The 144179-nt window shown below is 37.3% G+C and overlaps 3 long non-coding RNA genes across 5 annotated transcripts; all 3 read right to left on the bottom strand.

The window, feature by feature from the left end:
- Positions 1-39642: 39642 nt before the first annotated feature.
- On the bottom strand, positions 39643-46078 carry LOC129206126 (uncharacterized). The gene is made up of 4 exons (XR_008577008.1): positions 46036-46078; positions 43494-43568; positions 40095-40201; positions 39643-39722 (listed from the first exon to the last, which is right to left on the bottom strand). It is a non-coding gene; the product is annotated as an uncharacterized LOC129206126 (long non-coding RNA).
- Positions 46079-46222: 144 nt separating this feature from the next.
- LOC129206125 (uncharacterized) lies at positions 46223-80586 on the bottom strand. Of its 2 annotated transcripts, none has more exons than XR_008577006.1 (8): positions 80508-80586; positions 68976-69098; positions 60210-60406; positions 57343-57402; positions 55379-55642; positions 53496-53599; positions 47785-47916; positions 46223-46304 (listed from the first exon to the last, which is right to left on the bottom strand). It is a non-coding gene; the product is annotated as an uncharacterized LOC129206125 (long non-coding RNA). The 2 variants fall into 2 exon arrangements; XR_008577007.1 differs by lacking the exon at positions 80508-80586 and adding an exon at positions 71240-71363.
- Positions 80587-82082: 1496 nt separating this feature from the next.
- On the bottom strand, positions 82083-112198 carry LOC129206124 (uncharacterized). 2 transcript variants are annotated; one of them, XR_008577005.1, is made up of 6 exons: positions 112105-112198; positions 95423-95573; positions 93698-93862; positions 86254-86464; positions 84313-84413; positions 82083-82988 (listed from the first exon to the last, which is right to left on the bottom strand). It is a non-coding gene; the product is annotated as an uncharacterized LOC129206124 (long non-coding RNA). The 2 variants fall into 2 exon arrangements; XR_008577004.1 differs by lacking the exons at positions 95423-95573; positions 112105-112198 and having other exon boundaries at positions 93698-94037.
- Between the last annotated feature and the right edge of the window lie 31981 nt (positions 112199-144179).

The following is a 144179-nucleotide window of genomic DNA, read 5'->3' as shown; positions in this document are numbered from 1 at the left end:
GGGAGGAGAGGAAGAAAACCATCAGCAAGTCATGAGCTGGGACAGTGTCTCACTTGCCCCACCACTGCTCAGGTTAAATGAAGCTTGTGGCACAATGAATAGACTTCAAGCTGCAGAGGTGTGATAGGTCTGGCAATGCTACTCTGCAGCTGAATTTCTCTCTCAGGGTAAAACTTGCCAGGTTCTCTGATAACGTTGATTCATCCTTCGCATGATTTTTAACAAAAAAAATATCATTTATCTTACTGTAATAAATTTGGGGAAAAAAATCAGACTTGTATTCCTAGCATAAATGCATATACGTGCATTATGACATTATGCGATATCTGTAAGCTTTAAAGCTTTTCAACAACCAAAGTCCAGGCTTCATTTATTATCTGAAATAACACAATTCTTTTTTGTTAGGTTAGAAAGTTCATGCAAAATACAACTTACACAGTTTTTAAGTAACAGGTAATTTTTTCGCTTTTAATACATTTTCAAATTGATTGGCTCAACCTTATGTGCAAATGGAATCTAAAATCTGAAAATACAAAATATTACCTCAGAGGCTTTTTAAGAAAAGTTATTTTAAATGATCTCTTGGTAAATATGCATCATGATGCAGTCTTCAATCATACCAGTTTATTTTTACTTTTTTTTCCTGACAAACTCCTATCTCTCTCAGCGCACTGATTAAATATAGAAGGTACTAAGTAGTGTGAAAGTATTGTGCTTTTAACAAAAATATAGTCTTGATTTTGCCATTTAGAAAAAATAATGACAAACTAAATGTTGTTATTTAAAATGTCCCTTATGAGTTTTAACTCACTCCTCTTTAGTCACTAGAGTTCCCTGCTCTTGTTTCCAAGACCTACATTAAACTACGACTATCTGATTTTTATTATCTTTCGAAGGAAAATAAAACAATAGATGTAACATGTTTCCATCACAATCCCCAAATTAAATGTCTCTTTTGAGACAAATTAGCAAAATTATGTTTAGAAAGGTTATTTCTGGTTACAGCACATTTCTTTTAATAACCCAGATCAAAATATATTAGCTACAAAATGAATTCTGGTTTGGTGAATAAATCAACACAAGTTACACATGGCAGAATAATTTAGAATAAAGATGGGAAAGTGATTCATTTTTGTATTTTCACAGATAACTTGTTTCTGAACAAGCAAATCTAACTAATTAAAAAACCAGCAAAGTCTCTGAAAGGGGAAAAATATTGAGAAATTGTCTAGAGAAAGGTATATTAATTAAAATCACTTTAAATCCACTATTTCATTTAGTTCTTTGAGTTATATGTGCATCTCCTCTTCAGGAATAGTTAGTCTAAATGATTTTGATATTTGACAGGAGAAACTGTTACTATCTTATTTTTCAAAAGCATTTGAAATATATAACCCCTAAGCAACGTCTGTCAAATTTCCTTTTAACCCCAAGCCTGAAGACTCAATAATGTCATCACAAAATGTAGAAACAGTGATCTGCCCTATCGAAAGAAATGACAAAGGAATATCAAAAGGTTTTCTTTTCTTGATGCTAAATCATTGCTTCTGGTTACCTTACCGTTGTTTGCATCTGGAAAGGGATGAGAGAACAGTCCAAGTTAAAATGCAAGTGCACTTTTCATGAAGAAGATAGATTGAAGTAATGAGTTTATTTCTAGTTTCATAATTTTAAAATGACATCAACAATTCTTTATAATGCTTTTATATTTAAGTGGGTTTGTGTAAATAAGCAATATTTAAAACATACAAATTATTATTCCTCAAAGATCATATAGAATTATTTATAGCTATTCCTTTGAATATTAAATATGTTCTGTAGACTGTGAAACAACTAAGTGCTACATGGCATAAATAAAATAGTTGTATTGTTTTCATTGTTCCTGAAGTTAGCATGAAGTTTACTTTCGGGTCATACTTTTTTCCTCATTATGTGGTACTGTTTTTCATGTACTACCTACTGAACATACATACTTTCACAACAGAAATTTCCTTTAGGGATTTGTCTATAATATGATCTGAATCACAAGTCAGAAAAATATCAAATTTAGTTTTGTAAAATTCAGAGACAAAAAGACATTTTCATTTTTATTGTGGAAATAAATGGAATAAGAAAAAATTACCAGAATCTGGTCATTAGACTTGCTGATTAAGCTTACCTTCTCCCTTAAGGCTAGTCTCAATATCTCTCTCAAAATGAAACTTACTCACAATGGCAGATATACCTGTAGGTGCAGCCAGAAATTCACCCTTTATATGCAGGGAATTTCAAATTTCTTTGTGGTTTAGCATGCCCAACAAGGTGTATGCAGGAAGCCACCTGGAAGAAGAAGTAGGAAAATAACTGCTAACAGTTGCCCAGGAGGCTCTTTTCATTGACTGCAATTGCATTTATGAACACTCAGCACCTTTTCGCCAAGGTTTGAGTCAATGGTGGCAGAAGGCGCTTCAGGGTTCCCGAGTGAAATTTGTCGTCCTTGGGAGATACTGCCTGCATAGACGTTGAGGAGCTAGGTAACTAAGAATTAGACTCAATGAAACAGCACTGTTACTTATGCTGAATAGCAAGAAAAAAGCAGCTGGAAATGTGTGATTTTGATTTCTCCACCGCAACTGTTTGAATTGCGAGGCTGCTCACCAGGGGTACATGGAGGCTCATTAGGGGCGGGCGACGGGGGGGCAGAAATGGAGCATAAAAAGCCTGTAAAAAAACAAAGGAAATATCAATATAAAACAGACAAAAATGTGTGGGGCTTTTCCCTTCTATCTCTTTCCTAGATAAATGCTCTAATCAGAAGAAATCATGTTCTCTTTTGAGTTTCTTCTGAAAAAAGTGAAGGACTTTAAACCAACAAATCTTTTCAAGTTTCTTGGAGTTTTTTCATAGATTAACTATGAGGTCCCTAAACATTTTTATTTGTGGTTAATTGATTTATTTATTCTGTTTCAGTAGAAAAATACAATTTCATATTATTTTGAATGCTTCATAAGTCCAAACATCAGGAAAAGTTTTGGATGTTCCATGAAAAGAAATCTGTTGAGTATTTCACCCGCTAACATCCATTAGTGACTGGTCTGATCTATGCACGTATGAGAAAAGTGTAGATTTAAGAAATTCAAACGTTTCAACACGATATTTTATAAAAGTTTTAAATCTAGTTACTATAACCCAAAATGCTGACTTTTCAAACTTGATTTTTGTTCTTCTAATTCAATGACAAATTCCTATTTTACTTTAATGACACCCTAATTTCAGTCTTCATTACATGTTCAAAAATATTAATGCAAACAGCTTCACCTTACCAGTCAGCCTACCAGACATGTTTTGTTAATGATCGATTAAATTTTTTAGCATGGAATCAGCTATAGAATAAATCATTTATTTATCAGGCTGCTACAGATAGCAGTTTTCAAGTTTTTCCATGAATATTGAAAAATAAGACAAGTTTCTAAACAAACACAGGGAGAGGAAGCAAAAAACCCCCAACACTCTATGGGCTGGATTGATATACCAATAACAACAATAAGTGAACATGCTCTCTCTTATATGCAGAACTAATGATGTGCATTCAAGTTTACGAAAGTATCTTCAAGTGGTGCTTACAACTTTCTTCGATAAAAGATGTTGGTCAATACTTTATAGCTTCTCTGAGCTTATTTACTCTAATCAGAGTATGGAATATAAAAGATTAAACTCTTCTACTAATTACATGCCTGAAGGCACATTAACAATGCAAGTGTCAAAGCTCTGCTGAAAATTCATTTCGCATTTTTAATAAAAACTGATAGCAAGGTTTTGAATGCATCTAACTGGAAAAAAGTAATTTTTGTTTCAGTAGCTTCTTTATGAGAAGAGTGTAGAAGCCCTGAAACCTCACAAACTCAAGGGTATAGGTAATTTGTACTCTGAAAATGGACTACTAGAAATCTTCCTGTCAAACAATTCACAGTGAATTTCTCCTTAATAACTTGATGGGCCCAAAAAATAACTCAGCACTAGAAATCAACACTAAATTTTCGACCAAAACCATCAATTTCGAAACTTTCAAACAATCAAATATTCAAAATGTTACTCAGTTTTATGGAACACAATTCAACCATTATCTATTTCAAAACTTGTAGATTTTTTCATGCCTTAAATATCTCTCTCATGTTTCTACAACACTTTTTTTGACTCCTTTTTTTTCCCCTCCTCCAGCAGACAGTAATTTCCTTAACTGCATTGTGTGAAAACATGAAATATATTAGCATTTTATAGAGTTCCTGAAAACCTTTCTAGTATAATAGGCTCCCGTGGAACTTGGACTTCTGAAGGTTAGAATATTGCAAAGATATTGCCTTTTGCCACAGCTCTTATTTGCAGTGATTATCTATCAGCTTTCGCTGCATTTTCAGGGAATGGGAATCATCGGACCTTGCCATCAGTGAAACGAGAGCTTCATGTCTTGAACTCAGCTGTGCCAGGGATGCCAGCTCAATATTCTCTGTCAGTCAGCATGGAGTAGAGAAGCAGCCAAGGTGTAAGACGTGATACAGCCTGTGACATTGTTTGTCAGTCCAAGCGTAATACAGAAGGGATCTATTGTGTGTCCATTATTTACCAGGAAACATCCTGAGAAATTAAGTAACATTAGATAAGATGTCACATAAATTCTAGTAAAAAAATTCCAGTTAGTTCTATCTGAACTACATTTGTAAATAATTGAATGACTAGAGTAAATTTTATTTTTTAAGCTGGAAGTACTGTCCCTTTGGGTACATAGTATAGCAATCCTCAAGTTTCCTAGATTATGACTATTTCAGCAAGTTTTTCTGTTGGTATTTGTCATCTGGATGTGAATGCCTTACTCCCAGGTTCCTTGGGATTATTTGCTGCTTTGACTTTAACATGACTTTATTCTAAACATACTAATGTTGATACAAGGGGTAATTGTGTGACCTCTAAAGATGGCAATTTATGAGTGATCTATGAAAACCATCCAGAACAGTAATTTACAAAGAAATTTTGTTTTGTTTGCTTATAACGGATGTCCAGGCAAGACCTTAGAACTGCTTTTATATCACAAAGAAGAATAAACAGCTTAATTAATTTGATCTGTGAACACTCATGCCAAAAGCTGAGGAAAAAAAAAAGATAAAAAAGCAAAAAAGCTAACAATTATGGGCACTAATGTCAATTCTGCGATCATTTTCTGACCCATCTGCCTCTGTGATGAACCTCAACAAGAGTTTAACTTGTATATGGAAGCAGCAATTTTTAAAAAGGCTTATTATTTTGTTCTAGGGGGAAATAAAATTATTTTCAATTGCCTCCTGCATCTTTAATTTTGAGAGGTAGAATAAGAGAAGGGAGAAACATAGTAAGAAAAACAGCAGATGTTTTCTTATTTAAGAGTTACATACTAAAAACTTCCCTCAAGGGAATCACCAGCTCTACCAGTTTTGTCAAGCACTGTCACAGAGACAAAGCGCACCTCAACATGTCTAGTCAGCCTGCAGCCTAGGAAACTGAGAAAATCACTTTACACTTTCCTTCCACAAATCTCCTCATATCTCCTCAAAGCAAAGGAGGGAGGGTGGGGGGTAGAGAAGCCACAACAACAGAAAGTAGAAGCGTTTCAGAAACACCAAGATGATGACTAAGTCATCGCACACACGATTTTTCTTCAGTTGGCTTAAGAAAATTTCTAAATAAATCTCCCATATTGTAGCAAAAAATGACAATGTCAAGCCTGATCAAACTTCTAAAACATAAAATAATGTTACAGAAGAAACCATTTTATAGCTTGTATGAAGAAAAGCTTGCATGCAACTTCCCCTCCCATGCAACCCCCAGAGGATGAACAGTTCTACAAATGTTAAGGGTCCAATCGCACAGTTTGTAATTTCCCCCTTGACTACGAAAGGAAAAAAAATCTAGACGCTCCTATATAAAAGAGAATTATAAATACCTGTCATGATGACCCAAGATGTTTCTGTGGCTGGTATTTTGCCAGGAGTGTATATCTAAATCACAGTTTCTGCTAAAAATAATGACAAACAAAACTGTTACCCTGCAATAACAGTTCAGCTTTCTTGAGTCTTGCCAGGATGTTGCTTCTCATCAATCTTTTCCTTTCCCTGTTAGGTCACACTATGCTATTCATGTCTAACTTTCTATTCAGTTCAAATGCCTGATATCCAACCAACACTAAGGTAAATGGCAAACAGATAGAAGTTGAGGTATTCAGGATCTAGAATATGCTTGTTTTCATCTGATGATGGGACTTTTCCATGTTAAGGATGAGAATAAAGGAAAGAATCCCTCTCTATCCAACAAAATACAGTTGAGATACGTACCATGCTTCTCACAGCACTGACAGTGTGTTTACTCAAGTAACTCAAGCTGACAGTGAACAAGAGGTGATCGGATCGTCTGCATTACGGTGTGGCATATATACTACAGCTGTTGACATAGGTAGCATAGCATACAGTACCATTGGTTGGCTAAGACTCATCTCACGTGAAAAATTACTGGGAACATGCTAACACTTATTTTAGTGGCAAAATATTTGTAAAGAGAGTCTTAATGAAGAAAGACACCAAGACAAACCGCAGGTAGAAAGCCTCATGGCACCAAATGAAGTTGCTTTTGAAGACCTATAGCTGAGGATAACCGCTCAGGAAAAGTAATCACATTCTCCTACACAAATCTCCACCTCCACCTTTTCCAAGGAAGGACACAGTCACAATAGCACGTTCTGCTCAGGTTCCCATGCTGTCTCAGACTTAGATGATGTTCTGCAGGCTCCTTTCTCAATTTGTCTCAAAACATTCCTCTTCATACTCACCAAGTTTTAAATGCTTTACAATCCCTACATATTTCTGTAGGAGCTGCAGACTGCAATGATACGTGACTTCAGTAAGATGCACTCTCAGGTTTGTAACTCTCATATTTCTAAATGCTGTTATAAATTCTGAATATTTTTACAGTAGCCACAGTGCCATGAAAGTAAACACATCTGATAATACCATACAAATCAGTTGTTTGATCAACTGATTAAGCAGCAGTTGATATTAATACTGCAACTGCAGCCTAGAATATTATTATTGATTTATATAGCAAAACATATTCTGCAAAATATTCTAAACAGCATGCCATTTCATATATGATACAACAGATATGTGAAACAAACAGAAATAGAAAGTAGTAAGTGAAGTTACAGCATTGTTTAAGAAGATAATTAGATTTTAAATTTCACCCTGAGAAAACAGGTTTCTGATGTATTAATATGTATTTTGAACTATTCTCCTTATTAAATTATTATTATTTCACAGTGTACAGAAAAACAGACTATTTACATAAGACAACTAAAAGAGGGGAAAGTTAAGGTAAAATTCAGGAATTTGGAAAAATCTCCAGTTATACAATATTTATACCATTTTTTTTTGTCTCTGTGTGGACTAAGATTTTAAATACTTTTGATTCAGACACTAAAGTTCAGGTAGTATATAACTCACTAAATTCACTGAAAACAGTATTGTCAAATTTTACCCCTTTCTAGTTCGATATTCTTGGCTTCTGTAGAATATAGGAAATACAAAATAAAAAAATATATTGTCATATTAATAAGTTTTAAGGAGACAAAATTTAAATAATTTGGGGTAAGCCTTCATGTTCCCAATCTTCATTTCCTTTCTAATTCTCAGTATTGGGAAGTCATAATAAACCTCACAAAGTCTCTCTTTTTTACAGTTGCTGAAAATCCTTGTCCCAACCAGAAGTATCATGGTTGGGACATAAAATGTGCTAACAATAACAACTCCATCAGGGCTTGTTTGGGATAATAATTTTGCAAGTAAAATCATTAAATAAAGACAGCATCTTAGCTTTAATAACTCTCTGAGCGTAAGTTCAAGCTACAGGATTCTCTGGCTATCAAAGCAAGTTTGGGGCAGAACATTATGAAGCGAACTTTGAGTTATGCTCCACACCTGCGTGAACTGCTGCGTTGATATTTCTGCCAATTTGATTACTACTAATGGTTTAGTTTCAGAACAAAAAGAGGGTTTTATTATCAGTTATAACAATTACACGCAGACTGCAAAAATAAAAATGGCTATGATTGAATACATCAATTTACATTTCCTGATTTTCCTGGTCTTTTAATAAAAGTTGCTTATATAATGGATGCTGGTGTTTTTGGAATCACTGTACTGAAATTATCACAGCAGCAGTTTGCAAAGACCCTGAAACAAACAAAAATATTTTTTTCTGCACGTATTAAAACTCAATATAAGCAGTAGCGATAACAATCATACCTGCAAAAGATCTGTTCAATCTTCTTGTCTATCTATTCTGGGAATAGTATCCATCTCTATTTTATACAGAACCTTCCCTGGACATTATATCTGTCCTGTATAATTTTAGACAAAATTAAACTAAATGCTGAGTGTTATTTTGAACATGGGTCAATAGGTCAGTGACTCAGCCCATTCAGCAGGCACTAGTTCATTAAGATACATCAGCTGAGATGGTACACAAGAATTATCTGTATTTTAAACATCAATAGCAACACTACATTATTCAAATAATAGCTGACATGTTTTAAGCGCTCTTCTAAGTGGTTCACTGCAGCTATAATATGCTCTGCAAGGGCACCGGATACACTTTCAAATTGTTTATTTTAATTAAATTCCCCAGAAGATCCGAGGTGTCTGAATTTACAGATTGATCTTGTTTTGTTGCAAATTTTGCCCTTTGCAATAAAAAACAGTGGTGTAGAAACTGAAAACTCCTGGCTATCCAGGCTGTGACGGACTGCTGGCCACGCTGTCACCTTGTTAGAGATAGGATGATGCTACACAAGCCAGGTCAAGCTTCAAAGAGCTTAAATCTGAGTGTATTTAGAAAAACAAACAAAAAATTCTTGAGAAATTTGAGGTACTTCCCGGGGCTAGATAGAGCAGAAGGTTTATTTTCTGGAATGTATATTGTGTGAGGAGCCCAGGTGGTCAGTGCAGAGGGCTGTTTCCACCACTCTCCATGCTGGGCAGGAGAGGGAAGGCAGCGGAGGAGTCAGCCCCCCCTTCAACCATCTGTCATTGAAGGACGCGCAGAAACTGCTTCATTTCCCTGTAACTATCTCATCATTTCACAAGGTTAAGGACCGAGGATGCGATCTCAAGCAATAGTTTATGCAGCCCGAGAAAAAGGACACTTCCACGTGGATCGCAATGAAGGGCATACCTAGTTCCCTGCTGACTGCACGTCGTGTTCTCTTAAAAGGGTAGGATGAGGTGGTCTGTCTGTCTACCTTTTCCAGGCTGCTGTGCGCTGAGCCCAGTAGCAAAGGGAACTTGTCTCTTTCCTATGAGTAAACGCAGGCTGGGACTGAAAATTTCAGTGTTCATTATCAAGATTTGCCCATATCTAAAAAGAGATTATTTGGTAAAACATCTGCATCGTATATTTTCAATAGTGTATTACCTGCCAGCCAATTAAAAGTTTCTTAAAATATTTGGTTACTGCACGACAACCCATTCTTTGCTCTGCTTTTCAAGGTAGTTCTGGAACTAGTTTAGGACCAGCAAAAGATGTAAAAGGTGTTTTGGAAGCAAATTATTTTATCTTTGACAATTTACCATTGCTTGCTGCTGTTAGCATAATACTAGTGAAAACATTGGAGACGCTATTCTTTTTGGAAGTTATTGAAAAGTAAGACTGTATATCTTCTTCTAGTTAATCGCCTTCTCACATATCACATAACAGATCAAAATCCAATGTAGATATTTCAGAATTTGTTCTTTGTGATTTAAAAGAAAACAATTTAAAATCAATTTTCCTCCCCTATCAAAGGAACTGGAGAACTACCAGAACAGATAGCTATGTGGAGGTATGTCACCACAGCAGTACAATCATTCTGTTGAAAGATCTTAAAATCTTCTTCAGCTATTGGAACTTACTTTTGCATGATAGATGCGGATTGCTTAGGTGCAAGCTGATGTTCCTTAGTGATTACGAAGATAAGGATGGCAAAAACCAACCTCAGTTCCCAAATACAGCTTTACTTTTCTTTCCTTGACATACAATAGTCCACAGAAGTTATTTTAGAGACCACTGCAAAACAGAAATAAGGGGAAGGGTTATCATGGGGAGTTGTAAATTAATTCTCAAATGTCTCGCTTCATGTGTAAAAGAAAATAGCCTTACCTTGTTTAAGTATCTTCATGAAAAATGGTTTGGTTTCAATAAATCATCAGCATTCAAGACTGAACTTTAATCTAAAAAACCTCCTCTACATATAACATAAAAAGGTTATATGATAACATTATATAATCAAGGGGCACTTAAGGAATCTGCATAGCATTCCCCCATAACATTCCAGCACTCTGGATGTGACTGTTTTGAATTCATTATGACAGACATTATGTGAGATCTTATAGTTCAAATGGAAATGGCATTTTCATTCAGTAAATGGATTTGGAGCTGTTTATGGTTTTTTTCTTTTTCTGTTTGGTTTTTGTTTGGTTTTATACATAAGGCAGATATATAAATTGACTTAGAATATAGATAAAGCTTTATGAGTTATTTTTAAAAGTCATTAGGTTGGAAAATGTTTTTTTCTATCATAAACAAAAGCTTCGGATGCCTGACTTGTACAAGTGTACAGGGCAGTAGCAATACATACTTCAGAAAAAAACCACATAGAAATAGTGTTTTCCTTTAACATTCTTTAAATCGTTGCCATTCATGAAAAGAGGACAAGTTTTCTCTTCTCGCTCCCACAGTGATATGATCAGCCCACATTAAAAGGATTATTTGTGCTTTCCAAAATACTTAGAACTATTATATCACTTTAAAATCTCAAATATTTCAGTAGCAATTGTCTATTAGCATTCGTATCTCTGAGAGATACAAATCTAGCCTGGTACCTTATTCATATGTAATTCAGCTAGCTCTGATCCTTAGTGAGAGACTCTTAATAGAAAAAAAAAAAAACCCCAAACACATTCTAGCATAATCTTGCCATTAGTAGGTCTCACTGCATTGTTTCAACTTATTTCTCATTGATTTACAAACAAAAACATCCTTCGCATGTTCCTACTTTACAAACACTATACTTGCAGAAGACATTGACAGTGTTATATATTTTCTAGTATCACAACCACACAATTGCTACCTTCATAAACGTTTGTAGAAAGTAAATAAGTGGCATGGTCTTGAAAACTGGTTTCACATTTTTGATACAGTCATTTCTGGAGGATAAGGAATGTTTCTTCTCTTTTCTTTCCTTACTATGTTGTATGAAACCAACATACCAAACCGATAGGTTTGGGAACGGGCTTCTTCCCTGTCTTGAATGGTCCCATAGGTATTCCCTGCCTTGGAAATCTTGAGAAAGATCTTTGATAGCATCCTTTTGACAGACTGTTTTAAAGAATGCTGTACTGCTTTTAAAAAAAAAAAATAAATCCATAAAGTTCAATAAAATTCTTTAGCTTGTTTCATGAGAGGTTATGGCATTGCTCTGCGTCACTGCTACAAGAGTTTTTCATTCAGCTTGCAAATCCAGTGACATTTTTCCCCAAGAAAGGAGTCAGACCACAAGGGATTTCTGTAAGGAAAATCTCAAACTTCTAAGCGCAGCACTCACCTTTACAGTCTCCATAAAGAGTTGAAGGAAATCAGCCCTTTCAAAAGACAGCAGCAAGCTCTACTCGGTTTCTTGGAAGAACGGCTTGAGGAGGCAACTCTGGACGGGGGATTCTGCGCAGCCCAGGCGTTAGCCTGCCGCCCGAGCCCAGGTGAGACAGACCTGCAGAGGCGGCTGCTGCTTGGTCCTTGCCGTCCCCCAGCGCTTCCTTTTGCTGTTTGCCACCACCAGGTAGTGAACCCCTTTCTAACATGAGGGTTTTCTGAATCATTTTTCTATGGAGCTTTTGGATAGTCATAGGAGGGCTAAAATACACACTTGGCTTGCTCCCCGCCCCCCCCCTTTTTTTTTTTTTGCACATTGGATCCAAATTAAAGACTCGAAAAACAGGAGATAAACTCTGTTCTATAGTAAAACTAGCGTCCACCCTAATATGGGTCAGACTGTTTAATGTTTTGAATTACAAGAATATTTGTGCATGCCAATAAGGCTCACACCCAGCAATAACCCTTGAATCCTGCAATCTTTGCTCATTCACACTTGTCTCATTACAGTTCTTTGGTTCGGTGTAGCAGGATCATGACATGACATTTTAACATGCATAGAGTCTGCTTCGAGCATTTTAATTGGTTTAAAACTGTTGGTGGCATCTTTTACTGTATTAATTTATTGCTTCAGCGTTAGTCAACTGAAACCTTTGCCAGATGGCAATACAGCCCCTGAATACTGACAAGGAGAAAGAAAATATTTATATGATGCAAATGTTTGCTCATTCATTAAGTATTCATGAATTGTTTTTTAGGGTTTGTTTTTGTTGTGGTTTTTGCGGTTTTTTTCTTTTTCTTTCAGCTGCAATGCAAAAGGAGCCTAAAGGTTCAGATTTACATCTGATGGTAACATAATTATTAATAACCTAGCTCCCTACTACCTGCCTCAAAAATCGGAAAAAAATACTTTGAAAATTTAGCACATTTTTCCCCACTTACATTGAATTCCAAGGAAAGAGAAGTATTCTGAAACTTCCAGCGGTTTTTATTGTGTGGCTTCTCCTCCCTTCCCTCCCCCAATGGCAAAGGAGCAACCCAGAAGAACAGAGATGACCTTCTCGCTTATGCTTCTAAGTACAGGCTCCTCTGCAGAACTCTTTAATACTACTCCCAAATGAACCACAGAGCATTAAAAAAATGATGCTAAAGTGCGTTCTCTCATGAAATTTGCTCCCTCCAGTACTGACAGGCCCGTGGGGAAGTCACCTAGAGCCAGACCTATTTCTAATCGCCACCCCATCTATAGAGTTCAGAAATCACTTGAGCCAATAGCCAAACCCCAGCATTTCTACAATACTATTTCTGATAAAGGTAGCAAGTGAATTAATTACACAAACAGAAAAGGAATTGGGGATATGCAATGCACTACATTGATTTAAGTTGAAAGTACCTTTGTTGGTCCAGTGATTCCAGGCACTTGGGGAAAGGAGGTTTTTCCCTTTTTTTTCTGCCTTGACCATTCATTTCCTGGCTGTCTTACTAAAAAAACCTGTTCCTTACTGCGTAGCACGTATCTTGAAAAAACAGTCTGAATTCAAATTTCCTTTTGGCTCTGAACATTTGAAATCTGTGGCTTTGTGCTGAGGCTATTTGCTAATCACAGCATGTCAAATCTACAATACTTGGCAAAATGTGTCTTTAGTTTTCTGGTCCTCAGTCTGGATGAAGTTTCCTCCAGAAAGTCCAGCTCTAGCAAGTAAACTAATAACCTCCTGACTATTAAATTCCCATCCTCTGTGGAGTATGGCCTTCGGGTTCCAGCCCTTCATTAGGTTAAGAGTGGGATTGCACAAACCTATCTATAAAGCTTGCTTGTCTTGCCTGTCACTAATCTCTTTGCACAATATGCGGTGCTTTATATAGCGCTCAGTTGACTGTTATTGCCTGGACATTTCGAGCACATGGTTATTTAATAATGTCAGTTCTTAAATCTCTTGATAATTCTACTCAAGGAATTTTTAAACAAACTATAAATTAACATAAATTAATTGAATGTTAATTAAATTTAAGCAATAAATTGAATACATGTATTTTACATAGTTCTCATGGTGTAATAAGTGTAGCCTCCTGCGTCACTGGTTCTGGCCATCCTCAGAGTAAGTACTGTTTTTCTGCCTGCAGCACCCGATCCTCTTCAGTGCCTTGCTGGATTGCCCGGAGCCTCCCAGATGCGAAGGTAATGTAGCATGTTGATAGACTGTCTCTCTTGTTCCACAGTGCCATCTGTGTTGTGCTCAGGAAGGTATACCCTGTTCAGCGTGTCTGACGCCAGTAGTGACTTTCCTGGGCAGAGCTTTATTTTCACATCACGTGCTGGAGTCTAAATAACGTGCACTGTGATCACGAGGGTGCGCTCAGCGGTGGCTTCTTCATCATACCTTGGATCCAGGCTCTAACATTCAACTTGTGCCCCAAGATGAACCAATACAACTGTTCTCTTCCAAAACCACACAGCTAGCAGGTCCTTTTCTCCAAGTACGTACTACTTCTGCATCTGCTGGTGCTCTACCAGAAAACGCTGTGAGGTGCTGGGTTTTGCTGCAGTGCTGCTGGTAGGGCTCCCACGCTCTTATGCTGTGGCCTTAGTTAGCTTTTATGCAGCACTAAAATTCTTTAAAACAGATAAGTCATGAGACTTACAGTTTTGTTTTAATTGCATATTTATGAGTCTCTGACCAAGCCAGTCCTGCAAACTCATGTGTTTTTCACAAGATCTAGAAAGATAGTTGACAGTCTACCTCGGTTTCTTTTGAATTACTTGATCTAGGAGTATTCCTGAAGGCTCTCAGAGTCCAAAATAAAATCAGGTATCAGAGTTAGGTGTCCGTTTGGTTTTAGCAGGTCCAATAAAACTCATACTTTGTGGAGAAGTTGTCATAATTTGCTGAATTATGTCTTGGTATCTAAAATAAAAGTGTCATCACCAACAACACTCAAAAATGCATGTTATCTGGTATCTCAGCAAGTATTTGGGGTGGATAAATTTCCGCTTCATCACGTTGCTGCTTCTCTGTCTAGCTCTTACGTGTCTCCCCCCCCCCCCCCGCCTTTTTAAGTTTGCATTGCTAATAGTTACATTAGTTTCCATTGAAGACAGCACAATTGGAAGAATTAAGAATGGTGAATTTCTCAGTTGAGACAGACCGATGCACCGATGCATTCTGCTTTCTGAAGATGATATTGTAGGCACATGAGACTCAAGACATTCAAAGCCTAACTTTAAGATTCATGAAGATCAAATGCCACAAAGTTGTATCAATAAAAGAAAACCCTGGATCTAAGGAGACTTGATTCTGAATATACTATGAACTATAAAGTTCATACTATAGATATGAACTATAAAAGGTTGACATCTTTTAAACTTTTTTTTTTTTCATTTATCCATTCTCTGGAAAACCAAAAAAAAAAAATCACAGCAATCATATTTTGCTGAATTTCTTCAGAGATATGAATGAATACATTCTTCTGCACACCTGAATTTAGTATGATTTTTTTAGAAAAAGACACTCATAATAGTTCCCTGAAACTAAGCAAACAAAATTGTTCAAATTGTGTCTTGCCAGAGTTGCATGAAGAATATTAGCAAGAAAGATCTGTATTAATTCTTGTGATTTTTTTTCTTTTTAACATGATGGTAGTCAAGTATTTTGTAGGGGAATCAGAAGTCCATATTTACTTTAGGAACTGAAGGATGAACTATTTGGAGATTATTTTGAAATGTTATGTTGTCCTATTCATTACAGATAGTTTGTGCTTTGGAATGAGACAATCTCTATATTCTTGAGGCTGGAATTCATATGAATTGGCTATCAGCTGAATTAATCTCGTTACGCTGTTATTGGCTATATTAATTTGATAACTGCTGGCTGCTGAGTGTTATAATTGTACTTAAACAACCGACCCAGTTTGATTTGGTAATTGCATTGTATAATTTAAGTTAGTTCAACAAAAACTGTAATAGGGCTGTTGCTTTTCATGTTTATTTGTTCTTCTTCATGTAGTTACCTATTCATTTGGGTGTGGGACGTCCTTTCACAACAGCAAAAGAAATCCAAAGAATTTGAATAGAACAGTTCCATTTCTTGAGAACTCTGTCCTCTGACAAAACTAAAATTTAAAAATCAGATTGTCTTAAATTTTGAATTTTGTAGTATATCCAAGTTTTTAATATTTCTGAGTTGCTTGCAAAAGCCCAGCAATTTAAAAAAAAAAAAAGCAAGAAAAAATGCCACTCTAGTTCTCTTATAATCTTATGCTGTCTGCAATGACAGTACTAATTAACAACTTTTATCAGCTTTTTCAGCATGTCAGGCTTTATTCCTGGCACTGTTAAGCTCCATTTCTTCTCATCCTCCACTTTCCCCCTCCTCCTGAAATTGTTTAGAAAAATAACACACACATTAAAAAAAAAAAAGTTACCTTCATTCTCTTATCTTCAATACCCAGAGTTAGTTCTTGCATCCATGGTTCGCAAGTCCTGTAAGTTTTAATTTTCTTTTTCCTTGGAAATTTTGTATTCCCAGTGGTCTAAGTCCTATCACAATAGTAAATTTCTATTGCTTCAGTTTGCTTGTTAAACGCAGCCTTCCTTAGTAGGGATCTGCTAAACTAACAGTCATCTTTTTATGTACCGCACGCTGGGTAACGAAACATGCTTGCTAAGCTAAACTTGTAAAACTAAACAACAAAAAAAAAAACCCGACCTAAGACACACACTTGTAAAACTAAACTGGCTCTTTATAAACTGAATTATTTCCTGAGATGCTCCAGTTCAGCTAGCATCGTACATACGCTCTCCAGGCAGGGTTTCTGCCCTCCCACCACCTCTGCACTTCTCTCCAAGTTCTGAGCAGATTGGTGAGATGTGTGTACTTACAGAAATAAGACGAGAGAGACTAAAAAGCTGATTCCTCCTCTCTAAAGTTAACTTTAAAATAATAATAAAAAAAAATCTAAAGAGCATCAATACCATGTGTTAAGCATATTTAAAATATTTCTGATTTTGTTGAATTTTTCTTAACTTCTGCTCTGTGAAAATATTCTAAACATACTGTTGCAGCAATACTGAATCCAGTTTGTTCATGTAGAAAATAATCTGAAATTATCATTATTTCAGAAAATTTAGATACTTGCCACTTGGCAAAGTCTGTTTTGTCAATCACAAAATCAGATTTTTCAGTTCTATTTTAATAACCCTGCTGACATGTTTCTGTGTGCATAGCTAACAGGGACATAAACACTGATAAAGAAAAGCAGGAAATCACCTTAACCTTGCCTTGAGCTTGCACATTTTGGAAAGGGAAAGTACGAGTTCCCACCTCGTACTTCACAAATTGGAGGAATGAGTAAGAAGAGTAACAGCTACAAAAAGGTCAGATGCCATAACAGAAGCACCTAAATTCATACTTGCACGCTGCAATCTATATGAAAGTATTCAGTAACGCAGCCTAATTCTCAAAGCTGTTCAGTACATGCACTTCCCACATAAATCAGAAGAGGACCACGGGAACCTGTGAAAGTCAGGGTAGCTGGTCTGGATGCTTAACACTTGGCAAAATAATTTTTATTTCCCCCTGATTCAAGTATTTTGACCAGACATTGTTTTTTCTGAGCATGGAAGAGTATGGTAGGATTTGTCTATTGTGTCAAGATCATATGCCAAAACTATATATGCAGCTAAGATCACAGTAGAAAAGTATGGTTATATGCTGACTGGAAACAATGTGGACGTTTAAAAGCCAACATATTCATAAAAAATTAGCATTAAATTGCCACAGTAATGAAAAAAACTGCATTTATTATTAATCAAATATTTGGAAGATTTTTAAGTGCTGATTAAAAAGTCTAATTTGAATTTTAATCGCCATTTTTGAACTTTTCAAATTTCACTGTCAAATGTTTACATAAAGTTAAATGAAAAGTTAAAGAAAACCAAGAAAATGCTTTTCTTGTTTGCATAGTTGATTAAAATTGCATAATTTATTTTCAGTTCTCTTCCTTCAAAATGCAAATAATCTAAAAAATTTCTTTTTTTTTATAGATTGCAAAAGGTTTTCTTTGGAATTTATGGTTTGGGGTTTGGTTTTGTCATGTTCCCCCCGCCCAAATATCAAGATATAAATTAAAGGATGAAGGGATTTTTTTCCTTTCTGTTTGCATATTTTATAAATAAGATATCAGATCTGCGTAATGTAATTGGACAAATAATTTCAATTTTACATGAAAATAATTCATGTACTTTTGTGGCTAGCTAAAATAATTGCTAAGAGACAACTGGCATATTAGAATGGGGATATTCATTTAGTCTTTTGACCAAGGTAGCTTTTACCCATTCACCTAAGTGTGATGTGTTAGAAGACTTAAGCATTTCAGCAAGATAACAAGACTGATATTCTTGACCAATCAAAAATTTTGTCTCAACTCACTGAAAAACAAACAGAAATCCTTGCTTTACACAAAGACTATGACATACTGTAAATAATACATTTAGTATCTATGTATACTGTAACATGACAATCAAACCTCTGTGAACTTAATCAATCAAAATGTAAAAGACAAGATGGGCAGAAAAAATATATACTATTAAAATAGAAATACCATAATGCACAGGTTGCAAGAGTTTGCTATTAAAATTAGCAGTTACTACAAAACCACTACCTTCCATAGCATCTCTGCTACGCTTAGTCAAATTAATAGAAAGTTAATTATGTATTTTGCCTTTAGGAAAAATCATATTTCTGGTGGCACACAGAACTTTTGAAGTCACTTTTACAGAAAAAAACACGGGGCGTGGGTGGGTGGGTGGTGGTTCTTTGTTTGCTTGGTTTTTTGAGGGTTTTTGCTTGCTTGATTGATTGATTGTAAGGAAAATCCTTCAAACTATATTTGAGATTTAGATTCTTCTCACAGGGATGAAAAAAACTACCAGCTATTACTCTCCTTGTATTTTGTTTATGTTCTGTTAGCATGCGCCCTGACTTTTATTTTTTCATCCATCTGAAGCAATTGTTTCTCCATTTTACCTCCCTTCATTTTCTTTTAATTTCAGAGACTTGCTAAATTGAATAATGCCAGTCAAGGTATATTCCATAGATTCTAGCAACACATAACAAGGAGTTTAGGTTTATTTTCATTGTCTTTTCTATTATCATTAAAGCATTTTAAAATAATGGGTCTTTTAGGTAAGCTAGTTTAGAGGTCTTTAGAGACATCTAGACGTGCTTGACACAGTAATCTTCAATGGTCGTCTCTTCAGACAGTTCTAGTACAAATGCTTCACTTTATCTACTATAATTCTATAGCTCTGCCAAGTTTATTTGATGCCCAACTCCAGACTGCCAAGATAATGTAGCAGTTGCTAATGCCTGCAAACACTTTTCTTTTTTTCTGACAAATTGCTGGGCAAAATATGTCCACATCCCTTCAGACTAGCAGCAAGCCATGGTGCTGACTTTTCCTCAGTCCAAAGGTTCATTTGGCTTATTATTTCAACCTGGGCATAATAAACTTTCCAAGATGATTTTTCTTCAAAGCTGACTGCTCTCTGACTTGGTCAATTAAACAAATCATCTGTGTAAGTATTTGTCTTGGGTTATCATAGCAAGAAAACTGATGCTAGAGTCCATACTCACTGAGCGAACTGTCATTCTTTCCCATACCAGGCATTTTCTTCATTGCTGAAGATGGAAATATGTTGTTAAGGATAAATTGTGTTGTTTATACTATAGCTACACATCCAACATACACGTCAACTTTGCTAGCTAAGCTAAACTGAAAAATCACTTCTCATCCCTATCCTTTAAAAGAATGCTACCTGTTTGACATCAAAGAAGAAAAATGCTACTAAATGATGCTATACGTTCTTTTGTTAGCTAGGTAATTTGTTGCTTCTGTATCTAAATTTTGTCATCCCCTCAATGCACTCACACTGTACTAGGACCTGAAGTCTCCTATGAGTGGCCTGATATGTTAGACTATGTACAAAATTGGGGATATACCTCAGAAAATGTATCTGTGGGTAGACTTCAAAACAACAGATTAAATGGCATCAATGTAAGCTTTTTCTATTAGATTTCTATCAGATTCTGTTTGCAGTTCTAAGCGAACCTGGAGGCTCTCCTTCCAAAGGAGATCACACACGTACGGGATCGTGAAAGGATTGCCATTTACAAAAAAAGTTTCATCTGCCTTAAATTTTCAGACCTTTACACCAATCTCTCACTGTACATTTGGTTTTCATGATAGATATATAAAAAATCTTTTAGTTCATCTTCAGTCCTTGCTGATAAGCAATTCATCAGAATAGTAGCAAGTCTTTCCTTAATAGAATAATTCAATGTCAAACATTTTGTAAAATGTTTCATTCTTCTCTGTCTAGGAAGTTTCATTGTGCAAATCTTACTGTCACTGCAGATTTAGTAAAGTACTTTCCTTGGTTAGCTTTCATCTGCTATTTTCTCTCACATTTGCTAGTTTTTGCTTCCCCTTCCACAAATACATAGACTCTATGATACTGGTCAGTGGATGACATCAGTCTTGAAAAATCCATGTCTTTGAAATCCCACTTTAACCTATGAATTCCTGCTGTGCATGGGAAAATGTCTATGGTTTCCACATACCTCTGAGGCAAAATCTTTGTCAACTTGTATCCCTTTCAAAACTACCAAAGTCTGCAAGTACTATCAAATTGAATTTATTTGTTTTGGAAAACTTTGGGGTTTTTTTAAGAATGATAGACCTTTCCATTTAAGAATCAATGGCTGTGTATATCGGTCTCCTTAGTACAATGTTCTTGATGTATATATCAGGCAATGGTAAACCGTTGAAAGAGATCTAAATGTAAGATCAGTGTGCAAATTCTAGTATTAATACAATGAGATTTTCAAAAGCTCCTAAGTCTTATTAAGGGAACAGAAGCTCCAGACCTGCTCCGGTGCTTCTAAGTGTTCTCATTTCCTTGAGATAGGCATATTAATAATTTGTCTTAATTTCCTAAATCCCAGTGTTACTACTGTTAAAGCAAAGCATTTGCTTTGTGGCTTTGGAGGGATTTAGTACAATTTAGTTTATTCTAGCTATTTTCAGGGAGTCTAGTGAAACTAGTGATTCCATATTTGAAACCCCTTAGGATATATTAGATTTGAACACAAAAAAAATTGTACAATCCTCATCTATTCCTGAAAGCAGAGACTTAAAGAATGCTATGAGACAGATTGTAATGTTGACTAGCTGGAAGCATTTTTCCAAAAAATATGCAATTAAATTCAAAAAAGAAAGATAAATTAATGTAAGAGAAGCCTTGAAGTGTACAATTCAACACAGATGTAGCAGTCACATGGTTAGATTCCCCCACAACTCATAAAATAGATCCCTAAGGATGAGTATTTAATAATAATGATGCTGTACTTTAAAATAGGTAATGCCTGTTAACCTTTTTTTGCCCCCATACTTCTTCCATGTAAGGTGGATTAACACAAATTATATTTCACACTAATCCATCTATCGCACCAAGAACATCTCATTAAGCTTTGCTGGCTTCAGACATTCTACAGAAATAGTAAAAGCATTGCCATAGTAATTACACTGGATTTTACAGTAGAAGGTGTTAATACGGCAATTTGGTCTACAGAAACATATGACAAGTATTTTATCAAGAACAAAACAGTAACTGAAGAAATTATGGAGAATTAAAATATTTCCCCTGTGAAAATTTTGTTTGAGCAGACTACCCTGAATATAATTTAAACTGTATTTGTAAGGATCAACTTTGTAGCTAGTGTTCACACAAAAATGTGAAGACAGTATAGCTCTTTTGCACAAAACTGTGGCTCTTAGAATGTCTTCACTGTATTTATCTAATTCCAAATCCTGTGCATTAAGCAGGTAGAGCAATTTTCTGATATGTGACATTTATAAAATTGTAATTATCACAGTTCCTAGCAAATAAATATCACCTTTGTATTGGAATTAAAATGAAAATTATGTACAAGTGTCATTTGAAGTCACTGAAGATTTTATATTCTTGATTTTAGCCTTTCCACTGCTTTTAAAATTTCTTTCAAAAAGACTGATGCAAATGTAAAACAGAAGACTTCAGAACTTTTCATTGGGGTTAATTAACTATGTAAATGAATTGAACAATTTGAGGTAAAATTACGATCTGAACCAGAGAATAGAAAAGACTGTTAGGAGAGAGAGAGATGATTAAGTCATTAGCCCTCTCGGACAGAGAAAGCTAAATATTGATTTTAGAACATTGACAGTTTAGTTGGAAGTTGAGCGTGAGGAAATTCATGGTATGCCAGAAAACTAATATATCTGCTGAGTCTGTGATTTGTAATTTGTTAATCTCTTTTAGATTTATGACTCCAGGGGTCAACTTCTGAAGGTAATTTGTAGGTTTCCCCTAGGAATAAGGACTAAGGGAATGGAGGAGGGATGGTTTTGTAAAGAATGCTACTGATTACATAATGTTTTTCTTTACTTAGCTTAGTGTTTTCTGTTAGTCTGTGGCTGAATACTTCTGCTCACAGAATTTGTGCTACAACATTTGGTTTCCTGGGTAAAATGAATTGCGTTCTCTTTGGACGTAGGCTGTTTGTGATGTGTGCCATTTATTGTACTGTTATTGGAGATGAATTGATAATCTTAAATTTGTTATTTTGGCAAGATCTCATCCCATGTCATACAGGGAATGCATAGATGACAGAAGACTAGAGAGCAAGAGTAAATCTCTGAGGGTATAGTCTTCTAGCACTGGTTAAAAAAGCCTAATTCTTTTCCACATAGGTTCCAATTAACTTGGTTTATATCAATGATACATATTTAATCAGCTTATATCTGAAATATCTTTTAACAACTTCAGATACCCTATTCCTTTGCAGTTTGCAGCATATAATTTAGTTCAGATATAGCAAAGTGTTGAGATTTTTTTTTAATTTTCTTTTAATAATTTGAAATCTAAGTTAGCAGCAACTAAAATTCCCTTCACCTTGGCTATTATTCTTACCATGAATATGAAGACTTTTATTGCTTTCTCACGTTTAATTTTTTTCCATTCACAATGCTAAATTAGTGCAGATACTCTTGATAAGCATATGCTAAGTGTTTACCTGACTTGAGATTAGACCATTTTTTTAATCACTCTTATGATATGTGATCCCAGTTACTCTTGTGATCTTAATTACTCTTTATTAATTGTTTGAACCTCTGTATGTGCATACGTTTAAATCTCGGAGCATACAGCTCAGTCTAAAATCAAAGAGAACAATTCATATTCCTGGAGACATGATCAGGAAAGAAAGAAAAGAAAGAGAGAGAGAAAAAAAGACCAGCAGAAGTGTTATGAAAGACTTACCTTGTGTTTCAAGTCCACATTAATAGTTCAACCAGGAATATAAATGAAGGACATGAAAAATTAACATAACATTGGAACACAATGACACCATGCAAGACAACAGAGAAATACCTTAGCTGTACATGAAAAGAATAATACAAACCTTTTTTGCTATCTGTGCAGATAGAAGTCCAATCATACTGTATTACACTCACACTGATTTAAATAATTTAAAAAAATTTCCAAGAAGTAAATAATCCTTAAACCTCTGGAATGGCTAACATCCCTACAATCCAGAAGATCAGGCTCTGCTGCCACAAGGACTTTATCTTCTCACACATCTCTCTTACCTTTTTAAACTCTTCTTACTGACTTGTCATGAAAGGCAAAGGTGTACACTGGCAACATTTAAGCACATGTTCCAGTTATGACAGGACATACGGTGACCTTCTGTCATCCAGCCGTTGTCGAAGGAATGTCTTGGAGGCAAAAACAAGTTCATGTGTTTTTTTTTAAAGAACACATTAACACATTCCTAAAAGTTTAATAATTACCAAAATAATGAGATGAAATATTATTGAGCAGCAATATTGCAGCTCACTTTAAGAATGACTTTGAACTTACCGTACAAATTAATAAATTTGTAGGATAAAACAGTAAATGAAAGTTCTGGCAGATAGTTGTCTGGTACAGCACTGTCTTCAGCTGAAGCCAGTAGCTGTTGCTACAAAATTGTACGCACAATTGCCTGTTGTTTTGATACCCATTGCATTTGTTCCTCACATCATTTTTTATATATATATATAAAAAAAAGACAATAAGCACTTTCTATAAGCACTGCAACCTGCTATCGTCTACATGAAAAAAACCTTCTTGACATTTTTGGTACGTTTCCAGGTTCTTATTGACTTGCACAATATTTTATAATAGCACGTGGTTATATTGCAGGCCTAAATAAGAAGTTTGAGAACAGAGTACAAGATATTTTCAATTAAAAAAGGAAGGGAAATAAGTTTAGTATAGTATGGCACTTGCTGCTTGTCATCAATAAAAGATATTGCTAAACTTAGCACCTCTGAATGAGGGAGAGCAAACCCCTGTATGCAGCAAGTCCTTCTCAGCTAAGGAGTGTTATAATCCTTGAAAATATCTCAGAGAGCAAACAATAAGAAAATAGCACATTCAGACAAATTATACAGGGGCCAATCATTTCCCTCACATCCTTTTTTTCTTTAAACGTGTCTTACTATTTTTACTTTTTAGAAATCAAATATTATGCTAGGCAATTTTACACAAGGAAAAAAAATATACAGGTGTTTACAAAGACACTTTTGCTTGTAATATTGTAATGGCACAGGGTAAAAAACAAAGCCCTCCCCTCCTCCTCTCCTTTTTTTCTTAAAGATCAAACCTAGAGAGAAGAGATAGCCCTGCTAAACTGAGAGAATGCAATATACTTCAGTCTTCCCTGCCCCCCCTTTCAATTTTATAATGCAGTTCCAATTTCTTTGGTCCAAAGTTCTTCTGCTATAGATAATAAGCTCTGCTGTATGGAGACAAACTTTAGTAATTCATTTCAACACACTCCAAAAGCACTGGAAATAAGGTTAATTTCACCGTACTGTATTTAAACTAAATAAAAGCGTTTATAATCCCTAACTATGCTGCCCCTTGAGGCTGCAGCACACATTTCAGTTCATCCCTTATTACCACTCCAGTACAAACTGCTATTTTGCAGCAAAAGCTGACTGCATAACTTTATAGGACTCTTATGAATGCTATAGTATCCTCACATAATTCCTTGAGCTAAAGGAGTGCTCAGAAATCAGTGTGCTTAATCCTTTTGCTTTCTTTATCCATCTGGGAAATGATTTTTGTGGTTGGATGCCAGTAAGACTACGTTACATAAAAGTATATCTCTCTCTAATTTGGTGTTGATAGCCTGCAGAGAGTATTTAATTTATGGTTGTATTTGAAAAAACAAAAACCTGGGAAAATCCTATTATGTGTTAAATGCGGTACCTTCATCTATCATTGCTAAAAGACGAGATATAAATAAATCCTTTTTGAAATGGCATCCATAGATACTGCTTATCTGTGTAAAAATTAACATGGCTAGTATCAGTAATTTCTTCTACTGCCCTGCATCTAATACAAACGCTCATTTGAACCATCACAAGGGCTTACTTCAAAACTGCTAAAATCCAATGTGCTAAGAAACAAGTAGTGTAGTGAAAGCAAATGAACTGTTAAAATGCACAATTATTGCTTCAGGCTAAAAGGGAGATCATTGGCCAGGTACTTGAAGGAAAGCACACTTTGTGGTTACTCACTGAAAGTCACTCCTTTGGCTACTCAAACATCCACAGCTAAAAGTCTCTCAGTCAAACTTAAAGAGGGATCCAAAGTCTGCCTTTACCCCGGAGGGAAAGCTGAACACCTTCGTCACATCTGTGATTTCTGCAGGTAATAAAGAAGCAAACCAACCAACACACACCTGATTTTACTGTGGTGGGAAAGCATAGAAATATGACTAAGGAAACAATGTGAATGTACTTTCTCATTCCACTTCAAAAAACTTTAAGTATAATGTTCTGAACACTAGTGCAAACCTTAACTTACTATCTGATCTTTTTGCATTTAATAGTGTTGAACTACTTCAATGGCTAATATCACCTTCATCTGGGTTTAATGTACAGTTGTGTTTAAGAATTCTAACCCCCCACCCACATATGCTTCTCAAACAGCCAGCACACAGAATTTTCTAATATTAGACACAATTCAAAACAAAAGCCTTATCTCCAAATATGGGTTCTAAATTTGTTAAAAGAACAGAGGGGTCTAGGGTAACTCAAACACAAAATAGAAATCAAGTTGAAATACTGAAGAAGGACTGTAGAATGCAAAATAGAACATGCATATTATAATCTACAGTTAAGTTCTGCAATAATTCACCTTCATGTGAGGAATTAATAAAAATTGTACATCAAAAGACGCCACTAAAAAAAAGTAGATTCTTTTAAAATTATCATTAATTGTGCTACATACAAGTAGAGTTAACATTTCCTAACTACAAGCACAGTTATCTCGAATGTTTACAAGCAGCACGTTGTGTATAAAGAAAGAAGGGTATGGGAAGGAAAACATGCCATGGATCTGCCTAACATGGGATCTATCTGAAAGCATCTACTTGATTCAGATGATATATGACTTTTTATTAAAGTCTTCAAGAGCAAATATTCTGAAACCTAGAAATCCAGGCTCTGAAATCCAAATGTGTTTTGAAATTAATTAGATCAGCTTGAAGTGAAAGGGGATGGCTGGTAGCAATTAGCGGCTATTTCTGGTAGCTCAAGACATAGCAAGAATTGTACTTTGTAATTAACAGATTCTTGAGCTTGCTTTCTTGGATTATTTCCCACCAGCACAGCTTTCTTGTAAATCTGAAACCAATTTGCAAATGTCACTAATTTAAAAACATACTTTTATTACAATGACATCTTTACTATGAAAAATTACAATGAAAAATACTCGTGTTCCTAGGGTTTCATTCACTATCTGTACAGAACACTAAGGCTTCATTACAAATTTATTTCTTCTGTTCCTCAAGTGTTCTTTGATTTTTGTTTTGGAGAGTTTGTCTAAAACTGGTTTATAGTGAAGAAGCAAATCTAAATCTCATTATAGATATATACAGATAATAAAGGTCAGGTTTTGAAATATATCGTAGCTACACACTATTGTATGTTGTGTAAAATTATTTTCTATAATACTTTGATCATATTAAATGAAATTTTTTTAGATAGAGATATTCATATAGAAGTTGACAGGGTTTTCCACTGACAGAGACAGAGTCAGAATCCATGTGAAAAAAGACACCACCATATATTTCATAGAAGGGTTGATAAAAGTTTCATCAGCTTAAGCATACGTGTTGTATTATTTTGAGAGAGTAGAAATACGGCCTAACACTGAACCTCATGTTTTCAGTCCTAGAGTCAGGTTTTTTCTCATTATGATTTTTTCAGCTGCAGAATGTTTTACACATCTGAAGTATTACGTAAAACAAATCAAGTTCAGTTTCTTTGGTTTCTAAGCTGTATCTGCGAAGGAAACACTGGTGTTAATTTTGAAGAGCTTTGTCTGCATCCTTCCTAATGGCCCCCACAGGCCCTGCAGGCCCCGTGTGGGAGCACAGACTGCTCTGCAACAGCCGTGGGTTCTGCTGACTGACTTGGATTGTAGGGAGACACTGAGAGGGCACAAAGGATTGTTGCTGTCCATCTTCTCCTTCAGCTTTTTCCCTTACCTTCTGCTACACACAGTGACAGCACCACTATGGGTCTCTGACAAGCACAGTTGATCCCTAAGATGGCGACGGTCTCTGGCTTTGCAAGGATATACAGAGCAAGCAGGCAACACCAAAGAGAAAAGGAGCACTGGAAATAAATAACTGAATCCTGCAATGTGGTACGGGACTTTTCTTGTTCAGAGAGCCTCCTGTAGTGTTATACTACCCTGCGTCACCTACAGCACATACAAGTTCCCAGCACCCTTGCTAAGCCTGGGCAAGCAATCGCATGAGGAGACACCACAGACTCCTGCAACGGGATACTGCTCAGAAAATTACTGTTACATTGATAACAACATTTTGCTTCTGGGGAAATATTTTATTTCATTCTTTTCTCAAGCAGGTAATCACAGCCCTCTAAGGCCACAAAATAGGTTGAGAATATTACCAACTATTAGCTGCCTGCAGTCAGCAGCGGCTCATGTTCCCCGGGGTCATCAGCAATTCAGTTCCTCAAACAGCGCTGGGAGGTGTGTGTGCGGGGGGTGGTGGTGGAAAATGAGACTGGGCTTTAATTACTGACTTCAGGTATTTCTACTAGGCAGGAAATGTCTATTTAGTTGCTGACTGCAGTTGCCCTCATCTAAATAGAGCAGGAGGAAGAGAAAGAAGAGATTTGGAAGGTGTTCCTCTCAAGACAAAGAGTGGAACAGATGAGAAGGAAGAAGTAAAGCTGCCTGCACCCTACCTCTAGAGGAGCTGAGCTGCTGCCAGCTCATGAGAGTACTAACTCATAAGCCAAAACTAACATGGTGTTCTCAAAGAGTTTAAAAAACATACGTGTTTCCATGTGCATCTAACAGCCATGCTCCTACTGTTTCCTCATTAAGAAAGAACATGAGACAATTGTATCTTGTTAAGAAAGGTTTTCTTCATAACACGTGCCACGTACATTTTGGTGATGCCTGTCATAAATGGTTATTACATTATGCTCTGTTCATCAATGTTTGTAGTTTTATTAAGCTATGAGAAGAGGTCAGCTGGCTTTTTGTTGTCACTATTGACAGTAATAAGCATTCACTGTATCGATGAATGAAATTAATGTATGTGATGAACAATGAGTTTCTGCTAAAAATACAATTCTTACTTGCTGTTTCTCTGTTATTACTTTCCCAAACTGCAAACAACATCAGTCATTGAAGACAAACTGCTGTGCTATGACAGAAAATATATGCTTGCCTTACAGTCATGTTTTTCTTCTTTTATAATGGACATTATTCATAATGGAAATAGTAAATCTTAATGACTGGTTTCAAGAAATTTGGCATCAGACAAGTTCATATTTTATTCAATGTTTTAAGAATTGTTTTTCAGAAAAAAAAAATGGTATAGTAAATCAGACCTCAAGAAAATGATTCATCCATATAGATTCACAAGTTGTTCAGAGATGATCATTGTGACCATGAAGTTTGACCTCATGTACACCACAGGCTGCTGAATTGCTCCATTATCAAATTACAAATTTGAAGTAGTGGATACCGACAACTACGTGGTTTAACCAAGCCAATGGCAAATTTGCCATATATATAATGTGGGTGGTTTTGGGTTTTTTGTTTGTTTGTTGTGGGGTTTGTTTTTTTTTTTTTTTACATTGAAGCAAGACTAAGTCAGTCATAGCATCTCATTATTCATCTGTGTACTGGCATACCACCCTTTATCACCATTTTCCTTCCCCCTTTTCTTAACCATTAACAGTTATAGCCATAATGTCAAAATGGAAGCTCATATCTGTAACAAAAGAAAGGACCATCTAGTAGACAGAATATAAGACTATTCTGTAGCAGGTTTGTTGATAGGATTTACTTGGTGGGACTGTGTAAGTACACAGTAGTTTTGAAGCCATTAAATACCTAAAATTACAGAGATCATATAAAGTGTGTTTAGATTTTTCCCCAAAAGGGCTTTTTAATCTAATGTGTTAATCTTTCTCTTCTACTACTTTTTCTCATTATTGAGCTGAACAGAGCACAAGTGCCAGACTGGAAATTACAATGTTTTCTCCCGCACATAACAATATCAATAGTCAGGGATAAAAGAATACCCTTCTTGGCATATTAAATCATTAAAAGAAAACAAAAACATGAAGTATATAATAATCTAATACACCAGTGTTATGCCTTCGAACAGCAAAAGGAAAACTGATAAAATGACTGGAGTCTGGAGGAGGATTTTCTTAAAATTAGGAAAGTGTCAATAATCAAAGAGAAGAAAGGCAGAGCTACTGTAACAACATATCTCATGCATACCTGGCTCTTGTAACATACATCCTTAAATTTGCTTTAGGTTTTTGACATAATTTATTAGGAAAATTAGGCACCTCAAAACAGGATTAACGAGAGAAGACAGGGAGCTGCTGAACCTAGCACAGCAGTACAGGTGGCTGTTTAAACTGAATCCCTCTTCAGGACACACAGGTTTGCATTACACAGAGATACCTTCATAAACCTGGGGTTCAGAGCTGGGATTTAATGCACTTGGCATAGGCACAAATGCTTTTTATTTCAAAGTTTTTCAGTTGTATGTATATATATCTCCCCTTCTATCAAAGGATTTTATGGTTAAAGCGCTTAGAACTCATTTGGAAATCACAGTTCAATTCTTTTCTCTAAGAGGATTTAAAACCTTTTACCTTCTACAGAGCATAGAGTCCAGGCAGGGTACTGGGGATGCGATGACCTGTCTCATCCTCCTGAAACTCTTCCACTTTGCGGTAAGCCATTAGATGTCTGCTCATCCAGGAATAGCACTGCGAATATTAACAACAAGGTGCTCATCAGAGAAGGTAGACTGCTGATCCTATCCAACTACATATTGTATATCTATGAATAATTTTCACACAGTAATATTGAACTAGACTTCCTAAATATAAACTTAATGAGTGGTATTTAAGCAATGGCAAGAAATGGCAATAGGATTATTATGAACAGATTTTATTTGTATGGAATATTTTAATGAATGGGCCACTCCTCTTCCTTTCTTCCCTTCTTGCTTTTGAAAATATTTGCATTCTTAATAATAGAAAAAATAGTAACGATAACTCCATGTGATTCTTGTCACTATAGCATAGGTTTGTTTTGTATAATGGTTTTACTCAGCATGGGAGAAAGAAGATTGATTAATTAATTGCATACTAGCACGTTAACAGTGGTATATACGATGATACACTGGTCTAGTTAATGCTGTGCTTACATCCCAGCCTTTGCAACTTTACTTACATGGCAATTCCCACTGAACAGTTGAAGAAATTATTTCTTGTTTGGAATAAGTCAAGAGAAGTAGCTAGAAGATAAAAATGATGAACAACGTGACCCTGAAAGAAAGGAACTATCAGTAGGATGATCTCTTTATTGTAATCTAAACTGGAAGTGGAGAGGACAGATACCCTCATCATTTGTTAATTAAATTTGAGAAATTACAACACAATAACATATGGAAGTGAAACAGCATTTAAAAGAAGATATTTACCTTGACTGTTCTGCTGAACGTTTATTTTTCATGAGATAATCGAATTGGAATTAAATTTATTCACCTAACTATAGTCTTTGCATGAAGTTATATTTATAAATTGCACTTACAATTTGAGTCCATTAAGGTGGTTTTAAAAAAATTTAGCTCTTGAACGGATGCAAAACCACACACAGTTTAAAATAAATAGACAATGTTAAAATACTCATTCACTTCTTTAGCCAAAACAAGGACTGATGATGCTAAGAAAAGTAAGCAGTGATTATAACAGTAGAGAAGTGGAATGTGAGCAAGAATCAAAAGTTAAACTTGAATTTTATTGTCTGCCTTGTAGATTGTTTTAGCTTTTTAGGCATCTGTGTCTCTGTAACCAATTTCCAGAAGCATTCCATGAGGATCAGGGTTCCAAAAAGAAAATTAAAATGCTTGAGAACACAACTGGAACACAATTTGCTACTTGGAAATTATAAAAACATTCAGAATTCTTCTCTCACTTTTCGCCAAGTAATAACGCAGACTAATAACTTAAATCTAGTCACCACATGCTGCCTCTGAACACATTTATTCAGCATTAACATGATTTGACGTAAGATGGTTAATATAAATTTACCTTTCTGTGAAAATGAAATCTGCTCTGGGTTTGACATACTTACACATGCAGCACCTCTCCACGTGAAACTGCCATTTCAAGACCACTTGTACGTATCCCTCTGTAAAATGTGATTGAACAAATTCTTTCCTGCTTCACTTCAGTAAACTCCCGCTTGATGGAAATTCTTCTGCTGAAACTAGCAGAAAATATTTGCCTACAGCTTTTTATGTAAGCATGTCTTCTGTCTAATTACAAGACATTTATAAGTTATAGAAGCGTACGATACAATACCTCTCGTATTTATGAGTAATACATCTGCAATGATAATCATTTTTTGTCCAAAATATCAATGATCATCAAAATTTTAAGTAAAACCGTAATATCATATAGAAACAGTTACTAAACTGCCGACATTTACAAAGATCACCATATCGTTGCTATTTTGTGGAAATATAACCTTGTGAGGAACCAGAAAAAAAAAAAACCTCTCCCTTTTGTCATGTAATGAGCATAGTTCACATAAATGTGCTACTTGTTCTTGTTAGCAAGTTGCTAATACTAAAGAAACCAAATAATGACAGGCTGAAAAATCTCATAGCTTACACAGCATTATTTGCACATGCATTTTCAGCAGTATGTACGTATCTCCTGAATATGAGACCTCTGTGGCAGATTTGAAATATTCCTAGTAGTGCTTAACAATGCTGAAAGCTTGCAGGACTGCAGAGACTACTTGTAGAGAAGGCTCGTTCTCATCAAGAACTCCAGAAAACAAAAATTAATTTTGAAAACAGTGATCAAACAACCCCTCCCTTGAATCAGCAAATAAAAGAGCAAAATAATCGGCAGGCAGGCAAATCACTCATCACCTTTATCACCGGAAGAGTAGAGGTAGCCTGAGGGATGACTGGTGATCACCTCAGGTTTCGCAGAGCAGCGGGGAACTTCACCCACTTTTCTGTTCAGCAGGAAAACGACATTTTGTAGCTTGGCAACTTCCTTGCTTAACTCAGAGCTAACTCTTCCATGTCAAAATGACTGCAAGTGCTGGAAATGAAAGAGCAGAAGCAGCTCAGTGTAACAGTACGTGCACAAAAATCCATATGGTTTGGCACTGTGGTTCTTTTGTTGTTGTGTTTCTTTTTATAAACGTTGCCTATAGATACAAAGCTAACAGGCTTTGGGTCATGGAATTACACCTTAGAAAACACTTGTGGGACCCTCCAATGTTGGGGGTTTTTTGCATGGAAACTGGCATCAAATACTGTCTGCTGACATGCTCAAGCTGCCCTTTGAAACAGAGAAGCACATCCTAAGAAAGTGTCCCCAGGTGAGGAACCAAACCTGCCATTGCTTTTCCAGGAGCCACAGATCAAAGCAAACAAACAAATCCCACACCTTCGTAACCCCTGTTTAAGCCCTACTTTGGTAAGCCCTTGTTACACTTTTGGTACTTCGTGAGCATAAAGAAGATAATAATGATAACTGCATTTCAGTTAAGTAGAGATCATTAAGCAAGTGAATGATGCAAAAAATTATTAGTTTCTTTTGATTAAATCCCCAAAATTTTGCTTTGCTGAGATGATCTATCATAGGTGGAAAATAATCCTAATAATTTTTCATCTAGTAGATCTGAATGCAGGGAGGATGCTTTTGTTGTAACCCCTATAACCGAAGATTAACTTTTTCCTTTTTTTTTTTTTTTTTTTTTGTAAATGCAGGGATAAGAGAAATTATCATCAATACATTCTTTGGCACTTGGAAAGAGCTCTGTTCCTTATGCAAATCCCTGTGATCAATTTGTAACAGGAAAGAGAAGAAAGGAACAGAAAACCACAGTCAAGTGCCATTAACAGGTGTGTAAAGACTCAAGAGACACGACGAATGAAGATCTGTCTTTCAACACCGGTTTTGAGACATTCTGAGTTTGCACTACATGCATCAATTCTGTTTCTACTCTGAAGTAACTTCACACAGTGATTGTTAATAAGTCATGCTTAAACCCAGTAAATTCTTGGAAGAACAAGACTTCTTAAGTATTGTTACAAATGGATGAAATAAAGATCACGTTATAAAATAAACAAAAAACCCCCAGAAATTACTTTAAGGAGACATTATGGTCCTCCTGTATGGAGGCCGAAGTTTATAATTTTCCATAAAATATGGTTCATTTGTTTAAAATTGAAATGGAAGAATTAAATATAAAACTGTAAAAACCATTAGCACAGGACAAAATGAAATAAATTAGAAACACAAATTAGTATAGATGTTCCATCTTTAATTCATTCTAGTTCTTTTGTCTTCTTTTGGTATAATACACCTTGGACAAAACATTAGCTTAATTTTGGAATTTACTGGCTTAAAAGGTTTTCATCAGGACGTTTTCACGAGCTAAACAGAGAAATTTATGTTGAATTATCACTGCTTTATCTGAAACTTTTTTTTAGCAAACTCCAAGGCAGTAATGACTTCCAAAAATTTATGCGAGCGTGTTTAACCGTACCAGCGGTATAGGCTGTGCAAGAGTAACAGCAGTCTCTATAGGAGTCTCTGTTCCACCATGCTGTGCATTGTAAAGTGAAGCCAAAGTGCATAAACTTAATGGAGGGGAAAGATGATCATGTGCTAATACTTTCCCCTTTCTCAGTATGCAACCATCAACAGTCCTCTTGCAAAAGAAGGAGGAACTGAAGTCAACACTGTAAGATGAGCTTAGTCGTACCTTTATGTGACATAGTCCCGTGAATAATTTATGTATCAGACACAGATCTCGGAGATGTTAATCTTTCACAGAGCAGCAGTCAGAGCCCACATGGAGCCTGCAATCATCATCTCATGAGCCACATGGCACAGCTGCCCTACTGAAACCACAGAGAACGAGGCAAGGAGTCGGCTTCGCTGCCAGCATTTTCCTGGCACAGGAAGGTGAAGAGGGCCGAGAGCAGTATTTAGGCAAACGGATTCCCCAGTTTTGGCTCACGTCCTGCACAACCTGCCTGTCTCCTGTAGATCTCTGTTCATGGCATGTTTGAGATGCCATGTTACCTTCCCTCTTCCATCACAACAAGCGAATTAATTGTGTATGGTAAGTCATACAAGGATAGTCAAAAATCAGTTGTCAGCTTCACTCTAAGAATATTAGTGACTCAACGGCGCTACAGTTGACATTAGCACTGTGATTGGCCACAGACCTTTCTGGTGAAACTTTCCAGCTTGCCTTTTCATCTGGAAATAGAAATCAGATGTATAGCAATTTAGTGAAAAAAGCAACATTCAAAAATGAATATTCCCCATAAAAATATCCACACACACCCCACCCCTTTTTTTTTCCAGGACAGCTTTCATCAGTTAATAATATCAATATAAGGAAAAAAATTACCAGGTTTAAGGAACTGTGAAAATGCACTACATGTTGTCAATCTTTAAGGGAAGGATTTTCAGGCAGCAAGTAATCTAAAAGTCAGCAATAGCTCAATGCTACCTAATATTCATATTAATTTAGTGTCGCTATATAATTATTATGTGGCTACTTAATTGCACATCACATGAATCATTTTACAAGGAAATATTTTTTTATAGTTGCATGCCACGCTGCAAAAAGTACATAATCAGTATGCAATAAGGGCATGTTTCCAGGATGCAATGCTTGTATTTAAGAAGCAAATAGATATGATCATTAGACTTCTGGCCTTGAAGAAGAATAGAGAATAAATAATTCTTCAGTTATTATTAAACATTCATTTCTAGATTAGGAGATTATACTGAGTGTTTTTATGACACAGGGAGGTTACAGTCATGCTAATTTTAAAAAAATAATTTAAGAAATTATGACAGAACTATTTAAAATTGTTGCAATTATATGATTATTCTTTGGTGCAAAATGATAAGTCTTCATACTAATAGTGATGAAAAAGCCTGAAATTAAGACAAGTGAGAAAAAGAAAAGCAAACATGAAAATACTCTAAATGGGTGGGGGAAATGATTAAATAGGTTGACAGTATGAGAGTACTACCTTAATGAAGTCCAGCAAGTTTGCAGTCATCTCTTATCTACAAGAGCACCTTGATGTATGTGACCAAAACAGTGTAGCATTTTGTGCTTCAGTTCAAAATACAATGTTACAGCAGGAAAGTGACCTTTTTAAAGCAGGAACAGGCTGGGGATAGCAAGGGATCATCCTTTTATAGAACTATCACTGTTCTGTTCTTTAAATTTAAAAACCTCATCTTCAGCTACCTAAGCAAACCTGTAAAAGGATATTCCTTGACATCATCCCAACTGAACATTAGCAGAAACTGAACTGGAAGCTGTATAATAACAACACTCTTAATTAGACCTCCTCTTGATGAAACTGGAGGACTGAACACACTAGCTAATCCTTACCAAAGTGCAGACTGGAACATAAGATCTAAAAATCCCACCTTTCTCTTGCTGTCAATGAATGTTTGGGAAAACTACTACAAGTCTTGAAACAACATTCCACAAATATATACCCCAAAGTCACATTAGATTAGAATTTACATCTTGTAAAGTGGGACGTGTGTACATCCTTCTCACTTGAAAAGATATCCACTGACTCCTCATGTTTCCTTCCACTTATGTGACACTGAAATAAAACCACAGCAAAGCACGGCAGCAGTAATACGCGTTGAAAGGTACCAAAACACATCTTTTACATTATGTAGGTACTAACAGCAATAGGAAATATAAAAGCAAAAGTGATATTCAGCATGTAATTCTCATATCAGCAGACTTATTTTAAGAAGTACTAATGTGCAAAGATGATGACTTTTATCTATTTAATTTAGGAAATCATAAAAATAAGCCTGACTCAAATATTCTCACCTTAAGTAGCTTTATTTTCCACCAACGCTCAAAGAGACATTTAAAATCCATTCACAGCAACAGAATTATTTAGACAAAGCTGACTAAAATAAGCAATTTGGAAAATGAAAATCATATAGTGAAGATTTAAAAACTAGAGCCATTGTTATTTACATTAAATAAATCATCAGGATTAGTAGTGCCTTTTTTAAATTTAGGCTTTTCTCATAGAATTTATAAACATACAAAAGCATAAGGTCAATCTGTAATCTAGAAAATACAGAAAGATGGTATCTGTTGCTTGTGTTCATCAGGTTTTATTTTAAGGTAACATATAGGTCATAGGTCTTACTGCCAATATAATTTCTTGGACACAGTGGAGATACTACCTGATGCCTGAGCAGCATTAAAAAGCCTCTGAAGTCTGAAGAGCGCTCCCCTTGAAGCACGCACCGTGATGTGCCTTAGAGCTGGTATCCTAATTGCAGCAGAAATGGTGCTCAATAGACCCTGAGGTCACAACAGATATAATTTTTATACCAGAAAAACTTTCAGCTATACCTTAAAACTAACTTTCAGGTATTTGTAACTACTTCCGTGATACCCTGTGGTAACAAACATGCTACGCAAATATAAGACACAGGGAGAAAAGGTTTCCTAAAACTCATGGGTTTATGCATCAGTACATAGCACGCGTTAACTTCTTACATTTGATGGTAGACTGCTACTTCATTGAATTAATGAAGGGCTGAGATTAAGTATCAGAACCTATATATTAAGTCTGTAATTCAGAGACACAAATTATGCCCATGCTGATGCTCCATGCTTGATCTCAACACAAACCTGTCAGGGTGCCACCAGCAAGGCGATCTGAGTAGGAGCTGAGGGACCTCAAAACAGAAATAACTAAACACAGAAAAGCTATCACCAGGACAGCGTTACGTGTAGCACACTTTCACGTGAATTAATCCTGGAACTGGAAGAAGAGAACGAGGGCTATGGAAGAACTACAGACAGCAATGCTCAACAAGTACAAGAAGAAAACTGCGGCTCTGATAGCAAATCTAAGTGAATCACACTGAAGGCAATGACAAATAGATTTCCCTCCTGGTTTGTAAAGGCAGTCATGGTTAACTTTTGTTAGTGGTACACTTTTGTTTCCTTTTCTTTTCTTCTAAAAAGCATTCAAGTCTGTGGGCCAAATTCCATTCCTGTTTAATTTTTATGTCACCACTTTTGGAGTACCGTTATGAATGGACCCATCACTATTCTGGGTTTTTTCTCCTATTTTAAACTATAATTCCTTAATATAAAAATATTAAGCACGATGTTTTTCAGCATGAGAAAGATGCAGGGAATATACTTAAACTTCTTAATTTAATGAGGGATGAATAGAACTCTGGGTGATCACGAGAGTAACAGTCCTGGCAAGATTCCTGTAGAGCAAAATAGACAGGGACGCTTAAAGTGTGCAGGAGATTACATAAAGGAAACCGGATGACTGAGCTTCTAACTTTTATCACATGGTTTTCAGATCAGACAAGTGAAGAAAAGTGAAACCAAGTCTGAAATTATGTGACAACTGTCAAAATATAACTTTACATCTTCAGGTTAAATAGATACTATACAGGTATTTATACACACTTATTTATAGATATAGCGTTAAGACACAAACATGCACTTAGACAACACGTTTTTGAATTCAACGATACTTTTCTGCAAAGCTATCATGAATATATCCACATTTGTCAAAAAAGGATAAACAAGATCTTTATATTTTTACTATCTTTAGAGCATGAAATAATTTAATATTACTAAATATTCTATCAGATCTTGATTAACAAATACTAAAAACATATTAAGCCCTCTAATGCTCTCAAAGTCACTAAAAATGCATACAGAATAACATACCTAAATAGTAAAAAACACTGAAATAAAAGAAAAATCTGTAGTTGCAGCTTGACATTTTTACTTATTCTGTTAATTTATCTCTGTTCTAATTTGCTGGTTTACATATTTCAATAGTAATTTCTAGCAAAACCTCAAAACCTTTTTTTTAACCAAGAATTAAAATGTATTAACCAAAAGCAACTATAACCAAGTTACCACGGTCATAAGTTTTTGCTTAGACTGTATTTTGTTACAATAGATCATTATGCTGAAATCAGAATGTTTCATATAATCAAATATTTTCATTTAGCATCCAATTTCCAAAGGAAAAAATAAAATAAAATAGGAAGAAATAGGCAGATTTGTTGGACCTCAAGTCAATATTTTCAAAACAGTTTGCGTGAAAAGCAATTTGATATTGATAATTTCTACAACTCCAGTTTTTATTTCACTCAGACCTGAGGGCTGATTTTTAAAGTGTTTATTTCCTTTCCAAGTGGAACATGATGATCCAGCCACACACCTTTGGAGCTCGTTGTTTCCACGGAGTAGTGATTCAACTGAACTGCCACTGTACATTTGGATGCCAAATGCACAACAGCAGAATTTATTGCTAGATACTGAGATTACTCTTTATTTGAAATTTTTGTTTAATCTTTCTGAATTTCTTGGTTACTTCGAGATGGGACATTTTGCCAACTTCACAAGGTCAATAAAGCATCTTTTATGACCATTGTTAAAAAAATAAATAAATCATGCTTTGGAATAAAAAAAGAACAGAGTTACCCACACATCGATAGAAGAAATCTCAAGAGTACCGATGTGAATCCATCAAATGGACAGATTAATGAATTATTTTCCATTAGATCATTTTTTTCCCCAAACAACACTGACCAGATTCAGAACTGTACTAAACACATTCAGGTCAGGCAGTAAAACAGCATGATACCAACTTGCAGGAACTCTGGAGCTACTGCATTTTCAGATAAGCATCATTTCTATAAAAGAAAAAGTAGCTCTCACCTAATTATGGTCATTTCTAATCCCTAGATGTCTCTAATCTTAGTTGGATGTTTGTTCATTCTACACCCGTGCTGTGAGAAACCTTTTCACTAAATAATACTGTATTTTAAATTAACTTTCTCCTTATCACTGGCCAGAGAATGTATCTTCCATCATGAATATCCTATGTATTATCTAATCCACAAGCGTCATAAATCCTTACCAGTCGCTGGACATTAAAAGACCAGTTTTAAAATATCCTGTTAAGTAGACCTCATAGAATGATGTCTTAGGCAAGTATCTTAATTAAAGAAAATATCAGAACAGCGACTTTTATTAGCTCAAAACTTCTTGCAGTTCGTGATGTGCTTTTGTAGTGTCTTTTGAAACAATGTTGCCCTCTAGCTCTCACAGAATGAAATATAAAATAAAATAATTTTTAAAAGCACATCACGTGACTTGGGAGACACCAATCCATCTTGGAAGTTGTCTGTGTATTTCTTATTCGGGTGAAATCCTTGGCCTCACTGGGAGTTTTCAGCTCTAACAGAATCAGCACTTCGGTCAACATCCTCAGAGGCTGATGAATGAAATAAATTAAATCATTTAAATCTTCACCAATACAAAAGAGATATTATAGTATGGTGTATGCCTTCACTATTTCTTCTAAAAGTTTTTTTTGAAAATATGGTATTTCAACTATGAGGTAAATACATGCTGAGTGGTCTCCTAGGGTATGAAAACCCAAGTTATGAAGTACCTGGAGAACTCAAATGTTAAAAAAATTGGTTCCTTCATAAGTACCTTTGAATTTAAATGGGTTTGAATAATAATCAAAAAAAGAATGTTTCATCTGAAAAGACAAATAATAACCTAAAGACCTGTCAGAATCATACTCCACTTCTAAGGGGAAAATACAGTCCTTCTCAAACTGATCAAAGGCATCACTTACGTGGTAAACTTGCTGCGGTTCACTTCATAGAAAGAATGGATCTGAGCCCCCAGAGTAGGACAGTGGACATACTGCTAATTCACATTCCTTAGTTCACGAATAGTGTTCTGTGAATTTAAGAAAGAGAATTAGCTACAGATATTTTAGGAAACAGATTTTTTTGTTTTGTTGTGGTTTGTTTGGGGTTTTCTTGTTGTGGTGTGTCTTCCTCCCCATATTTGAACTTGGTTGAAATTTCTTTTGAGCATCTTCTGTCTCATCTCCTGAACATCTGCTCAGGACTTTATTAGTACTGACGAATAAGAAATCTGTTGTACAATAGATTTAAGAACTTGTCCTGAAGAACGTTCAGGATGGCAAGAACTCAAAAGCCTACAGCATTGGGCACCAAATCCATTACAACTTTTGTTCAAGTTACTTTCCTGAAGTCATCTGTGGTGCAGCGACCGAGCCTCTGCGCTACAGTAAGCGGAGGAGGAAAGGACCCCTCTTCTGCAGTGCTGGCACTTCAGCATAATCTCTTACTTGTGAAGAGTACTCAGATGATAATGGCAGTGAGTTTATCTATTTCCCTGACTGTATAACTTCTTGAGAACAGGCCTCCAGAGCAACTACCCTTCTTCATGGAAAAAGCTGATTTTTCTTGTTAGAACTTGCCTAAATATATACACATGTAATTTCCAGAGTATGAACTTAAGAAACTGAAGACATCAGTGAGTTCTTTTTTTAAACTGTCAGTTATTGGGAGAGTCACTGCATAAATTACAAAGTACAAGTTTTTCTAGTATGAAAGCTGAAGAGTCCTAATTCAGGTTTTAATTCCATTGTACTGCAAATGGCAGACTCCCTCATTATCTCATTTGTTGCACGTCTTTGTTGATGTCAATCAAAGAAAAAGAATTTCAAAAAAAATCCATAGGATATTAATTAATCTATTTTAACCACATTTAAAGCAAAAGGAAATATGTTTTAGTTCCCATATTTATTGACCAGTGAGAAGAAGAACTTCCAATTAGGCTCTAATCTTGCTGTGCCAGATTCATATTCTGGTTAAGGGAGAAGAGCTTCTTGCTCTTTGGGTCTTTAGAAGAAAAATAAATGCAGTAAAACTGTAATAGTAAGAAAGATACTGCAAACATACACATCTAGAAAACTTGCTGTTTCTCTGAGAGCAGCACGCGTAATTTAGAAGTACAATTAAAAACTATTTGCCTATCAAAGTCAGACTAATAAAGGAATACATACTGGTTGACTTAACTTTGTTCTGAGGGTCTTTTCATTTATTGACAGACTCTTACTTTTTAAAGTTAAACACTTTTAGACGTTTTCTTGATTTCTCTAAATTCCCACCGTCATCATTGTCATGAGACCAGCTGTGAGGTACGTTTATACTGATTTGTTACTTCTAATTAGTAAATAAGAGAACAAAAAAAAGGATCTTTGTGTTAAGGTAATTCTTTCATATGTAAAATAAAACAGCACTGAAAAAGGGAAGGTTATTCTTTAAGATTATCTAGAAACACTAACAAAGGTCTTTATTGTAATAATGCAGAGCCACAACTTTAACTTTCTGTAAACAGTTTCCATATTCACTGACTTGACCCTAGAACTCTGCAAGAGTTTAACATCTTGTCGTGGTTTAGGCCCAGCCGGTAGCTGGGTGCCACGCGGCCGCTCACTCACCCCTCCCCCAGCGGGATGGAAGAGGAGAAGTATAACAAAAGGCTTGGGTCGAGATAAGGACAGGGAGAGATCACTCACTAATTATCGGCACGAGCAAAACAGACTGAATGTAGAGAGGAGATTCATCTAATTTATTACTAGGCAAAACAGAGTAGAGCAATGAGAAAATACAATCAAGTCTTAAAACACCTCCCCCCACCCCTCCCATCTTCTCGGGCTCAACTTCACTCCCGGCTTCAACCTCCTCCCCCCTCAGCGGCACAAGGGGGCAGGGAATGGGGGTTGCGGTCAGTTCAGCACACATTGTCTCTGCCGCTTCTTTGTCCTCAGAGGGAGGACTCCTCTCAACATTCCCCTGCTCCAACATGGAGTCTCTCCCACGGGCTACAGTCCTTCACGAACCGCTCCAGCGCAGTCTCTCCCACAGGGTGCAGACCTTCAGGAGCAGACTGCTCCAGCGTGGGGTCTCTCCCACAGGGTCACAAGTCCTGCCAGCAAACCTGCCCTGGCGTGGGTTCCCCTCTTCACGGGTCTACCGGTCCGGCCCGGACTTGCTCCAGCGTGGGCTTCCCACGGGCCGCAGCCTCCTTCAGGTGCCTCCACCTGCTCCAGCGTGGGGTCCTCCACGGGCTGCAGGTGGAATCTCTACACCCCCTCATCCTTCCTCCATGGGCTGCAGGGGGACAGCCTGCCTCACCATGGTTTTCACCACGGGCTGCAGGGGGATCTCTGCTCTGGTGTCTGGAGCGCCTCCTCCCCCTCCTTCTTCACTGACCTTGGTGTCTGCAGAGTTTCCCACATCTTCTCGCTCCTCTCTCCGGTTCCAAAAGGGTTTTTTATCTCTTTTGTTTTCCTTCTTAAATATGTTATCACAGAGGCGCTGATTGGCTTGGCCCTGGCCAGGGGCGGATCCATCTTGGAGCCGGCTGGCATTGGCTCTATCAGACACAGGGGAAGCTTCTAGCAATTTCTCACAGAAGCCACCCCTGTAGCCCCTCCCGCTACCAAAACCTTGCCACACAAAACCCAACACACATCTCAATTTGCTTTCCTTTCCTTGGGTATGGCTCCAAAAGATGATCCCTCTTATTTATTTCAACACAAGAATTTTCCCCTCCTCCCTGGATAGTTTAATACACCTAGGATTTACATTTCAAACCTCTTTACTCATGAAAGTAAGGGAATGCAATAAAAATATGAGGCGCTTTTTTTTCCTAATTGCCCCTCAGATTTATGCAAATTTGCATCTCTACTTAGCTATTCATTGAGCATCTGGAAAAAGTCAAGTCTGTTAACTTTTATAAAATCAGACATTCTTCCCTTTATTTTCTCTCGTCAACATCATATACTTAAGAAATGCTTCAAAGTTTGCTGTAGGCTAGTAAAACTATACATAGCTGTCCTTTTCACAGTAAAATGGAGTAAAGCAGCAAAAGAATAATCTACCAGAACAGATCTTGTTTACAAAGAATGGAGAAAAATATTGCCATTAAAGCAGAAGGCTTTAAAGAGAGACCAAGTAATTCAATAGTAACAGAAGTGATGAGAGGAAAAAAAAAGACACAAAAAACCCCAGCCACCCCAAAAAACAACAAGAAAAAACCACCCCACCACTTTTCTGTAAGGCATAACTACCCGGGGAGTGGAAATGCAGTACAAACTTTTAAAATATTTATTTTGCATCTGGGGAATAGCACATCAAATAAAAACACTTACATTCAATAGGAGCCATTTCCTCTCTACGAGAAATAGTACGCTGGCTTTTTTTCTTGCCAATCATCTGTTATTGTTCTGTCAGAGATAATAATACCAAAAACTATTGACAAAGTGAAGTCTCATACACTGAAGGCAAACGTTATGCAAGTACATTGCAAAGTTGATTTCTATGAATAAATCACCCATCCAGCAGGAGAAAGCGATGCTACGCTGACCTGCGTGCAACCTCACACCATCTACCCGCCTGCCCCATTCTCTTTTATGAGAACTGTTACAACAAACAGGTCCCTGCATGTAGCGATGGAATTTTTAAACAGGTGCTACATTTAGGCATGTTTTATTATGGACTCCGCGTTCTTATAAGAGATTCTTTAATTAAATTTGTAGAATATGTTAAAAAAGTTTTTTTTTTTTTTTGCCAGTAGTATTCAAAGCTGTTTAATCATTACCTCCAAGCTTGTGCTGAATTCTGTCAGAAAGACAAAGAAAAAAATACGACTGCATATTTGTCCCTTATAATCAATTTCTGCCCTTTTTGTGTTCACAGCCTTGAATATAGCTATACAGAAAGTTCTCAGAACTCTGAGTTCTTGGGATTTGAAAATGATACACGTGAATGTGGCTTATATGCCAACGTTTGTGCAGGGTTGAGCAATGGCAAACACACCCCTTGTGGAATAAAATATAATTCTTTTCAGAAACAAACAGCCAGCATAGACAAAGAAAAGAAAACATAAACCAGCAGGACTGGAATACAGTAGGAATTTCTGCTCTACAGAAAATTCTGGTATTAAAAAAACTCCAAAAACACAAACAAAAAAACCAACCCCAAACCCCCCCAAGAACACCCACAAAAACCCCAACAGTTGCAAGAACAAAAGTCTAATATTCTTAAAAAATGAGAATTTGGAAGGATAGGGAAGAGGCAAATGTAATTCAGCACTGCAGTAACATAAAAAATATTTCCCTTGTACTTTCTATAGTATAAACACATTGAATCCACACATTTGGACGGTAAGATATGATGTATATATTAGCATAAAATCAATTTAACCCAAAATGTCTGAAAGAGCATCACTGAAAGAAATTATTTCCACAACTTTGAAACTAAATACTGGAATATTTCACTTCATAAAAATATTTTGAAATTGAAATGTTCCTGAAATATTTACTGGTTTTTACAAAACAATTTTCTCTTGAAATTTTCTTTGTCTGGCCCCAGACAACAGCTATATTTCACCTTGCTATGTAAAAAACCCCAAAAAACAAAAAAAACAACAGGAGAAATACTAGATAATCATAGTTAGTATCCCGCCTTTAAAAAACATACTTTGAGATCACTTGCTGACAACGGATGCAAATGAAAGTTCACCGCATCCCAAATGGACCTATCTACAAACTGCTCAAAACTAGCTCCTCTAAAAAAAGCTGTGATGAGATTGGAGGGCAAATATCTTGAGCTGTATTTCAGAGAGAACAATATAAAATATTCTAAATGACCCCGCTTTAGTGACATCGTAGACGAATGGGATTTGAGAGTCACTTGTAGGTAAAGAGGCAGAAAAGACTTCTAGAATGGTGAATTGACCTTACTTCCTGCCTAGTCATTATTAGCTTACAGTGTGGTAGGACGATGACAGGAATAGCATCATATTTGGGCATGTAAAAGGATAAAGTGATAACATGATGGACGGACAACCATGCTTTTGTGGAGAGACATGCTTCAAACATGCTTTTCACAACATTGAGAATTGGTCATAATGACGGAGCATCACTGACAGAAATGTGTCCATCTTGTAATGAAAGGTTAAACATTTGAACAGAGATGAAGTAAAAATAAGTTTTCAGGGCTATGAATACTTCACAAGAAATTTGTATGCAAGCAGTTGAAAGAGAAGGAGCAACAGAAGATGAAACAGAGCAACAATCCAGAAAACTAATTCTAGCAGCATCTTTTGGAATCAGAGACAGAGAGGTCACAGCCACCAAGTCTAGGAAGGAAATTACATCACTGAAGATGCAAGATGATTAGGGTTTAGCTGTGAGTTTGCAAGTGTGAGCAAGGAAGAAACATCAAATCTTGAGATGCCAACGTGACAGAAATCAGCAAGATTCATATACGCAGATCAAAGTGCACGACCAGTCAAAGATGAAATCGAGATATCAGGCTTGAGTGGCCAGACAGGTAGATGGAAAATATCCATAACCTTTCAGAGGGAAGAGTGAAGACCATGAGTGTAAAGCTCAGGATCTCCACCCTGTTGGTAAAAAGTTTTGATTGATTGCTAGCTATTGTTTCAGCCTTTCCAAAGTACATGACGTAATAACCTAGTATGTTATTACTACTAATGTATTATAATAAGTTGTGAGGTTGCAGATTCAGAAGTCTAAAACCATCAAAAAATGTTGAAATATTGGTTAGTCATACAAGATTATATATTAAAAAGTATTTATGTATAATGTTACATTGGTTATATAGTTTCCACACTAATTTAATTACAGGAAGAGAAATGGAAAGTTGGTACAGAGAAAATCTACTTACATTAGCAAAACAACTTTAACTTCTGGAGATTGTGTAGTTCTGCAGTCTTGCAATAATTTCTTCTGACTTTTTTCCCCCTCCTATAAAATAAAGTATAATAAAAATAAACCACACAGCAAATCTTGAATTAAAGTGTTTCTCAGGTTTTGTGGAAGTAGATTTTTTTTTTTTTTGACATTTTAAAGTACCTCTCATCTATGGTACCTTGTTGTCTTGTGAGGTAAGGTCATTTTCGCTTCTTCAGCCACACCTTGTACAAGACCTCATTCCTATACAGAGCAGCAACATTTTAATGGCATCTTGGAAACCAGATAAATAAAAGTAAATAGAAACAAAATAGAAAAAAATATACATGTATTCTCTTTCTTAATCTCTACTTTCTCTATGGTCAATCTAGTTTCTCAGCATTCATACCTTAATGGGACTTTAAGAGAGTTAAAAGACTGAAAGAAGTTAAAAGACAATCACCTATAACTATACCAAAGCACATCTCAATGTATGCACATATCAATATAGATATTTTTAGCTCATACGGCTCTAATTAAATTAAAAACAATTTTTATCAGCATAAATTTTGGAGATTGCTGATTCTGTTTCTGACCTGAATAAATACATTAATTTTAAATTTTACCATCAAAGCAATTCCTAGTAGAATAATTGCAATATAGCATGCAAATTACCCTGAGAACCCAACCAATATAAATGAGAATTACAGAGAATAAATGCTTTATAATCTCACAAAGAGTGTGTCCATGATCACAGCAACTTAAAGTTATACCTTCCTTTTTTACTTTTGCTTATATATTTATATTTAATAGCAAAGCGTAAGTAAATCCTAAAAGGAAACAAACGCATAGTACACAAAATCTTAATGGGTTATGAATGACAAATCTATCCCCATAGAGTTCACACTAACAGCGTAATACTGAAGTTATTGAGCACTTTGAAGCCTCACAAAGCTAGCAGAGAGCGTTCATGGTTAGCATCCCTTAGGAACTATAAAATGGAAGTCAGTTCTTCCAGCGTATACCTTCACACTAAGCGCCAAATTCAAATATATGCTGTGAAGCTCACACACATTCAGGATGCCAGCACAGAGTTCTGCACAAGGTAAATCTTGCTTAGCGATTCAAAATAAAAGTTTAAACAAGATATTTAAGTGCTCCCCACCCCAGGTGCTGATCTTCGCAAAGGATTAACGCATCACCGCTGATACTGAAAGTACTGCTGCAGTACTGACTTAGCAAGCTCGCTAATGACGCAGAAAAGCTACACTTGCCAAAACTTGTATAGGATACTGATTTCAAGATGTCTAACGTGGATATATAGAGTCTGACAGGCAAACGTGAGCCTATTCTGCTTATGTTCTAAGTAAACCAGATACCAGCCTTCTTGAAACCAAAAATTATTAGCCTCAGCACGACACTGAACTAATAAATTGAAACTTGAAGCCAGATGTAACTTTTGAACATCTTAACAGGAAGCTTTTTTTTTGTAAGCTGTCCCTATTCCAAATGCTCCTCTCACTATTTATTTGGAGAAAAGAGCTTGGATCTAGATTTGTAAATTAGCTTCCAGTAATTCAAGGGAAGACATCTTAATCTCGATCTTGTCAGTTGGTCTCAGTTCTTAAGGCAGAAACACAGTCCTTTCCATTTCCTTATTTCAGCTCTACCTTGCTCACAGAAACCTATAAACATATTATATCATAATTAATTATTCAATCTTGGCTCTAGGGCCAAAGCATACCTCAAAAAACTCGTTTTCTCTATCAATCAACATAGAAGTCAGAATCAGAGCAGGTCTGAAGGAAGTAAAGCTTAATCCTCTTCCGAGTCATAGTAGTCAGCTGAAACTTGGTCTTAAGGCTCCTAAGTCATTCTGAAAAATATTTATTATATATTTTCTATATATTTATCAACATATATAACACACAAATTAAAAGCTCACAAGACGGGCTATATCCAGGCAAACCTGAATGTAGCATAGATATCTATATATTTTGTAAGGTTTTTCTTCCGCTACGATAACAAATACAGTAAATGTTCTGAGCTCCCTAGTGGGAGTTGTGCTCAGATGATAAATTATTTTCACTGGGGCAATTATGAATTGAACACCTGTTGTTTCACCCATCATATTATGATTTACTTGAGAGAACATGAAAACAGCTTGTGCGCTTCGGTACACAGACCACCCCTGCTTGAAAAGAAGGGAGGAAAAAAAAAAAAAAGCCTTATTCCTCTGAAGATCTTCACATTTCAAATATGCACAAAAGCAAGACAGAGTAACGAATGGATATTTGTTCTAGGAAACCGTTTCAAACACAAAAGTATATTGCAGTTATTTAACTTAATGTATTATTGCTACATCGACAGGAGCGTACGATCCAACTCAACATCCCTAACCAATTTTTCTACAGGTATTTTAGACTTGGTCCTGAATTCATAATTACCTGGCTAAGCCTCCTGAAGCCGCCCATAAAACTCCATTTAGGTTTAAGACTAGAGGATCCGGCTGCTTATCCGAGGCAGCTGATTAGAAGATGAACGGCACCTACTGCATCGGTGGAAAGGAACAATGAAAGCTGGATGCCAGGGTTTTCCAGCATGGCTGTGGACTGCAAGCACCGTAAATAGTGCCAGATACCGTAGAGTGCTATACAAGCACAATTCATTCCTAGATGTTGTCAGTAATTGTATATTCACTGCACATGTCGACACAAGACTGACATGTAATGGTAGTAGTACCTTTACTTATTAAAAAAAAATAAAATCTGTATTCTGAGTGAATTTTCCATTAGTGAACTACACAGATTAAATCACTGATACCGCAGTTATCTACATGAGCGTTTGATTGAAAACACAGGTATTCCTTTGCAGTCCATGGGACTGCACATCGGTAAAGAACAAAATGAACCTAAGTATTGACAAGTTTGCATCTTTTTATTACTTTCTTTTTTTTTTTAAAAAATCTCTCTTTAGGACTTTAAAAAATAGTACCATAAAAAAGGGGGGGGAAAAAGTAAGAAAAAAATACATTTTCGTCTTGCTTTAATGTCACACAGGATCAATATAAACCAGCTAGATCCATCTTCAGCCTTGAAAAAGTAAAAGTATAAACTGAATTCCACGAAAACTCAGACTGTTCTTCTTTTGTGAATTTCAAGATGTTTCTCATCCCCAGCTAGCTTTCTTTTTTTCCTGTTTTCATTGAAAGTAATTTCATCACATCTGAGTTTTTCTCCTTGCCTAATTTTGATTCATATGGTAAATTCTTTTGTTTTTCACAAATACTTCTGGTGTTTTAGATATGAATTCCCTCCAGGGAAAGGACTACTGTCAGGTGGTTGTCATTTGTTCTGAGACGCATTCTTGATGCGATGTCCTTCAAAGTAGATTCAAGAACATAAATTGATTCGTGTTCATTAACATGCATATTGTCATTTGTCATCTGTTTTGTTATCATAACTAAAAAGCCCCCCTTTTTATGGTAGTTTTTCTTTTAGTTTAATATTTATTCTTTAGTTGTTCTTTCTCCAGTTCAGAAATACTATAATGTGTAACTTTCTTAGTGATATGTGTATTAAGTTTATGAAGTTCTTTGCATTTTATCCTCTGATAATCAGGAGCCAATATCAATTAACTTTCTAAAATTTTATCTAACTATTCCTTCATTCTTACTATTTAGAAAGACAGACTAAATCTTTGGGGAAGTTTTCTTTTCTGTTCTGTTTTTTAAGATCTTAATTTTGCACATAAATTTATTGATTCACCATTTTATTCAGTATAAGTAATACAGCATTTTTCTACTTAAACAGTGATATAAAATAGATATTATCTTTTAACTGTATTAATTAATATGACTAATTAAATGATTTGATTATCTCAACAGAGACTAACTCCATAGCTGATAGTCCCATATCCTGGTATTCTCAGGAAGGTCTGGCCTTGATAAACAATCAGCAATACAAATGAAGGTACATAAAGCTGGAGGTTTTACCTCCTTCCTTCTAGATGCCTCTAGAAGGGGTATCTTCTAGGGGCCCTTTAAGCCCAAAGTCCGTACAAGTCCTTCATTTTAAGGCCTCTTCTGTTCTCGTAGGATAGAGAGAGATTTCAAGTTATTACATATATGAAATACTATTCTTATATTTCAACTTTTTTTCTTTAAATCCAAAAGATTTGGAGCACTTCCCAACAGGACAAGTCTCCCAGGTGTTCTCTGGATGAAAAACATATTTGTGACATCTTGAACTGTGTATTTATCTAGAGATTAAAATAATAAATTGGCAAAAACCAGGTGTTTATAATCTTACCTGTTTTCTGTGTTCAGACAGCTAAAGAGCATGTGTAAATATAACTGCCCTCCTATTCAGCGAGCATTCCTTTTTTTCCTGCGATGCACTTTCACTTTGCCAACCTCCTCATTAAAATCCTCGTAGGATATGATTTCTGAGTCACACATCATCAATGTTCAGAACAAAGCGTTGTAGCATAAAACTCAGGAATACGGTTCAAAATAAGGCTTGACATTTTGAAAACTAGCGTTGTAATAGGGTTTTTTTTAAAAAAAACAATGACTTAATCATCAAAAGGGAAACATTTTCTAGGATTCAGAGAACCTGACTCAGTTTTCATGATGTAAATGTAAGGTTGGAAACGGGAAAGTCTAGTGATGCCAGCAGAATAACAGCACTGTAAAAATCAGTCTGAGATCGAAACGTTCCTCAAAGCTGTGCTTATTTTCATACCTTCTAAGAACCTCTTAGCATTGCAACCATAAGACTGTTTTCAAGTTCCTCACAGGGAAGGCAATATGGAGATGCAGTTAATAGCAAGAAATGCTCAGGCAGAACTGGATAACAGCAAAAAAAAAAAAAAAGTGAAGATTTGCTCTCATTGAAATCTGTCCTTTCTTACGTGACTTCCTACTCATTTCTGCCTCTAGAATGTTTATGCTTTTCTGTTGGTTTGTTTGTACAGTGTTTCTCTAATGGAGATGAATAAAGTAGCAAGAGGTTAATGAAAATGATGTGAACTATTAAAATTACATTTTAGTGAGAGTAATCTAGTGTAACACAGAAATATAATTCATGAATTATTTTCTTCAATGCTACATATATGAAGACAATATTAAACTGTTAAAGATAGCAATAACCTTTTTTATTTATTATTACCCATATGAGAAATTGTTTAATAGGTCAGGCAAATTAAAAAAAAAAAAAAAAGGTGATTTCTCCCAAGAATGCTTTTGCATTTGAGCAGTGTCCCAGTCCACCCAACATAGCCATTTCCTAAATTACATTAACTGTCAAGCTTTATCATAACTAATTAATAAAAAAGAACACCACAAAATAATTCTGAAAAATAGAAAATATAAGTTCTTATTCTTTCTGACGTAGGCAATTGTTACATATCTAGAATAATTTTAAGATATTTTGAAATTATATTTAAAGTATAAATAATTGTCTATTTCTACAGCTTAGCTGAATGATATTTCAAATCAAGTTTAAATATCCTCCAAGAAAAGATTTTGGCATAAATAAGCTACTTTTTTCATTCCTACCAAAATCACCAAGTAGAAAGACGTTAACCATTAGAAAAATTACTTAAAAACTTGCAGAAAAGAGGGACATTATTCATATTGATCATCATGCAACTACACCATTAATTTTAGGTATTCTTAAAAGTGACAGCATTCAACTTTGCAGAGACATAACGTGGCCGTTAAATCTCAAAGCAGGAAAACCATCACCAGAAGTTCTTTCAAAAATAAAGCCTATCCTGGAAAAAAAGAAATGCACCCACCTGTCTGAGCTATATAAATATTAATAGTTACCAGGAAAACTTTTTTCCCCCAAATCAGATTCTCTTTACATTATTTTCTTTGCTATTACTTAAAATGCTAATGAGGTAAGGTAAGCAGCACCATCTGCATTCCATGTATAGGGTGATGAAATAGCCTCATCTCAGTCACTAACAAGACTTTTTATGTTAAAGTTGCTGAATCTTTCGAAGCAGATTGAATCATTATTCTTTTAAACTCCAGATGGCTACCTTCCCATTAAGGTATTTTTCTTTATCACTCTATTATGCTACAGCATGTACTGGCAGATAATGACTATTTACCCTTTTTTTTTTTTTTTTTCCAACTTACCTTTGTATGATTTCAACTGGTTTTGCTGATAAAAAATCTAAATCAATGTCATCTGCATGAATAGTTACTATAATGGTTATTCTCTCTAATGTAATCCAATGAAAGAAGGAAACTAATCATAAAGACTTTCTTAAAGGGATAACCCCCCACCCCAAAAGTCAAGATATTATTTGCCATGCAAAAAATAGCATAGTTATCCTTCTGATATCTGTTTTCTCTTCCTAACACAACTGTTGACCTAATGCAAAGTTTTATTTTGTTTTCCTTGTGGTTCAAGGGGCCAAAGAAAAAGCGATGCCTGTCTTATCAAGTTAGGTATTATTCCAGACCAGGAGCAAAGACAACCACAACCAGCATGCAAATCATACTGTTTTAGAGGAAGACCACCTTAGCCACCAATGCCCACCTCCCACAATGTCCTTCTATGCTCCCTAACAAAAATCCACCTGTCAGTGTGCTGTTATAGCTTCTTTCAACCATAAGGCAAAGGGATTATACGGCACTTTCTGGGGAAAAAATTAAAAAAAAAAATTTTTTAAACAAATTACAGAAGAACATCTTGCAATACTATGTAATAGCACCACCTGGTGACTTCAGTCTTGACAATAGGGAGAAAACAGCAATCTACATTTTCAGCTGCAGAGATACAGATATCTCTTGTTCAACTGCTAATCTCGGCGATCTTTATTTTAACTAAAGTAGCTAATCTTCACTTGTGTAAATTGGTTCCAAACATAAACAAGGTTGTAATATTGTAAAAAGCAGACTACAAGAGTTCAAAATAAAAGGTATGTGCTTGTCTCCAAAAACCTTCTACATGCATGCACCTAGGGACAGCAAGACCTTTAGGAAAAAATGGATACTTATGCTTAATGCTATGACATTTTCCCCACTTGATCTTTGAAAAGAATTCAAGTGATTTATCTGACATAAATTAAGTGCACTAAACAGAAGATCAGTAAATAAAAATATAGCAAGGCAAGAACCAAGTTTCCCCTATTCCCTGGTGCTCCTTCAAATGCCTAAAACTCTGGGATATGTCCTTGTAATGACTTAACTGGCAATCTGCATGAAGAATTTTAAGAAGGCTCAAACGAGAGGAAGAATTGATTTAGTGCAGAAGAGCTTGGCCTTGTGTCCAAAGAAATGGGATGTTACAGGTTAAGTTCAGCAAGACGTGCAGCTTTAAAACGTCGTTATTGTCACTTATTTGTATAGCACCTTCATAGCCAAGTCAAAGACCAGGACATATTGTGCTAGACTAGCACAAACCATTAGTAAGAGACAATCCTTTTCCAAATTACCTTATTAAGTAGGGCAATCATAGATTTAAAATCCAGGCACACATACAGCTCCCATCTCATACAGATATACAGCATCAAAATGTATTTGCAACGCTCTGTTTCTCCTAAAAAAATAAAATTTGAACTAGGCTTTACAAGACAGAAACGTTGAAAATAAATGACTGCAATTAGTAAGAGGGAACTATTCACTACATAAATTCTGTGCTACGCAGAATAGAAAAGCAGAATTTCAGAATGACCTTGAACCTTTATCTGCCAAAAACCACACAAAATATGTTTGAAAGTACAAATAATATTGGAAACTACAAAGTGATATATGAAAGTACAAAATGATGTATGAAAATACCATCAAGACAATGTCTGGTTCAGACCGTGTCTGGTTCAGTCAGCAGAAACATTCATTTTTCTTTACATTAAGTAACAAATATATAGGACAGAACATACTTTCTCATTAGAAGAATTCAGAACTTAATTTTTAACAAGATTTGAAAGTTTACAGAAGGCAAGCTTTTGGTCCAAGGCAAGTTCTCTTTAAAACATTGGGTTAAAAAAAAAAAAAATAGATGATAAAAATCATCTGTGAGCAGCTTTTACATTATCAGCCACGATGTTTTTACAAAACAACAATGCTTATAGCAGTAAAACCCAAGGACAGGAATAGGAATACTGAACAAGGAAACTATATTCAGATTTTTGGAAAAGAATAAAATATTGGTAGCCATCTGTGGCTTTGTCAAAGACTAATTCTATGAGTTAGTAATAGCTAAAAAGTCAGATCTGTGATAGCATAGATTTCTGAGGTTTACAAAGAAGAATTATCTTGCATGACATATTTTCTTTGATTCGTAAATTTCTGGAATCTTGAACACCCTGTATAGGGGTGGAAGAGGCCAAAGTCTGTTGGTTTTGGTGTTTTGTTTGTTAAACTTAGGACTTTGATTTTGAGCACAGAGCAATAGAGAGCTCATGAAAATAGAGAAACTGTAGAAAAAATTCTGAGAATGGAATGAAGGTTTTTATACCAACCTATATATTTTATATGAATTTAGGAAATATTTATTATTGTTTTAGATATCCTAAAGTGTATTCGACTTCGGCTCTAGAAGAATGCAGGTTGCTTGTCAGGCCTGTGACATTTTGGCCAGCCTGACGCGGATGTCTTGGACACCCCAGGGCATCTACAATGTCACTCACTACACATCTGTGCTCAGGCAACAGAATCCCACCCTAACACGTAGCTGTACTTGACCTAAGGAACCTTTCATCCCCACGTTCTTGTAAGTCACATTTGCTGAGACTGCACAGCAACAGCAAAATGAACGTATCGGTTGCAGTAGCCTGTCGTGTTTCCATTACTGGGAACAGATCATCATCTGGGTAGGCTATCATTGCTCCAGCGAACTCGGTGAAACTTTGACGACAATATATATGTACCACTAAAAATCTGTCAGGGTTGTCTACTGATTTATTATTTACTCTCTACAGAAATAAGAACTGGGAAATGATGACATCTCTCAGCTTGTATGATTCTAACATTCGAAAAAAGGGAGCCACTTTCAGGCACGATCTCATGGTACGCTGTGTGGCAGGGCTTTAAGCACCACAGGAAAATCTCTCAGCTTGGAAACAACAGTTGGGAAACTATCAGATGAACACTAACAGCAGGAGAGACTGGTATTTAAGATATATTAATGCTTAAAGATGTCTTAATCTAGAACAACTGTTGTCACAGTAGCGAGAATCAGGAACATAATGTGGCAACCCTGAAAATAGAGGTAACCTACAAAGCTTGTACTGTGACCTATTTTCACAGACAAATATGAGAAGCAGCAGCTACTGTCAATTAGATCCATGGTGCAACCATATAATTAATACTCACATACCTGAACTGCACCTTATACCCTCTGATGTGAAAACACAAGGAAAGACCCATTGAGAGAAGACAGCGTTGGGATCCTCTATGAAATTCCTTATTCACCACAGAGCGCACTGCTGAGAATCCTCTGCTGCTGAAGGCAGGGTTTATTAGCTTTGGCCCACAGCTATGTGAGCTTTGGAGCAGAGATGTCTTTTTGTAGATCTCTTTCTGTGTCACACTGAACAACAGGCCAGTTTGGGAGTCATTATCATATCCGAAGTTTCTGATTCTGCAGATAAAATATTTAAAAATAAAACACAAAGTTATGGATAGTAATATGAATAATAGTGCAACTGGTATGACTAGATCAAAGCAAAAGGCAGCAACTACTGCTCTTTCCTTTAATGAAATGCATGAAATGATGAAAAGCTGCCCAAGGCTGCCTACCTACCATGGACTACAGACCCAGAGTTCTTGTAGTGACACCTGAACAGTCAACGGATTTTACACAGGGACAAGGATGCTCCATGACGAAAATCTCGCCTTTGTCTTATGTGGACTTTGCCCAGTTCCAGGGTACAACTAATGCAAGTAGTATATCTTTTCTGTAGAAATTTTTTTTATTTTTTTTTTTTTAATTTTTTTTTTTAGGAAAGAGGATTGTCTTGATTTAATTGAATGCTACTGATGAAATCAGGGAGATTTAACCCTGCTGGATTTCTTGTCAGCTCAGATCACTTCATGAGTGTCTCAAAGGCAGGTACGTGGGGTTCTGGTCTCCTGCTGTAGAACCGACAGCCTTGGCCTGCATCATCTCCCTGTGCTGTGGGACTTACACTGCACCTCCGAGGGGCTCAGCTCAGGATCTCACCCTCTTTGCTTTAAAAGACTGCTAGGGTCAAGGATCGATGGCAAGAGTGGAAGAGTCTGTGAACGCATTTTTTTCATTTTCCCCTTAAGAGGCAAAATTACTTGTCTCAAGTGATTTGCCGTTAAAAAAATTCCAGCTCTTATTTATTTCCGTCAAATGAAAATACCCAGGCTAAATAAGTGCAAAGGACCTATAGTATAAATAGCTTTATCAAGCAAACTGGAAATTAAGAGTCCTCTTCAAGGAAACACAAACACATTTCAAGTTCATAAATACTTGCTCATTGCAGAATATTAATTTATCCCAAGAACGAACCTAGAGTACTTTTGGTCAAGATTACTTCCTTTCCAGAAATAGGGGGGGTTTATTGTGCTAGGTAGAATTGTGATTCTGATCTGTAATTGTACTTTCACTTTGTGATTCTAAGCTACATTTTAATATTTTTTTTCAAAGTTCACGAGAAAAACAGAAACCTATTACATCTTCTTTACCTTCTGAGTATATCTGTGCTTCTTATTTAATATTTTCACAGAATTGCATTCTGAGGTTTTGCTGTGGGGTTTATTTTTTTTTTTAACTAACTCAGAATATACATCGATTGGGACCTGAAAATCTTAAGATTGCTCAGGTGAATCACACAACATTTTCTATATAGTTGACAACTTATATTTTACCTTGAGACAGTATTTCAGAAATAAGCAAGGTCTTGAAGACTTCAAAATATTCCAATGCATCCCTGGTTTATTCCAGACTACTTTTTCTCATTATGGAAAAATAATTGTTGATTTCCAGTTTTATTTTGTCTAGCGTCATCTCCCAAAAAGCAGACCATCTATGGATCTTGTTAACTCTTCTCTTACCCTACCCCTCATCTCTTGACTCTCAGAAACTTCGTAAAGAAGTTTCCGTCCACAAGGACATCAACATTTGTAATTACTGATCAAGACTAAACATAACTCTTTGCAATACTAAACAGATCTAAACACTTTGGACAGGCACTAAGGCTTCCCACACCCCCATCACCCCGGCTTTTTTTTTTTTTTATAGTTCTCTTTAATTTTGCAATCTGATCTCAAAACTGTGGTGGTTGTCCATGAACTCTTTAGTAATTGTCTTACCTGTCATGTACGATGAAGTATCTTTGCTGTCTTCCATTTGACATGCCCCTGTTTGTACTCCTAAAGATTATGTTCAGTTAGCTACATCTTATTTCATAAAATGCATATAATGCATATCATGATTACACACATATATACACATAAACACATGATGCCCTAAATCACTTTCATTTTATAACTGTTCATATCACACAAAAATGACTACTTATATTTTTTTTTTTTTTGAGATATATGACTTTGTATTTGGACATATTATTTGTTTGGGTCTACATTACCAAAGAATATAGTTCAGCTGGTACATACTTATTTTTGTTTATTGTCGCACCAATTTCAATGTGATGAATTACAATTACATATAATTGTTTTTATATATTATATAAATCAGTGTGGAAGATACTGGATTTAATGGGACTAAGAATAGACTGTTGAGGGATCTAACTGGAAACACATCGTTGGAGGAAGATTTCCTGTTATAATACCTATGAAAAATCCACTTTATGGAGGTAAATTGATATTCTACAGTAGTAATTTTTAAATCAAAAATGGCATGCAAGACTAACTCAAATCTCAAATGATTTGCAGAAGTCAACGTCAACATTTGCGTCTGTCAACTTACAATCTCACCAAAAACACTAACAAATGTGTTAAGCAGGAATCACCTCTCCGAACTGTGATAGATATTAATCACACTAATTTCCTTTACTTATTACATCTAAAAAGGGTATATCTGTAATACTATCCAACAAGTCAAGCTAACTGTTCAATCTTTATCAAGTTGATCACATTGAAGCTTTTCTAGTGTATATCAGCACAACAGTGCTTTTGGTCGGTCCTCTGGCATTTTCCTCAGTGTTTCAAGTTTTGATAGACATCTAAATGATGCTCAATGGTTTTAATCCACTTGGGAACAGTTTGCCTAATCCCAAAGATTTAAAATGATAACATTAAATTGTTTAAACTCCTTTCAAGTTACTAATGGAATACAGTGGATACAGAACTTGGATTTCAAATCTACAGCAGTTCTTTGCAAGTAGCCTTATGCGTGAAGAAAAAGCCAATGATCTTAATGAGGTTCAGCCAGTACATGAATCGGCCTGTTACACTTATTGCACATCATCTGTTTAGGATTTTTCTCTTTTCATCTTACTTTTATTTTCCTACTACACTACTATTTCCTACATATTTTTTTTCTTTGTTGATTTGGGAAATACTGAATTTCACATTATCAAAGTTCAACAATATTCAAATATTTTCATACAATATTTCATTCTATATTTTATTTCAGTTCTATATGTTAAAGAGAAAACCACAATTTTTTATGTCATAAACAGCAACACAAGTTCTAGCCCATAAATTGAAACAAGTCCAAACTGAACTTTAAAAGCTTTCAAAAAAACCCAAGCAAACCAAGACACTTTTTTAACAGCCAATTTCCATTTTGCATATATTTATACTCCCTGATTCAAGCTGAGATTGGAAGCAAAAGTGCTGAAATATCACAACGAAGCTTATGCTTGTAGCTGTTCCAGCATGACCTGGAACAGTAGGTACCAACGATTTTGGGAGAGAGCCTATTCTCATGAAATTAGTTCAAGCCAGTTCTCAACATTTAGTAAACTCATGAAGTGTATATAAATGTATTTCTATTTTTCTGAGCATGTATCTGAAGCACATCTTTTCAAGTTTTTATACTCCCAAGATTTAGAGGCCTCCTGCCCCTAGGGCAATTGGAAAGAAGTGCGCAGATGGACAGAGATTTTCGTAACTTTTTTTCTCCTGGTGCTTCGTCTTCAGTCCATCAGAATGGGGCATTCCCACCTGCAGCGCAAACTGGGCGTGCAGCCCTCACGGGGAGGAGTATTTAGGAAGCATAATTAATCTTTCTTCTTTTGTTTCCTAATAAAAGCTGTTATCCTAACAATTATTTGGAGCTGTGAATACCCAACTAACCCAACCCAGTTCTAACAGCAAACTCACAACCACAGGGGAGGAGGAGGTGGGGGGGGGAAGGAAAAACAAAGAAAAACCCCCATCTACAACCAGTACAGAATGAAGCATCTCCGGCTATCGTCATAAGTATTTTGGGAGTATCTTCAATGACAGTTTTCCTCTCTTCTTCATATCCACTATTACTAAAATAGCAAATCTCTAAGGCACGAGATGCAAGAGCAGATGCTCTTGCAGTAGCCTGGAAATAGACTGCTTCTCAAAACTCAGCCCAACTGGAAGTTGCTCTAAATCTAGTAACATGGTAAAATACTTTTCCACTCCGATCTTGTCATTTCACACCATCTGAATTAGCTTAAATTAGCTCATGACAGTGGAAAAAATTACATTCTCATGATCATTCAGGCCGAGATTATCCCCATTTGGGACTCTCCGTTGACCACAATTCTTAATCACATGGAATCTTGTTAACATTTATCCCAGTGTTAGCTGTCTTCCCTGAAAGCATGAAGAGTAGATAGTAAGAGTGGCCTAAGTGCAGCATGCTCAAGGCAGCCTAAGGAGCACAATTTAGACAGAGCAACCCTTAAAGGCTAAGCTGAGAACAATCAGGAAGAAAGACTAGAAAAAAATGTGCCGAAAGAGTGTAAGTGACTATCAGGTCACCAAATGTTTTTTCAGAGTAGCTGAGAGCTTGCTGCTGACTATCCTCCCAGTTTCACTGACAATATTCCACTTTTCCAGGATTTGGGGTAGGGATCAGCGGAAGGCAGGGAGGGGGGAGGGAGCAGAGGGGAGGTAATCTTTCAGATTATTTGCTTTGAGATAGCTAAGATTTTTTTCTAAATGGAGAAGTTATTGAGAAATAGGGTAAAGGTGTGATTTTGGATTGCATTCAGTATTCCTTACTGCCTTCCTACCTAAATGCTCTTAAATTGCACGTGGTGCATTTGCATGGTGCGTGACTTGGAGACGTGGCTGGAGCAATTCCGAGGAGGAAGGGAGAAGGATCACGCTTTGACCCATGGGGCGCCGGGACACAGCTGTACCACACCCCGCTCTGCTGCGGACCTCCCTCCGGGCACAGCTTCATCTGGGAGCATGTTGCAAAAATGTTCTAAACAACAAAAGCCAGAAATACTATTTGGTGTGAAAGAAGAAGTGTTCACCAAAAAAGCGCATAAAGAATAGTTATTGCAAAACGTATTTACTCAATAGGACAAAACTTGCAGAATTATGAAGTTTCATAAAACAAGCAACTAGGAAAAAATGCTAAATTGCCAAGCTCTCGGCATACGACTAAATTAATATCTTGAATGTAATGGACAAACTCATTCACTAAAACTTTAATAACTCAGAAAATAAACACGCGACAGGCAAACATACAGCACAGAATCAAATGCACAATGTCGCACGCTGTAATACACTCATCAAGTAACATCTATGAGTTTGTAAGACACAGGAAAGGAAAAGCAAGACGATTATTGAGTATTCAGAGCACTACCTGCCAGATAAAACCAAAATAAACTTGCTTTGGGGGCCATCTCTAAATTAATGAAGGGAGATTTTACTTCAACATAAATAAATAAATATTAAAATCTAGTTTCTTCCCCAAACCCATCTGCCATGTAATCAGATTCTGTGGTCATCACACACAGATTCTGTAAAATCAAAGTACAGATGGTGGTTTATTACAAAATAACATAGGAGGCTTAGAATAGATGATACATTTGGTCATTTTTGCACATAAACTCTCTGATTAAGTATGAAAAATGCGAACATTTGTTTATCTTGGAAAAACTGCTATTACTTGTCAAGCATGACCAATTAGGTATTTCTAAACTGTTCACCATATAATTAAGAAAAACAGCCATCTGTAAAGTCAGAAGTTTGCATCTCTGTTTTTTGTGTGTTTGGTTTGTGGTTGTTTCCCCCCATCCCCTATTATAAATGTAATTTCTCTAGTCTGATTTGCTCATGAATGAGTAACAGAAAAAGCCCAGAGAATGCCGATTGCAACAGGTCTATGGAAACTTCCTTAATTTTTCCTTCCTTCCCCCCTTTTAAAGACAGATGTTAGCTGGAAATAAGGAAAGAAAATAAGATGGCTTCTAAGAAATATTTATATTTTTCATCCTCTGCTGCACTTAAGGGATGCACAAGACCTAGACAACAACAAGGAAAAAACAAAAAGAAAGCTTCTTATATTTTTCACTGTTGCTTGACTGCTTGAGTTTCAAAATTGAGAAAAAACCCCATCATTTACTTCTAAATTCTGTATGGTTAAGGCAAAACTTAGCCATACAAACATAGCAAGCAAGACTAACTGCAGTTTAAGTTGATGTAACAGTGTCTCTAAAATGCAGGCGGGATCAATAACAAGACATTGTAGACCTTTTTAACACAGCATTAGAATTAAGGTGTTGGCTAGGGATGCGCTCTCTGACTGCAGTTACACCAACTCAGAAATTCTCTTAAGGAACTTATGAAAAAAAAAAAACCAAACAACTGGTATCTGAAGATGTAATAGGCATTGACATGAAAAAAACCCCAACCCTGAAACGAAGTCTGAATGCTCCAGCACCACCCTGTATAACCAGAGCATTCTCATGAGCATTCTTTTTGAAGCAGTTAAGAGGACAGCTTTGATTAGAAGATAAGAGGCTAGAAGAGAAGAATCTCCATAGTTTTAAAGGGAGTTAGTAAGGCCATATTACTGGACATACAATCACAAAATCATAATTTAGTTTGGAAGGGACCTCTAGACATCATATAAGTCATCTCCTTACGCCAAGGTTGCTCAGGTTGCTCCAGGCCATAACCACACAATTTCCAGGTATTTCCAAGGATGGAGATTCAACAACTTGAGCAACCTGTTCCTGCGTTTGTGTGGTGGGTTGAGCCTGGCTGGGGGCCAGGTGCCCACCAGAGCCGCTCTATCACTCCCCTCTTCAGTAAGGCAGGGAGGGGAGAAAGGAGGATGGAAAAAAAAAACAACCCCAAACTCGTGGGTCGAGATAAAGGCAGTTTAATGTAGCTAAAGCAAAAAAGCCGCGCGCGGAAGCAAAGCAAAAAGCAAAAGATTATTCTCTACTTCCCATCAGCAGGCGATGTTCGGCCACTTCCTGGGAAGTAGGGCTTCAGTATGCGTACCCCTTACTCCGGAAGACAAACATTGTAAAAAAAAAACAACGAATGCCCCCGCCCTGTTCCTCCCCCTATTCTCAGTTTCTTATTGCTGAGCAGACGTCATATGGTATGGAATATCTCTTTGGTCAGTTTGGGTCAGCTGTCCTAGCTGTGTCCCCTCCCAAGATCTTGCCCACCCCCAGCGTGCTGCTGGGGAAAAAGAAATGTTGGAAAGACAGCCTTGATGTGTGCTGGCACTACTCAGTAGTAGCCAAAACACTGGTGTGTTATCAACAGTTTGCTAGCTACCAATACACAGCACAGCACCATGAGGGCTGCTGTGGGGAGAATTAACTCCATCTCAGCTAGACCCAATACAATCTCCACCCCTTATTCCATACCATTTGTGTCATGCTCATGCTCCACACACTTTAATACATATATGTATATATTTTATAACCGTTTCATTGTATTTAGTTCTTATTAACTATAATCTCCAGTCCTTTAATAGATGGATGTTACTCTTCCGTTCCATGAGCTTCCTCTGCTCCTCCAGATGTTCATGAACCGACTATGACTTGGGCCCAATCTGTCAGGATGGCTGTTCAGGTTCAGTTGTTGGGCACCAACACCGGCTTGCTTCGGGCTGTTGTTGCATTCATCTGGCTCCTTGTGAAACTTGCTCTTCGTTGGTTTGGGTCATTCCTTCTACATTACTTCCTAAAACGTACAACTCACATTACAGATTATTTTACCCCAAGGTTAAATCTCCTTGAGGCACACACCGGGTCTCCCCATCCTTCCGCATTACCCACCAAGTACACCCAGGTCCCTGAGCGAAGACAATCCCAGAAATGGGTTTGCCTTTTCCCATGGGAGGAGCAATCCACACCGCCTTCCCCAGCCACTTTCCCATGTGTACTACAGGGACCTTGTCTCCTCCCACAGTATGTAGGGGTTTCGTTTGGGCAGGACCAGGACGGTTAGCAGATCCTCTGGTATTAATCAGCCAAGTGGCTTCTGCTAAATTTGTATCCCAGTGCTTCCATGCCCCATTACCTAATGCCCTCAACATAGTCTTTAACAGTCCATTATATCTCTCGATCTTTCCAGAGGCTTGTGGGTGATAGGGGATGTGATACACCCACTCAATACCATGTTTCTTTGCCCATGAGCTTATGACGTTATTTCGAAAATGAGTTCCATTGTCTGATTCAATCCTTTCTGGGGTACCATGTCGCCATAAAATTTGTCTTTCAAGGCCTAGGATGGTGTTTCGGGCAGTGGCATGGTTTACAGGAAATGTCTCTAGCCAACCAGTAGTTGCTTCCACCATGGTGAGTATGTAGCGCTTGCCTTGGCGTGTTCGTGGCAGTGGCCCAATATAGTCAATCTGCCAGGCCTCACCGTATCGAAAACCCAGCCACCGCCCTCTATTCCAGGGAGATTTTACTCGTGTCGCTCGCTTGATCGCAGCACATATTTCACATTCATGAGTGACTTGTGTGATGGCCTCCATGGTCAGGTCCACCCCTCGATCACGAGCCCATCTGTATGTTGCATCTCTCCCTAGATGTCCTGATGTTTCGTGGGCCCATCGAGCTACAAATAGCTCACCCTTACGCTCCCAGTCCAGGTCCACTTGAGCTACTTCAATTTTGGCAGCCTTGTCTACCTGTTCATTGTTTTGATGTTCTTCAGTGGCACAGCTTTTGGGTACGTGAGCATCTACATGACGTACCTTCACAGCCATGTTTTCTACTCGGGCAGCAATGTCCTGCCACAATGCAGCAGCCCAGATGGGTTTACCCCTGCGCTGCCAACTGGTCTTCTTCCACTGCTGTAGCCACCCCCATAGGGCATTTGCCACCATCCAGGAGTCAGTATAGAGATAGAGTACTGGCCACTTTTCTCGTTCAGCAATCTTTAGGGCTAGCTGAATGGCTTTCACTTCTGCGAACTGACTTGACTCACCTTCTCCTTCAGTGGCCTCAACGACTTGTCGTGTGGGACTCCATACAGCAGCTTTCCACTTCCGATGGTTTCCTACAACACGACAGGATCCATCAGTAAATAGAGCATAACGCCTTTCATCTTCTGGTAACTCATTATATGGTGGTGCCTCTTGGGCACGAGCTACCTCCTCAGGCAGTGCTCCAAAATCTCTACCTTCTGGCCAGTCCATAATCTCTTCCAGGATTCCTGGGTGATTGGGTTTCCCTAGTCGAGCTCGCTGCGTGATTAGTGCTACCCACTTACTCCACGTAGCGCTGGTTGCATGATGTGTAGAGGGCATGTTTCCTTTGAACATCCAATGTAGCACAGGCAATCGCGGTGCCAAGAGGAGAGATGCTTCTGTACCAACAACTTCTGAAGCAGCTCGAATCCCTTCATAGGCTGCTAGGATCTCTTTTTCAGTTGGGGTGTAGTGGGCTTCTGATCCTCGATACCCCCGGCTCCAAAACCCTAATGGTCGACCTCGGGTTTCTCCTGCTGTTTTTTGCCAGAGGCTCCAGGTAAGGCCGTGCTCCCCAGCTGCAGTGTAGAGTACATTTTGTACAGTTGGTCCTGTTCGGACAGGCCCAAGAGCTACAGCACGAGCTATTTCCTGTTTGATATGCTCAAAGGCTTGTTGTTGCTCAAGGCCCCATTCAAAATAGTTCTTTTTCCGGGTTACTCGATAGAGAGGGCTCACAAGCTGACTATAACCTGGAATATGCATTCTCCAGAACCCCACAAGGCCCAAGAAGGCTTGTGTCTCCTTCTTGTTAGCTGGTGGAGACATAGCTGCTATCTTGTTGACCACATCCATAGGCACATGACGGCGTCCATCCTGCCATTTTATTCCCAAGAACTGGATTTCTTGTGCAGGTCCCTTGACCTTACTTTTCTTTATGGCAAAACCAGCTTTCAGAAGAATCTGAATTATTCTTTCTCCCTTCTTGAATACTTCTTCTGCCTTATTACCCCACACAATGATGTCATCGATGTATTGTAGATGTTCTGGGGCACCACCCTTTTCCAGTGCAGTTTGGATTAGTCCATGACAAATAGTAGGACTATGCTTCCACCCCTGGGGCAATCGATTCCAGGTGTATTGGACACCTCTCCAAGTGAAAGCAAACTGTGGCCTGCATTCGGCTGCCAAAGGAATTGAGAAGAATGCATTGGCGATGTCAATTGTAGCATACCACTTGGCTGCTTTTGACTCCAGTTCATATTGGAGCTCTAACATGTCTGGTACAGCAGCACTCAGTGGTGGTGTCACTTCATTCAGGCCACGATAGTCCACTGTTAACCTCCACCCTCCATCAGACTTTTGCACTGGCCATATGGGACTATTAAAAGGTGAATGAGTCTTGCTGATGACTCCCTGGTTCTCCAGTTGATGAATCAGCTCATGGATGGGAGCCAGGGAGTCTCGATTTGTGCGGTATTGCCTCCGGTGCACTGTCCTTGTAGCAATTGGCACCTGTTGTTCTTCAACTTGCAGCAATCCCACAACAAAGGGATCTTCTGAGAGACCAGACAGTGTAGATAACTGTTTGATCTTCTCTGCATTCACAGTGGCTACACCAAAAGCCCATCGGTACCCCTTTGGGTCCTTGAAGTACCCTCTCCTGAGGTAATCTATGCCAAGGATACAAGGGGCCTCTGGGCCAGTCACAATGGGGTGCTTCTCCCACTTGTCCCCTGTTAAGCTCACCTCAGCCTCCAATACGGACAGTTCTTGGCATCCCCCTGTCACTCCAGAGATCCGGATGGGTTCTGTGCCCCTATACCCTGATGGTATCAGTGTACACTGTGCACCAGTGTCTACCAAAGCCTTATACTTCTGTGGGTCTGATGTGCCAGGCCATCGAATCCACACAGTCCAGTATACCCGGTCATCCCTTTCCTCCTCCTGGCCGAAGGCAGGGACCCTCTATTCCTGTTCCTGGTCAGAGTATTCACTGTCTGACCCTCGCAGTGACAGACCAGAAGTCCCCTCACCAGGATCAAGGGAGGTGATTTTAGTTTTACATCTGGGAGATCGCTGTTTGCCTTCTCGGGTCTCTGTAGCAACTACATTGACGGCCTTCTTGGGTGTCCCCTTCTTAACAGCTGTCTTCCCTCTTAGTTCACGAACACGGGCTTCCAACTTAAAGGTGGGTTCACCATCCCACTTCCTCATGTCCTCCCCTTGGTCACGCAGGAAAAACCAGAGTGTACCACGTGACATATACCTGGGACTCCCTTTCCCTCTGACCGGAGCAGGAGATGACTGATTTCTTGGGGTACCTCTGACAGCCAACGTGCTGGCCCGTAGGGAGGAGGAGGTACAGAGGTTTTCTTCAAAGTTCTGAAGCCAAGAAGACACCTTCTCCACAGTTGGTGTGTCCCTATCTGGGAAATACATTGCTGCCAAGCTGTTAGAATACGATGCTGGGGCACTTTGAATCACCTTCCTCCACATGGCCCGTGTGCACAGGACATCCTCTGGATCTTTGGAGACCTCCTCATCATCTAGATCACTATAGATGACTTCCAACACTGCTAGTTCTCTCAGGTACTGGATGCCTTCATCTGCGGTGGTCCACTTTCCTGGGAAGTTGACAAGATCTTCCTTGAATGGGTATCTTGCCCTCACACTTGAAAGCAGCCGTCTCCAGAGACTGCAAATTGCTGTCTCTTTTCCAATTCCCCTCTCAATTCCTCGGTTTCTAGCGAGGGATCCCAGCTGTTGGGCTTCCCTGCCTTCCAGTTGCTGACTGTCGGCCCCATTATCCCAGCATCGAAGCAGCCAGGCAGCAATTCGCTCACCAGGCTGGCGGCTGTAATCTTTCCGCATATCTCGAAGTTCGGATGAGGTCAGAGACCGGGTAGTTTCTGCTTCTTGTCTGATTTCTCTCACTCCTTCCTCCCACTTCTTTGCTGAAGGACCGGCTTCCTGCTCAAACCTCTCCTCCTCTTCTTCCTCTTCCCTTACTAGTCGATGATATGGACCTGTTGACCTCCTGGTCCACTGTTTCTTTTTTACTACTGGGGCAATTACTGTAGTTGTCATTGTTTGTGTCCCTATCTCAGCCACGGTGTCCTCAGCTGCAGTTTGGGTGCCTTCCTCAACCACAGTCCTCTGGGAGTACTGCACTGTGGCTCGATAGGCACAGGCCAGGCCCCAATACAGCGCTAGAAGCTGTTGGTTTTCGTTGGGGTAGGCAAGGCACCCTTCTATCAGGTGGCGCGTCAGTTTGCTGGGATTGCTTGCCTGTTCGGGTGTGAAGTCCCAGGCTATAGGAGGTGATAATCGCCCTAGGAACCTGCCCAAATCCTTCCATACACCCTGCCACCCAGGGACCGGCTGCCTCAGGGCACGTTTCACTATTGCTTCACTCAAAAGTTGTCTCCCCTTAAACCAGGACGAAACCAAACTCCACAACACCCGTAATATGCCAGCAGTATTAATTAGTAATATTAATGAGCTTACATAAGGGTGAACAAGGACCTTGGGAGCCTGCATAATGAAACCATCCACGTCAAACCCAGGTAGAGAGAGAGAGATGTATTCCCCCATCATGTCCACAAGATAGCTCCCCCAGCACAGCAATAGCAACGATGCCAGGGCCATGCACATAACCATTGTTTGTACTAGCATGCTCCCAAGTTCCTTCATCCTCCCCACAAAATAGCTCCCCCAGCACAGTAAGATCATCAACACTAGGCCAAACCACAGAGCAGCCATTGTTTGTATCAGCATGTTCCTAAGTTTAGCAAAATAGAGATAAGCAGCACAGCTAACAAACCCCGTGACCTGCACAGGAGCTTGCAACTTAATAACTACTATAGCTGTAGCACCCTTAATACTAAACTGCCTTTGTCGTGCCCCACGTTGGGCGCCAAAAAGGACTGTGGTGGGTTGAGCCTGGCTGGGGGCCAGGTGCCCACCAGAGCCGCTCTATCACTCCCCTCTTCAGTAAGGCAGGGAGGGGAGAAAGGAGGATGGAAAAAAAAACAACCCCAAACTCGTGGGTCGAGATAAAGGCAGTTTAATGTAGCTAAAGCAAAAAAGCCGCGCGCGGAAGCAAAGCAAAAAGCAAAAGATTATTCTCTACTTCCCATCAGCAGGCGATGTTCGGCCACTTCCTGGGAAGTAGGGCTTCAGTATGCGTACCCCTTACTCCGGAAGACAAACATTGTAAAAAAAAAACAACGAATGCCCCCGCCCTGTTCCTCCCCCTATTCTCAGTTTCTTATTGCTGAGCAGACGTCATATGGTATGGAATATCTCTTTGGTCAGTTTGGGTCAGCTGTCCTAGCTGTGTCCCCTCCCAAGATCTTGCCCACCCCCAGCGTGCTGCTGGGGAAAAAGAAATGTTGGAAAGACAGCCTTGATGTGTGCTGGCACTACTCAGTAGTAGCCAAAACACTGGTGTGTTATCAACAGTTTGCTAGCTACCAATACACAGCACAGCACCATGAGGGCTGCTGTGGGGAGAATTAACTCCATCTCAGCTAGACCCAATACAGTTTGACAACTGTCTTGGCAAAAACAGTAAAAGAAATACTAACACGCTAACCACACAAACCACCATCAATCCTTGTATCTTCTCTGAAGTTCTGTTTCAGCTTATGTCCATTGCCTCCCGCGCACCTCTGAGAAGGGTCTGTCTCTATCTTCTCCACATAGTCCCATCGTAAAACTGTAGGAAAAAACCCCCAAGATCAGTTCTTGGGCCAAATCTTGCCCAGGCTGAGCAAGCCTTGTTCCCACAGCCTCTCCCCACAGGGCAAAGAGATTGTTATTAGGAACAGCAGCATTAAGTGAGCTAGATTTTAAGTAATGTATGTCTACACAGGAAATTTTGTTCTGCAGAGTTCCGAACCAGTTACGCCCAGTGTTTGAAGCAGAAATAGCTTGGATGCCTCATTTCCGTATGCTTATTTTCAGAGCTGATGTAAAGAAGGCTTTCTGAGTAGTAGAGAAGCAATTCCAGAGAGTATGCCTTGTGGTAAAATAAATAAATTTATATCTATCTATTTATCTCCTCAGGGTAGAATTCCTAAGTTCTTAATGCTTCTAGCTGAAAACCATACGTTATTTTCAATACTGTTATTAATTTTACCACCCAAAACTGCTACATATATTGGTATGTTCAATGAGAGATGTATTTTGATTTTATCATCAGTCTTGTGCAGTTAACGTTGAAGAATGCAAGCTGCAAGTTTACATAAAGCACCTACAATACCTACACAGTCGGCGTAGAGCATTAGATCACGGTGATTTTTGTCATGCACTGTCCAAACCAATTTAACTAGCAGTATTCTCTCCAGGATTCTTATAAATTTATACTGCGTAACAAAGAGTCTCATTGGCACAGACGGTTCCTACGACGCTATAGAAGTTTCAAGGGAGATGTGCCTTTAAATATCCCTCCCTTCTTGCCCAATAAATTGAGATACAGAGGTTAGCATTTACTATGTATTAAAAGCAGTTCATTAAACAATCCAGAGTAACGGCTTGGAGTTTAGTTGGTAGCTATTAGCAATACTGTCTGTGAAACAGCTGCTTGATTTAATTGGCAAACACTAGTTCTTTTCATTTACCGGCAGAATTGGAACCTCTCCGCTTGCCAACAAGCTAAAGATTGTACCCGTTCTAAAAAAGACACTATTTAACCTGCCTTATAATTAATGCAGAAAAATCCCACCTCGCAGTCAGCTTAGCCTATATGCATTTAAAAATGCTCAGCTGAATCTTGGCTAACAGAAACCACTTTGAAAGATTTTTTTTTTCTTCACTTTGATTTGCTCCTGTGCCTCACGCGTCTGCCGTATAAAGCACCAAAAAGTCAGTTGAGTCAAATGTTGAAGATGATAGGCTAAATGGGGTGAATCAATCACAAAGTATTAGGTAACAGGGATGTGAATGGTGACAGATGCAATTCTACTGAACCGTGAGACACACAACTCAAATTTCTTTGTGAGTTTACTAATGGTCTTTCATCCATCCTGCCCTTAGCTGTTCTTATAACTCAATGTTTTTTTCATTAGTGGATTATTTTCTCTTTGCAACTGCAGCCAGTGCTGTCATTGTGGTTCACTATGTAAAATTTAATCTCTGAAGTGAAGAAACTCTATAAAACTTGAGCTAAAATACATGAAAGTTTAAACTGCATTGGTGATTTTGGCATATTTGAGAGAGAAAAATATCTATCTACGGTTCTGTTTGGAATATTAACTCTTGTCATCAATGAATGATGATGTAGAAAATGATAAAGAAACATTCCTTTAAAAGATGAAAGATACAGATACTCCTAACTTTACATTCAAATGTATGTTCTTTTAACTACACAAGCAAGTACGTTGCTCTACATTCATATCTACTGTGACCTTGAGAAACAAACAAAAACCCCAGCACCTACACACCTACCCAGGCAGCAGCTGCTTAGAGTAAGAATACAAGACTAGAACAAGGATTTAGTGACACTTCCCCTTGTAGAACTATCCAGAGCACAGCAGTGAGTAGTTTAGGGACTTTGAGACATATGTCCCATTCACTCTTCTTTAGTCTTAAAATAAACATATAAAATTAAAAGCAGACAATGTCTTTCATACATTTTGTTCACTCTTGCCGTATCAGGACTACCTCAAGATATGCATCTCCTAAATGCATCTTTCCTGGAAGTGAAAAAGTTATTTGGAACAAGTTATTTATGCATTTTCATAGAAGTGATGAATGTTTAAGGAACCATCATATTTACAACTCCATGGCAGAAATGCATGCAAATTCTTCAGCCAATTAATGCACAACTAACATACAGCGTACTTAAAGGAAACGTACTTCTGTCATTACAATGCCTTTGAAGTGTTGCATCATCATTACAACATGAAGAGATGGTAATTTTGTGCTGCCTTGGTGCTCCTGTGTAGGAGACAAGCGTCCTGGTTCTTCACTAGAGCAAGTCTAGAAACAGTACGGAATAATTCTAACCGTTATGAAAACTTCCTTATTCAAACATACTCATGTTAGAAATGTGTTTTGTCCCCACGTTTAACCTCCAGGACTCATTACATTGTAAACTTCCTTCTTCAATTAGATTTAATTTCATGTCTTTAGTGTCCCGAGCTTTTGCCCATTTCTGGGATCAGAGTTTTTGACCTCCTTCCCATTGATAACAGCCTCCAGCCGGGAGGTTTTATCAGCAGGGTCTGGAAGGATGGGAACAGAAAGGAAACTTCACATTTAAAATTGAAAATGGAATACAATATTTTCTTTTGAACAGAACTTATCATGTAATTGAAGAAGCAAATTTCATCTGTGGCTTCTGCTAACTTCTGTAGAATCCCCAGTCTTCTGTCTGACAGAATAGACAGCTAAATCTCCCTGCGCAGCTGACTACAATCTGAATATGAAAAAAAAAAAAAAAAGAAAGTCCAGGGACCATTTAAATATTGAATTTTCTTTTAGACAGCATTGCACTCAAATGTACAAAGAGGCATTTGTCTGTCATTCCTTTCAACATCACTACAGGCCTCAGACTCGCTGTTTCAAGAATGGTGCTGTCTCCCCTGAGGGCTATTAAGTACTTCAAAATCTACTAAGCAAGACCTAGGTCAGGAAAACAATATTTATTTTAACAAGAAACTGCTTTTTTCTCTCTGTAACATTTTAGATTAGGTAGATGAAAGGCTATATCTACAAATATTTTGCTGACATCATAATTATTGCAATTAGATTTCATTTTCTTTTAATGCTATTCTGTCAAGCCATGCCTCTTCCTCTGGCTGTTTCAGGCTATTGCGTACTCATGCAGACATTTATCATGCTCCTCGGTGAGTTACAGACTTTCGAGAGAATTCTGATATTGTTTACAATCATCGATTCAACAGATTCTAAGCATAGTCATTTGTTTTAAAAAAAGACCTTAAAATAAAACGAGTTTCCAATGTCACTGCGCTGATGGACTACACAGCGGTTGCACCTTGCATTATGCGCTGACGTACAGTTCTAACTGAAAGCCTGCAGGGATCCAGGAGAAATTACAAGGGTTTTCATTTAAACTATAATTCTACCGGACAGCAAGGTCAGATATTGTGCTTCAAAGGCAGAATTTAAAAAGTAGGAAAAATTATTAAAATGCATTTAGAAGGACATGAAATAGAAATGTTTTCTCTTTGTAATACATGTAAGTTTAGCATATATTATGATGAATATGATGATTATATAATTATTTTGAAAAAGATAAAAATTATTTCACCTTATGCCCAAATTTCTCTAACTTATAGCGAATTGTATACTGGTGCTTGCAACATTGCCACTACAATGCACGGAGGTATGCTTTTCTTGGATTATGAACTCCTCCAAAGTCACAGCAGTGCCATCGTAGTCTTTAACAATATTAAGATTTATTATAGATTTCATACCGATAAATGTTCATCACATTCCACTTTACCATAACACTTTTGTAAATAAAGCCAGTACCTTCCTGCCTACTTCTATATATTCATGTACTGATGGTCACCTATACCATTAATTTTGAGTCTGGTCTTAGCCCGTCACACACCTTTGAAGTCAGAGGTGGACTGCAGTCCTGGCATGCGTAGTCACGGTCACATTAAAATATTAGAGGGCAGAGGAAAATCATATTAAAAATACTAGTCTTATGACTAATACTCTTAAAATTAATAATCTTACATGATAGGGAGCAGAACAGGAACTGAGGAGATAGAGAGAAGACCCACGGAGCTGGCACAGAGGCAAGACATGACTGGATATACAGAAAACCTGGAATAAAAACTACAGTTCTTACATAGCATAATTTCCTATTAGCAAATACTATATAGAAAGTCCTGGCAAAACACATGCGTTATCTTCCTCTTGTGGCTGACCTTCATAAAGGGTGGCAATTCACAACTTCTACTGCTTATAAGTCTCGTTAGCTGACTAGAAAGAGGTCTGAACTGTTGACTTGACCCCTCCAAATGGTAGCTGCAGGGGCCTCTCTACTGTCCCCCCACAATAACCATTCCGAGTTTCTTTCAATTTACTTTTTAACATAGCAAGCTACACACAAAAACTCTGTGAAAAGATCATTAAGTCTGCAAAATCAAGCACTGAAAAATTAAGAAATGCTAGAATTAACACAGACTGTGCATTTTTAATTCCCTGTACCCCCCTGCGTGTATGCATTTTGATACACTTTTTAATTACTTAATAGCATTTTGTGTAGGATGGACAGTGCTTGAGGGATGAATTTGTGCTGCACAGCGAATGAGGCTGTCATCTGTGGGACTTGCGCTTTAGCTGAGAGGAAAATTGGAAGGTGGCAACGGAATATACATGCAGTCATTCCCTGGGAGCACAGGTTTGATAAGTAATTTAGCATTCAGCCAAGCTGAGTACTATGATGTCGATCGCTATATTGACACAGAGAATATAGCAGTGAGTAATCTCTCATCTCAAGATATAACATGAAAATGAGATAAATAAGATGAAGGATGGAGAAACAGTAAGATGTAGACAGATGTTAAGCAATGAAGAGCAATAATCCCAATCAGACCCTTACGATGCTTATTTACATGCAGATAGTCAGGATTTTTTATTTTTTTTTGTCTGTAAGAAAATGAAAGTACAATTTGCTAGCACTACTTTGCTCAAGTTTGCCATAAGCACTGGAAAGTTGGTGGGGTCTTTTGAGGCGCGGGGTGGGCTTGGAGTAAAATAAGATATTTTAAAAAGCATATTTTGACTTCTGAAAACAATTCTACACCTTCACAGAACAGCAATAACTCAGAGGGTAAATTCCAATTACTGTAACTTGTATTCTGAAATCAGAATCTTAACCTTTGCAAAGGTTCATATGAAACATTTACCAGCTGAATTAATCTTGACATTATGGGAGAACCTCAAAAAGTTCAGCACATAACAAAGCCTGTGAACTTCATTTTGCAAAACTGGCAGAAAGTCTGGGGGCAACAGGATTGTAATACTTTCCCGTTTCAAAAGCCAGCGACTACCAACGTGCCATGAAGACAGAGGCAGAACTTTAAACGCTCTACATGCAGATGGAAGCTAAAATAGAAAGAATTAATTTCAATTTCCCAAACTGCCAACAAAAACAATAGTCAAAGCTGCAAATAATTTGTGCCATCCTATCTTCATGAGTAATAAGCAACCAGAACACTGCAGGATCTCCCAGACTAATCTGGAACTTTGACTCGACAAGAGGTTGCTCGAGGAGATACGACAGTAGCCATCTCACTTGCCTGTCGCCCCCTGCTCCACGCCGCTGTGATGGCGTGCACAGTATGACATAGTAGAGCTGGAAACGGCATTTCATGGGAAATGTAAACTCCAAACCAACTCCCTCAAATCCAGTTATTGCAGGACTAGATGCCTTTCTGATTTCTAACTTGTAATACGGCACAAGTCAAATCTGAGCTGCATAAATATGAGGAAAAGATGTTAGTCTGACACTAATATGACATTTGGATAACGGAGATGTATCTAGAACAGCGTAACATGCTCTGAACTGGCTTAGTCATCCCATGAACAACTTCCAGCAAATAGTGAGCTGCTTCTTGAATACATTCTTTTTCCTCATGATTTTCGCACATTACCTGTCAATATATCTCCTAATAGTTTAAAGCAGGATTCTTTATTATAAGAATCAAAGATCTGTATCATTAGCAGCTTTTTTTTTTTTTAAACCCTTAAATTTTCTGCTTTTTTTAAAGGTTACAATATTCTGGGATTCTGGAAAAATGAGTCATCTGAGTATTGATCTCACAGTTTTTCATAAAACCCATGGTAGAAAGTTCTTAGGTAAATTAGACACTCCGAGCAAAGTTCTTTAGGGTCAATCATCTGAAACGGGGCCAAGCCTATGAAAAGCAAACTTCTGTGGCAGAACTATTATTTGGCAGAGGTTTTGAGAAGAGTAAGGATCATTTTGATTTTTTACAAAGGGAGAAAGGTTAATGGGATATATTTTGTACAACATATGAAGTACTGCACTCAGTTCAAAGTGGCAGTAAAAGAAAAAATGTTTTGGATAAATGTTAACATAACTCTCATCATACTTAGAAAAAAATATACAATCATGAATCTCCTTGATTAATCTCTTAATGATGTTTTTCTTTTCTCCTTGCATCGCTTATGCAATGTTATTTTTGAGTGCATTTATTATTGCGTAGAATTTTTTCTTCACTGATATCTCCTTCAAGAGTCTCCTCTCCCTGATTAGTAATTAAGGATTTTATTCTCTTTATATATAGCTATGGTTTTGCTTTGTGGGTTTTTTTTTTTTTCCCCTCCCCAAGACAAAGTTTCAACTTGAAGGAGAAATGAATGAACTTCAGACAAAAACAGGGGAGCTCAATCTATTCTAGCTTTGGAGGATTTGTTTTGTGGACTCTTAATTAGTATAGAGTAGAACAGTTTTGCTCCTTTAAAACAATTACTGACATTCATGATGAAATGAGGAGAATGCAGTCAGTACGTCAAAGATGTTCATATTTCCTGCAGCAGACAAATGTGGAAAACAGGAGAAAGACGTGGGCAGTGACACGAAAGAACCCGTCTGTACTGATCACCAGGCCAGATCTGTAATGCTGAGACAATGAATTACAGCTAAACTTTGAAGGACCTTAATAAAGGCTACTATCTCAGTACACATAGCATATCCGCATGATGACACAAGTATGATTTACCTATCCCAATTTAGAAATACAAACTTTTTTTTTTTTTTTTACACAATGGAAATATAACAAACTAGGATATGTTATTGCTTTAAAGAAAACTGGGGGGAAAAAAGCAACCTAGTTTAATTTTTGGTTTACTGGGAATTTAAGTGCTTCTACAGAATTATTTTTTCCAGTTTGGAATGCAAGAGTAACAAGATGATATTATATCATATTATTTGAAAAATGGATGTTTTGCTTCAATTTGATCTTTTTCTGAGATGTCTAACAGATGCAAAGTACTTTCAGAACACGAAGCAAATCTCAGAACACACAAAAAATAATTTCAAAATTTCAGAACTAGAGGCTTAACTAAATTAACTTAGTTTCCCTTTTCTTCTCAACACAAACTTCATTGATACTGAGATGCAGGTTTCATTTTTTTTAGTGTCTTTGTCTTTTCATAGAAAACTATACGTGTTTATATCTCTACTATGAGTATTATGTTCTGAACATGTCTCCAATATCTCCTGAAGCTGCTATCACATGAAGCTGAAATATTGCTTCTTGAATTTACATCCCTAAGCATTTCACTATCAGAATTTGTTCCCAGAACTAAGTAAGAAACCTGTAGAAAGTGAATGACAAAATGAGGGAGAGACACGAGCATCTCCCCCTAGAGAACGCGGCTCCCTTAACTGCTATACAGAGCACACGTACACCGCACTGACATTGTCATTCCCATTTCGAAATCAATAGATAAAGACCTATATCATCAAGGACATGTGCCAGAACCTCATCCCTCCTCACATTAGCCCTCATCAAGCTGCTTATGGCTGCAAAGATGCCAATCAGCTTCTGAAAGGGAAATTCACTGCGTGCCCATAATAGCTTCACAGGCCAAGTCTGCCAATCAATACAGACATTTTGCCATGCATTTCACTTGACTCTGTCAATTTATGCTGATACATGGATGAAGCTCACTGACCAAGTCTGTGAAAAGTAACAGGGTGGACTTGTTATAATAGCGCTTTGTAAAAGCACTTTCATCTTAGCAAATGACAGCTTTAATAACCCGGTAACAAATGGATGTTTTAATCAACTGAAAGCCATCCACCTCCTTAGGATCCGTTTGAGGTTTATTGAAAGTCCTGCTTATTAGAGTCTAGATGCCATCTTCAGAGTCAAAAAGTTTTCAAAAGCCTTATTTCTTCTATTAACAATAGAAGCGTACAAAAGTAAAAGCCTAAACGTTGCAATTCCTTAAGCCATAGTTAAATTATTAACTACGTAACTGAGAAATTGAGACTTGGCAAACACGACCTCAGGACTAAACAGACTTAAATAACTGGACAGGCTTACTTTGCAAAGATTTTATGAAGCAGCAAAACAGATAACAAATCTATTTTGACACCGAAAGGCTTGCTGGTGCTTGCGCAAAGCGAGTAGAAAGTATTCCCAAAGCACGACGTATCATATACTCATTTGTAGAAGGCTACTGTTTAGCGGTCACTTCACGGGGTTAGTATGGGAAAACTGGGTTCAGGGAATTTTCATGCATTCTCTTTTTGCTGATCCAGATCTGTTACCATCCTGTTTGTAACACAATAACTAGCTGTTCATGCCACAGGCTACGAACAGCAGATGAGATTGAGGTTTTAAAAAGAAAAGATCCTGGGTTTGTATTAATTCTCTATTTGAAGGCTGAAAAAGCAATAAAGTATAGAAAATGTGAATGTATCCAAAGAAAACGTTTATAAAGAGAATATTTTTCAAACTCATCTGCCATCTGTCAGCTGACAATGATCAATTGTGTGCAGGCCGTGTTTGGGAATAATCGGTGTTTTCAAAAAAACAAATAAAAAAAGCCTGAACGACATAGCATTGCAATAGCATAGGTGTACGGAAGTCCTCTGTGCTTCAATTTTTCTTCTCAGGAACACTGAGTTAGACTAAGAGAGCAGATATCACCTACGGGCTCTTTTTCCTAGGAAATTTGTCTTTCTCCTTGTCTTCTAGAGGCAGACAATGTATTTTTTCAATTGACTAAGGAACCAGCAGGATTCTATTGTTTGTCATAGAGCTCGTCTGCTGAGAGAAAGAAGCTCAAGCGAATCTATTTTTCTTTTTTAGTGATTCAGAAGAACGTGTTACAAGACCATCTGTTAGCTGCATTGACTATCCAGTCAGCATCTATTTTCAAAACTACTTGTTCGGCAATAGATATCACGAATGCTCTCCTTGTTAATGTTGCATGTCAGAAGCAAAGACGAAGGCAGCAGATAGTTCTGCAAAAAACCATAACTGAACATAAAAAAATTCAACTCAGAATGTTTGTGATGAACTAGATGTGCGGCATTCAAAAGACACCATCCATAATCTCACCAACCTAAAGGGAAGCTTTAAGTAGTGAGGGACTCTCAGGCAAGGTGTACTGCACTATGATGTGTTTTGCTCTCCTGGTGGCAACGAAAGTCAACTAAAGAGGCTACCGCTTGCATTCAGAGTGTAGAAAGTAATTAGAAAAAATTAAGAGTTTCACCTAAAATGACGTGTGATGTAGTGGCAATTTCTAATATAGCATCTGGAGTAGAGAAAAAAATCTTTTTCTTCTGTATGAGTGAGGGCAGTAACTATAGAAATCAGTTCTTACACTTTATTTGTAAATTGAGGGTTACTTTGAAAAAAAGATTACCTAACTGCTGTATTTTCATCAGATCATTCTGAAGAATGTCTTAAAACTATTCTCCCATTCTAACAGTTAAAACTAAAGTCTAAAAGCCAGTGACAAGATAATGTCTTTTACTGAATGTATATGATGATATCAGTCAGTATATAATACAGGGAGATATACTCCTACATGTTTCACTAATGGTGTACCTTTTACTCCTTTATTTCCTAAACCACTAATGTTATCATTTGAAATGCAGGTGTATTCACCTTCAGTTAAGTCACAAGTATAATGTTCCTTCTGTTTGCTTTATTCTGCTTGATCTATTTTCTTGATTTTAAATAACATATTTTGCATTGCTTACCATGGCGTCTTTTAAAGTATTTTCATCATAAATTCACTGTTTTGCACCCTTCAGACAAGTAGCATAAATATGTACTGGCAGCAACACATGCAATGTTGATGTTTTCTGTCTCTTACCTAAACTGTTTTCTGGGGAGGATACAACACAAAATTATTCCATACAGTTGAACACATTGCTAGAAAAACAAACCCAAACAAAACAACCACAAACAAATATATTTTGGACCTTCAGGGCCAAAATGAAATTCTGTGAGGATTTCTTTAGCCAAACATATTTCAAAAAGTGAGTGTGTTCTGTCTCCCCTCCACGCTTCAGAGGATTATCCTCTCTTTGCCCATGTTATTTATCAGTTCATCAGTGCTCCTGCCCCATAGCCCTGAACGGTTCCAGTGCTGTAGCAGCACACCGTCTTCTGATGGTCAAGAAAGAGGATTTAACTGTCTCCATGAGTCACAACGCACTTTAACTACGCATTACAAGTCTGTAGCCTCATGATATCACATTCAATAACAGAATTAGAATAACTGTAGCAGGGGGAAAAAAATGATCAAATAAAGCTAATCAATATTCAATTTTTGAGATATGGAATGAATCCTGCAAATACTTTCCATAGCATCAGAGAAAATGATAGGTAACATTTGCTACGTCTAAATTGGGAGATCCAAAATCATTACCCTAGACACGTGCCTGTTCGATCTTCCTTCACAGCTATGCGCTTATTATAACTCCCAGGGTGTGGTACCGATCAGATTAGAATAGCTCTGCTATGTACTCTTCAGCATGACATGTATTTTGGGCTTTATTCTGCTTTCCACATGTTCTTGAAATTTCTATATATTCAGCTGTTCTGCCAACCAGAAACAGTCTTCAGGATTAATAGGCTCTGTTACTCTAGAGAGCTTTCCTAATCTTTAAACACTTTACCCAAGGAAGTCTTGAAAGGTGATGGGGTATATCAAAACCATTTATGCCATGAGTCGCATACAACGTGACCTTCTATTGCAATGTACAAAATTGCAGTAAAGTGAACATTTCTATTGTCCAATTGCTTTGTAAAGAATTCTGTTTCAGTCTTTGCAGGTTGAATTTAATTTCCTTCAAAATATGCAGGGTTGTTGTTCAACAGTTAGTCTAAATTGGTACCACAGACTCTGGGGAGTACAAATAAGATTTTCAAAAAAGGTTAAGCTATCACATTTAACAATAGTTGATTTATAATAACTCCCAGTTGAAACATACTGAATTCCTGTAAGCTATAGTCTGTACTATGGGATATAATGACCTTGCTTTACAACATTCTACTGTGCCTATAGGAAACTGAAACTGGAAATACATTTTCTTGACACTATTGGCTAAATGTTCACTACCTACATGCTTAAAAACAGCTCTTACCTCCTTACAGGATACGCCCACTCTGAAACGCACACCTTTCAGTCTCTAATTTTGGATTTCTTCCTTAACAAATGCCTGGAGAAAAGAAAAAAGCCTGGGTTATTCAAGAGTTAATGCATTAGCTAGGGTTAATATTTTGCAGTATATTTAGAAGACGATAGTTTGCCTAGCTATTCCCTCTTATCCATTTTCCTACAAATACATACATATTGAATGAAGAATAGTTTGCTTCAGGGTTTCTCAGCCTTTGAATATTGCTCTTTTCTAGTGTAGGTGTTAGTCTAGACCAGTGATGGCTAAAAGGGAATGCAATCAAATAAGAAAAGAAGAGGTATAACTTACACCAGGAATATCCCTGTAATTGGTAGAATTAGGAGGATACAGCTATTTGAAAAGTAGCATTTTCTGCTCCTCCCCTCGGTGTGACTTCTAAAGTAACTACGCAAATGCAAGAACTCACACATACGATGCTTGGCTGCAAACCCACCGCTCCGTGCCCATACCTGGAGAAGCATATAAACTTTGGGTAAGTATAACGTAAGACTTGCAGAAAAATGCATCGATGGAAAGTTTTTAAAAGTTAGTTTAGTAAACAAAAAAGCAGAAGTAGAAAAGAGAAACAGAGGGGGCATAAAAGAAAGGAAAGAGGAAGAGAGAGCAGGCAACTGTGCCAGGACACACCGTCCCAGAGCGGAGGGTTTCTACCTTCCTTCACAAAGTTCAGCCTAAAAGAACACATTGCAAATCATGCCTCCTTGACCTAAAAGCACACCAACTTTTCCCAGGCCCTACACATTGAAAAGATTTAAGTTGTGCAGAAGAAACTTTGCTTTTTACAAATCTCTGCACACGAGTTATTATATATTTGTCAACCCAAAATAGCCTTCATTTGCCACATCTAGGTACAGAGGCTAGATTGGCACGAGGTAGCTATCTCAACAAAGTGTTTTGTTGATACATTTGCTGTCCTCTGAGAAACAGCTGTTTCAGCATCTTTCACTGACACACGAGCGATAGGGCAAGGGGCACTACTGGGTTTCTCACTCTAAAAGCCAGTAATGCACAGTCCGTGTCTGCCGCAGATGAAAGAGCTGCTGCAGAAGGCTGCTAATTGCCCCCTGCTCTCACAGCACCGAAGCTGCGAATGGGGAGAAAGACGTGGGCAAGGAGCCGGTAATCTGCAGTGAGCCTCTGACCTGGAATATTTAATCGGGAAGTGTTTGAAGGAGAGGGAACTCAAACAAATTGAGACAGATGGAGTTTCGTTCTGTTTTGCAGAATAAATATGTTTGAAGAGAGTACGAAGGAGCAGCAGGGATGAAATATGCAGAATTATTTGACTGGCTTTGAATTGTCATATCCGAAGAACATGAAGGGAAACACCTTAGTAACAAAAGCGAAGAACTAAACCAGGAGTTCACGGGATTTGGATTTGATCCCCGCTGACACTGTTGATCCACTCTGACCTTGGACAAGTCATTTTATTTTTGTATGTTCTGAAAGACAGTTACTAATAGGACTAATGAATTTCTGTGACACATTTTGGAAAGTTTTATGAACCAATATTGTTTTTAAAACAGTAATAAAAACGCAATCTTGAAGAAAATTTCTTCAGGATTCAGACACAAGCAAATTCTTTTGCAATTATTATCTATTATATTTTATCTTTCACAAATACACTGTTTTTCTATACCATGAATCTGAGAAAAGACCTTTTCTTTCGTTAACGTGCTCAAAATGTCTCAGAATTCTTTTCTACTTTCCTTTTACTTCTACATTTCCATTTCTACTGCATCTGATCACCAGACAACTAGATTAAATTTATCAGTAAAAACCCAATATGCATCTTATAATACTAGCTCTTGTCTAAGTACACCGGGAAAAGTTTAAATGCTTAACTACAGCTCTTCTGAACTACCTGACATTTTGAGTCCCTTCTCTGTGATCTGGCAGCAATAAGATTAATTCATCCTTTCTCCTTGATTGATTGTTTTTGTTTTGCTCTAAACATTATGCTTCACCAAATTTTTCTGAGTGTTTTACGAGAAGCATCTCAACGGTTCCTTTCCCATTAATGACAATGGAGTTAAACACGCTGCTTGCTTGTTTAGCTAGCAAGGGCTTCAAAATGACCCACAAACCTCATCTGGCCTATAGAGCTATAAAATACTGCCCAGCATTGCTAAAATTTATGGTCCATCTCCTTAAAAATCCCTGTATAAAAATCATTCAGCCCTGCCAGTGAAACCATTTCGATTTAATAACATTTAGGAATTACAGTGTAAGCTTTTTCATGAGCGCTTCTGCGTACGTGCAGAGGGACAAGGGGCCATTCAGCCTCGCTCAGCCCGCGCCGCTCGTCCCTCTGTTCCACACGCGTTCTCAGTGGGTTGTTTTATTCAGACTTTTCACGCATATAGATCCTCTGGCAGAACAGACCCCAGCTGTCCTGTGCTTTTCTTGGCTACACGGCCTCTACCCCTGCAAGAGGGAACACAACATTTTAACGACAGGCAGTTTTTAAATTATTTTCTCCTTTGACCAGCTACTGGAAGTGCAGCATTTTTGTTGTTGTTTACAGCAGGTTTTTAGTCTTTTGGCGGTAAGGAAACTGCTTTTCATTTGTTGAATAAAAGTAGTTTCAATACAGACTTAGACTTTAAGCACGACTAGTACCCGTCTCATCGTTGTCTTCTTCACATATATAAGTGTAATCTTTAGGCAACTGGAGAGATGGTAAACTAGCGGTTTTCTAAAACTGTTACCTCCTTGGATTCTTATGTAAATGCTACAATATGTACTCATACAATTAGAGCATTTTTCATTAATAAATCCTTAACTTTCCTACAAGTGCAGTTCCTTCTAATTATGTATTTGTATTGCCCGTGCAATTCTGAACTAATTAGATTGCAACTAGATTAATCTCTTTCATACTTGCTAAACTCAATAATTGTTCTTGCAACAATCAATACACATTTAATTAATAGGAAAATAATTGGCTTATTAAATTAAAGTTACTTTCCCATATTTTGCTGAGTGTTTCCATTGAAATGCCATTTCTCATCTCCTGCAGTAAATTTAAATTTGGAGGTAAGGAAGCTAACTCCCTAGGTCATTTTCCAGGTTTTAAAATCAGCAGAACTTCTGCACGTGCATAATTTAAACAGTAGGCCAGGATATAAAACGTTTCATCACACTCCTCAGATATAAATCAGCCTGTTCCCCCCTTCTCTAGCAAGTTCTGAAATCGCTGTTACACTTAAGTCTAATTTGAGAGAAAACTTAGCTTCCAAAGGATCTCATTTGCTACAGATTTGTGAAACATGCAAAGGTATTTTCTTTGGCTTCTCTATCCATGGAGTTGAGCTACCAAGACGAGCTATAAATTTCATAACAGGGAGGGAAAATTTTGCATGTAGTTCACAGCATACTAAACAACATAGGGCTCAGTCACGAGGCAAAAATCCACGGGAACTTAGATTTTGCCAGATTGCTTGCTCATGGAAATATTCTCAATATGGAAGCCATCCAGTCTAAGGATAGCATGAATTATTCTTTCTGTGATGGAAAACAGAAAACTAAGACTACAGGACAGATGTACTTAGATTCCACAAATATTAACCTTGCGAATTTTACTGTGGAAATCAGATACACCACATAAGTAGTAGATGGGCTCCACCAGGCGGATGGTTGTAGGGACCCATACAAGTCCCAAGCATAGCAGCAACCTGAGGTAACACTGCAATACCACTAAGAGGTTCAAATGTAGCCTTGGGAGGTTTGAAATGTGGTCATATATACTCACTTTTATCCACAAGGAATGCAGCTGGGAACAGGAATTAGGAAACTGTGTCCTCGGATTGGTTTCTGGGGCTTGTAGGTACCTCCTTCCATGGACTACTGTTTCTGGCAGAAGTGAGATCATCATCATTACTGAATATTGAAAATGCAGAAGAAGAATGTTACAAGTAGAAATATGTCTATAATTCAATACCACAGTTTCATTACTATTACCTTCTTTTTTCCCAGTATTTGCATGTATGTTGAAATCAATATTGTTTTTTCCTAATATTAGTTTTGAAATTTTAAGTACTGTAGCAATATTTATGAAACTGGTGCCACTCTAATGTTTCCCTTTCTATGAAGTCTAGACATTTCAACAAATAAATAATAGATAACTCAATTTTTAGAGGCATTTGGTGTTATGAATCAATAACGTGCAGTTACTACGTAAGCTCAGGACTGTTTGGCATTCTCCATTGCCTATTTTCAGAAAGGAGACAGGCTGAGTCTTCCTCAGCCACCAAATCTCATTGTCCATCTTTGGGTCTTCTATCACTCTACTGAGGTCTCTAACATTTTCTTCCCTTTCTCAGATTAATATTCAATCTCTAACACTGTGTCCCTTAATCTTCAGTAATTAATTCACTTGGACTTGCTACATAGTACAAGAATTCTCATCTACTCCCTACAGCACGAGAGCAAGCTATATATACCTTGAAAGGGTACGCTAATTTAAAAACTTATGTAAGAGATTACTGAAGTATTTGTTGCTACTTAAAACAATTCATTCAAAGAACAAATTATAGTGGAAATGTATTTCAAAGTTTTACTTGAGGCAATATAAATTTCTTTTGACCCTTAACTCACTGATGTTCAGCACAAGTTTTCCAGCTGAGTAGCCAGAAAGGAGGACAATTTTTATTCCAAAATAAATGATTTCTAGACAACCCTTTCTAAAATATATTTAGTCTTTATGACTTTTTTGTTCTAGTTTAGGATGAAGTGATAAATAAGTACGTATCATTTCAGGAAAAGATTCATCTGCCAGTTCTACGAATACAGACATTTTGAAAACTATTATTTGAAGTTTCCCTAAATTTCAATGAAATGGACCTGGAGTAGGCTTATGGGGAGTCAGGCTGAATGATATAGGTGTTTAACTGCTAGAAAAATATGTTGAATTAGAACTGTTTTTCACTCAAAACAGCAGCAGCTGGTGTAAAAGCTAATCCTCTGATCAGTTCCACAGGCTTTCTACTAGCACACACCCATAGAGAATAGCATCTTTAAATACAAATGATACAGGCTACATTCTTGTCTTGTACATTATTTACATAAAAATAAAACTAGTCCTTGTTCTGCTAAGTTTTAAAATGGTACCATTTTTCACAGGCAAGAGATGCACTCACTTTTCCGAGAGATGCGATAACTTGGGTCAAGCGGCTGTTAAGAGGCACGGCACCGCATCAGGCCACTCCATGGGAAAACATGCATTTTGGAGGTGTGAGATTGATCCTACACTAACCCTGTCTTAGAGTCCCTTGGTTCTCATGTCAGAAAGACCAGAAGAGTGGCTACGACAAGGAAGAAGAGTTGCATTAAATAAAGGTCCCTGATACTAGACGCACATTTCCCAGCTGCCCTGAAACACTCCTGCTCCTCCCCGGCAGGGATGCCACGCACCAAATGCGGTTGGATCAGCTTCCCAACCGCTTTTACCAGCACACAGTATTTTGGGGGAAGGAGAGAAGCTGCAAACAGGAGAGAGTGTTCTTTGACCTGCAGGTATTTTGAACCATTCTGCTAGATAATAACTTTGATTGCATATATACGCACACACACACGTAACTCCATACTTATTTCTTAACTCTTTTTAATATCTCAGTTTCTGCAGCTCCTCTTCTCACTCAGGTGTTCCCGTACAATTGCTAAATAGCCTAAAATAAGAAGAAAACCAACTTACCTTCAGAAGCTCTTAGACGCCCATATTTTCAAATGGGAGAAGAATTTTGGTTTTATGCTGCCTGCCGCAAGTCAGTCAGTTGTCATAATCCATCCAGGTTTCTTCTCTCAAGACAGACTTTGGAACCGAAGGCCTGGCTGCCGCTAGCAGCAATTCTCACCGATTCCAAAAGAAGGCATTAGCTGATATGACTCTGATAGTTCATACTGGTCTGTCAAGGCAAACGGGCCAAGCAGGATGTGTCAAGGCAAAGCTCATGGAAAGCAGCTTGTGCAAATCAAGAGAAAATTAAATGCACACATATTTTGTCTTTGAACAACACCGCAGGTTGTAATTGCCATGAAGTGCTACAAAGACCTTGTTTTCCCTGTTAATCTTTCTTAGAATAGCTAGAATTCTTAACTTTTTTATCTAAACTTTTTGGACTTTTTAGAATTAAGTGTATTTTTATAAAGAGAGGATGCAGCTTTGAGGGCCTCATCCTTCCTGTATTGTTATACTCCATTTTTATTTTCTGAGATAGACATACATTACCAGAGATTTACCTAACGCTTATTTAAAATGCTTCCATTTATCATTCCTTCATGATTGATGAGTTAGTTAAGTGCCCTTTTATTATCGTCAGCCCAAAGGTAACGTCATTCAATGTACTCATATTAAATAATAATTATATACAATAGATTTGCCAGGCACTCAGTTTCACAAAGTAAATATTATGCACTAATGTGAACCTCTTTAAAACTCACTGAATATCTAGTGAGTTTTCTTTGAATTAATGAAACTTGTGTTAATTTTTTTCTTATTCTTGGTTTTGCTCTTCTCGCATATACTAAAGATTTATTTCTTCCATATTTCTTAAGCTGTTTATAGTCAGTAACTATTCAACAGCAGCAATGGCATTGACCAACTCCAAAGAAAAACCTCACCCAGCCTAAGATTTTATAAATTATGACTGGTTATGTACACATATTACAATATTGGAGAGCTCACATTTAAGGGAACGTCCTCAATGACTGCAGCTGTAACTTTGTATACCCTTCAATAGCTCATTATATTCTGTACAGTTGTGCAAGAACTTAGTCATTATCAGAAAGGAAATAGAAACATATCCCCTGAAGTATTTGTCTTTTATTAAAAACAGTGACAACATCATCTTGCTTTCTTCAGAATTCATCACTTTCCTTAGACATCTGATAAAGGATGTTAAAACGTATTCAGTTGCCTGGTGATAGAATGTTTTATTAATAAAGCCAATCTTCACACGCTCAGCTTTAAATATTAGTGTTGTCATCCGTGTACCGCATCCTTCCACATGCGGTGGTTTAGAGATGCTTGAATTTGAAGAAGTTCAAGTAGACATTTTAACAATAGCTGGTATTTAGACTTATGGATTCCACTCTGTAATAGCTGTATAAGTAATTTTTTAAAAAAACTTGAATATATTTCTATTTTGAATGCAAAGAAAGTAAAGCAGATTCATTACATTCAAGGCCAGACCTTTTAATTGCTGTCTACGGTGTCACATCAGATCAAAAAGGACGGATAGAATCACTTGTATGATAACCAAAGTAATGTTGCTTACCTTAAATGCTGTCCCTCTCATAAACTAATTCTTTTATGGTGTGGAGTTCTTATTAACTTCAATATTGATTTTACACCAACTCAGGATAAGACCAAATGCTTTTAAAATAATGCATTACAGCTCAATTGTCAAAATGTGTTCTTTTAAACAAAATAACATTTCATTTTGAACAGATGGACGAAGCTTTCTTTTACCTGGAACAAAAGAAAAACTTCAATTAAATTGTTCAGAACTGCAGGCACCAACAAGTAAAGGGAAGCTTAAAGCTGTTTAGTCTAGTTTTATCTCAAAAGGCATTCATTCTCCAACTGCTCAGTTCTCACTGGTATTCCTGAAACAAATTGTCTCACCTTGGTTTCAATGGAATGGCACCTTTCTAATTCATACAAGCACAGCGATTATTTCCTCCTACCATCTAAAGGTTTTAAAATGAATAACCCAATTATCCAGAATTATAGGGTAACTTGGTCTGTGGGCTTTCATTCAGCATGAAAACAAACAAACAAAAAGCACGCAGTAAAAAAAAGTAGTGAGGGGGCACGGGCATGAATCTGCAATCACGCGTAGCTTTTGCCTTTCCTTACCTCAGGGGACAGGAGAAACAAACAATGTGCGTCTGGGATATTTTTTCCTGCAGTTATTTGGAGTCCTTTGAACCTCTGCAGGTAGTTAAATACTTTTAAAAATGCAGCTTATGTCAATATTTCGCATGACTGTAGGTACCTACAAGTCCTCGCACGTTAGGGACGCAGCAAATAATTTAGCTAACAGGAGGGTTAATTAATCTTAGAACTAGGATAACTATTTCTTAGGATGATCCCCAAACCGGTACCTCCTGACAATAGGAATTACTCGTTGATGCATTCTTCCTCAGCACATGCAGCAGCAAATCCACGGTACCCCACCGGATCCAAAAGACGAGCCCAAGAGGAGGCAGGGAAGGGGCAGCAGTTGGTATATGCATGACCTAACTCTGGCTACCACTGCCAAACTGTCAATAACCTCTCAGCAGGGTTTATTGTCCTTTAGCTGAGTGCTCCACTAATACAGCGACTCAGATTTATTTTGGTTCAGAAGCCAGCTCGTATCAGCCTGCAATGCATAGCATAAACACTCTTTGATCCCCAAAGTCCAATTAAGTGTCCCAAGCTATTACAGAGGAACACAGGAGCAGAAATGAGAATGGCATTTTTAAGCCGTATCTTTATTCCGCTCCCAGTCTTCAAACATAAACACAGAAGTATTTTTACAGGGTGATTCCCAGCCTCCTTCCCCAGAACTGCCTTTAAAAAAATGGACAGAGGAATTCAATGCCACGGGCTGTTTGGGTATTAGAGTGTTTTTAAAGTGTTGACAGGGTTTTTATAGAAAAACAGTTAATTTAAGTCCCTCTTTGCTGTCTACTAACAGGTGGGATTCATCAGAAAAAGATATCTTTCATTTGTTGGCATTTTAACAAATTGCAATTTCAAGTCTATTAATTAAAACATTAAAGTAGAAAAAATAAAATAGCTCTCATGGGAATAACCACATTTCATTATTTATGTAAAACCAGCACTTTATAAATATTGGATTGCAATGATACATCCCCATATGTCAAGGTTTTTGTTCATCAGAATAGTCACTAATTATTACTAGAATTAGTTGTGATCCTAACAAGAAACAAGGTAATTAATGCCAAAAATTCCCCAAATTAATTCCAATGCAATTGATTTACCATAGTGGCAGTAATTTTGAGATTTAGATCACAGTATCAGCTGCAAAAAGGGGAATTCATCAACTTGAAGGATGGTTTAGTTCCCCAGGCGGTTTCCTCCTCTGTTTCTCCAATGTTCAGAGTCAATGATGAAGCAACATTTCCAGTGACCACTGTTTGGTCTCTGCAAGCTGTCTTTGCCAAGCAACACCGGTCTGGATTTGCTACCACCAAAGCATGTCCCAGGGTCCAGACACCAAAGCATGTTCAGAGAATTCTGTTATTGAAGAGGAGATTTAGGAACCTGTAGGCACCAATGTTTTTAATTTAGAGTTCCTAGCTGCCTCAATTCTGCGTCAGATGCCCAGAAACACTTCAGCCTGAGCAGCTCAGCACCTATCCCATGCCCTGCGAGACTTGAAAGGTCACGGGCTGCACGTTCTTCTGCCAATCCCACCTGCAGCACCTGCACCAGCAAGCACTCACAGCTGAAATAACACTCCCCTTCAGGCAATGGGTAGAACCACATCTCACCTGGAATGAATTAATTTCTCTGTTCAAGGAGATTCAAACCTTTGCTCCCCACTTTCCATCTGCTGTATGAAGCAACACCTTAATATGAATTATATGCACAGTAATACGATGACACAGACTGAGTAGGACATTTCTGCTGTGTCAGGCAAGTGACCACACTAGTAGGTTAGGTGGTTGCATTCCTTTTCTTTCCGTGAAAAGATAAGGAGCAGTTCACGTATTCAGACACAGGAATAACGAGGACCTACTTGGACAAGCGCTGATCTCCCTGCACATTGCTGCAGTAAAGCATCTTGATATACCAACTACGTGGGAGTTAGCTCAGGTATCTCCAGCCTGGCACTGAGTTGCAAGGTGTAATGGATACGCCCCTAAGCCTCTCCAGAAACAGTAGGTACTGAATTCCAAGTATTTATACACGTAAAATACTTTCCTTGGAAGACCTATCAGTATGTCCAGCTGTTCAATCTTGTTATGGCAACAAAACAGCTGAAAAGCATTCTCATATAATATAGTAGTAATATACATATATCCAACTTCACATAAATATCCAGGGCACAATGGCCACTATAGTACAGGAATAAAATAAGAAGTAAAACACATGGTAGAAGAATATAGAAAATAATATTTATCATTTTTGGATTTCCACTTTAGCTGTTATATAGCTAAACTCCAGGGATACAATAATTGATCACTTCAGAACTATTCAGAAAACTATAAACTATTTCTGAACTGACACTATAGTATCAGATTTTTTTATTATTATTTTTTAAAACATATAGTAATTCATTGTCTGATTATAGAATCAGACAGTAAACTCTTATAGAAAGGTTTACTGTCCAATTCTAAACCTGAAAAATCAGAGTTCTGGTAGCTGGGGAAAACCATGAATTTCACTGCCTGATACTTGGCTTTCCCTTCTCTATCTTCACATACGTTGAAGAGAAAGAAAAAAAAAACTTTTATAATTTTGTAGCAGAATTAATAACTGACTCTTTTGCAAATAACAGCAGAAAAGAGTTTGGTTTATTTTTTTTCTTCCTTGTTTCCATTGTCATCCTCTGCAACTAAAGCATATGCTGTTAACTATATCCAAACTATTTCCCAACTGTTAGGAAACTCCGGGAATATTTCCAAATTGTGCTCAGCTTCATTAATTAAACTTGTCAAACCTATGGGAACATCCCTATGGGAAACAGGCATGACTTTATGCAAGGTTAACATTCTTTTAACCTCCTTCAGGGCCAGTCATGTTGCTACTACTGGCCTCCACAATTTGAACGAGGTCTTACTGGCATTGATGGATTATTCCAGCAAAATCCCTTCTAGTTAAAAGCATTTGAAAGACACCCAAGGGGATAAATAGCATTAAAACAGAGATTTATTTATTTATTACCAGGCAGGGACTCCCTGAGAAAGAAGTAAATCAAAGATATCTCACAAAGTCTCAGGAAAGAGGAAAAGACAATGGAATGACAAATTTTCCATGGCCCTTGAATCAAGAAAAACACTAGTTTGAAACAGAAAATCATAGTAGATTATTCACAGATGATCATCACTCCAGGATGCTTGCAGAATAATGAAAAAGTAGGACATAAGTGCATTTGTAAGAGTGACGGTCCTAGAGCCTGTATTTAGACTCTACTCAAGAAAATGCTTAAATACACTTACTTAACTTACATGATTATGTACTTGTGGGACAAAGATCATAGTCTAATGGAAATCACTACTAGTGTGGAATGAGAAGTTAAACCAAAATAAGCCCCTCTTATTTGTTAAACAAGATAAAATAATTACCATAGTTATATATTTCAGGCTTAGTCAAAACAATGCTAACATGACACAATCTGAATTTTAGGAACATGCTCTTAAATAAAGAACTTGTATAGCTGTAACATTACCCAGACATTGCAGCAAAATATAGTATAATTGGTGTGTTTCAACTAGGCCACGTAGTACTTCACAGGAAGACTTTGCTAGCTAAGCTGCCTGTGAAGTCATTGAAGTCTTTCCATTGATTTCAGTAGGAGATGAAATGGATCCATCTATAATAGCTTTTACCTTTTATAAGATTGGGAACCAGTATTTAATAATCATAGAATGGTTTGGGTTGGAAGGGACCACAAAAATCATCTAGTTCCAACCCCCCTGCCACAGGCAGGGACACCCTCCACTAGACCAGGTTGCCCAAAGCCCCATCCAAGCTGGCCTTGAACACTTCCAGGGATGGGGGCATCCACAACATCTCTGGGCAACCTGTTCCAGTGCCTCACCACCCTCATAGAGAAGAATTTCTTCCTAACATCTAATCTAAATCTACCCTCCTTCAGCTTAAGGCCATTACCCCTTGTCCTATCACTCCATGCCCTTGTAAACAGCCCCTCTCCAGATCTCTTGCAGACCCCTTCAGGTACTGGAAGGCTGCTATAAGGTCTCCCTGGAGCCTTCTCTTCTCCAGGCTGAACAGCCCCAGCTCTCTCAGCCTGGCTTCATAGGAGAGGTGCTCCAGCCCAGTATTTCACTAGAATAATCCACAGCCAAAGAATGTCTAAAAATCACTTTTTTCTAATACAGCCATCTGCTATAAGGTAACATTCCTGAATGTAAATATGAAATCCTTCTCCCCTCAGAGTTAACAGTAAGAATTCTCTGTTGCAATACGACTGGGCAAACTCAAGACAGAAATCGAAGCCATAGGTCTCCCACAGCTTGCAGGGACTGTAGAGACAGCATGCCAAACATACATCAGTGTCTGCAGCCAGTCTCATACAGCTGGCTAATGTCACATCCAGCTGCCTTCAGTTCAACGAGCAGGTCAGCGGATGACTCGGGGACTGAGCCTGGTTTCTGTAACAAATCAATTTATCAGCTCTGTCCCAGCCTCTAGACATGGTGCTGTTAAGCCTCAGACTAAGCTTAGTAACTATTTCAAAACATCAGCATTTTCTTCCAGATGGAGACCTCAGTTTTCAGTTGTTCTATACATACATTAAAAAAAAAGGTTTCTCCTTAGGTAGAAAAGGACTGATTTTTAGAGAAGTCAGTAAGGTTTCAGTAGCAGGCAACCAGCCCAGCACATTTCTCAACATTTTGTAAAAAGGTTCAGTTTCACAATCTAAGTGAAAAGAAAAATTCTATAAAATTGTTAAAATTAAATCTGAACTAATGAACTTATAGTGATGCTGATACCAACAAAAATTGTACTTATTCCAAGTGCGCAGTCCTTAGTGTACCTGACTGTGCACGGTAACCAAACACTACAGTTTGTTGTGTTCCCTGAAAGACTACAGCTGGGCAGAAGCTGCTTTTCAGCAGGTACCACCTGGAAACACATTGCCTTCTTCCCTGAGGGCAACCAAGCATCTCCTCCCATGTGCCACGGATCCAAGGAAACAAAAGGGGACAAGAGACAGGAAAAGTGTCTGAAGATAAAGCAGGGACCAAAAGCCTTATGAGAGGAGCAAGGGACAGCCAGTCTTCACAGAGTATGAAAATGAAGTTCAGAGGGATCCAAAAAGCTAGCACAGAGTGAACTGCAATCTGGAAAGGTTTTGCATTATAGATTCAGAATAAACATGAAACTTGGGGCCCAGCAGGACCCACCGCCCGTTGCTATAATGAGATTTACTTACAGCTATTTTCAATATGTTTTTTTCCAGAGCTGTATTTTCTCTGCATAAAAGGTTATCTTCTGATTTGGTCCACTAGCTTTTCTGAGTCTTTCTGGAATTTCTTCAACGATGCTTGCTTTTGCAAAAAAGGTAGTAGAACTATCTTGCTTCTCTTCAGATCTGATCCTAGAAAAGCAAACCAGGGAAGATAATCTGTTATTTAATTTACACTACTCATTACTTATGCCGATGCTCTCTGTACCTGCTTCCAAAGCGTTACATCTCTTTCCTCTAAATAGCACTATTATCTTTACCCCGTTTTTAAGTTAAGACAAAAAATCCTGAAGCCAGGACCAGTTTTACGGATCTGTACAGATTGCCTTGCTACTCATATTGATAGGTTGAATGAAGTTTTCAAATAGCTAAAGCACTTTTTATGCACAATTTTAAATGCCTTTGATGTACGGCCGAAGTAGCTACAGTGAGTTAAAAAGAATCACTAAGCACATACCACAGTCCCTTTACCGGATATTATGAATGCCAATTTCCCGTAAACTTCAGGGGCTTGCGGATGTCACAACAATCGCATCACATTGACAGAAAAGTTCTGTTGAGACGATGCATTTGAGTGTCACGATGAAAAGAAACAATGACTGTGACAGTCTAGAGACCTGCTCCTACCATATAAGATCACAGCTACAAATCTACCGGCAGAGACTTTCATGTGAACTAGTCACTTTAACATCAAAACTTGATTGAAATGATAGAGAAGTATGCAAACCTACAAAATCAAAACTCTACAACTACTTGCTATAATGATCCTAAACACTTTAACTACTTTTTGCTCTTTTATGGACAACTGTCCATCTTATGATGTTAGTAAATATTATTTGCTGTTCCATCTAAATAGAAAATAAATTTTTCATCCATACCAAACTAATGACATTCATATATTTTTACAGTGCGCTGGTATTCAGTTTCAAAACCTAGATGAAGATAAATAGACGTTTCCATATTACAATGAAGTATTTTAGATGTATTTTTCTTTTAATTCTCAAAGTATGCGTTTATGCCTCCATACATATTCTTATAAGATAATTGCCATAAACGTTGATAGTTACCACAGAAGACAGATCTGCTACACAGGCAAGCACATTTTAATCTAAATTTTAATATTTGTAAGAGGATTTTCATATCCGCATACTGTCATGCTTTGCCATTGCAGTTCCACCATTGCCAACGGAAGAAAGATGAGTTATTCCATTCTTAGAGTCCAGCTTTTTCAAAACCCTCTTTCCAGCCTGATTTCAGTTGACATTGGTGTCACGGAGAACATCACATGAACTCATGCAACAACAGGCTGCTCTCTAGCAATCCGACTTCCAAGTTCTTCGCTTCTCAGCCCTGCGAAGACGCGTGCCTGTCGGAGACTGCTGCCACCGCTCTGACGCGCAGCAAGTCGCTCGGGTGAGATTGGCCACGAAGCAGCACTAGTCAGCTTGGAAGACGTGCTACCAAAAGGATTTGTTTTCTCCTGCTTTGTTTTCGTTTAATTGTCAAACTAGTGATATACCTGACAATGAAGCATTACTTTATTTATGGAGCAAAAAACCCAACAAATAGCTGAAGAAAAGGAATTCCAGCCTTTACCCAACAAAAACATTACACTTTGTAAAAGATCCCTCGGAAGCAAAATATATATATATCTCTCTCTCTCTCTCTCACTCTATATGGAACAAAGCTTACCTAGAAAATGTCAAGTTCTCTAGAAACCTAGGTGTAGATGAAAGTCCTGGTGTTGGGTCTTTCTTCAGACCAGTGAAGCTCTCCTTAAAGATTGGTTCTCAGACACAGTAGAATTGTACTGGACCTTAGAAAAAGATCCACAGAAAAAAATCTAGGAGGAAGGAAAGTCCAACATTAGGTATCATTTTTAAATCAACAAACAAACAAAAAATCCTTTCTGCACTCTCTTAAGGAAAAGCAAGGCAATAAGGCTCCCACAACACTTCTAGAAACAGTTGTCAGCTGTAAGAAAGAAACGATGACCTCCCCGGACAAGTTACTGGCAGTTCTCAGAAGAATTAATAGCTAAATTTTGCAGTTACACCATTCTCTTGCATCTTGTGTTTCTCCACCTGTGCCCAAGACAAAAGGATTATTCAAAATGCCAGGTGTAAACAGCTTTACCTTTATTTACATTCGCAGCAAAATCACCTGACAAGAGCATGGGAAGAGCGAAACCGCAAACTGCAAGGGAAGAAAACCACCTTAGAACGATCCTGTGGAATCATGACTTTCTGATCACTTTCCATCTGCTGCTCACTTGGAACTCCACCATAGCTCTTAGAATCGCAGAACAAGAATATTTATTGGTAACTGTTCTGCATCTTATTCTGTCTCAAATCTTTATGAGAGTTGTTAAACTTGGTTTATTGGTTGAATATGTTTATGCCCCTTGTGGGTACTTAACAGTTAGGTCCTAGAAAAATGTGCAGGATGATCAGTTTCTAAATAACCTTTTCTTTTTTTCAACTGAGAAATTAATGTCTGGAAGTCCTTAATAAGCATGGAATGCCCTCTGTCGTTGTTCTTTGCTTTGAGGGTTGTCTTTTTTATGACGGTTTGCTTCAGCATGTCAGCCCCACCCATTCATGGCTGCAAAACAAAAGTTCTGAAAAAACTTGTTTATATACCTTAGCGTGCAATTGCTTAGGGGTTTTTTTGCCACGTTTCAAGTAATATTTACTTTATTATTCTGCAAAGTTAATCTTCCAATTCTCCTTGCAAAATACCAAAGTATTTTAAAAGCAAAAACGCACAAAATTGAACTCACCTGAAGATAAGTTTTTGCCTTGAAATGTTATCCTCTGCTGTATCTGTGTCTATTTTTGAGGTTTCCACTTTTATCACCTTCAGTATTAGGAACCAGTTTTGGAAAACAGTGAGGTTCTTTTTCTACTTCATTCACAAACCTAACTCTGAGTCAACTCACTTATACTGGGGGAACTTCATCCTATGTGATCCATACATGCGACACCAGATATAACTGACAGAAAAATATTCTTTTATATCGCATACTAAATGGAAGTGACACTTGCTACAAATACAAGAGAAGGGGAAAAAAATCATCTTATGCTCTCAAATATCGCCATTTTCTTCAGAGGCATAATTATTACTAAGGCTTTGTTTACAAAGACAGCTTCTGTCTCAGAGAGCTTAAAATCTGATTAGAGAGAGTGAGAAAGTGAAAGATAAATTAAAAACTAGATTAACCAGTATATTTTTTCGTTCTATTAAAACATATTTCTGGGGTAGAGAACACTTAGATGACATGGAATTGTGTTCTCCAGGAGAGACAATGGGAGTTATAGTACTCAAATCAGCATTCTTATTACTAGCAAAAGCTTACAATAAAAGGAATCCCAAATTGTTTCGTTGTTCCTAGTGTTTAACCCTACAAACCACAGGATTAATGGTTGCACAGACAACTGAAATGGGAGAAAACCTTTCGAACGTTAGCATTTTATAGAAACAATGACCTTAAGACGAGAACATTTTCTGGGCATAAGTACCAGAGCACCACATCTAATTAAATTAAAGCAAGCCCCAGTTCAATTAACTATTATTTATAGAGTTTAATGTACCTATTTTGCATATTTGTATTTTATATATTACTATATTTCAGCAATTTTTTTCCACTTTCCCCTGCGTATAAATTCTTTTGACATCAGCAGAAACAAAAGTCTCAGTGGCCCAATGCTCGTGTGCCTTTTTCCATCACAATTTAAAGGAACAGAATTTAAAGCCTGGTGGAGTGAAATTAATGTAATTTAATAGAACAGAAAGCTATTCCTCTTTTTAAAAACTATTTTTCGTGCGTATTTAGATTTGGTTTGGGGATCAGAGCCAGCGGACCATTAATAGATACATGGTCACAGCGCATTAAACACAGTGTGGGTTTTTCCAAGAAATAATTCACTGTTTTCCAGCCTGCAAGCAAAAGTATTAATGGATTTTGCATTTGAAATATTAGCATGTTTGTTCACGCTTCTCTGAGAAACAAAGGATTGTTTCACCTTTACGTAAGATCAGTCTTAAAATTTCAGGCTGGGTTTGGTTTTTTTGTTTTGGTTTCTGTTTGCTTGGGTTTTTTTTTTCATTTTGTGTTTTGAGCTTTGTATTTGGAAGTGTAAGATTTTCACAATTAGGCATCTTTAACAAAGACAGATGGATAGTAAAAAAGGTTATTAAGGTATAAAAACTTATCAAGATAGTAGAATTCTATAGCAATAAAGAATTTCCCTATGGATAGCTCTGACAACAAGTTACAATTGTGTCACTTATTTTAATTACAAGATTTGGGGGTTGGGGGGAGAGGAGAAGAAAAGAAAAAAGAGGGAGGATGGTTAAACAGACATGTTTTTGTGCCTTCATAAATTCCTGGGCTGGTCAGAACAGTATTTTTTTTTTTTTCTTTACTAAAGCAGAACATTGGGAGGGTGTTCGTTTTAATCAGAGAACACGATCTGTTGATATACAAAGTTCTCATGGGAAGACTCAACCAGTTTCAAGACTTTTTAAGGAAAAAAATTCAGGGAATAACTTTTTTGGTAAAATTCTTAACAGCAGTACACAGTCTAAACCCTGGAAGAAAAGCAGATGTTCTAGTTCTTATTCTGAACCATCTCAATATTCAACGTTGATTCGGTCTCTCAAGACTTGCAGGAAAACTATTCAGACACCTCACTATTCACTGGACCAACAAGAAAAAGGCTGAGTTTATAAACCCAGTGGTTAGATTATTCATGTAGGTTGTGGAAGAAGCGATCCCTTGTCTGGATCACCTGCGGTCGTGCAGAATACAAATTTATCATCTGACTGTTCAACTTCACAGGTGACTGCCTGGATTATCAGGAAAATGATCTGAAGTGTATCTGTCATTGTTCTGAATAATTTCAACATGAGAGTGTTTTGAATGTGCTGGACACAAAAACTTTTTATGGAGTGGAAAAATCTAGTTAGATACCAATTTTCTGTGGGGTTTTGTCCCCATTATTTACATTTTTTGATTTATCAGTAGTGAGCAAAATTCTATTGTGAAAAACTGAGTTCTGAGCTTTAAACATACAACTAGAGAGCAGAAGAATCGTAATGTATTTATCTTGTATCTTTGCTAATAAACCAGCAGCATTTATAAAATCCATAATCAAAACAAGAAAAGGAGAAGGGAAAAATAACTGGTTTCGTAACAAAATAGATTTCAGCTAAGCCCATAAGAAGCCTTATCTTTACAGATTTTTAATTTTTTGGTAGCATTTTAGAGATTAGAACCAAACGCAAGTTTTTATGTGAGATTATATGTAAAGCTGACAATCTGACAAAACTAGTCGGGACTGTTAACATTAAGAATAAGTATGCTGCAAACATATCCAAAATGCATACAAGTCAAGCCTTTGGCAGAAAATAATAATGACCTCCCTAATGCAGTGGGAATAAAAGAAAAGGGACCGCAGGAAGAAGAAAAACACATATATGGAGAGGAAAACAACCACCGAAAATAGATACTCTGGCCACGCTATCATATACGATTATAAATATCACCAAACCAGTATTCTTAATGCACCCTTGCATTCTATTCCAAAATGGAATTAAATAAATCTATGAAATAGATTGTTAACAACCATAAAACTTGCATTCTATGTTTTTTGATATATTGTTACTTTTACATGATACAAATGCTGTTATTAAAGCTGAAATAAATCAGGCAAGGTTTTTGGTCACTTTTCTGGATTTAACTTAGATTATCATAACCTGTCACACATCTGTATGCTCACTAGAACGTCTGTTCTGAAGCAACAGCACACACTAATAAGCCGGCAAGCAAATCACCATTCAATAGTGCTATGTCCACTGAATTCTTCGGGCATTACTATCCTATTTTTCTATATTTCCTTTCTAAATTAGTACTTTAAATGGGAAATCCAATTTACTAATTTTTAAATGTACAAGTAGTTCATTGGTAAAAAGGATTCACAGCCAAACTAAATGGAAAATCCTGCTTCACATTCTGTTAATACCAAACGAAAATAATCAGCTGTTACTGTCAACAGGACTGGACTTCTAAGAGTTTAAAAGCATTTACACATACAGAAAGCTTCAAGTAAGACAACAACAAATCAGCAACTGTCATGTTAAATAAGTTGGTGCAAAGATTTTTATTTTTTTTTTAGACTAATCTTATACTATTGCTCTTCAGGTATTTGACCAATGATAGAATGAATGTCAGGTGAGAAATATTCTGTCAACTAATTGTGTGATTTTATATCTCGACTAGCTGTATTGCAGCCATGAGAGAGCAGTACCCTACGAAAGAAGGGCTGTTTCATTGCTAGGTGGAACGTCAGAAATTGCCATTTTTTATTTCTATAGCACGATCCTATTTTTAATCTCAAAATATAGTGCAAATATCTGCAATAGCCTTGGCTCTCCAGAACTTGCTAGGGTAGATATTCTTTGTCTTTCAGTGGATGTTGCTGATTTCCTAGCCTTTTTGGAGGATCGTGTTATTTAGGTATGCAACTTACAGCTAACTGTAGAGTTTAGAAAATGAACTTTAGACATTAAGTTTTGAGAAATAAAAGAAGTTTGTTCTAGAGGATCCTGAAAGCAACAGGACACAAGCTACAGAGCTTAATGCATAGGTAACAGAGCAGTTTAATGGCCCTCTAAATATGCGGGAGGTCAAATTGCATAATCAAATGACTGCTCAAGCCTCTAAGTACATAAAATACGCAAAAGTTCCTGAAATGCCAGCAGCTTGTGCGTTATATGTTTCCTTACGCATTTATGAGATCCTGGAGATATGAAGACGTATCATCTTTCCTGCAATAAGTGTAGATGTCACAGGGGGAAATCAGTTGAGCCCTGGGAACTCTGCAACTTTTTGCTGACCATTTTAAGAGGCAAGTCAAGGGAGTCTGCTACCTGTAATCTGCCGTAAAGCATGAAGAGATTTATGGCATCAGCCTTATGAGAAGTAACGGCACACCAGCAAACCAATGATATGATTGTGCATGGTGCTGAGGCTCCTGGCCCGAGACCAAAAAAGCACTTAATTATGTATGGAGTTTAAAGCCAAAAGAGGTTTGTTAGGCAAACAGTTACTTATAAGCAAGATTTTCCTAAATTCTTGGCTAGATTCAAAGGTAGTCAGCTCCCATTTTGCTACCAAGAAAGATCATATATTCATCGAGTTCAGCAGTAGATCTAGTAGGAAATTCTCATGAGGAATATTATTCCACTTCAAAAGGCCAGGTCACTGAAACTAAGGCTGGATATCAGGAGAGGAGAGGAGAGAAAACAAAAAAAAAAAAGCCCATACAAGCCCCCAGGCTGTGTATCGGAAATACAGACTTTTGAATTACCCTAGGGAAAGGGGGCAGAGTAACGTGGGAGGCTGCAAACAAATAAAATCATAATATCTTTTGCTTATAAAAAGAGCTACACACATAGGGGTGTTTCTCTCCAAAGAAAAGAAGAGATAAATGGGAAAGAAAGGGAGAGACAGACTCTTTCCTGGGTATCGAGAGCCTGTGGTCAGAACATTCCTACAGTGTAGACATGGAAATTCAAGAGCCTCCTCCAAACCAAGCAAACGTTTAGGAATTTTTCTAATTCAAGGATATCTGACAGGATTACTACACTATAAATTTTAACAGAATTAACTTTGACAGGTCAAATATATATGAATAACTGTAATAGCATATTATGTCTTAAATCAGGTAAGAAAACATTTTCATTTTCTGTGAGAGCAAAACTAGATGAGACTATGTTTTTAACAATTTGTACTGAATGCCTGAACAGGAAGAAGACAAACAAACCCCCCAAACAACAGTACTTGTTCCAGCATCTCCATGGTTCAGTATTTTCAACAGCGCTGCTCCAGTGGTTTAAAGAAGTAAACCCTTATTACATACGCTGTAATATTTAATCCCAAATTATGTCTACTTCACAAATGAACCAAAGTTAATACGTTTACTGTTTCACAGGAGCCGAAGCAATGTCAGATCAGTTTTGTCCCTTCTGATTTCTGCCTTTGACGGCAGAATTATTACAAACCGCCTTGAGGCATACCTTTCCTTTTAATAACATGCAGAAAATACAAACCTTCAAGTGTAGTTATTGTTCAGCATTATGTAGCAGAAGAGAAGTAGCATGTAGTTATTAAATTGTCAGACATTAAAACATGCACAAATCATAACAAATCTTATAAAATGCTGTGTACCAGCCACAGTTTACAACTGCAGGATAAGTTCCATGAGACAGAAATATCTAAACGTCAGAGACCCAACTGACAGCCATCTGCATATGCACGAACATACACACAACACGACGAAGGAAATCAGGGAAGATATCATGTGATCAATGACAATGTATAACTCCAAGCATATATACCTCCCTGCAGCCACAAATTGAAAAGATATTAGCTGTGAACCTGGTAAGAAAGAACAGTTCGTTTACCTGGCAAGATCAATCAATTAAAACACTTTAACCTGCTTTAGCGGGACCCGTTCTTCAAATATATTTGAACATTATATTGCCTTATACTAACATAGGGAAGGAAATTGTTAGCCAGAACAGAGCTTTTGAACACTATGGACATTAAATGTCACATAGTATAAGCTTGTATACATTAGACGTTACAAGCACATGCATATTTATACACTATTGTGGTGGTTTAACCTGGCCAGCAGCTAACACAACCACACAGCCATTTGCTCACTCCTCCTCCTCACCAGTGGGATGAGGGAGAGAATTGTGGGGGAGGAAAAAAAAAAGGTTAAAGTTCCTGGGTTGAGATAAAGATAGTTTAATATGACAGAAAAAGAAGAGAATAATAATAATAAAGAATAACAACAACAACAAGAAGTGATGCACAGCACAGTTGCTCACCACCTGTTGACTGATGCCCAGCCAGTTCCCAAGCCACAGTGCAGCCCCCGGCCAGCTTCCCCCCAGTTACATATAGATCATGATGCCATATGGTATGGAATATCCCTTTGACCAGTTGGGGTCAGCTCTCCTGGCCGTGTCCCCTCCCAGCTCCTTGCACACCCCCAGCCTCCTCGCTGGTGGAGCAGTATGAGAAGCTGAAAAGTCCTTGACTTGGTGTAAGCATTGCCCAGCAACAACCAAACCAACAGTGTGTTATCAGCGTTATTCTCATCCCAAATCCAAAACACAGCACTATACCTGCTACTAGGAAGAAAATTAACTCTATCCCAGCTGAAACCAGGACAACTCTAAATAATGCTTTAAAGAAATGGAGAGAATACATGCAGTAGCTATTTAAAATTCATTATAAAAATATTTTATTCTACTTCTTCATACCAATGAATAAGGAATATTCTGGAAAATGGGAATTATCAAAGCTAAATCCTCAACACAGAGAATCAATTGAGGCATCAGGCAGCAAGTTACAAACGTATTCCAGCTTTTACTCAAGCTCCTAGTTGCCTATTTCCAAACTCGCCATGCTCTACTTCTGACACTCTTTCCAGACTTTTTTCAGGAAAAAAGACCAACTCTTATCACTGGTACAGAAATTCATCAAACATTCAAGCAACTCTAAATCTACAAGAGTTTGCCACCTAAATTGCTTTATGAATCAATTCTTATGGAATTTAAATTTTACCAAAACGTTTTGCAGTTATCCAGGGAAGTAACGCTCTGGAAAATGAATAGAGATCAGAAAAGTTGAGGAAGAGAGCTCTTTGAAAACAAGGTTGCCTCAAAAACAATGGTCTAGATTTAAAAAAAAAAGTCAAAGCTTAATAAAACCCCACCAACATTCAACAACATAATTTAAACAGCAAAATTTCCTCATGTAGGTGGAGTACAGGGGTACCGTGACAACTCATTCCTGGCTGTTAGCTACACCTTGGCATGAAAATACATTTACTTTTTCTGCTAATCACTGGTCTAGCGTATAAGATGTAGCAGTGGCTGCTCTTCACTCGCAGTATTTTGACGAGGGTTACCATCCCAAACCCACCTAACAACCACAAGGCCAGGTGAGAGTGACAGAGAAGCGCTGTCTAGTCAGGAACGCAGTCTGCTTCTAAACAAAAGACATGCGGCAACAACCAGAGAAATTTTGTCCCTCCCTACGCGTAACAATTTGTATTGCAGTGTGTGTAGCAGCCTCCAGCATCACAACGATCCGCACAGTCATCACACACAGGCAGCTTTGTCACAATTTGAAAATTCTAGTTACAGCAGGCATTAAAAACGCGTATGTAGACTACTTTAGATGATTTTTTTTTTCTTTAATGATAGTTAAGTATATGAAAACATATATTCCTTTGTTCAGGATGTGAATTCTTAAGTTATACTCTGCTGACAAAACCACTTCTCTGTCATAGTACTGAAGAGCCAGGGAAACAATCCGTGATCGTTGTCGTGCCTCTTTTGTCATCAGATTGTTTTCTACGTTTTCTTTTAAATCTTTCAGTAATGTCAGTCTGGGGGTTCTTTAAAACAATCTACAATTTTAAATGGGCCAAGAGGAAAGTTTTAGACTTAAGGTGTTTGGGTCCAAACATCATTAGCACAGATAGTATCACCAACTCTTAAAGGAAGAGATTTAATAATGTATTGAAATAAGAATTAAAAAAAAATAATATTTTCTGATTTTTTTTCAAAATTGAGTCAAAAGCCGTAATTAGCCATACGTCACCATTCATAATATGTGAAGTAGCGTGTGAACAATCCTTAGAGTCAACCAGAGTAGTTCTGAATAAATTATCACTATTCAATATAAATAAAACTGACACAGACTAGCTTAAGGGCAGTGACGGAAAGAATATATTTCCAAAGGAAAGACAAACATACAGTAATGAATTGACAGGCTAAAAATGCACGTCTGTGCATGAGACACTTACCCTGTTGGCTTCTATTCTCCCCAAAGATAATGGTACCTGAACTTTGAACGAAGTGATCTCCCAACAGGGACCGACAGTTAAAATATGCTTTTAGATTTAGATTTCATCCATCTTAACCAACGTATGCTGTTAATTATTTTCAGTAGACATATATAATTAATTTTTTATGTGGGCAGCCACTAATTCATACCTTGTTTATAGTCAAGATGGAAAATAATGAATATTCAAGTGTTTTAGCCCTTTTTCCGCTTCTTCTGTATTTTAAGTTAATAGCAGCGCACTGTGCAGTACCTACAAATACAAGTACTCTTATGAACATTTGAAATATTTATGACTGTGGGCTACATCTAATAAATAAATAAAACCAAGTAATTTTCACAGTTTGCCCCAAATGTATCCACTTACTTTTATGCATGACTTACAGTGTGGATTCTTCCTATAAAGAAAAATTGCAGCTTACAGAAAAATTCAGATACACGCTGGCATGATGATAGGACTGAAGCAAAAGGATTTATGAAATTTAGGGATTAAAACCCAACAGCTTTGGCTCACCTGGAGTTATTCACGTGCCTATTATCAGTAGATTATACGGGGAAAGGTTTTATCCCATGTCCACGAGTTTATTAAGCTGTCTCAAACCAGCAGTAATTATAATTAGCCAGAAAGGAACTGTATGTTACAGAGGTCATGAAACAGAGCCCTGTCTCAGTATCTGAGCAACTAGCAAGGAAGAAAGTATAGTTCAAGTCCTGCCTGACTCCTCGTTATTTTGAGGATAAACTTCATTAACAAAGGACCATTTATCTGTGTGCACTGCCAGATTTCCCTACTCAAGCCCATGAACTGAATGGTATTTTACAAATTTGGATACAGTAAATTACATCTCAGATCTTGCACAAATTTCTTTTTCTCAGTTTCTCAGTGGTTAAGAAACTGCATGGTAAGATGATCATGATTCTTTTTTCTAATTTTAATGCGTTGAATAATTGTGTGTTTACAACCATATGGAAGAAAACATTGCATATGTGGTTAGACATTCACTTTGAATAAAGCTGTCAGCCTGCCTTGCAAAGGTCACATCAATGACAGGAAATACCAGACAGCAGAGGAAGTCATTGCACGCATCAGTCATCTCATCAAAATAATGATACAAATCACAATATGTCCATTTTATTATATCACTATTATTCATTATTATCACATGTTTTTAAGTTCAGTTGGCAACCAGCCTGTTGGGTTTTTTTCCTTACTACAATTTCATAGACTGAGAAAAAGCAATCCTATTCAACCTCTATTCGCTATTTTTTTCTTTCTTACCAGGGAGTTCATATTCTGCATGTTATTGTCAGGGATCCGCCTTGTAAACTGGAAAATACCTGTGTAAAGAGAGTAGATGCATGCCAAGCCCAGCACATACAACTCGATGTAGTTTAAGGCAGCAAGTCCCACAGCAGGAAGAGGTACCGAGCCTATTCCAGCACTCTTGGAAAAGCTACAACGATGGAATATACCCAGTCATCGGGTTTTACCAAATCACGTGCAATACAGCTACTATGCTTCTTTTACTACTGACCTCAATCATAAGTTTCTTTGTTTTGCACGTGGTCCATCCCTTCCAGCATTCAAAACCAGGAACTTTACAGATGTGAGCAGTGAAAGCTAAACCCAAACTAAAAGCTTTCCAAGCACCAGCTTTTCTTGTTTCAGTCTAATAAAATGTAGCTATTGCTTTTCAACCAAATAAGGATTTCCATATGTTCCAGTGATTGCCCGCATCCTTTACTGGCAAACAAAGGATGTTTTCCATCCCCATATTATGTTTCCTTATTTAAATATGTACTCATCCAAATCCCACAAACACAAACAATGCATACTTTGGTTTGCAAAGAGCTGATTTTCTGGGTGAATTATAATAAGGAGTAAGAAAAAAAGCAGTCTAAATACAAGCAAACACAATGCAGAGTTAAAAATAAGCTAACATTTTACCTTTTCAGTTCTGTTTTATACTGTGTTTCATGTAGGTAATGAAAGGACATACAAAGTTGGGGTACATCCAATTATTATAACATTCGGTTACCTTTGGTACTGCTGTTTTAAGGTAAAACCTTATACAAGAAAAGTCCAGGGAAATGGTTTGTCAGTTTAGTAAAGCCATCCCTCTGAAATCTGTAATGCAAAATTTTTTTCTTTCTCTTAAGTGTCTCTGTCAGCCGTAGTGAACTTGTGAAAATACAGAGGTTGCTAAGGCTTGACATAGTCTACTCATTCCGGTTCAGGTACCATCTGGTACACACTTTTCCACTCTTTCTACTGCTTTGTCTTTAAATACGAGTATCTACAAGAGGCTAAAGAGGTAAACCCAACTGAAGGAAGGTAATGACACTCTTCACTTAGAAAGTACGGAAGACATTAGGTATAGTGAATGAATAGAGAAGGCAGGCTGTAACAAAAATAAATATAATAAAATAAAAATTTAGACCATACTTCAGACCATGCAGAAATGTACAACAGTCAGCTCAGTCTGATAATTGAGCATCACTTTGTGGTCTCTGAGAGAGCACAGAAAAGTGCTCCTGAAAAGCCTTTTTTTAAAAAAAAATGATCACATGAAGAAATGTTCACTTCTTATATATACACACACATCTCTGTATAGATATGTGGCCATACATATATATAGATGAAATCTATTTATATAAACTCTAAGTGGATAACCGCAAGTGCAGTTTTAATTAAGGGACACAAAGACTCAAGTGCATCCATCAACTTCTAATTGATTTAGTTTCCAGGCTCGTCTGTAGGAGTCCTCTAAACTGACAACTGTCAAAGGAAGGGTACCAGGCAAACTAGGTCACTTACTTGATCTAATATGCAATTTCCTACAAATTACTAAGTTAATGTGAAGATTAAAACTTTCCAGGAATAATATGAGGCACCTCCTCTCATTCTCCCCATTTGGTGCCTGCCTTCCTCTATTTTTTTCTTCTCACTGAAGTCCCTTATCCTGTTTCCCCCTCAGTTTCCACTGGCCTCAAACTTACCCTCCCCTGCTCCAACAAAGGAAGCATGGATTAGTCTCATCTTTCCCTGCAAGCAGTTGTATGTTTTATATAGAAGCTTGAACAAGCAAAACTGACTGACAGTAACAGATCTCTACACAACTTGCATAGGTTTTCATGCAGGGACTGCTCTTACAACAGTTTTCTTTCTCTGGTGCACGATCTCTAAACAAAAACTAACAACTTGCACAGTTTCCACATCAAACCTAAAAATTGTGGGTTTTTTTTAATTATTTATTTTTCTTTAATCAGTCCTAACCAATTTAGCAATTTGATAGCACCTGGTTTGTAACTACCTTGCTGATAGCTTAAAATCTTATTGCAAGGTAATGCCACCCCCAGGACAGTATAAATGCAAAGACTCTGGACTTTGACCATTCCCGTTGCAAATGTGAAAAATTTATTCTTGTAGGTGTGAGATGCCAGACTCAATGGAAGAGCAATGAGAAAAAGGACGCAGAAGTTCCTCACAACTGCAACTTTTTGCATCACCCAGTGAGAACTAGACGGTGTTTGTCTTTTCTAACAGCTGCTTTTCTTTCACAGGACCAATATTCCCATCATGAATCATTACCATCCTAAACCTTCCCGTCGCAAGTATTTAGAGATGCTCACTTTGCTGACAAAGAATGCAGGTTTTATTAACCCCCCCAAAAGCTATGTAAGAAAAGCACTGGGGGGGGGGGGGGGGGGGGGGGGGGGGAGGGAGGCAGCGGGGAAGATTTTTAGAAGGCTTTATGAATTTGCACGTGAACATTGTCATCGCTACTACCATGCACAGGAACAAGAGAAAAAGAAATTGCAGAGTCAATGGTTTTTTTTTTCAACAGCAGCTAGTTGTAGGAGAAGCAGATGGGAACAATGTTTTGGAGGCATTAAGAGATGTAAAAACATAAATGGAATAAAATAGGTGAAATATTTAAGGATCACATAATGATTACACAGTACTAACATAAAACATGATAGGAGCTAATGAGGATGAAGTCAATGGTCGGTTATCTCTGCTCACATTGAACAACAGACTGTTCCCTTTGTGACGGATATATTTTGTTTCCTAAAGTCTTTTATAGGCACACTTTTAAAGGAAATGGTCACCGCAGCTAAAAATGTTGATCAAGGCAATGTGATAGAGTCCAAAGCGTTTCACATTGTAAAAAGATCGGACTAAGGAAGCTAACGGTTATTCAATCTTTGGGCCAAAGGTGTCATGAAACACAGCCGCGCGATATGCCCTGAGGCAGTCTGGGCCGTCACCCTGAGCAACGACGGGATACGGAGCTGCCTCGTGGTATCAAACTTCACCTGACCCAATACAATTTAGGATTTGTTTTCATCTGTCAGGTATCAGGAGACTAGCATTAGAAACAGTTCGATTCAAAGAGTAAAAACAAATAAAGTAAAGGTTGTGGGTGTATTGTCACTTGCAAAATTTGGAAGGATGCAGTTTTTACAATCATTCAGGGCACTTTTCATGACAATCGTACAAGTCCTTCCAAACTATCACGCAACAATGCTCTGGGGTGAAATTAAGTAAGACCAGAGAGAAAGAATATTATTTATTTGTCATTAATCTGGCAGAAAAGTAGGACTAAATAGTAAAGTGACTTGTAACTTTTATGATTTCATACAACCTAATCCAGTAAAGATTCTGATATCATAAAAAATTTAGGGAATGCTACAGTAAGGGTGAATATGTTGGGCCAGAGTCTGTGCTTATGTGAATAAAGTGACGACATTTACAATGGCTCCTGTTTTGGTCAGGTATAACGAGGTTAGACTAGAACAGATGGAAGTTGTGTTTGATCATGACTAACAGAAAATCTCCCTGAAGCAGGAAAGAATCAACTTACCAATGGCTACCTTCTGCTAGTCACTAACAAGAGTCCAATCAATATTTAGTTACGTGATGCAGTTAGGTTCAGAAGACGCTTCGTTCAACATGTATTTTGTGTACTAGTATTCCATAATTAAAATGTAAGTAACATTTACTCCATTCTCAAATGTTGTCCATTTCTTCTGGACACTCAAATTTTGCTAAAGAAATTGCTCTCATAACAGTCTATAGTATGCAGCAAAACATCAAGTTAGGATTATCACATAGATAAATCATAAAAAACCAAAGTTATGCAAAAGATGTTAACATTTGACTTATGTACAAAAATAATATGACGCATTGAATATGCTACTACAAAATACATATAGAACATGTTAGTTACATACTGCAATGTAAAAAAAATTGTTATGAGACTGACTAATAAGGAAGATTGACTGTTACTCATATTGACAGGCAGCAGGAATTTCTTCAGTAAATTAAATTTCAACACTTTAGATTGCAATCTGCAAGTGGATACATACAAAATATATACAAAGAACTACTCGAGAATCAACTGAACCAAAGCCAATATACAAAACAAGTAAGGTTGCTACTGGCTGGAAATGGAGGAGAAGTATGGAAAGCCCTCTAAGACAAATGCAAAGACTACTAAATGAAATCTGAACAGAAATCCAGCTCAGGGAAGGTATCCAAGAAGGAATCAGAACAGATTTTTATCTAGGGCAGACGTGGAGAGGGAATTTTTAAAATTAAATTCTAAAGCGAACAAATTCTTCACAACAACATAAGTAGGGGTTTTGTTTGTTTGTTTTGTTTTCTGGCCACATCAAAACTATTCTGTCCAGAATGAGGTTTCCAATGGTAAGCTGACAACACAATATGTTGATTTTTTGGAAGGAATATACTTAAGATCTTATCTTTTGAATTGGTTTTAAGCTAAATGAATACAAATGTTGTATATGTTTATAAATGTATGACTATTCTTGGCATACGGAGAAATAATCGCAAATTTCAAAACAGACCTTGGAAAACTTGAGAAAAAATGTTTGAGATTTCAAAAAAAACAAAATCCAAAATTTATATACATGCAAATAAACAATAAATTTAAATATTAACTAGGAGTTATAATTTGTAGCTAAAAAAATGAGAAATCACTGCTTCTAATTGTTTCACTGCATCTCAAATGAATCCAACAATGAACTGTGTAAGTATTTTATATAAAATAACGCTATTTTGCTAACAGTCTCACTAGTTTCATATTTATATAGCTTGCTTAGAGCTGTGACAGTTTTCAGTAACAGCGTAGTTGAAGACATACAGCATTAAACTAATACCATTGGAATCACATCGTGCCTTTGTATCTCCCACCACTGATGATAAAACTGATGGAATCAAGGTGAGTTGCTACAATTTGGCATTATATATATAACTGGATATAAATCTCTCTCTCTCTCTCTCTCATTATGACTGGATTGAGTGGTTGGACATTGATATGGGGCTTGTCCTTGCAATAGTTAATTCAGCAAGGAATACCTCTTTCATAGATGTACTGTTAAAAAACTAGAAAAAAAAACAGTAATCAGGATAGGCTATTACAGAAGCAATGAAAAGGAACACATACATAGACTTTTAATGCTATGGTGTAATAATGGTGTCAAAAAATGTTCCTTCCACATTTAGGAAGTTGAATGCACACACAAAAAATACTGCTTCTCTTACCCGTGCTCAGCATTGAACTCTAAACTGTAATTTCTGGTGTGGCATTTTATGCCCGTTGTAATCACTATCATACAAGGTTCAGCCGGTCTTATTATCAGAAAAGATGGATTAATAATCCACTTTTTAGTTTCCACTAGGAACCACCTGCCCTCCACATTTTACAGAAACAGCTTTCTTATTTGAAAAGTATTCTGAACCATGTCATGTGTCCCATGGTAGCCCCAGACTAGTTTTCTATTATTCTTATTGCTATTATTAAAAATGAATTAATCTTCTGCCCTTGGGAATGGCGGATCAGAATGGCTCTTGCAAACCCTCGCAGTGTAAGCTGGGCTGGATTTAAAGGTTTGCAGCCAGAGGTTACTGGCAAAAGGCAGAGAAACTCACTAAAAAAAAAAAAAGGCAATTTGACCACTGTAGTTGCTGCCAGTCAAAGCCCAATGTACTAATGTAAATTGCCATTGATTTCACTTAATGCACCAGTCTGAATTGTGACAGCTGATGGCTTTGATTCATGATCACTGTCAAACTGAACAGCAGCAGCTGAAGCGGATGCCACTCCCTTTGATAATAACACACATTTGTCTTGCACAGTAAAGTGCAAACGCAACCAGTTAAAAAGAACTTTTCTAAAGATCTACATACATATATCTGGGGGGAGGGCAGAAGGGGAGAAAACCAGTCAGGCATTTTTTTCCTGGTTTGGGGCAAGAGAGATCCAGTGCAAGCAGCCTGGGATCTGAGCGCTAGCTCCATACTACTAGACAGTACAGTAACTTACTATCCTTTTTACTACGAGCCATCCGAAAATATAACAAACACGTAAGCACATAGCCATTGTGACAAAGAATAAGATACTTCTGAAGATCTTACCTCTCACATAAATGAAGAGCATATAACAAAACACTTCCAAAACCAGCTTGACTTGCTCCCCTCCTAGTACCTGGATAACTCAGGACGGAGGAAGATGTTACAGCTGTCCTATCCTTTCATCTAAAATCTATATCTATCTGCCTATAATGAAGATCGCTGGAGTCTTCAAATTACCTTGAAAGCAGGTTACTTTACCTTTTTTATGGGGCCTGACGCACAAAAGGAAGAAACACAAACGTATCCTGAAAACATATTTTGCTTGATGACAGCAACCCTTGGAAGGACTGGTTGAAACGACATCCTCCATCCTCTCTTTGGTTCCTTCCTGCTCCTCCCAAGAACCAATACCTTTTCATTCAGGAGAGAACACAAAGTAATTCATCATCGTTACTTTCCCTAAACTGTAACATCAATGGTTAATCTAAGACCTATTTGGCTATTTTTATTTCTCAATATCAATTGTTGATATCCACTTCTAGTTAACTTTTAGGTGAGCTGCCTTGCATCGTGTTCAAGATCCAACAAAAACTGTCTTGAAACATGGGCAGTGGGGTGATTTCTAGGCCAGGGACTTATCAAAATGGTCAAGATTGAAGGGCAAAATAAATTATATGAGAGCTAATAACCTTTAGCCTGTTGGCTGCTTATACTCAGGAGGAGGAGATGAAGGACTGTGGCAGTGGAATGACTATGAGGCAGCTGGGGGGACAGACTGCTGAAGATCAAGTTAAATACGAAAAAGTGTTGAGGCAAAACATCTCAAAGCTCTGCTTCCATTCCCACAGGAACAGGCATTTATATCTCGGCTGACTACAAAGAAATGCACTGAGATACTTCACGTGAAGATTGAACTTCTTGACAATAAGATCAAGAAAACTGGTTGTACAAAGAAGCAAATCTCTCCTAGCATATTACCGTGGAATATTTCTGTACTCACGTGCCATGAATAGAAATGCTAGTTTGTAAATTAGATTGGGACAGTTAATGAACTATTGCATAAAGGAAGGTGAGTTAAAAGGAGTTAAGAATATGACACGCGTTCTCCAGCTCTCTCACACTGTCACATTGAAAAGTGCCCTCTGAGTTCAGGCTTACACAAGCCTCTGTCTAGTTATCCTATGGAGCCTACATTAGGTCATGACCTACGCCATACAGACAACCATGACCTATTTTTAAGGTGTTAATATTTATCATTGAGAAAAGTGCTTAGAGAAAACTTCATTAGAGATGAATTTCAAGAGGCATTCTTTACGTAATAAAGAAAACTTGCTCTTAAAATTCAATCAGGAGGGTATGAATATTGACAATCCAAGTTTTGCATCATCAAAAATGAAAATAATAATAATAATAATAAAAAGCCAAGAGATTAATTACATAAAATGTTAAAAATATTCTTTAGTCTTCCCCATACTATTTCATAGAATGGCTTCTGCAAAGAAGGCAGTCTGAATATCATGACAGCGTAAAATTTCCAAGGGAGACTTAAACGAAGAACAAGTACATTGATCAAAATTAACAGTCTACACTGCACCGCCTTTATCCACACAGCAAGTCATCGCATCACAGAAGTCAATTGGGTTGGTCAAACACTATTTGCACTTGGTAAATTCATGCTGACTACTTCCAGCAGGAATTATTTGAGAGTTATGACATAAAAGCAGTATAGTGAAAGCTATAGATTTTCTCTGTGGCTCTCTGTTAAGTCCATGGGATACCATTTCATAGCTTTGTTCAGTGTTGCCATATCATAGTACAGATCATCAAATTAGACTTGTCTTCAAGATTGCCTCAAAAACATCTCAGAGCATCATGACAAACCTTAACAAATAACAAAATAGAAACATTAAGCATCCAATAGAAATACGATCACTAGTTTCAGACACGTCAAATAGAGAAAACAGGGATTCACAAAGGTGACAGAAGTTACCTCAAAACAAATTTGATAAAGGTGCATTCGACTTCAAGTTATTGCAAACAAATCAGGGAACACAGCAAGCCTCTGCAATTCAGGACTTCCATTTCCCACCTTCTCCGATAACTTCCGATACTACCATCTATAAAATACCATGAATATAGATGGTCCATTATCGTGTACAAAAAGAAAACAGAGTTTATCATTTATCAACTGTCAGTATCTTAGCTTTAAATTTTAGTAAGTGAAATATGTTTACTGTTAGGAGGAATCAACTCACATGTCTGTAGTAGTTGTGGGGGGGTGTTTAAGATTATTTTTCTTTTTTTAAATGATAGTAAATCATTTAAATGAGACAAATACATATAATGAACTGGACCCATTTTCTAGTACAACATCTGCTTAGCAACGTTTTTATTTCACTATCTTTAGTGATTGTAACACAGAGCTAATTAAAGAAAAAACCAGAAGGATAGAAAACAGCAGGCTCACAAGCTTGCTGTAAAAAATAAAATAAAAAATCTGGTTCCTTAATGATTCAGTTGCCTCTCATTTATTCTCAGCTCTCAAGGATATCCCAGATTGCTCTGACTTGGTTATCTGCACGATAATCCTTTGCATTTCCTTTTACTAAGGCAAGGATAATACCCAGCAGGTTGCTTTAAGTTTTCTAGAAAATAACACTATGAAACTTTAATATATTGCTTTAAGATCATTGACTTAAACGTGGTAACTTGCAATTCCATATTTAATATTCTAACATTGTCTTCTTCTGGGGGAAAAAAGATAACTAACATTTAAAGCAAGCACTGCTGTCACCTTTCTGAACCAAGTCTTTATTTGTCCTTACTTACATATATATCATTTCTCACTAATTGAGCTGTCATTTAGTATTTTTATTAATGCATTGCTTTTAAGTCAGTCAATTAGTCTGAAAGCCATTTTATTTTGGAATGATTTACTTTCATTTTTATTGCCTTGTTCTCATCATTGAGAAACACCCATATTAGTAAAAGTACGAAGCGCTATAATAAGTATGAGAAGCTGAAGCAGTATTACGTATTTTTATATCCTGTTTTTAAGGGACAAAACCATCTGCCAAACAGAAGATCAACTCTTATCAAAATGTTTAAATTTTAATCATAAGTTTTTGAAAAAAACCATTGTGCGTAATTTGATTGATAGAAATCATGCTTTAGCACGTTCTCTTCCAAGTAAGTTGTAGCTTAGCAGTCCTAGGAGATCTCTCGGACAATAATCTCAGATGCTCTGCATCGTTCTGATTCACTGACAACCGGGAGGAAACAGGTTTGTTGCAGCCTGATGAACTAGGTTTAAAACTTGTCTTTCACGTGAAAGCTAAGAGAGTCTGTCTAGATCTGCCAGCTACTCCAGGTCAACAGCACTGCTGGAGTTCTTTCACCCAATTACTTCATGAATACCAACACCCGTTTATCTAGTTCCTTTCAACATTTGTCTTTCTAGAGAAATTCCTTTCCAAGTGGTCATTAGCTCAGAAGAGGCACTCTGGACACGGAAAAACATAAATCCTTTTGGCAAAGATACGACTGCAGTTTAGACAAGTGGCAGAAGGAAGGGCCTTTGTAATATTGGTCAAATGACCTTAGTCAAACAGATTTTCCTCTGCTCTCTATTACAGCATGCCCCACAAGCAAAAGTTGGACAAGAAGAGGAGGATGCGCGTTGGAACCGGCACAGGGGAGTTCAGGTGCTTGCTGGCGTCAATGTGGCACCTGTTGGTTTAGTTCTCTGCTAGCAAAACTCTTCATCAATTTTTTTTTTTCCTCCAAGACCTTCCGAACAGCATCTCCTCACTGTGATTTCAGAACACAATCTGAAATCTACATATAAAAACGCAGCATACAATATTAATCAAAGTGCATTTACTACAGTGAAGTGAAAATTTGTTCTGTGCTTTTAAGACGACAACCAAAACCAAGACAAGCAGAAAGTCTTTGGATTGCTTCTGGCAACTTGAATACTTGAGAGCATCTTGATTATTTTTGAGTAGATAATTTGTTAAAGATGGAACGTGCTTCATAAAAGGCAGAAGAAAAAGAAAAGAACAGCCCAATCAAAACTAAGGAGCATATTTCTTTCAACCCAAAAGCTTTTATCACACACCTGTGCTTTTATAAACAGTGTCAGCAAAAAAACCTTTACCAACAATATGAATTTCTTATAAATATGTATTACTCATTTCTGAATTTTTATTTTATATTTGAACATACTTTAACCCTACGCACACACCCCAAGCAGCAGAGACAGTATAATCACCGTCACCTTAATGGCAAAAAAGTAATTCAACCATCTGCTGACCTTTGGGAGAGGCTGGCTGCAGTTCTCTTGCATCAGGATTTCAGACAGGGCTATGGTAATTGTGGAAAGCACCTTAAATCTTATATGAAATTACATGTTTAGCATGTTAACCCATAAATAAGAATAAAGGTAGGATATAAAAAGATTATTAAAAAAGCTATTAATAACATCTTCTCTCTGAAGATATCCAACACATCCTAATTAACTTTGATGATTTATTGACCTATTTTTATAGATGTAGTAATTGAGTGAGCAAGCAAAGGCTGAGCTCAAGGTAAGTGTCTCAAGGACACCTAGGACCCTGTAGTAGACCAGAGTCAAATATTGGTCTCCTTACTCCCCACTTGATTCTTTAAAGAGATTGTCTTCTGATAATCATTAAAAACAAGCCTTCCACTTCTCTTCCACTTCAAACACTTATGCGTGTTTTGATATGCGAGAAATATGAGCTAAAATATGGCGAAGCTCTTACCACATTCCAAAATTAAGGAATTGCCCCGAGTCAGTGTTGTCCCCTTCAGACGAGCACTTCCAGCACAGATATTGCTCCCTCTGTGATCTGATTAATACTGAGGTAACACAAAGGACATGTGCTGCAAGATGAACAGGGAAAAGAAAAACAAGTGTGTATGGTATATTATGTGTTACATTAGATTATATGACCATATACATTATAGATATTGCAATATGTATAAATTATGTATTTATAGAACTTCTTCGTCAACAAGCATATCAGTGAGAAGGTCCCTTCAAATTTCAAACTAAGCAAAGAGTCTGTTGTGAATTATTCTGTAAAACTGTTGTAAATTTATTCAAGCTAGAAGAGTCATCCCATGTGTATCAAAAATATGACTTTTTACTCTATTGCATCACAGGATAGTTCAGGGTTGTAGGGCAATGATTAAGTGACAAAAGGTTTCAATTAATTAATTGTGGGTTTTTTAAAGGTTCACAAGGGAAAGGGCAGGAGAGATTAATTGATTTATTATACAACAATGCTGCTACCGCTAATTAAATCTTTCATTAACATCTTATAAGAATGGGAGATATCCATCTCTCTCTCCTTTTATCTCTTGCATTCATTGATAAAAGTAGCAGTATAAATTTGTGTTTATGTTCCTCTGCTCCTAATAGTTACAAGAGCCTAGCAGACCCATTCTGCTCTCCTTCCATCTTACTAAAAATAAGATGATTATGGACAAAATGGAACAATTTATAAAAAAATTACTTCCTCTTTCTTTGAAAAGAAAGCATATTTCTGATTATGCAGACATTTCCACCAACTTCAGTGAGGGCTCAGACTTCTGGCAGATGGGTTCTCTTTAATCCTGATTTCTGCTGTCACTGAGGTCCCTTCTCGATCTCCTGATCATAGCTGTCGTCTTTTCCAACTCACTAATCGCCAGCATTCAACATGAAAATCCACCCAAACTAGATCACTGGTTTGGCAGACACCGTTAACCAAAAGGACAGCCCTGAAGTGGAGAGAAAAAGAGCAAAGAGAGCTCTAGGAATCTGTTTTCTGTGTTCTGGCAGATAAAGCTTTTGGACACTATTTACCTGCGTTGACTCAATTTTCCCGTTGGGATGACCTTAACCTTTCCGCTCCCTGATTCTCCGGGCTGCGGCAGTACCCCTGCCAGCAGTCTCACCATACGGTCTGTCGTTGGTCTTTGGTGTCGGTCTAATTATCCCCTATTTAATTTTCACTATTAGTTAAGTTACTGTTTTATAAAGCCAGGCAAACGTAAGAAAATTGTAATAAGGATTTGGAAAAATAAATGAAAAAAGCGTATTTCAAATGGTAGATAATCTGATGTATCTCAAAGGCCTAGAAAAATTAGATTCTTGTCTATACTTATAGACACTACCATAACAACTAGAGCACAGAACCCAGCAATAATAGAAAACTGTCAAAATAATATCTTAGGTCAGTGCGATTACAGGAAAAAGAACTTTAAATTGCTAGAAATAACGGTACAAATGCCCATTTCAAAATGGAACGTGCTAAGTTATCAGCTTAGAAGAGTGATCTTTGAGCCTTTCTTGAGATGCTACCAGTAAGTCAAGTATCTTTACTTCAATAATGAAATAAAATTCTACTCTTCATTTAAAATAACTGTCTATCTTCTGCTGGAAGGATAATTTTCTGAACAGGTAAGATTTCTCAAACAAACGTAAAGATACGTTTAGATATTTGTTATTTACAGATACATATAAAAAGCCTAAACAAATACAAGAAAAACTAGAAAATATGCACACTCAGAAATATCTGTCTAGAATGTGAAATTACCAAACTAAACTCCATAGAAATAAAATACCTATTGTCTTTATATAGTACATGGGAAACTAAAAATTGTTAAGGGTTATAGTTAAAACAAGCTCCACAGAGAAAATAACGATTTCTTAACATTTGCTTTCCTTTGGCTTGTTGTCGAAGCAAGAGTAAAAATGAGGATGCGTTTTCAACAGGATTATTATTGCTTGAAATATTTTCACTTCCCCAAAATATATGTATTTCATACACATAAATCTCTAAGTATTTCATGTTTTCTCCCAGGCTGACCTGGGAGAGAAAGCTCATCTTTGCTGATTTCAAACACAAGTCTGCCAAGATTTTCTGGGGTCAGCTTCAGAAGGAAAGCAATATTTCTCAAGGAAAAAGAAAAAATTAACTTTTTTCTTGAAAAAACCCCATTTCATAGAAGTTACTGAACATATTTCTAAATATGAGGATCCAAGCAATCAAGTCAATGTAAGAGAAGCAAAACTTCATCTAGATAAGATTTATAAAACACTTACTGAATTGGTAAGCTTTGTACACCTTAGTAATGTTGGGATTTCTTTCATTTAAATGAAAGCTTGCGTAGTTGCACCTCGCCGTACCATCATTACAAAACAGGCATGCACAACTTCAATAACAAAGGGAATTTACATTTTTCAAGAACTTACACCTGATCATTTTATTCAAGCTGCTTTATTACTGATTACCACCTAGTTCAACTACTGAAGTGTTCACAGAAATCTCTACGTGAACAAAGATGACACCAGTCCTTTTCTGGTGTGAATATACAATAGAAATACATAACCCAGGAAGAATAAGAGCTAGCGTTTATAATTTCACTGCATTTATTAACAGGAATATCAAGAGAAAAGATGACCTGACTCAGCAACAAGTCATATACCAATGCATAACTATATTATAATCTGAGATATATCCAATACCAAAATTATTAGGCATCAGTATTACTGCAGTATTGCTTACATCCGCAACAGCAGGCTAAGCTGATATGCCCCTACCCCGCTCTGCTATTCCTATACTGTCCCCTTCTCCCATCCCTGAACTGGGCTGCAAACATTTGCACAGCTGAGCAGCTCCCATGACAAAGGAGCAATGGAGCTGGAACTGGGCTATGCTCCTTTTCATTTTTCCCCTCTTTGTTCTGGAATACGCTGGTAAAGAGCTAGTAAGTGTGAGTGAATGAGCATATATAAGCATGAAGGGCTTTTCTGTTTGCTTTTCTGTTTTAATCCTTCCCCTGCTCCTTCCATCACCAAGATTTTTCTCCCAGGAAATAAACAACACTCAATATCAGTGAAAGATCACCCTTGATGTGTATTAGGTCCCTAAAACTGCATCGAGGGCACAGTGACTACAGAATATCCATTTTCATATCACAGATTTGTGTGTAAATACAATACAGAAGCAAGCAGGAAAACAGGGGAAAAAAAAAAAAGACTGAATACTGAGAAATTTCTCTCATCAGCATGTAGTATAAATTGATAGTTTAAAGTGAGACAATGAAACGTATAGACAAACATGTGGACACCACTTAAGGGCTAGATTCTGAGTTGGAGAACATTTAGATGAGGCTTTAAGCATATCTTTTCTGCAAAGGCATCTGTGGATTTCCAGCCCTCCTACATATCTATGCTAATCTTAGTTTCCTAATCCCCCAGGACAGTTAGGTCATCTTTTTTTCCTCCCTGCCTTCAGCAGTCTTCTCTCTCCTGCAGGGAAAAAGGCTATTCTAAGTTGCTGATCGCTTGGATCTCTCAGAAAATTAATCAGTAGCCTAAAAGAAATTAGATGACTATTGGTGAGCATAACACATAAACGATGCAGTATTTTTACTGAAAATGAAGTCACTTCCTCTCCAGGGGCTTGCCATCACTTAAACATTTTCTCCAGAAGCACAAAGTATTCCAGAATATGGTGGAATCCTCAAGGTTGTATATGATCCAAAATTGTTGGGAACAACTATAAAACCCTGAAGAATTGTTTGATCCATTCTGTTCAGAGTATCAATAGGTGTATGTAGATTTTATTTAGATTTCGCTCTGAAAGGCTCTTTTTGCGATAGTCTAAGCCAAATGTTTTTAGAAAAAGCGTAAAGAAAATAGCTTTTCTAAATGCAGAAATCCTTTTACTTGCATGTATTGAAGCTGATTGACAATCTGCACAAAGAGAGGAAGAGGAAAATGAGAAAACAAGCCTTTCAGTGGCTGTGACAGTCCAACTACATCCCTTTGCCAATTTGCCATTAAAAAAAAAAAAGAGCTGCCAACATTTCAGAGTGGCTGCAGAGGCACAAAGATCTGCCCAGAGGCCCGTGGACTCCAAGGCCCTGAGCAATCCCTTCCACACAGCTGCTGGAAAGGATGCAGGAAAATCCCCCAGGAAAATCCCCCTAAAAGGAAGGGGAAAAAACCCCAAACCACCAAACAGCAAACCCAGTCCTTCGGCCACCTTTGAACACCTCTTTTTGATCCACAAAACCTGCCTAATGAGACTATTCTCATTAATATTAAGGTAGACCCTGTCCTTCCGCCATTACTCGTAACTCATTAACTTTAAGCTGGCTCTTTTCTGAGCGATGAATCAATACAATTTGCTAATATCATCAATTTGCTGTCCTGTAATTTCAGTCATCTTTTACTGCTTCTGTACCAGAGAGTTACTTAAAAACAGCATTACATGGTCACGCTGCGTAATTAAAGCAGTAAGATTCATAACTAACATGATTTGTCTGATTTTCCCTGCCTCTAGTCTCTCTTTGTATCCCAGCAGGTTTGAAATAACCAGTCCCTATTCAGAAAGCATCATGAGGTAAAATAAATGGGTGAGCTACAGTAGTAGTAGTCATTTTCATTTATGGAAAAAGTTAATAGTAGTTGTAAATGCAACTATTAAGTGATTTCATTTCTAATAAACTTGTCTTTATTTTACTGTGTAAATAAATAGGACCGGTAAGACATCGAGCTTCTGCATTGCATAGCTGATATTGTTTAATCTTCTTAAAAATAGAGAGTAAAGGGAATATTCTACACTAAAAATTACTGCAATGTATTAGTCACCTACCTCATTTCCTTGGACTTCATCAATTTTGAAACTACAAACCCCGGCAGAGATCAGACGCTGACACTCCCTCCTCTCTCTCAGCTATGGGGTTACAAACACGTACCTATCATTTTCTTACAGCCCCATTCCCAAACCTCTTATGTGTGTGTCTTGTCTTCCTCACCGTCAGAGTGTTTTCTGAAGGGATGGTGTGAACATATATAAACACGCATCTATTTTTGTGTGTGCGCACATTCTGAAATGCACCTAGACCCATGGTTCTTTTTTACAGCGTCTATCAGAACCCATCGTGGCTAAGTGTGAGAATATCTGTGCATATGTATTATAAATAACTAGATGTACATCTATACAATAGGCCTATAGAGTATTTAATTTTAATTCTCCAAGTTCTTGCATTAAAATAATGAAAAACTGTTTTGAGCCCCTCCACTTTAAGTGGTTATATTGCCTATCGCAGTTTAACAAGTACAAAACACAACTTTGTTAGCAAGCACAGATGTGCACTGTGTCTCAACCACCCAAACATTTGTCATCTCTTAAGAAAAATTAGTTTCTGTTGCTCCCCAACTCTTGACACATAATGAATAATTTGATAGAGTTATTTCATTCACACTTGTTTTTTATATTTTTATATAGTAATAACTTTGTTGCAAAACAAAATTATTTATTCCTTTGTTTTTTGTCTCATCTTCCATTCCTCCATAGTTTAAGCATCCAGTGGTAATGTGTCTATACTAACGTATATGAGAACGCACAATTTATTGCTTTACTATTTTCTAGGGTGAGAACAGCATTCCTAATCTAAACATCAGTTTCGGCACATACCGGAAGACACAGTTAATATTTTAAACCACATCATTTTGCAGCAGTCTTATGATCAGTTACACTTGTAACATTCTTTTTGTTGATTTACATGTACATCGTTTAACCGTATGAGTCTTTACATAGAATCATGTAGGTTGGGAAGGACCCTTAGGATCATCGAGTACAACCCTTTTTAAATGTACCTCTCAATGAAAAAACCCAATTAAAATGCACCTCAGGATGCATTTATTTGAGTATAGATAGGAGATTTCTGACAGGTCTTGGGATTCTGAAATATGAATGTCAACAAGTTATTGAATGAACCTTTGTGTTTTCCTTTTTCTTAGTTTGGGGATTTATTTAAGTACAAATACTTTCCACTGGCCTTGTTTTGATGTCCAGCTAATCATTATTTGCATAGAAATAATTTTAAACAACCAAACGGTTACTGTTTGTTGCATTACACTACTGTAATTCTCTTCTACTTGAATCAGTTATCGTACATTTAAGGGGGGGAGGGAGGAATATTTTAATTGGTTTTGGAAAGGAAACATTTAGAGAAATGTTATTATTAAGAACCCTACAGCTAAAAGACATCCGTGGTCTGGAACGGTGTTCAGTTATGTCAGTGCAAAGCTGAGCAGATTGTTTCAAGCCATTGATGAAGATGAAAGACAGTTAGCAACTCCTATTTTCCATTTTGTGGATGGTATCATACGCGTACTGAAACATATTATTTCATTGGCTGCTAAGTTAAGAGACAACGGCAGCGGGGATACCTGTGCCAGGACACTGGCATCATATGCGTGGTTTCACCAGGTCGCTTGCTGAGCACATCTGTTTTCCCACTTACAAAATGTTATTATTGTGTCATATTGTAGAAGCGTGGATTACAGAAACAGTACCTGGAAGAGAAGGACGTCATTTACTACTAACCACAACCAGTCTTATTCTGTTCTGTACTCTGGTCCTTGTCTCACTTGCAGGTCCACAAAGCCTGTGTATTTTTTGGTCACAAATGGTTTTATAGATATTGAACAAGTTATATCTTTTCCCCTTTTGAAATAAAGAGAAAAAATGTCCTATAGAAACCTGTAGGTGATAAGTATCTTCAAAAAATAGCAAGGTATTCATTTTGTTAGTCATTGATGTGATCTGAGCAAGCAAAATGGACTTCTCTTAATGGATTTAGAGAGAGTACATTTTGTCAAGCTGTTAATGAGATCTTAGGAGACAGGCAACTCATTAAAGCTTTGTGTGTTCTAAATATTACATTTTTATAAAAGGCTATTTACATATATTGCTTTCACAATTAAAGTCTAATGGCAGTACAACTTCAAATGGAAAAATATTATTCGGAATTTACGTCTGATGATTATTAGTGCTTTTGTGACAGTGCTAAAAATTCAGAGGAACTCTGTCTTGTTTTCTTTCTCTCAAGTTTTAGTCTTTAACCTTGAAGATTGTCTTTGAGTAGTTAATTAGTTTTGTCAGTCAACTGCCTCAAATTGGATTACAAACTTTTTTTTTTAATTTTAATTTTAAATCTCAGATCCTTCTGGCTGAAATGGTGAGGAAAGGACACACTAAAAGCTTAGAGTTAGCTGTGGGCATATAAATACAATAAAATTAGAGCACTGAAAAGATTTCCAGGGTTTCTTTTAATGTGCATATCTGAACAATATTAAAGGATCAAAGCTCTGTCTATCATTCCATTCCATATCTTTTTTACCCATTTAAGATTAAATACTCCATCATTCTCTGAATACACTAGAGAACCATACTGAAGTTTCTCATTAATTGTATTATTAAAAGGTTTCTGAAGAAATGGTTGAGATACTTGATAAAACATAATAAATCTCTTTGGAAAGTTAGGGTGAGTTGATAAAAAATATTTATAAAATATCAAAAAGAACATGAATATATTCAACTGATACTAATTTTAAACAAAAATCAGTAAAAATATTGTTGTATTACATCTGTTGCCAACAGAAGCAATTTAACTGATTTTCAGCCAGCTACATTTGTTTCCCGTCTTTCCAGAAGTTATATTCTTTACAGATCTGTTTGGTGGAATGATACACCTGAGCCAATATAATCTTATGAGAAACCTTTAGATGTACAAACTTCACAGTATATTTGATAAGTAAAGTCTTCAGCAATCGCTTTTTTCAAATCCTTTGCTCTTTTGCACAAGAACTTATCCCTGCCTTGAATCATTTGTGCTCAATTTCTTTTTTTTTTTTAAATACTTTGTTAGAAAAATATTATTGCATTTCTTTTAAAGAATCAACATATAACAGATTAAATCCTGAGATACAAACGAGATGGATGTTTACTCTTGAAGATCACTTAGAAATGGACAAAATTTCACATTTTAAATACAAGCCTAACACAAGCCTGTGTATTGCAAATCAGAGGAAAGAATACCTGCTACTGATATTTTACATACATATATATTTAAAATCTTAAGCAAGATGAATGATTTCTTTGCATCAGTTTATCCATCCACAAGTGCAGAGCCTTCCCTATCTCCCAGGGCTTTGTAAGGTTTATAGAAAAGAAAAACAACCACAAAATACACACACCCCCACCTCCCCCCAACCCCGAGAAAAAAAGATAAGATTGGTATACTTAAAAGGAGTTATGCAAGTACAAACCTGCAGCAGAAACATCATGAACTTCAAAGCCTGAAAGAAAACAAGATTTAGGCAGGTAAAGAGCAGATGAATTCTTCTGAAATTCTGAATAACAATCATTTTTCTCTACTTGACAGTCCTAAACTTACTCATAGATATATATTCTTTTCTGTCGGTATACAGTTGCTAAACAGTAACGCATTTTCTGTACTTTAAATATCTACATCCCATGGTAAAGACGGCAAAGAAAGTTGAATTTTTTTAACTAGTTTATGCTTTCAAATGTAGTTGAAATAAACCATCAAACAATAAAACTACAAAAAAAATTGAAAGCCTCTTTTATAAGCTCTTAGCATCGCTGCCCCTGGTTAAGCTTTCTTTAGTTCACTTTTCAAGAGCTCACAGTTATCTATCTCATTTCAATGAGAATAGCCTTTCTATATGCTCCAGTAGGGACCAGATGGCAAGTTATTTAGAAATACTTAACTGGTAAACCTATAGCAATCTGAAAATACTTCGAGTTATACCAGAGCAAAACATTTATCCTAACTGTTTTCTGTTAATAACCTAGTCTCAAAGATGTCTGTTGAAAAACTGGCTTATACTTTCAGGGTAGTGACAGATTTATCGCTTCCAAACAGTTACTCTGTCATTGAATAACAACTTAAAAGAACTGAAAAGAACATGGTTTTCTCTGCTGAAGAATTTTCTTATGCTATTAATCATAAAAACCAATGAGCTTTGCCGCATACAAAGTGCTCTTACCTGTGCTGTTATTGAACGTTTGCACAGAACGTGCCACCTTTCAGGAACAACAGGAAAATCTACACAAGAGAATAATAATAAAGATGTTGCCTTGCAGTAAAATAATTAAGGAGAAGGTTCTTCCTAGCCTTCCATAAGAAAGTTTAATCTGTTTTGGCAGTAACATTGACAATTGTCTGAAGAGAAAACAAAACTATTTGAAAACTCCTCCTCTCATGGCCTAGAACCACAAGAACTCCACTGAAGTCCAGATCCCCCCAGAACACGTCCTTCAGGGAATTCACTAAAACTTCACCGATGGAATTGGGACCACGGTGGAGCGTGCCGCTCGCTGGACACATTTGTCTCCACTGACCTCAGCAGACAGGTTGAGTGAAATGCACTGTAGCATTTCAGAGCAGAGATATTCAGAGGAAAGGCAGCAAGAAAATTCTTTTTGTCATTAGTTTCTATAGCCTGATTCTGAATCGATTCATTGGTAATAACACTTCAGATCTGTTCGAGTGCTTACGGGCTGCATTGAACCGCATCCAAAGTGCTCAGGACCGGCTGCCCCCCCGCAGCAGAACGCATCTTTCCGCAGCTGGTGACGCAGAGGCACCTGCCTTTGCTCGGCCCTTCGCACCCGGACCAGACCCATCCTGGGGCAGCGCCAGCGCTGCGTGGGTGCTTGTTGCGCCTCAGGACGGTGACGGCAAACTGAACGTCCAGTGGAAGCTGTATGGCGGGAGCAACTGGGCACTGGTCACGCTGTTTGGGGAACCGCTGCTCACCAGCTCCCTAACTGCTTGCCCTTTAGCAAACGTGAAGGCATCTGTAATCACGAATAACAGTGACTTTGAACACTGCCAGCTCCAAAACGGACATTTAATTCTGTATAATGACCACCTACATTTTACATGAAAAAAATCTCTGTGATAATTGAAATCCATATCCTCCCAAACCATTTTTTTTAAAAAAATATTAAAATGGACTTGACTAAATTATCTGCTTTGTCTCATATTTTCAATATAGTTTCACAACTATGACATAAGGGTTTCTTCCCCCCCCGCCCCTGGCCAGAGGAACAAACAGCTGCTGTTTATCTTGAAATCTTAATTTATTCAGGAAAGGAGAGTGGTCAGAAAAATAAAAGCAACCTATTACACTGAGTCCAACGCTAAAGTGGAAGCGCGTCTCACGAACACTGATTCCCCCTCTGACTTTTCACGCTGTCAATCTTTCCTCTGCTACGTCCTTACTTTATTCCACTCGGAATAAAATGCGAGCCACTGGGAAAACATTCTCCTCTCAAGAGCTGACACAAGAGGTATGAACGGAAATGAGTTTTGGCAAAATTACCCAGGCCCTCCCCACCGCCCCCCGCCCCCAAGGTCCCTCCTGAAATTCCCATGCAAATTTCCCTCTTTTGGCACTTTCTTTTGCTAGTTTTAGCGCTGCTAATCACGTTGTTAATATTCCGCCTGAGGAAACCCAGGCGTAGCAGGGAGAACTCTAACCTCCCTTTTCTCTCGTGTTGCGCAACACAAGTTTCATTTTTACTTAACAAAATTCGTTAAAGCATGTAAAATCTCTTTGTGTAATTTAAGTATAATACATTTTATCACACTACATCTTTCTTTAAATATTGAAATTGTACCATAAAAGGCTTTCCAGAGAGTATTTACCCACAACTATCCCATTTTTTGGCCTGTACCATGTCTAGTAACATACAAAAACTTTATAAGCTGCACCGCATAATGCATCTGGAAACGTGGATGAAAATCATTGAGCTGACGTGCTTTCAAAGCAGAATATTGTGACTCCTGCTTCCTCTCAGCCCTTTCCTCCGTGCAGCAGTTTTAAACCAAGAGAAAACAAGCTACCAAGGGGAGCAAAGGCGGCTCTGAGAAACAATCGTTAGCGAAACCAGGGCAGCAAGAACTGCAAAGATGCCATTATCACAACATTATGGCATAATTTTTAAAAGTTTCTTGCACAACACTGCTTCTTACTTTTCTGGACATCAAAAATAAGAATATTTCAATAGACATTAGTAAACATAACCCACGCAATATACTTTTAATATTTTCTGTATGCATCTTCCATTTAAATAACTTCACATCAGAGACTTAAGGCAAGTAAGTTGGTTAGAGCCATAAATGTCTCAAGTATCAATACAAATTTCAGATTAAATTTCATGTAGGAAGATCCTTACTAGATTTAGATGCTTTACAAATATTGACAAAATGTGACACTTGATCCAACCACAGAATAATCACGAGATATAAGAGAGAAACCAAGAGCAACTTGATAGCTGAAGAAATAAGGCATTTCCATGTAGAGGTATGACCAGGGGAAAAATGTCTGTTTCTATGTTTAAGGCTATTTTTACAATTTTTAAAAAGGTAAGGACATAAGAGAAATCTCTAAGATCTTACAGACACGAAATAACGTGTAAGAGTTATTGATTCACGTTATAAATTGGAAAGGAAAAATGAAACACCCGCTGATTGTTTACTACATTTTCTAAGTGTATTCAAACAATCTCTATTTAATCTCCAGATTATTGCAGGTAAATCAGCTAACGTGCACACAGCTTTAGTACTTTGCACTTGCTTTGGCACTTCGGTGGTTCAGAATAGCTGAAAGTTTTCCCTCTGAAATGGGCTGGCTATGAGTTTATCTTGGTTCTTCAACTTCCCCATCACAGCTAAGAAAACAGCCCTGTCTTCACTAATTGTAATTTATCAACTGGCAGATATCCAGGGCAAGGAGGTGTGTCTTGCATTGGGATCCGATGCCCTGCAAAAACAAATCTAAAGAAGATGTCAGAGATGGCATATTCCAGAAAATACAAAGAAAGAAATTGGAGCTGTTTCAGTTACAGAATGGAAACAGATTTTTTTTTTTCAGAGCTTTATATTTCATATAAAGAAGAAAAAACATCAGGCCAGAAATAAATTTAGAGGAACAGGGATTAACAGAAGCCTTCCCAAAGAAATGAACACCTGAGAAAGGAAACAAAGACTCCCGTTGTCCAGAAGTACCGCTAAATAATGAAGGCAGCTAAGAAACATTACCCTTCTGTTCCTTGACACTGTATTCAGTAACCGCCCTACCGAGGTTTGCCAGTTTCCCATATATTTGCATGAGAGAGAGTATATCATTTAACACAAGTGAAAACCATATGTTCAACCTATTTCCTTTAAACTTCATGAAAATCTTCATTTGTTTTCAGATTTTACAGTAACAGTAAGACGGAACTAGATTTTGCATGTTGAACAGGCCACTCCTTGCAATTAAGCCTCTTAAACACATGGTTTTGATATGTTATTCATTTTTTCAGGAATAAGTGTTAGTAAAATTACGTTCTTGCACATCTTGTCATTACACAATAGCCCGAACTTTGAAAATTGTTGTGCCTTTGAGGAGTATAATATATTATGTTCTGTAATTACTGGAGGGGTTAGTAATCTCCAGTTTGATTTTTCCAACTCCTTTAACTTTCACATCAAAGGCAATATCTACATGCGTTACAATCACCCTGGCATAGCATAAATTAATTGGTACTTATTGAATACTTTAACATAAACTTTCTGTAACATTTGGAAATGATAAAAAACAGGTTTAAAATATCTGGACACTTAACCACAAACTTCTGAGAATGTAACTTTGAGTCATTTTGTACCATGCGTAGATTTACATTCTTGCAAAACAATAAAATATGTGAATAAATATGACACTATCCAGACTCAAATAGTGAATTCACCAGGACAAAGGTATTCTTTAAAAGTACTCATGAAGCTGAATCAGCAATATCTTCTTGACTAGACCAGTAACTAGTGCTACATTTCCACAAACTTCTATAGTTTCTCCTCGCTTCTCTTTACTAAATGCTGCTATTCAAACACTTGGCAAGTAATGCAAAGATTAGAGCCATTGAAGCACATGTTTTTAAGTTAACTGATGTTCTCCTTTGTATTTAGGATAGGATCGCAGCATCTATTTTCTCTTAAAATATGCAACGGAATTGAATGAGGGTCCTAAAAAAAGGAAAAAGTTCAGTCTTGTTCATTTTCTAATTCTTCTCTTCTAATAACTTTAAAAACTGTGCTGCAATGCATGATCCTTAACGCTTAGTTTGGTTTTTACTGTCTGTTTCTCCTGAGAGTTTCCTTCACACAGACAGATGCAGAAGCCAACAAAATATTTAAGTTTCTTTAATCAAAAATAAATGGTAAACAAACCCACAAAAATTATTGGTGTACACTGCTGAAATCAGCTCTGGACTGTTACAGCCTTGCTTGAGCTGTGAAAATGCATTCATTACATATGTACTCAAGGACTAAAACTCAGGCTTTATTTTAATAGCATTTTTTTAATAGCATTCATCATTCTTTTTTCCTTTACTTTTGCTTCAAAAAGTAAATATTTCACTGGCAAACTTAATTGCCTGTATTAGCTATGCAATCATGCAAACTTGCAAAATGATTTCTAACTATTAAAAGAAAGATGTATTTAATGATGCTTTATTTTTTGCATTTAGGATCTAAATCTAATCTGTAAACTGTCTCATTTTCATTTCAGGCAGAGAATATACAGGAACCATAATTTCCTTAATTGAAGTTAATTTTTTGTACAATATAAAGCTTTAAGCCATCATCACTTTGGGATGAATTACTGGGATAAATGCTGAATCCCAATCCACCCGTTACTAGAAGAGATTAATGAAAGCAGTTAAATATAAAACATAGCTCATAGAAAAGTGTGAATAGCTTTATTCCTAACAAGCACAAATTTTAAGTTGTATATATGTGTGCATGCATATTCAGACATGCACTACATTTATGTTTTTACTTCATATTCCTGAGTTAAATTTCATTATAAATTTCATTAACAAGAAATTAAAATGTTAAAATTTGTATTGATTCCAGCACCCTTACTCCAGGAATAAATCCCATTGATCGGAAAATAAGTTTAAATAAAGGATTGCAGGGCGTCATTCAGAGCAGCCATGAGGTGAAACAAACATTTGCCAGCTTTAAGATAATTACTCTCCAGGTCTTTTTTTTTTTTTTTCTCCTTTCTCTCTCTCAAGGTGAGAAAAGACACAGTTGAAGCTGAAGACACAAATGAAATATGAAGCATCTTAGTCTGCTCTTCAGACTGATAATTACTTCAGATTAAATATCTTCCGAGCCACACATGAGTATTCTGGTGAAGTTTCATGGCTAAAGGTAACAGGTGTCAGGGTAGATGATTTACCAGTTACTTCTGAGACTCTGCGACAATATATTACGCAAGCATGGAAGAATCCAAATTGTGAAGGTGACTTAGTTTTTCAAGATATGCAATATCTATATAGAAAAGTACAATAAAAGCCAGAGGAATTTAAAATTCCTTGCTTTATGGTAAAGTATGCCTGCTTATTTTTTAAGTTGCACCCTATGTCACTTATACCACTGAACTGTCATTGAGATCTTTCCCTATTTCCTTCCATCCCATTCAGATCAGTTGTCTATAAACTTAATACGCTAACTAGATGGATAGCAAAACTAGCACTCCAAGCTGAGGTGGTTTCACAGCTTCTCTCAGCAAATTAAAGCAGTACAAAATAAGCCAGGAATTTGCAATTTAAAACACTGCTGTAGGTAAAGTGAAAAAAAAATCCTTTAATTTCCTGCTTCCACACTGGGTTACTTGCATGATCTTAAATCACATCATATGCAATGCAGTGTAATGTAATATGGCAGAACTGACCCCAAGTAACCCAAAGAAGGAAATAAATTGGGCTTTTGCCCTGAGGACAAGACCCAGGCTGGTCATTTTAGGATGTTCACACAGGGTCAGAGAATGGTTGAGGTTGGAAGGGACCTCCGGAGGTCATTTAGTTTAGCCCTCCCCTGCTCAAATGAGATCACCCCAGAACAGGCTGTCCAGGACCACGTCCGGATAGCTTTGGAATATCTTCAGGGAAGGAGACTCAACAGCCTCTCTGGGCAACCTCTGCCAGTTCTTGGTCACCCTCACGGTGAAAAAGTCTTTCCTGATGTACTGAAGGAACCTGCTGTATCTCAGTGTGTGCCCATTGCCTCTTGCCCTGTCGCTGGCACCACTAGAAAGAGCCTGGCTCCGTCCTTTTTGCACTCTCCCTTGAGATATTTGTACACATGGATGAGATTCCCCCAAGCCTGCTCTTCTCCAGCCTAAACAGTCCCAGCTCTCTCAGCCTTTCCTTGTACAAAAGGTGCTTCAGTCCCTTAATCACCTTAATTGTCTTTTGCTGGGCTCTCTCCAGTATGCCTGCATCTCTTTGGTATGTTTGAATAGTACTGGTGCAAACTTTACCTTTATACTCTGTACTGATGGCTTTGGACCGCAAGCACAGATCAGAAGGGTTATTCCCTGTGTCACATTCCAGGCACTCATTTAATCCGCAGCTTCACAAAACTAAAGTCAACGAGACCTTCACTAGAAAGTGCCTCATTCAGCTTTGCAAGAAATTTTCATCTAAAGGCTACCCGTATTACTTTGTAAATCAGAGACATTTTATTGTAATAATGACCTCTGAATCACACATTAAGGATCTTGAAGGTTTTGTTTAGTATTCACAATACCTCATGGAGATATTATAAACTTCAGTAATAGCCTATATTTGAAATAGCGGTGCAGGCACTAAGTCAGAGAATATGCGCCTTACCATCTGATGAAAGTCATTTTGCAAAGATCGGGACAATTAAAAAAATGTAGGAGAACAGGCATAAGGTTACAAAGGAAGTTTACCTGGCTGGCAGTTGGACATAATTTAATTTGAGTGATCAAAATCAGTGCAATCGGATTTGCACAACATGCAGTCCATATGAATTCACTCACTGTAGATTCCAAAGGGGTCACGTAGTCCAGAGGTTACAGCCACTTCACTCATACAATAGTCCACTGAGCATGACTACAAGACAAAGTCTTCCTGGCTACGCAGGTCAAGATCAAGTTTATAACAAAGTACCTCACTTCACCCCACAGTTAAAGAAACGTTCTTTTTTATTTATAAGAACGTTAATAGATAGTTACATTCACCAAGATCAACTGTGAAGGAGAATTTCTGCTGGCAGTACATCAACATAGTATGGGAAACTCTTCACACTTTGCTGCATTGTGAAATATAATGAAGTTGTAAAGGACTGACTCACTGATAGGAGAGCAAATAAGAAAAAGCTGAGTCTTACATTAGGTGTTTCTACTATAAATAATCTTACATACTTCCTCTTCTACCCATTGTTTCAATGAGATATGAATCTGAAAATAATAAACAGATATGAAGCTGTTTGGCAATAATTTCGCACAAAGTACAGATTACTCGAAATTTGTCACCAAGGTCAACAACAACAACAAAGTATTAAACTGGATATCTAACCTTCTGAAATACAAGGACTTCTGTCAGGAGAATGGAGAACAACTATGGCAAGTCTCCAATCCCCAGGATACCAGATGAGAGTATGAGTGAGCACTAGATAAAAGCCAAAAGGCAACATTAAAATAACCTACATAACACATTTATCTGGAAGAGTGGACAAGGCAAGGCAAATAGATTTTTCCAATGTTCCTTTTTTTGAGGTGTGTCCTTCCAAAATATATTTCATCCAGAAAGAGACTTTTTGGTTCCAAATAGATACAGATGCCCCAAACTTTAATGAATACAGATAATGATATACATTGCCTCTAGCTCAACACTAGAAAACCACTGTTAGCTTCATTTGCATTACCAACTACTCACTTGTTCCATATGTCCACGCGATATCTGTGAAAGTTTTGAGGTCTTCATTTTTCTGTCAGAGGCTGTAAAGATTAGTTAATGTGTTTTTTCTTTCAGCATTAAAAAATATTTCATTATGCAAATTCATGCTTTATTCAAATTCATAAAGCTAGCTACAGAGCTTTTGCTGCTAGTAGTAGAGCAAGAGGCAATAATGCCCTGCACTGATTTTTTTTTTTTTTTTTTTTTTTTTTACTGCCTGGCCTCAAAATTGACATTCCTATCACCTCAACATTTGGTTTTCCACTATAAAAGCAGCTGAATGCTTTATGGTAGGAAGTACAAAACCAGATTTCTCTTTCTACTTTCCTATTGTTTGCAATTTTGTTAAAAGTCCTTAAAAAAACCCAACATACTTGAAGAGAAAAACAGGGTACAATCCAAATGGGGAAAAAAATCAAATAATAAACACCTATCAGCAGCCAACCACATGCCTTATTCTCATCTAACACCATCTTAGTATTATGACTGGAACATAGGTTGGTACCTGATCTTCAGGAAAATGATGGGAAAAACAGTTTTATGAAACCAGTAGTATTATAGACAGGGTAAGGTCAGGCGTTTCCAAGTGGGCAAGGGTGACAGGTTACCCGTGACGAGGGAGCCTGTGAGGAACACACCGAGCTTCAGAGCAAATGGCACCAGGCAAAGACTGTGGCTGAAACTCCATCCAACATGGTGGTCGGGGGGAGTACCTGTGGGTTGGGGGAGCCATTTAACAAGTTTAGCTTCTCAAGCTTTTAATAGCAACTTTGAATGCTGCTCTGCAGACTTTGGCATGGGTGTGGGGGGGTCTATTTTGGTTTTATTCCCTTTGGCACATAGTAGGCAGATTTGAAATGCTTATGAAATTGGATAACTAAAATGGATTATTGTCTTCTTTCTGCACCAATTGAATTTTAACTAAGTTATGATTTCACAGCCAACCAATGCATTCATTTATGTCTCTCCAGCCGCTACTTCAAGGCAGTGTAGAATTTACCAGGCAAGCTTTAATTTTAGTTGTGTTTTTTATTTAACCTCCACCCCTCAAAAGAACCCCAAAAACCAAAACCCCAAACCAAAAAACCCACCAACAAAAAGGCCACCAAAACCCAATCTGTATCTTAGAAGAAAACCAGCTTGACACTCCAAACTGGGATGAATTTTCAATACAAGTCAACAATATAAAACAAAGAAATAACCAGTACTAACAAAAGAAAATGGATTGTGAAACCCAGCGGCATCTGATTCTGTTGAAAATATCTTTGATGAGGACAAACTATAAATAGAAAAAAGAAGTTCCCTTTTTTCCCCCCCAACAGCTGATGGTTTTCAAGACATTTTCAGATTCTGCTTTTCTGATAACATAAGCTGGAATTCACACCAAAAAAATAGAGTGGACTCAAGTGTGACAGCATCTATTTAGGAACAAGCAAGAAGCAGCTGAATAAAATGCTCTTAAGTTCTGAAAACTTACTGCACTGAGCCAGCGAAGAATAATATTAAATTACGTTTACCATTATGTACCTAATCTATTAAAACACCCTTCTGATAATTAATCAAAGTATTCAGTATAGTCTAAGACTCATTTACAGGAAAATATATAGGGCACTAAAGTGTTATTAATTTTATTATTATCAAACTTCCATTTAAATTAACCATTAAATTTTGACATGAAAAGTCATTAGAAAAAGCTTAGTTTCTATATTAACGGGTTACTTAACATGGCGTGTGCTGCACAGACATACAAGAGATGAGAAATACAAACAGTTGAGATAATTTTGACTTTCTAAATGCTTATCTATGAATTTTTTTATATTGTCGTAGCTGACATACATTTGCCATCTGTCCTAAATCGCACTACAAAAATCTTCCCACATAAACACTGATTATAAACTTCTTACCCTCCCTTTGAATAAGTCTGAGGAATAGAGCGTAACTCCATTACTACATGTTATTGAATTAGTGGCTTTCCTGGTCTGCCTTACCTACCTATATATATATATGTATATATAGCTAAACTATAAATGAAAACCAAGAACATTCTAAGACATACCTGAGAAAGATGAGAGGTTCACTGATACTTTACAAAAATGTTGTAAAAATAAAAAGGCTTCTCTGTGGAATTGTTAAGGGAAAGGCAAGTCACTTGAGATGTGGAAATGTATGGAAAAGAGTGCATTTCTGGTATGATATAACAATACTGGAAAGTACTGAGAAAAGGAGATTTAAAGAACAAAAATATTATAAAGGGAAGGTAAAACAATTCAGACTAAATATGAGCTTTTCTGCACAGAGCAAGAAATTGTTTAATTTTCAGTCTCCACTTGAAGTTGCAAAACCAATCTTTCACTACAAGAGCTTTTTTTTTTTTTTTTGAGAAAAAAGAAATCCAAGATTTCAACAGCTATGTAGTAGTTCAACGGGTATGAAAACGTGCCAGCAATTTAATCCATTTCACATTCAGAAGTTCCTGAAGTTTGAGAGCACATTTGGTCACATCCATATTTAAATTTGTTAGACTTAGTCATAATTTCTAAACATATTCTCCATAAGTCCTTTTTTTCTTGAAAGAAACATTTGCTGTAGAATAATGAATATGAATTATGCAAAGAAAATCTTTAAAGAAATTCTTCTTACATATTTTAAGCCTGTTAAAAAGTTGAGTTTGAAAGACATTGTCATCCAGAGAGATTCATTTTTTTTATAATAAGAAAAATCATCACAAAATTGTAGTACAGAACATGTCAGTTAAGTTACTCTAGGCAGAGAGATTTGTGCCACAGCTATTCTTTTGAATTTTTGTAAGGTCAGAAATCTTACTCTATTCATATTGTAGAAAGTAAAAATATTGTTAATTCAGTGCCTTATCTCAACTTGAAGACAAAAAAAAAAAAAGCGCTTGACATTACCTATCTGACAAAACTTTTCACATTTCAGATGGAAGTGATTCAGCCATGCAAGATGGAAGTCTGCTGCCAGCCTCAGGCTTCAGCACCACTAAATTCCGGAGCAGCTCCTACATGAACTAGTGGTAACTCTAAATTAAGCTCTTCCTCAAAAGTTCAGTTAGAAAAGGGATAACCACAGAAGTGAGCAAAGCTATGCCAACTCGTTGCACCCTTTAATCCCAATGCAAAACTTTCCCGCCATGCCTAGACCTGGATTTTGTTTCCTTTGCCAAAGTGAATCCTCTCCTGGATGTGGACATGAACACTGATCCAGAAGCTAGCTTTAGCTTGGTGACCTGTTCCTTCTCATAAATGTATTTTGGAGGCTACAAGCAGCATCAAGTCTTAAAATCTGCCCAGAACTCCCCCTTCTAAATCTAGCTATAAAAAAATCCTTGTTTTCAAGTTTGGACCCTCTGAGTCTAGCTTGGTAACACTTAGCAGACAGACAAAACTAACTGATTTCCAGCAATTTCTCTGAATTAAGAACTAATTTTAGTTCAACGTTGCTTCCCAGAAGTTCAGGCCTAAATAAAAATTCAACCCTAACCTTGGTCTAGAGGTTGTATTTTCCAGGACCTGATTAAAATCATAGGAGGTAGCAGTACTACTTCTGGAACCCATCTTGCATCCAGGTCTAGACCTTTCTTTGACCCAGATGATTACTTAACTGCCATGCTTGGGCTGCACCCCCGTTTTTCACCCATGCTGGTAGACTCTTCTTGACTTACTGTGCATTTGTTTGGTCAAGGGGTTTTTTCCTCCCCCCCCCCCCTTTTTTTTTTTAGCACCAAACACTGGCTTTCTACTTGCAAACTTAAATTCTGTTAACATTTTACACACAGTACAACTTCTCCTAGACTCAACCCTCATCTGGACACACACCCCAACTTAAATTTAACAAAAGGATGGTAATCATTGCCAGAAGCAGACCTAGAACCTTACATGAGTCATTTTGCCTCTTTCACTTAACATCTAGTCTTGCCTTCTGGCAGAGCCTCCACAAAGGCAATCCTACATAGTGACGGAGAAGGATCTCTCTTAGCAGAAGCCCACAGACATCCCTGATAAGCTCAGCCAAAACCTCCCTGATGGGGAGTAGTTGGCAGGACAAAGAAATTTTGATGGGTGCAGGACAAAAACCCAGATAACGAACTTACCTCCCAGGAAAACAGGACTCAGCAGCAACCAATGTCCTACACCCACTTAGGTATCTCCACCAAAAAGGTACAAAAACCCCAAACAAACCAGAACTCCCTACCTACCCAAAAGGAGCCTCTCTGCACAAGATCTCCTGGACAGATGGGACCATGGCCAGGGATGCCTGGCTGACTCCGACCTCTGTGACATGGATCATCTTTAAGCGAGACTTTTCCATCACTGACCAGACCCACTCCTGAGAGTGACTCGGTGCTCAAGGGGCAGCAAAGCCAGAACTTTGCTGTTGTGAGCAAAGAATATATAACACTGGGAAATGAAGGAAGTTCCCTGGGATTTTTTTTTCCATTCTTTTCTAACCTTATACTTTATGGTCACTATGTAGTCAGTCTATCTCAATATCCCAAGTACTTAATAAAATAATGACCTATTCATTTGTTAGCTGGTTTTTTTTCATTTTTTTTAGTAGCTGTAACAAAAACTACACAAGGCAGTTCTTTTGTTCTCTTCTCTCAGTCTAGAAGGCTACATTAGCTAGAATAGTGTTTTCACAGATGCCATTTTAGCACACAGAAGAATGACACTTGTCTCCCAGAAAAACTGTAAGTAAAGTTTTTATCCCCTCTTTTTACATTATATTTGAGAGGCACTTTCATCCCATTAAGCTTTGCTGGTTTTGTGCATGTTGAGATTCTCCAGACAACAAATTAATTTGAATTTCTATATTAACATAGAAGTACCCTTTTAATTTTATAAAAATCTGTGGTCTACAGACATAAACAGGAACTTTGAAAATTGATTGAATTTAAGTTTATTTTTATAAGTTCACAGATAAAAATTATCATCTTTAACCTTATCTTAGGCACCTTTAGGTATCAATATACATTTTGGTACTGACCCAAGTCTCACGATTTTGAACACTTACTATATGTTATATTATTTTCAGTAAGAGTAAAGGAAGCTAACATGAAATATCTTCTTCCCACATAAGATGTTCCTATCAGCACTTGCATGTCGTTCTTAGACACGCTGTTCTTCCTGACTATTTCAAAGTTGGTAAACTCAAAGACAAGGAAGAAGGTATATCTGTCCTGAAAAAGTTCTGCTGATCCAATAGTTAATGGCAAAAGAACTTCAGAATAATTGTTGCAGAGTTCTAGTGAAACCAACCAGACCTGCATTGCATCCCACCTGCAACCCACTAAATAAGCAGCCCGATAGCTTAAAGAATCCAGCATCTTCCCTAACTTGCATTCTGCGTTGTTAGATGCACAGAGTCACTGTCAGCAATGATCCCAGGAGCATAAGGAGGAAAAATGTACTGTGAAATTCAGCACCTCGTTAACAATAGCACGTTATTGGGTAAGAGTTCCCTTAATCCAAAGTCCAGTTACAGTTCATTAATTAAGAATGTTCACCTGCCATAAATTGACATATTTGGAAACAGTTATTCAAAATTAGGTTATAGTTCTGAATGAACTGAAATTTGTATGCCAAAATCATAAATCCTGATAAACGTTCATAGAATTGAATAAATATTATTCTAGCAACTTACAAGCTTTTCCTACACAGAAAGAAAAGCAAAATTAAAAACCATTACCAAAATGTTTTACCAAATCTTTTTTAAAACGTTTCTCAGTCATACTTTCTTCACACACAAATGTGCAGAATAGGGCTTTTTCATTAGCATCACTTGCTTTTGCCACATTACCATTTGCAGTTTTTCCCCCGCTCTAGATGAACTATTTTCACGATTAAATGTTTAAGGAGCTAGCTTTGCTTTAGAGAAGGAGACCCTGTGGGTCAAATCTTAGCCATGTTATAAGCACAGAAACTTTGTTTTTAAAAGGTCATTTACTTAGAAGGCAAAAGGACTACCATTTACTAATGAGAAATAAACCAAAATGAAAAATCTAAAATATTTGTCAAGTGTCCTTCTGGTTCTGCAGGTATTTTTTCCAAGTGTACCAGTCATTATGAAAGCTGAGAAAAAAAGTCTTTACTACAAGCAGTACTGCAAACTAGTTTATGCTGCTACAGGTTAAGCATTTTCATATAAGTATCACAATGATCAGAGACTTAAGTTCAGAAGAGAAAAAAAAAGGTTTTCTTAAGCAGCCCAGGTTTATGAGAGCTTGTGTGACATTTATCATCTTATTTTTCCACCTTAGCCTGCCTGCATTGCTAGCACAGTGAATGTCATTTCTGATGTTCAGTTGTCATTAGCAACTAGTCATACACAGTATTTTCTTTTATCATAACTAATAATTATTAGTTGTACTAAAGAAATTCATTCAGATTGGAGCACTTGTTCAAGACATGCTGTGGAAGAAGGACACGTCATCTCCTCTGCACACATACCTCTAACTATCAAAGTATCTGCAGGGTGCCCTGAAATAACAGGATCCTGATTCTGTAAACATGTATGTTGATTTTTAATTTCTGAATTCACTGACCGTATTGAAGCTGATCACAAACATGTAGACAGGCATCATATATCTGAACAACCAGGCTTGGAAAAAAATTTATATTATTGATAAGTTAAAGAAATGGCGATTCCTAACAACTTTTTAGAAAGCATATTAATGGATAAAACCAGATAATCTTAATTTTTGGAAAAGAAACACAAGTATATGCAGCATTAGTTCTATTTTGACAGTCTCAGTAACAGATGACCTACAATGCTGTAACATATACTCTAGTTACTAAGAAGAGAATAATGATTTTAAATTCCAATACTTAAAAATAAAAATACTAAACCACCTTGAAAACTGTAAACATCTAAAATAGTGCATAAACGAGGACTACCCAAATTTCAGTCCTTCAATGTTGATATTCTTTATATCAAAAGAAAACTGTATACTTAAAGCAAATTATAGAAAAAGATGGCATTTATGTCCATAAATACAAGCTAAAGTAACTTCTCTCTCATCTTTCCAGAGCTAGTCGTAAGGGTACAAAATGGGGAATATCTGCCAATATTAGCCCTAGCCAGCTGCTTCAGAGATCTTGGGTTCAAGTTGTTGCTCCACTGTGGCCTGGGTGATCACAGCTAATTCACATAGTTTTTCTGTGCAAATCTGACTTTTCAGATGATATTTGCTCTCACAATGAAACGAAGGAAAAATAGCAATATTAAAACACAGAATAAAATTTCTTTAAAATAAACAGGATTGTTTCAGATACTAGAAATAGATTTTAGCCAAGCATGAGAAATCAACAAAGTGTGTAAGGTATAGGTCTTAGAAGGGCTGACCTCTGAGTGTATAGGACTTATTGTCAGGCTGATTTGCTACGGGGCAATACAGATTAATGGCAATTAAATGCATTTCATTCATCCTCCATCTACTATTTAGTTCTGATATGAGACCAGTGTACTTGATACATTAAAAATATTTGAAAGAACAAAGTTTAGGCATATTCAAAAGCATGAGAATATGACCATCCCACCAAGGATAGGCAAAGAAAATTTTGAAAAGGGTCAGGAATTAAATAAAGCTTCCAGATTAGGACTGAGACATGATAACAAGGTATTTGGGAAGGGTGAAAAAGAAAGCTTGGTTTCCGTTATCTGTTCTTAGTGTGATCTGTCTGGAAACTTAATTATCAGAGGGATGTTCCAAGAGCTGCAGCTTACTTGGAAGAACGGAACAATTCTCTTTGAAAACATTTGTGAAAGGAGTATTTTTACATAAAATAAAAAAGATAAAGGTTAATTGGTACTGATTTCATCCTGAGAAAGTCAGAGGATGATGAAGTAGTGTTTATGCTTATGAAGGCTCACAGCAGCTACCACAAAACACTACCCGAAAAACCACGCAGACATTAGACAGAAAGCGTGAAAAAGCTCAGGAGAGACTATCACTGGCACGCTCTCTCACTCTCCCCCAGACAATCCCAGGGACGAACAACTGTGTCCTGTTCTAAAAGAAGAGAAAACCAACAAACCACTACCCAAGAGTCACCGTAACCCAGGAAACAGTTTTATTAATAGCCCATACATACGTGACATTGCACTTTTTTTCCCCATTAATTCTATTTCTAGTACCTCAGCCAACAAGGTCATCCTGTTTCTGTAAAGTGATTTGGTGCTCATGACAAATAAGTTTCCTGCACTGCATTTTTATGTTTTAGTATGATAAATTAAAGCAAATAACATGAAATACACTAGATCCTGAAGAAGAAAAGCATCAACCTCCTCTTAGCATCTAGTCAAATATACTGGTGTTTGTCTACTTCATTTAAGTTGACTTGTAGAAGTTCAGATTAGCATAGCTGGAAAGCAGCCAAAAAAACTTCCATTCTTGTAAAAATAAAGGATATTTTCTCAAGTCTTGCTATAAATTCCCCTTTCTTCTTTTTCTGGCTGAGCCAAACAGTGTCTTTCAAAAGCTATGCCTTTAAAATTTGGGAACAGTAAGAAAACTGGTGAGAAGGGCGTCTTGGATATCTTTATCTGGTTTCATTTATGCCTTGCGCTCACAGGACTAGAAGTTCCTAACAAGGAGAGCTGCAAATTCCTAGCTTTAATTTTTCTGCTAAGAAAGAAAAAAAAAAAAAGAAAGAAAACAAAACAAAGAGGGGGAGGCTCAAGCCAAATTCTACTGTGGTAAATACAGAAAGAGAGCAATTATTGTTAGACCACATTCCACAGAAGTATAACGCGCAGGAAAGGGACTAAAGAGGTACTTTGAGAGCAATCCGAAGGTGATCTTTTCTTTTCATGTTTTTTCTATTCCGTGGACAGATAATTCAGTAAATAACCATAACATTTACATAGCAGTGTAACGTGAGAAGAGGACGTACAATATATCAATAGGGGAATTTTTTTTCTTGGAAGTCTGATGGGTTATTCCATTATAAATAACAATAACTACACAGCTTACTCCAGACAATATGCATTTACTGCAGTAATAAACATTCCTAAAGGTACCGTAGTTAGCTGGTAAGTTTGCAAAGTAACCTCTTCTGCTTTTATTCTTCTATTTGAACTTCCTACACAGGGAAGAATGATTTACACAAAAGAAAACGTATGCTACCACAATCCGTAGCTGCCTTTCTTTTGTTTGCACATTTAAGGCTGCCTGGGCCAGACTCTAAGCTCTCCTAATTCAATAGCTGAAAGCGTTTCTTGCTCTTTCACATAATCAGATCCCAGCATGTCAAAAATTACTTCTACAAAAAAACTGCACACTTTCCCCAGTGCTACCTCCAGTGTAACGGGAAAGTTGGCTTTTGAACACTCATATTGAAACTAATAGATGCAAATAAAATCTTGTGTATGTGACAACACTATGCAACTTGATACTTAGAAACGTTATTCAAAATTTAATATAAATAAGAAAGGTTTTGCAATCAAGCAAAATAGCAGAGGTATGAGGATACTAAATTGAACACCACACTGAAGTTATTTATTGTATTGGATTTGGCTGAGGTGGAGTTAATTTTCCCCATAGCAGCCCTCACAGAGCTGTGCTGTGTATCGGTAAGGAGCAAGGTGTTGGTAACAACACCCCAGGGTTTTGGCTCCTGGGCAGCGCTGGCACAGCACCACGGCTGCCTCTCTCCAACATTGCCCCTCAGCAGCAGGCTGGGGGTGGGCAAGGTCTTGGGAGGGGACACACAGCCAGGACAGCTGGCCCAAACTGACCACAGGGATATTCCATACCGTACGATGTCTGCTCAGCAATAAAAGCCAAGAGAGGAAGGTGTGTGTGGGGGGGGTATTCGTTATTTATGATATTGGTCTTCCAGAGCAACGCGTACTGAAGCCCTGCTTCCCAGGAAGTGGCTGGACATCGCCTGCTGATGGGAAGTAGAGAATAAATCTTTTGGTTTTGCTTTGCTTGCACGCACAACCTTTGCTTTTGCTTTATTAAACTGCCTTTATCTTGACCAAGAAGTTTCTTTCAATGTTATTTTTCCCCCCCTCCCTGGCCAGTTGAGGAGGGCAGTGATAGAGCGGCTTGGTGGGCACCTGGCATCCAGCCAAGGTCAGCCTACCACATTTATTTTAGACATTTTTATTTATTCACCATTTTTCCTGCAAACAAGTGAGTTTAATAACCTCTTTTTTTTTTTTTCCACAAGCCCATACTGCAAGCAAATGCATTTAGGGAGAGTATATGCAAGTATGTGAGTCTCTGAAAGACTTTGAGGTTTCTGATATTTCCTGTTTCACGACATGTGTCTACTTTCACTAGAAAGACTGAGATTCAAGGATGAGTTCCAATCATTTTAGTAATTGGTATTCACGCGTGGTGGTTCAGATGGATTATTGTTAGTAAGATAGGCAGCTAACATTAAATGTCAAATTAACAAGAAATATAAAGATGGCAATATGTTGAAATTTGTATACTATACACTAGAA

The sequence above is a fragment of the Grus americana genome, chromosome 4 (genome assembly GCF_028858705.1).
Source record: "Grus americana isolate bGruAme1 chromosome 4, bGruAme1.mat, whole genome shotgun sequence".
NCBI classification, from domain to species: domain Eukaryota; kingdom Metazoa; phylum Chordata; class Aves; order Gruiformes; family Gruidae; genus Grus; species Grus americana.
The sequence above is the reverse complement of the archived record's forward strand: the minus strand, read 5'-3'. Positions and strand labels throughout refer to the sequence as shown.